Below are 144,179 nucleotides of genomic sequence, written 5' to 3' on the forward strand. Positions count from 1 at the left end.
GTGTGATTAGCCAGAGTAAGACGTGTCCTGAGCGATGCATTGAGCAAGACCAGATATAAGACCAGATATTAATAATACTCAGTATTCACGAGAGATTATGACAGATTGGGGAAATTTGATTGATTGATAGGCTATTTGTCACTATAAAAAAATATGTAAAATCCTGCAGTAGCTATTATCGGTAGGCTATATGGATTAAGCATTCATTTCATTGAATTCTTCTCTCTCTTAAAAATACAACAGGATATGACCGTATTACTACCATCCTCTCCCTATCCTCGGCGATATGTGCCAGTGAGGGCATCCATTCAGTTTATGAATGGATGGGTGTGGCGGAGGCGGCGGGTGAGTGACTGGCGCTAGGCTGTCGTCACTGCTCTCGTTGATAGGCACTGGCGTTTGTCGCTGGCTGGACTGGATTAGAGCGCAATTTGGCTCCTCCACCGTATGTGACAATTGAGAGCGAGAGACAGACAGCGACACCAGAGACTCAAGCCGAGGGGTGAAGTTCGGGCGAATCTGGTGAGGCTATGGGGCAGTCTCGCACCGCATGCACTACACGCGTTGAAGGGGTGGAATTGGAGCAGGGTTACTGTGAAACAAAGGATTTGAGATGAACTTTTTTGTCTCAAAATGTCCTTACTGACAAAAAAACAGAATCTATAGCCTATATAAAAGCATTGCACGTTGTGAATACAACGTTTCCTTTTGTCTTATGCTTGCGATCACATTTGCGTAGACCAGGTTTCGGCTATAGTTAGATTTGGATGAACAGTCACTGGTTAGATAATAGGCTAATAAAAAAGCTCAAGAAATGTACAAAAATATATATTGTTTTGGTAAAGGCGATAGAAGGAAACAGACAAAGAAAGTCGGGCACATGCCTTTCCTCCAATGGCCCCTTTTAGGTGTGACAGAAACAACAAAGGACGTGGACAAACTCGCATCAGCACCAGTGAACAACCAGTCCCCTAAACAAGATTGTCTGCAGCTTTTGCAATATGCTGCATATTTACATTCCTTCTGGCGTCTGTACAGTCGGGAGTGTTTTAGAGCTGACTGGTCACAACAAAACCGGTCCAAAAGGCATCGGAAGACAGGCGTCAAGTCTCACCAAGAAAATATACTTGCCAGTAAATATTAAGTGCACACTGTTCACAAATCATTTTATCAGTAGCATGCAGGAATGTACTGAAAATAGTTATTGTGTGTTGTGCCTTGCAGCTGAGGGAAGAGAAATATATGAGCTCTGTGAAAATAACTAAAAGTGGAGAGAGTGAAGTGGACTACGCAGAACACCGAAAAGATTCCAGAGGCGAATGACCATTGAAGGTAAGTTCCTAATTGACTGCAATAATCGGGCGAAATAATTGATGCTAATGTTTTATTATCATAAGAAAACGAAATTACAAGCAACTGACCACACATGGAAAGTGGTATACAGACGTTTCGCGGGCACACCGTAGGAGCCATGGAAGGTCATTAGAGCACACCATAAACTAAACGTTTTGCAAAGAACAGGCGTTTCTTATTGGACAAATTCAGGTAGGTCCCTCTGTTTCGGGGTGTTTGCTTCCTTTTGGCAACCTCATAAACAATTCATGGTAATTCATGGTAACCTCATAAACAATTCATTTAGACCTGCCGTTTATTTGTGAGGCGTTTATTTATGGTGTGTACTTGCTGATATGTGTGCTGAGGGAGCATGTTGCTGTTTTAAAGCTAATTTCATGCTATTCTACACATTTTGACATGGGTCAGAGAAAACAATTTGTAGTTGTATAGCTAATCTCATGCTATTCTACACATTTTGACATGACACTGAGAGAATTAAAAATTCTTAAAGCTTATTTCCTGCGATGGTAGCGCGGTAAAACCCGTATATTAGGCCAAACGTTTCAACAACCTATCGGTAACAGAAATCTTATTAAAAATAAATAGAGCATTTATCATGGGTTTGTATAGCCAATGACTATCTCAATAAGATAGGTTACTTTCTTTCATAGCACCTGCTGTCAGTCGACCATGACAAAGAGAAAGCCACCACAACAACGTGTCTGCTGAGAAGTTACGTTATCCACTGTAGTCTATAAACGTTCAAGCGTTTTGCCTCTGAAAATGACACCACCCTCCATATCTTTATCAACTTGACCAACAATCCGCATAATTCCCCCATCTCTCTCTCTCTCTCTCTCTCTCTCTCTCTCTCTCTCTCTCTCTCTCTCAGTTCAATTAAATTCAAAGGGCTTTATTAGAATGGGGAACATATGTATACATTGCTCCATCTCTCTCTCTCTCTCTCTCTCTCTCTCTCTCTCTCTCTCTCTCTCTCTCTCTCTCTCTCTCAGAATTTCTCACTTTATGAGATGTGGATGGTCAGATACAGTGTTGACATCTGTTCCTCTGCTCTGTTTTTGTACCAGCTGTAGAATTTGAGCCATTCCTCCTTGGGTGAGGCCTGTCCGGCTCTGTGGAATATGTTAGTCTCCGGAGGGGGCTGGGAGTGTGTATTGGCAACTGGGGCTTTCCATTGGGGTTGAACACCAAACATTCCAGGCTGCTGGATGAAGGGTTAGCGGGCCAGCTCTGCGCAGCTGGGAGCCATATAAGACGCTGTGTCTTTGTGTGTTGAGCAATATCACACACACACACACACACACACACACACACACACACACACCCTCCGACCCCCACCACTGTTCAACTCTGCATACCCCAATGAACGCATGGGGTGGGAGGCCGTGGGGAGGGCTGTGTGTGTGTGTGTGTGTGTGTGTGTGTGTGTGTGTGTGTGTGTGTGTGTGTGTGTGTGTGTGTGTGTGTGTGTGTGTGTGTGTGTGTGTGCATTCCACTCTCTACCAAGTGACAGAGAGCTGCTGAAACCATGTGACGTCTCATAACAGTCAGACATAGTCTCTGTTAGATACATTGCAAGACAAAGGAACACACACACAACGACTGCACAGTGCACACGTGTGCAAACTCTGTCACACACACACCCTTTGGCACTTTGGCAGTCATAAAACATTCACAGAGATACTCACAGAGATACTCACAGAGATACTCACAGAGATACTCACAGAGATACACTAAACAAAAGTTAGTTATTCTTTCTAAACCACATGATGTTTTTCTCTCTGCTGAAGTAATGCTGTTTCAGGGAGAGAGAGGGAGAGAGGGAAAGGGAGAGAGGGAGAGAAGGAGAGAGGGAGAGGGAGAGGGAGAGAGGGAGAGAAGGAGAGAAGGAGAGAAGGAGAGAGGGAGAGGGAGAGAAGGAGAGAGGGAGAGAAGGAGAGAGGAATGGCAATTATACATTTCTTTCTTTCCTTTCTCTCTTTTCTGGCTGCCACTGTGGTTGTTTTTTAAGCAGGGTGTCCGTGTGCAAAGAATGTGTGTCCGCGTGCGCATGCATGTGTATGTGTTTGTATGGTAGAGGAGAGCTGGGGATGAGACAGTGGGCCTCCCCAGAGAGGAAAGGAGGAGCACAGACCCTGAGGAAGAGAACAGCAGAGAGCAGAGAGGAACACAGACAAGAGGGCTAGCTATCACAAAGCCTTTGTTTTGCCAATACAGAGTTAGGAGTCAGGTACTAAGTCCGTTACAACACCTTGTGAAAAACATAAACAATCCAACATGGGCATAACAGAGACAGATATACAGACAGGCAGACAGACAAGCAGACAGACAGGCAGGCAGAGAGACAGGCAGACAGACAGACAGGCAGGGCAGGCAGGCAGACAGACAAGCAGACAGACAGGCAGGCAGGCAGGCAGGCAGGCAGGCAGGCAGGCAGACAGACAGACAGACAGACAGACAGACAGACAGACAGGCTACTAGAGTCATCTACTTGCCATATCTTTTACAGTAGTGCTCCCTTACTTCCTCTGCTCTTCAGGCGAATCCTAACTTCCACTTTAAGTAAAATGTTCATTTAGTCTCCCATTGATATCAATGAATAAGAAGACATCAGTTAAAGTTAGGATTCACCCCTTAAAAAGTAAATCCTCTTAGTTGAGTAATGTCATTAGTCAGTGCACTCAGTTACTCTGTGTTACATAGGTCTGATGCTCTGCAGCTGCTACTACACAGAACTGTGTGATTATTTATGGAATAACAGATCTAACAAACACTGCCTTTCAAAGACATTTATCTTTTTCTGATATTCATATTTTATTATATATACATGGACGTTTACATTTAAGGTGATCACATATGCACACAAGCACACAGAAACATTTACAAGCCCTCTGTCCTCTCCCCTCTCCCCCACTCTGAGAGCCCTAGGCTGGGGACAGGGCCTGAGTGGGTGTCCTGTTTGGGTCCCTGGTCCAGGGTGATGGTACAGATAAGTGTGCCTGTTGCACAACACCCCATACTGACACACTTTGGGGTAAGAGCTCTGAGCTTCTAAGCCAAATGTTCAGCACAACAAAGTGTGCCTTGTTTCTTCCATAGGGATTTTGGCTTCCCGCACTGGGTTGTAGAATTATTGCATTGTCATTTCTGGCAACTCAAAGGCACTCTTTATAAACTTTTCCAGTTGCTAATGACATTATTTGAAGCTCTCCCTCTGCATTATGTAATGATCTCACAGCGTAAACACAGATCCTAAGAAGTGGTGGAAAAAACAGCATGAGCACATTCTTGGAAGGACAGGGCTTCAAATGACAGCACCAGATCTGAGGTAGGACAGGGTCAGGATCTGGGTCAAATGACAGCACCAGACCTGAGGTAGGACAGGGTCTGGGTCAAATGACAGCACTAGGCCTGAGGTATGACAGGGTCAGGGTCTGGGTCAAATGACAGCACTAGGCCTGAGGTAGGACAGGGTCAGGCTCTGGGTCAGCTCACATTCCATCTCAAATCAAATCAAAGTTTATTTGTCACGTGCGCCGAATACAACAGATGTAGACCTTACAGTGAAATGCTTACTTACAGGCTCTAACCAATAGTACAAAAAAGGTATTAGGTGAACAATAGGTAGGTAAAGAAATAAAACAACAGTAAAAAGACAGGCTATAAACAGTAGTGAGGCTATAAAAGTAGCGAGGCTACATACAGACACCGGTTAGTCAGGCTGATTGAGGTAGTATGTACATGTAGATATGGGGACTATGCATATATGATGAACAGAGAGTAGCAGTAGCGTAAAAGAGGGGTTGGCGGGTGGTGGGTGGTGGTGGGACACAATGCAGATAGCCCGGTTAGCCAATGTGCGGGAGCACTGGTTGGTCGGCCCAATTGAGGTAGTATGTACATGAATGTATAGTTAAAGTGACTATGCATATATGATAAACAGAGAGTAGCAGCAGCGTAAAAAGAGGGGTTGGGGGTTTTGATTACCTGTTCAGGAGTCTTACGGCTTGGGGGTAAAAACTGTTGAGAAGCCTTTTTGTCCTAGACTTGGCACTCAGGTACCGCTTGCCATGCGGTAGTAGAGAGAACAGTCTATGACTGGGGTGGCTGGGGTCTTTGAACATTTTTAGGGCCTTCCTCTGACCCCGTCTGGTGTAGAGGTCCTGGATGGCAGGCAGCTTAGCCCCAGTGATGTACTGGGCCGTACGCACTACCCTCTGTAGTGCCTTGCAGTCAGAGGCTAAGCAATTGCCGTAACAGGCAGTGATGCAAGCAGTCAGGATGCTCTCGATGTTGCAGCTGTAGAACCTTTTGAGGATCTCAGGACCCATGCCAAATCTTTTTAGTTTCCTGAGGGGGAATAGGCTTTGTCGTGCCCTCTTCACGACTGTCTTGGTGTGTTTGGACCATTCTAGTTTGTTGTTGATGTGGACACCAAGGAACTTGAAGCTCTCAACCTGCTCCACTACAGCCCCGTTGATGAGAATGGGGGTGTGCTTGATCCTCCTTTTCCTGTAGTCCACAATCATCTCCTTAGTCTTGGTTACGTTGAGGGATAGGTTGTTATTCTGGCACCACCCGGCCAGGTCTCTGACCTCCTGCCTATAGGCTGTCTCGTCGTTGTCGGTGATCAGGCCTACCACTGTTGTGTCGTCTGCAAACTTAATGATGGTGTTGGAGTCCTGCCTGGCCGTGCAGTCATGAGTGAACAGGGAGTACAGGAGGGGACTGAGCACGCACCCCTGGGGAGCATGTTGGTATTACAGACTCAATCAGGGACATGTTGAAAATGTCAGTGAAGATACCTGCCAGTTGGTCAGCACATGTCCGTAGCACACGTCCTGGTAATCCGTCTGGCCCCGCAGCCTTGTGTATGTTGACCTGTTTAAAGGTCTTACTCACGTCGGCTACGGAGAGTGTGATCACACAGTCGTCCGGAACAGCTGATGCTCTCATGCATGCCTCAGTGTTGCTTGCCCCGAAGCGAGCATAGAAGTGATTTAGCTCATCTGGTAGGCTCGTGTCACTGGGCAGTGTGTGTGCATGAGAGAGAGTGTGTGTTATCACAATATATCACTACTGTGTGGGATGTGTCTGTGTTCATGTGTGCATGTTGCATAAGTGTGTGTTTGAGCATGTGTACATGATTGTGTCTGTGTTTGATTTATTTATTTTATTTTACCTTTATTTTACCAGGTTAATTTCATTGATGCTAAATACATATTTTACAAGAGAGACCTGGCCAAAAAAGCAGCACACAAAGTTTCTAAGATTTACAACATAAAGCACTTCCCACTAAGTATGTACCGATGACCATGTATTTTTTTGGTCCTGTCTGGACTAGTCCTCTTTTTTTGGTCTTATCCGGACCAGCCATCTTTTTTTGGTCTTATCCGGACCAGCCATCTTTTTTTGGTCTTATCCGGACCAGCCATCTGTTTTTGGTCTTCTCCGGACCAGCCATCTTTTTTTGGTGCTATCCGGACCAGCCATCTTTTTTTGGTGCTATCCGGACCAACCGTCTTTTTTTGGAGTCCAGCCTTGATTTCAATGCCAACAGACGTCCGGACTAGATTTATCCCAAACATAGACGTTTAAATTTGGTCTGAATTTTGGTAGATTTTGTCTGAATGAATCATAGATGTCTATGGTTCACAAGTTTGGACAGCTCAGTATAGTTCAGCAGAGCAGGGGTTCCCAAATATTAGAATAATACCCAGCATGCTTTGCAAGTATTGGTTTTTACATTTCCATTTTGGTCATTCAGCAGATGCTTTTATCCAGAGCGACTTACAGTCAGTGCATTCAACTAAGGTAGATAAAGAACAACATATCAGTCATAGCCAGAATAGTTTTTTTCTGGATCCATTACTGAGAATGTTATTGTAGTTCAAGTGGTCTATTGGTTTATTCTGTGACTTTGACAACTTTGAACATCATTATAGGCAGTTGTGAAGTTTGAAAAAAATCTAACATACTGTGGCTGATTGGAGCAATAATAAATATTCTGTTGTGATCTTTAGTTGACACCTTTTTCCTAAATTAAGAGGCTTGAAATATTATTGTGATATAATTCTTATTTTATTGAGAGTGTATGTGCAGTTTAAATTTGGTTGTATAATTAATGACCAAAAAATACATATGTCGGTCATTGCACCCGATGTCAACATCAGTTTTATTGCATCTTTAATCAACACAACAGTTTTCAGCTGTTCTAACATAATTGCGAAAGGGTTTTGTAATGATCAATTAGCCTTTTATAATGATAAACTTGGATTAGCTAACACAACGTGCCATTGGAACACAGGAGTGATGGTTGCTGATAATGTACCTCTGTACGCCTATGGAGATATTTCGTTAAAAATCTGCTGTTTCCAGCTACAATAGTCATTTACAACATTAACAATGTCCACCCTGTATTTCTGATCAATTTAATGTTATTTTAATGGACAAAAGAAATTGCTTTTCTTTCAAAAACAAGGACATTTCTAAGTGACCCCAAACTTTTGAACGGTAGTGTACGTCTAAAATATATACAGTACCAGTCAAACGTTTGGACACACTCTTTCCAGGGTTTTCTTTATTTAGACTATTTTCTACATTGTAGAATAATAGTGAAGATATAAAAAAACTATGAAATAACACATATGGAATCATGTAGTAACCAAAAAAGTGTTAAACAAATCAAACTATATTTTATATTTGAGATTCTTCAAAGTAGCCACCCTTTGCCTTGATTACAGCTTTGCACACTCTTGGCATTCTCTCAACCAGCTTCATGAGGTAGTCACCTGGAATGCATTTCAATTAACAGATGTGCCTTTTAAAATGTGAGACTGTGTGAATCAAGCCTTCATGGTCGAATTGCTGCAAAGAAACCACTACTAAAGGACACCAATAACAAGAAGAGACTTGCTTGGGCCAAGAAACATGAGAAATGGACATTTGACCAGTGGAAATCTGTCCTTTGGTCTGATGAGTCCAAATGTAAGATTTTTGTTTCCAACCGCCGTGTCTTTGTGAGACGCAGAGTAGGTGAACGGATGATCTCCACATGTGTGGTTTCCACCGTGAAGCGTGGACGAGGTGTGATGGTGTGGGGGTGCTTTGCTGGTGACACTGTCAGAGATTTAATTGGAGTTTAAGGCACACTGAACCAGTATGGCTACCACAGCATTCTGCAGTGATACACCACCCCATCTGGTTTGTGCTTAGTGGGACTATCATTTGTGTTTCAATAGGACAATGATACCTCCAGGCTGTGTAAGGGCTATTTGACCAAGAAGGATTGATGGAGTGCTGCATCAGATGACCTGGCCTCCACATTCACCCAACGTCAACCCAATTGAGATGGTTTGGGATGAGTTGGACTGCAGAGTGAAGAAAAAGCAGCCAACAAGTGCTCAGCATATATGGGAACTCCTTCAAGACTGTTGGAAAAGCATTCCAGGTGAAACTGGTTGAGAGAATGCCAAGAGTATGCAAAGCTATCATCAAGGCAAAGGGTGGCTAATTTGAAGAATCTAAAATATAACATTTATTTTCATTTGTTTAACACTGTTTTGGTTACTACATGATTCTATATATGTTATTTCATAGTGTTGATATCTTCACTATTATTGTACAATGTAGAAAATAGAGAAAATGAAGAAAACCCTTGAATGTGTAAGGACAGACGCTTGGTGTCGAGAAACAAGTACAGGGAGTGAACATTTAATGAATAACGGACATGAAACGCAATAACGACAATAATGCTGACACAGGGATGAAACTGAGGAATAGACAGATATAGGGGAGGCAATCAAAAACGTGAAGGAGCCCATGTGAGTCCAATGAAGTGCTGATGCGCGTAACGATGGTGACAGGTGTGCGTAATGATGGTCAGCCTGGCACCCTCGAGCGCCAGTGAGGGGGAGCGGGAGCAGGCGTGACAGAATGAGTAGGTGTGTCCAAACCTTTTCCTGGTACTGTATTTTCAATGTCATTTTGCATACTGGGTACAGTTTAAAAACAAACATTTACACATTGAACAGGCACATTGGTTTTGGGAGGAGTGGTTCAACTTGGGTTCAAAACATTGAAGCTCCCTAAATCATTGTGTGCACAAAGTGTGGACATGCTTGTCTGTGTGTATTTTACATTTTTTGCTTAGATGATACTATGCCTTTTTGGTCAGACACACACACTAGCCATGCCTGTTATGTTCAGACTCTTCAGTATTCTCTGGTGTCTCCTTGCATCTCTCTGCTTCCTGCCTTCCTTTAATAACATCCCACATCACACTCCTCCAGTGGCTGTGGGTTTCATTAAATCTGAATTAAGAAACACCATTAGCACCTCCGTCGCCAGCGGTGTTTGTGCGTGTGTGTGTGTGTGTGCGTGTGTGTGAGAGAGAGAAAGAAACAGATTGAAAAGACAGTATTGAATAGACAGTATTGAAAAGACAGAACCAGAAATTGAGGAGTGATTTGTTATGAATTCCTTCTCCACTTTCTCTGCAGATCTTATAGATGTCTGTCATTTCAATGTTAATGTTTTAAATATATGTAAATTGTAAAGTATTTTTGTTTGTAATATATTTTTTGTTACGTGTCGGACCCCAGGAAGACTATCTGTCGCCATTGGCGTCGGCTAATGGGGATCCTAATAAGTAAGTATGTTAAATAGTATGGTATTTGCCAGTAGGCTAGATAGTATTGTGTTGGCCACCCTGTTCTTCACTAAGGAGGTTGGCAATTACCACCAAGCAGCATCGAAAAGACATTGGCCATATTCAGCTGCCAGAGATGGAAACTAAACTGGATTTTAAATGGTACACACACACACACACACACACACACACACACACACACACACACACACACACACACACACACACACAGCCTCACACACACACAGCCTCACACACACACAGCCTCACACACACACAGCCTCACACCTAGTTTGACCTGGATGTTTTACAGAGAGACATCTGCTATCAAGGCGCTGCTGGTGCTATTCAGGGTCAAACCAGTTTGCATGTTTACAAGCAGTCCAAGAAGCCATAGGATTGGTTGTCCTAATCAACCTTGTGGAAGAAGCCACTTCTTATAATGGGGAGAACTGATGTAACATCACTGCCATAGTGAATTAGTCAGGCACCCAAACCACAGGTTGGACGTGTTGCTGGAGGCGCTTTCATCCCACTGAGTGGGAGAGTCCCAGTCTCTGTCTGCCTTTGTGGTCGACTCCCAGCCCAGCCAATACTGGGAGGTCACTGTGGAACAACTATCATCTCTGCATTACCATGGATAAAAGCTAAGCGGGGCCCCTGGGTACAATAAAACACAATGTCATGTATCATGATGGGGAGGCCTTATTGTGCATGTCATACCAGGAAGGGATCAGGGCATAGCACGGTGGTAGTGACAAAAGCCACACCGTACTATATATAGATAATTGCCTCTGTGTGAATTACAGTTATGACTGTGCTCATAAATCTTCAAAGCGCTGGAAATAAGCTCAGCCAGCTCTCTGGTCATTCAGGGTGACTCTTACTAGCTTGTCTTACTGTACATGAATAGCCAGCTCTCTGGTCATTCAGGGTGACTCTTACTAGCTTGTCTTACTGTACATGAATAGCCAGCTCTCTGGTCATTCAGGGTGACTCTTACTAGCTTGTCTTACTGTACATGAATAGCCAGCTCTCTGGTCATTCAGGGTGACGCTTGTCTTACTGTACATGAATAGCCAGCTCTCTGGTCATTCAGGGTGACTCTTACTAGCTTGTCTTACTGTACATGAATAGCCAGCTCTCTGGTCATTCAGGGTGACGCTTGTCTTACTGTACATGAATAGCCAGCTCTCTGGTCATTCAGAGTGACTTACTAGCTTGTCTTACTGTACATGAATAGCCAGCTCTCTGGTCATTCAGGGTGACGCTTGTCTTACTGTACATGAATAGCCAGCTCTCTGGTCATTCAGGGTGACTCTTACTAGCTTGTCTTACTGTACATGAATAGCCAGCTCTCTGGTCATTCAGGGTGACGCTTGTCTTACTGTACATGAATAGCCAGCTCTCTGGTCATTCAGGGTGACTCTTACTAGCTTGTCTTACCGTACATGTATAGCCAGCTCTCTGGTCATTCAGGGTGACGCTTGTCTTACTGTACATGAATAGCCAGCTCTCTGGTCATTCAGAGTGACTTACTAGCTTGTCTTACTGTACATGAATAGCCAGCTCTCTGGTCATTCAGAGTGACTCTTACTAGCTTGTCTTACTGTACATGAATAGCCAGCTCCCTGGTCATTCAGGGTGACTCTTGTCTTACTGTACATGAATAGCCAGCTCTCTGGTCATTCAGGGTGACTCTTACTAACTTGTCTTACTGTACATGAATAGCCAGCTCTCTGGTCATTCAGGGTGACTCTTACTAGCTTGTCTTACTGTACATGAATAGCCAGCTCTCTGGTCATTCAGGGTGACTCTTGTCTTACTGTACATGAATAGCCAGCTCTCTGGTCATTCAGGGTGACTCTTACTAGCTTGTCTTACTGTACATGAATAGCCAGCTCTCTGGTCATTCAGGGTGACTCTTGTCTTACTGTACATGAATAGCCAGCTCTCTGGTCATTCAGGGTGACTCTTACTAGCTTGTCTTACTGTACATGAATAGCCAGCTCTCTGGTCATTCAGGGTGACTCTTACTAGCTTGTCTTACTGTACATGAATAGATGTGCATGTAGTGTGCTCCTATTTCATCACACTCTGATGATTGCTTTGATTGGCACCTGTGTGACTACATGTACTGTTGATGCACAGAGCACATCCAACAGTGGAGGCTGCCGAGGGGAGGAAGGCTCATAATAATGGCTGGAATGGAGACAATGGAGTGGCATCAAAGATGTGGTTTCAGCCATTATTATGAGCCTTCCTCCCCTCAGCAGCCTCCACTGGCATCCAACTAATCTCACCTAGATGTACTAATCATTTACCTAAGAGCACAGTAACTGTTGCTCTATGGGGTCTTGTTCAGCCTTTTCTTAATTCCATAGGTTACAAACTGCAAACTATAAAGATACAAATGTGTAGGAAATCATAGTCAAAAAGTATTGCTGCAACCACAGCCTAAATGGTCTTTCTCTATCTAGGCCTACAATAATCGTTTTTTTCAGCCCGTCACTCACTGTCTGTCGCTGTCAATTTGTCTGTGACGCGGTCTTTGACATGTGGTGATGGTTGGTAGCCCATGTAGAGTGGAAAATGTGGGGACAGTGTCCAAGTGGACTAAACATAGCTATGTGTGTGGAAAAGATATTTAAATTGTTTAGTACAGTTCGTTTGTAACTCCACTCGCTACGGTCCCGTGTGGCTCAGTTGGTAGAGCATGGTGTTTGCAACGCCAGGGTTGTGGGTTCGATTCCCACGGGGGACCAGTATGGGAAAAAAATGTATGAAATGTATGCATTCACTACTGTAAGTTGCTCTGGATAAGAGCTTCTGCTAAATGACTAAAAAATGTAAAAAACTTTTTTTTTTAAATACTTGTAGCTGTATAGTCTGTTTGTTTGTGTTGTTGGTTTTGGCTAGCTTATTTTCCGCTCGGTAGCTAGCTAGCACTCATTCACTCAAGAGGCTGCTAGCGTCATCAGGAAAAGGGGCATGAGGGAAGCCCTACAGTATTATGTTGTTCTAAGTAGGGAGATCGCTCGGGAGCAGGCAATGTTGAAAAATAATCTTTAGACATGTTGTACTTTTCTTAAATGTAGATTTGTAATTGATAAAACAACCAGACAACAAGAACATTTAGTTGGAAAAAGGTTAAGTTTTTGCTGTGAGCCAATGTGGTAACCTAGGTAACCATAGGTTACGTTCCCCTCAGACGGGCGGGGCCGCAATGTTCTTTCTTATACCGACTAGGACCATGAGTTTCCCAGTCAAATTGCCAGGGTTAGAGGTACCAAGCCCGTTCTATTCATTCTATTGCTATGTGCGCTGCTGCTACAGGGAAGGGGGCCTTGCGAGTCCATGTTACCGCATAACCCTAAGAATGCCTGGCAGTCCCGTCTTCGGTCAGCTGTTTGTTAACCCTAAGAATGCCTGGCAGTCCCATCTTCAGTCAGCTGTTTGTTAACCCTAAGAATGCCTGGCAGTCCCGTCTTCAGTCAGCTGTTTGTTAACCCTAAGAATGCCTGGCAGTCCCGTCTTCGGTCAGCTGTTTGTTAACCCTAAGAATGCCTGGCAGTCCCGTCTTCGGTCAGCTGTTTGTTAACCCTAAGAATGCCTGGCAGTCCCGTCTTCGGTCAGCTGTTTGTTAACCCTAAGAATGCCTGGCAGTCCCGTCTTCGGTCAGCTGTTTGTTAACCCTAAGAATGCCTGGCAGTCCCGTCTTCGGTCAGCTGTTTGTTAACCCTAAGAATGCCTGGCAGTCCCGTCTTCGGTCAGCTGTTTGTTAACCCTAAGAATGCCTGGCAGTCCCGTCTTCGGTCAGCGTTTGTTAACCCTAAGAATGCCTGGCAGTCCCGTCTTCGGTCAGCTGTTTGTTAACCCTAAGAATGCCTGGCAGTCCCGTCTTCGGTCAGCTGTTTGTTAACCCTAAGAATGCCTGGCAGTCCCGTCTTCGGTCAGCTGTTTGTTAACCCTAAGAATGCCTGGCAGTCCCGTCTTCGGTCAGCTGTTTGTTAACCCTAAGAATGCCTGGCAGTCCCGTCTTCAGTCAGCTGTTTGTTAACCCTAAGAATGCCTGGCAGTCCCGTCTTCAGTCAGTTGTTTTGTTTTTTTAAAGGAAATTTAAAACGGTCAATGACGGTTATTTTATTTTTCAAGACAGTCTTCATCCATAACTGTCGGTTACACAGTTATACAGGAATTGTGCTAGCCCTACATGTGTGTGTGTGAGTGTGGTGGTGGTGTGTGTGTGTGTGTGTGTAGAAGAGTATGAAGAACACAGAGCAAAGCAGATCAGACAAACAACATTCAAGCTATTTGGAGTAATCACAACAAAGGCCCTTCCTGGTTGCAGTGGGAAAAGCCCCTATGAATTGAATTGAGTGGGGTCTCTCTTACTGAGCTAGACTGTCTTGTGATACAATATGTTCTCTCTCTCTTCCTCTCCCCCCTCTCTCTTTCTCTTGAACCTGTTCCCCTCTCTCTCGGTCTCTCTCTCTCTGTTGACTTTGTCTGAAACGTTGCAGTGTGTTAGGACCTGTGTTTGTCAGTGTGGTTACAGAACTGTACCTTGTACAGTCTGATCAGTGGCCTCAGGCTGCAGGCAGCTCCACCAGGCTGAAGTCCAGAAGTGTTTGGCTTGGCCTGCGACTGTGTTTGATCAGGCTGTTTCTGGAAAACTGACCACTGGTTCTGCCAAAAGCCCCCCTCTCTTCCACCTCTCCAAGGTCTCTCTCTCCCTCTTTCTCCCTCCCTCTCTCTCCCTCTTTCTCTCTCTCTCCTCTCTCTCTCTCTCTCTCTCTCTCTCTCTCTCTCTCTCTCTCTCTCATCCTCTCTATCATCCTCTCTCTCGCTCTCTCTCTCTCTCTCTCTCTCTCGTCCTCTCGCTCGTCCTCTCTCTCTCTCATCCTCTCTCTCTCTCATCCTGTCTCTCATCCTCTCTATCATCCTCTCTCTCTCTCTCTCGTCCTCTCTCTCGTTCTCTTTCTCTCTCTCTCTCTCTCTCTCTCTCTCTCTCTCTCTCTCATCCTCTCTCTCATCCTCTCTCTCTCTCTCTCTCTCTCATCCTCTCTCTCTTGCTCTGTAATATTTGTTGAGGTATTAATCTTGCTCACTGGAATACATATCAACAATAGATCTATCATCATTTCATTACTATGTATGACATTAGGAACAATTTCTCATCAACCATGTCCCAGTCCAGCTGCATCGTACCATTCTCTTCCATATCCTGGTTGGTCAGGGTGAGGTCGAGCAACATCAGTGCTACATTACCTCTCACTGTGTGTGTTGTCTCAACCCCAGTCCAAGCTTTACTGTGACATGTTTTCGCCAAAGTGTGAAGAGCGGCTTGGATCTGTTCGAAGTTCACACAGGTTAAGAACATTCCAACAATCCCACAAGTAGCACAGGGCTGCAAATGCTTCGTAAGTGGATGGTGAAACAGGCCAGTGGAAAGATATAGGGCCTAGAAGCAGGGTTGCTTGTATCAGGAACCTCTCTGCATACAGTAGGATACAGATGCTACGGCTGCCCATGTCAAGTGACTCTTTGATCCAGGGTGATGGATCGACTGAAGGACGTAATCTAGAGTACTAAATGAGGTTGGGAACAATTCTGTCAGATGAACCTCGTTTCAGACTGATCTCTGGACGTATGGGACAAGTGGTTAGTGTGTGTTTATTATGCAGAGTGATAGAGGGAACATGTTCACTGGATTCTACTCTTTAAACACTATACACTCTGGACCTAGATGTTTTGATCACTATACCGGCCTTATAGAGTTTTGTCATGCCAATCCTAAATCTGGGAGCTGTGTATGTGTCCCTGACCTATGTCATACAGAGGTTTCCTGTGTGTGTGTGTGTGTGTGTGTGTGTGTGTGTGTGTGTGTGTGTGTGTGTGTGTGTGTGTGTGTGTGTGTGTGTGTGTGTGTGTGTGTGTGTGTGTGTGTGTGTGTGACCAGTGCAGGGGCAGGTCATGGGGCTGTGTGCTTGCATACGTGTGTGTGTTTGGCCTGGGTAACAGCGGCTGAGTGGAGCCTTAATGAGATTAGAACTGGCACTTGACAGAGCCGCACTGTAAGGAGCACCTCTGCTGACCTTTGTCCCCCTTTCCCCGCTGAGGGGATGTGTCCCTATAAGATACGGCTGAGCAACCTCGCTCCCCTTGTGGCAGTAAGTACAGGGTGGTGTGTGTAAGTGAGTTGGGGGTTGACGCAGACACATGGCAGGCTATCCACAGACATCGTTCCGTGTAGTTTGTCTCATCATCGTTCCGTGTAGTTTCTCATCATCGTTCCGTGTAGTTTCTCATCATCGTTCCGTGTAGTTTCTCATCATCGTTCCGTGTAGTTTCTCATCATCGTTCCGTGTAGTTTGTCTCATCATCGTTCCGTGTAGTTTGTCTCATCATCGTTCCGTGTAGTTTGTCTCATCATCGTTCCGTGTAGTTTGTCTCATCATCGTTCCGTGTAGTTTGTCTCATCATCGTTCCGTGTAGTTTCTCATCATCGTTCCGTGTAGTTTGTCTCATCATCGTTCCGTGTAGTTTGTCTCATCATCGTTCCGTGTAGTTTCTCATCATCGTTCCGTGTAGTTTCTCATCATCGTTCCGTGTAGTTTCTCATCATCGTTCCGTGTAGTTTGTCTCATCATCGTTCCGTGCAGTTTGTCTCATCATCGTTCCGTGCAGTTTGTCTACATCAAAGCAGTAAAGAATTCAGAGCGTCCACTTCAAACCCCTCTGCCTCTACCTCCCCTCCCCCAAGTCCTTCTTATTAACTGTGTTGCGCTTAGGGCTGTGGCATTTCAAACACTGAAGCAAAACAAAAACAGTTTAGCTAGAAAACAATGTCTGGAATTTCTTGTTTGACTTGAGCACTGTGAGGTGTTTGGACTTGAGCACTGTGAGGTGTTTGGACTTGAGCACTGTGAGGTGTTTGGACTTGAGCACTGTGAGGTGTTTGGACTTGAGCACTGTGAGGTGTTTGACTTGAGCACTGTGAGGTGTTTGGACTTGAGCACTGTGAGGTGTTTGGACTTGAGCACTGTGAGGTGTTTGGACCAGTTGGTTGAGCACTCATTGCTGCTTGGCATGGATGGGGCCTCTTTGATAAAACTCACCGCTGGCATCATCATCAGAGGACCGTTTTACAACACTGAGACACAAGGCATTTAAACACAACACATCCTCTTCCCTCTAAGTCACTTCACATTCCCTGCATAGCTGCATTCATCACAACCTCTCATCACAGCTACTGACGTGGACAGGTGGGTTATAGTCGTCTAGCTAGCAGTCTAGCTAGCAGTCTAGCTAGCAGTAGCTAGCAGTAGCTAGCAGTCTAGCTAGCAGTCTAGCTAGCAGTCTAGCTAGCAGTAGCTAGCAGTAGCTAGCAGTCTAGCTAGCAGTCTAGCTAGCAGTAGCTAGCAGTAGCTAGCAGTCTAGCTAGCAGTCTAGCTAGCAGTCTAGCTAGCAGTCTAGCTCATGGCCATATCCAAACTGATCCTAGATCAGCTCTCCTACTCGGGGCCCTGTCATTCTGTAATTGTTTGTAATGTGTTTTTAGTTCTGTGTTGGACCACAGGAAGATTAGCTCACGTCATGGTGTCAGCCAATGGGGCTCCTAATAAAATTCAAGATTCCTATGCTGAGACGCTTTGTGAATATGGCCTAAGATCTTACCCAGCAGAAAGGCCTTTTGTCAGTGCATACTATAAAGTTGTAGAGCAAAAGGCATGGATATCACAAGCAAAAGTATGTAGGACCTAAAGTCCTTGCCTTCAATATCTGCTGTTCTATATATGCCTACACAATAGTACAACCAATATAAAGTACAGCATTACAAATGACAACTATAACATTAAATTGAGTAATGCATCAGAAGAAGGAACTGAGGTGCCCTCCATTGTACAATACAACCTCATACCCCACAACAGTTACATACTGGTCAAATGTGTGTTTCCTGTATCATGGAGGCTATGTTGTTGTGCTGTGTGCAGAGACTGATATGTCCTCATTAGGACTAGTGAGACACATACTGTTTACTGACAGCTGGGCTGACACACACTGTGTGTGTGTGTGTGTGTGTGTGTGTGTGTGTGTGTGTGTGTGTGTGTGTGTGTGTGTGTGTGTGTGTGTGTGCACGTGCGTGTGTGTGTGTGTATTTAGGAATGCAAGCTTCACTTTTCCCAACAAGGTCGCCTGCCCCTCCAGTAGCATCATCTTCACCCCTCACCTTTGACCACTACGTTTCCCTGAGGACAAGCAAGCAGCAAACTCCACTTCCCTTTGCAAAACAAAATAAAAACTATCTCCCTGCTGACTTCCAAACTTCCTCAAGCTTTCTGGCTATGTCTGACAGCGTGGAATTGAGAGTTGATTCTATGGTAAGCCTATCTCTTCACTGGTTTTGGGGGACTGTTGGATGGCCCACTATGACACTGACCTACTTGTGTCAGTGTGGAGGCTTCTGGCTGTCACATGGTGTCTGAGGGGAGCTCTCTGTGGGTGTGGAGGTGCAAGATGCTGGGTGTTTTGACCAGTGGTGGAAAAAGTACCCAATTGTCATACTTGCATAAAAGTAAAGATAACTTAATAGAAAATGACTCAAGTAAAAGTGAACGTCACCCAGTAAAATTCTACTTGAGTAAAAGTCTCAAGGACAGTGGGCTGAGCTGACAGGGATTGAGACTGAAGCACGGGACATAGGACAGTGGGCTGAGCTGACAGGGATTGAGACTGAAGCACGGGACATAGGACAGTGGGCTGAGCTGACAGGGATTGAGACTGAAGCACAGGACATAGGACAGTGGGCTGAGCTGACAGGGATTGAGACTGAAGCACAGGACATAGGACAGTGGGCTGAGCTGACAGGGATTGAGACTGAAGCATGGGACATAGGACAGTGGGCTGAGCTGACAGGGATTGAGACTGAAGCACGGGACATAGGACAGTGGGCTGAGCTGACAGGAATTGAGACTGAAGCACGGGACATAGGACAGTGGGCTGAGCTGACGGATTGAGACTGAAGCACAGGACATAGGACAGTGGGCTGAGCTGACAGGGATTGAGACTGAAGCACGGGACATAGGACAGTGGGCTGAGCTGACAGGGATTGAGACTGAAGCACAGGACATAGGACAGTGGGCTGAGCTGACAGGAATTGAGACTGAAGCACAGGACATAGGACAGTGGGCTGAGCTGACAGGAATTGAGACTGAAGCACGGGACATAGGACAGTGGGCTGAGCTGACGGATTGAGACTGAAGCACAGGACATAGGACAGTGGGCTGAGCTGACAGGGATTGAGACTGAAGCACGGGACATAGGACAGTGGGCTGAGCTGACAGGGATTGAGACTGAAGCACAGGACATAGGACAGTGGGGTGAACTGACAGGGATTGAGACTGAAGCACAGGACATAGGACAGTGGGCTGAGCTGACAGGGATTGAGACTGAAGCACAGGACATAGGACAGTGGGCTGAGCTGACAGGGATTGAGACTGAAGCACAGGACATAGGACAGTGGGCTGAACTGACAGGGATTGAGACTGAAGCACGGGACATAGGACAGTGGGCTGAGCTGACAGGAATTGAGACTGAAGCACAGGACATAGGACAGTGGGCTGAGCTGACAGGGTTTGAGACTGAATCACAGGACATAGGACAGTGGGCTGAGCTGACAGGGATTGAGACTGAAGCACGGGACACAGGACAGTGGGCTGAGCTGACAGGGATTGAGACTTAAGCACAGGACATAGGACAGTGGGCTGAGCTGACAGGGATTGAGACTGAAGCACGGGACATAGGACAGTGGGCTGAGCTGACAGGGATTGGGGGTAGTGTCAGTGTCTGAATGTGGCTCATTTTAGGGAGCTGTTGGGTGAATGTTCTCGGGGTCTGGGATTCATGGTCTGGGCACAGAGGGAAGGAGACACAGGCAGGCAGGCAGGCAGGCAGGCAGGCAGGCAGGCAGGCAGGCAGGCAGGCAGGCAGGCAGGCAGGCAGACAGACAGACAGACAGACAGACAGACAGACAGACAGACAGACAGACAGACAGACAGACAGACAGACAGACAGACAGACAGACATACTGTGGCCTAGTCAGCAAGGCTCCCCTACTGCTCCAGCAGCCTGTGTAAATGTGTGTGTGTGTGTGTGTGTTGAAGATAGCTAAATCAACAAATATGGCAGAGCATATTTCCCAGTCTTATGTTTATGTGACGGCCACTGTATTTTTAGGAAATAATTGACTTTGTTTAGATAAGATAACTCTCTTCCTTAATCTATGGCCTCAATCATTCTCAACCCACAGTTCATTACAGTACACCAGCAAGGATCATTCTCAACCCACAGTTCATTACAGTACACCAGCAAGGATCATTCTCAACCCACAGTTCATTACAGTACACCAGCAAGGATCATTCTCAACCCACAGTTCATGACAGTACACCCGCAAGGATCATTCTCAACCCACAGTTCATTACAGTACACCAGCAAGGATCATTCTCAACCCACAGTTCATGACAGTACACCAGCAAGGATCATTCTCAACCCACTGTTCATGACAGTACACCAGCAAGGATCATTCTCAACCCACAGTTCATTACAGTATACCAGCAAGGATCATTCTCAACCCACAGTTCATGACAGTACACCAGCAAGGATCATTCTCAACCCACAGTTCATGACAGTACACCAGCAAGGATCATTCTCAACCTACAGTTCATTACAGTACACCAGCAAGGATCATTCTCAACCCACAATTCATGACAGTACACCAGCAAGGATCATTCTCAACCTACAGTTCATGACAGTACACCAGCAAGGATCATTCTCAACCCACAGTTCATTACAGTATACCAGCAAGGATCATTCTCAACCCACAGTTCATGACAGTACACCAGCAAGGATCATTCTCAACCCACAGTTCATGACAGTACACCAGCAAGGATCATTCTCAACCTACAGTTCATTACAGTACACCAGCAAGGATCATTCTCAACCCACAGTTCATGACAGTACACCAGCAAGGATCATTCTCAACCCACAGTTCATGACAGTACACCAGCAAGGATCATTCTCAACCCACAGTTCATGACAGTACACCAGCAAGGATCATTCTCAACCCACAGTTCATGACAGTACAGCAGCAAAGAGACATGATTTAATAACAATGTGTAATACAATTGCAATAACAAAGTAATAAAACACTGATACAAGCCCAGTGCTTCTTGCGACTGGAACAAGGAAGCCACTTGAGAGTTCTGTCACAAGGCACCTCCTTAACAAGCACTGCCTCTTCTAACGTTATAGCCCTCAGTGTAAGACCATGACCCCCTGCTTTATGCAGCATTCCAATCCCATCATTCATGAGGTTCCATTTGTGCCATGCCAGAGGGGGCAAGGGGGCAGCGCTTTCTCAGGACTGGCTAGTGTGTGTGTGTGTGTGTGTGTGTGTGTGTGTGTGTGTGTGTGTGTGTGTGTGTGTGTGTGTGTGTGTGTGTGTGTGTGTGTGTGTGTGTGTGTGTGTGTGTGTGTGTGTGTGTGTGTGTGTGTGTGTGTGTGTGTGTGTGTGTGTGTGTGCGCGCGTGTGTGTCCGTGTGAGAGTGCGTACACGCGTCTGCAGGTGGGTGCATGAGTGCATGTGAGTCTGTGCCGTGTGTCTGGTGAGGGCTGTGTGTGCGTGCGTGCGTACACTCGTGTGCAGGTGTGTGTGTGAGTCTGTGCGTGTGTATGTGTGTGTCGGCTGATGGACAGGGCTGAGTGACTGCATTGATAAGACTGTGGGAACAGTCTTAGCAGTAACAGCCTATCACTACAGAATGACAGAACTACCTATCAGCACCAAAACATGTTTTTCTCCTACATTCTTTTGGAACGTGCAGTACCTAGTTCCACCAGGAGATGTCAGTCTTATTTACCTCATACAATCAGTAAAGGGTATTTTTAGGTAGCATTTAAATATTGGTCCTATAATTCCCACCTTTAATGACATTTTCATCCAGAGGATTTTTTGTGCATCAGATGAGAACATTGGAAATATTGGGCCAACATCAGCACTGTCATGCATAGGCCAAAGGCATGTGATGCCAAAATATTTATTTATTTATTTCACCTTTTTATTTAACCAGGTAGGCCAGTTGAGAACAAGTTTTCATTTACAACTGCGACCTGTCCAAGATAAAGCAAAGCAGTGTGACAAAAACAACAACACAGAGTTACACATTGGATAAACAAACGTACAGTCAATAACACAATAAAAAAAATTGTATACAGTGTGTGCAAATGAAGTAAGGAGGTAAGGCAATAAATAGGCCACAGTGGCGAAGTAATTATAATTTAAATAAACGTCCTACAGGACACATTGTCTGGTCACAGTGCATGTAGTCAAAGGTAGACTCAGTGAAATTACTTTGCCACGTGCAGCACCGCAGATATTGTGATGAGCGAGACACACAGTATCGGCGTGTGGGCACAGGTTTGCTTCACACTTGTACAACGTGGTAGCCACTGGACCAAAACAGTGGAGAAGTTGAGCCTCGTGCTTCAACGCCCTTAGTTGTTGCGGAAATTGACCCACTATGCTGTTTACTTTCTGCATTTACGTCATAACGCTGACTCTACCTTTAAAGCTAGAATCCTTAGTTGCTACATCAATTTTTTGGACTTATAACCTAATGATATATACCCATTGATTCTCGAAGAATATAACTTATAAATGCCTCATGAGCTTAGTTCAACTTGTTATACTCCAATGATTGTAAGCAAAGTTAATTTAAACAAACACGGTAAAGCCTCAACACATGGTTAAAAGTATCATTTTGAGAGTGGTTACATTTCTCCATGTCCATCCCTCAGCTTTTTACCAAAACACAAGCAGGGTGTTCACTTTGTTATTGTTTCAATTAAGGATTCCGGCTTTAAGTGTTAAATCTATGCCCTTATAATGAAAATATAAAGTAATGCGTTACGTTAAATAAATGTTTATTCTTGGCAACACAGTGGCACTTCATCCCCTGTGGTATAGCTTAATGTTCCAGGCACTGAATTCCCAGACGTTCCGATCATGAAAAATAATGTCTAGTTTATTATACAGGTGAGGGAGGCTTACCTTTCTCATCTACAGTGCCATCTCTGTGCTCCTGTATTTACAGTGGTGGCTGAGCACATGACTGTTGGTGTTGCTGTGTGTGGTAGCACGTTGCCATGCCAATGATCTCACATACAGTGCCTTCAGAAAGTATTCATTCTGCTTGGATTATTCCACATTTTGTTGTGTTACAGCCTGAATTCCACACAATACCCTATAATGACAAAGTGACATGTAAAAAAAAAAGTTTTGCTAATTTATTGGAAGTAAAATACAGAAATATCTAATTTACACAAATATTCACACCTCTGAGTCAATACATGTTAGAATCATCTTTGGCAGTGATTACAGCTATGAGTCTTGCTAAGTAAGTCTCTAAGAGCTTTGCCCACCTGGATTGTAAAATCTTTGCACATTGTTATGAAAGAATTCAAGTTCTGTCAAGTTGGTTGTTGATCATTGCTATGCAACCATTTTCAAGTCTTGACATAGTTGTTCAAGTCGATTTAAGACAAAACTGTAACTTGGCCACTCAGAAACATTCAATGTCGTCTTGGTAAACAACGCCAGTGTAGATTTGGCGTTGTGTTTTAGGTTATTGTCTTACTGAAAGGTGAATTTGTCTTCCAGTGTCTGTTGGAAAGCAGACTGAACCAGGTGTTCCTATAGGATTTTGCCTGTGCTTAGCTCTATTCTATGTATTTTTATCCTACAAAACTCCCTAGTCTTTTCTGATGACAAGCATACCCATAACATGATGCAAGCCCCCCCATGTTTGAAAATATGAAGAGTGGTACTCAGTGATGAGTGTGTTGGATTTGCCCCAAACATAACGCTTTGTATTGAGGTTAATTTCTTTTGCACGTTTTTTGCAGTTGTACTTTAGTGCCTTATTACAAGCAAGATGTATGTTTTGGAATATTTTTATTCTATACAGGCTTCCTTCTTTTCGCTCTGTAATTTAGGTTAGTATTGTGTAGTTACTACAATGTTGTTGATCCATCCTCAGTTTTCTCCTATCACAGCCATTAAACTGTAACTGAACCTCTACAGGATTGGTGGGTCCCCAGCGGGACGGTTGAGCTAACGTGGGCTAATGCAATTAGCATTAGGTTGTAAGTAAGAAGATTTCCCAGGACATAGACATATCTGATATTGGCAGAAAGCTTAAATTCTTGTTAATCTAAACTGCACTGTCCAATTTACAGTAGCTATTACAGTGAAAGAATACCATGCTATTGTTTGAGAACAGTGCACAGTTATGAACTTGAAAAGTTATTAAGAAACCAATTAGGCACATTTGGGCATTCTTGATACAAAACTTTGAACATAAATACAATGGTTCATTGGATCAGTCTAAAACTTTGCACATACACTGCTGCCATCTAGTTGCTAAAATCTAAATTGCACCTGGGCTGAAATAATATACTGCTCAAAAAAATAAAGGGAACACTTAAACAACACAATGTAACTCCAAGTCAATCACACTTCTGTGAAATCAAACTGTCCAGTTAGGAAGCAACACTGATTGACAATACATTTCACATGCTGTTGTGCAAATGGAATAGACAACAGGTGGAAATTATAGACAATTAGCAAGACACCCCCAATAAAGGAGTGGTTCTGCAGGTGGTAACCACAGACCACTTCTCAGTTCCTATGCTTCCTGGCTGATGTTTTGGTCACTTTTGAATGCTGGCGGTGCTTTCACTCTAGTGGTAACATGAGACGGAGTCTACAACCCACACAATTGGCTCAGGTAGTGCAGCTCATCCAGGATGGCACATCAATGCGAGCTGTGGCAAGAAGGTTTGCTGTGTCTGTCAGCGTAGTGTTCAGAACATGGAGGCACTACCAGGAGACAGGCCAGTACATCAGGAGACGTGGAGGAGGCCGTAGGAGGGCAACAACCCAGCAGCAGGACCGCTACCTCCACCTTTGTGCAAGGAGGAGCACTGCCAGAGCCCTGCAAAATGACCTCCAGCAGGCCACAAATGTGCATGTGTCTGCTCAAACGGTCAGAAACAGACTCCATGAGGGTGGTATGAGGGCCCGACGTCCACAGGTGGGGGTTGTGCTTACAGCCCAACACCGTGCAGAACGTTTGGCATTTGCCAGAGAACACCAAGATTGGCAAATTCGCCACTGGCGCCCTGTGCTCTTCACAGATGAAAGCAGGTTCACACTGAGCACATGTGACAGACGTGACAGTTTGGAGACGCCGTGGAGAACGTTCTGCTGCCTGCAACATCCTCCAGCATGACCGGTTTGGCGGTGGGTCAGTCATGGTGTGGGGTGGCATTTCTTTGGGGGGCCGCACAGCCCTCCATGTGCTCGCCAGAGGTAGCCTGACTGCCATTAGGTACCGAGATGAGATCCTCAGACCCCTTGTGAGACCATATGCTGGTGCGGTTGGCCCTGGGTTCCTCCTAATGCAAGACAATGCTAGACCTCATGTGGCTGGAGTGTGTCAGCAGTTCCTGCAAGAGGAAGGCATTGATTCTATGGACTGGCCCGCCCGTTCCCCAGACCTGAATCTAATTGAGCACATCTGGGACATCATGTCTCGCTCCATCCACCAACGCCACGTTGCACCACAGACTGTCCAGGAGTTGGCGGATGCTTTAGTCCAGGTCTGGGAGGAGATCCCTCAGGAGACCATCCGCCACCTCATCAGGAGCATGCCCAGGCATTGTAGGGAGGTCATACAGGCACGTGGAGGCCACACACACTACTGAGCCTCATTTTGACTTGTTTTAAGGACATTACATCAAAGTTGGATCAGCCTGTAGTGTGGTTTTCCACTTTAATTTTGAGTGTGACTCCAAATCCAGACCTCCATGGGTTGATAAATTGGATTTCCATTGATTATTTTTGTATGATTTTGTTGTCAGCACATTCAACTATGTAAAGAAAAAAGTATTTAAAAAGATGATTTCATTCATTCAGATCTAGGATGTGTTATTTTAGTGTTCCCTTTATTTTTTTGAGCAGTGTACATTATGGCCTTTCTCTTTCATTTCAATGATGATGGTACAAATAAAATACAAAAAAACACGTTTTTTTTCTTTGCATTATCTTTTATCAGATCGAGTGTGTTATATTCTCCTACATTCATTTCACATTTCCACAAACTTCAACGTGTTTCCTTTCAAATGGTATGAAGAATATGCATATCCTTGCTTCAGGTCCTGAGCTACAGGCAGTTAGATTTGGGTATGTCATTTTAGGCGAAAATTGAAAAAAAGTTTGGCCTCATGGTGAAATCCCTCTCCGGCAACAGAGTTAGGAAGGACGCCTGTATCTTTGTAGTGACTGGGTATATTGATACACCATACAAAGTGTAATTAATAACTTCACTATGCTCAAAGGGATATTCAGTGTCTGCTTTAAAAAAATGACGTAGTCATTCAAATCAAATCAAATTTTATTTCTCACATGTGCCGAATACAACTGTTGTAGAAATGCTTGCTTACGAGCCTTTCCCAACAATGCAGAGTTAAAAAAAAAAAAAAAAAAATAGTAACACAAGAGGAATAAAATAAAATACACAAGAATGGAGCGATATACAGGTCAATGTGCAGAGGTACCAGGTATTTGAGGTAGATATGTACATGAAGGCAGGGTAACGTGACTAGGCATCAGGATAGATAATAATAAGGTATTTGAGGTAGATATGTACATGAAGGCAGGGTAAAGTGACTAGGCATCAGGATAGATAATAATAAGGTATTTGAGGTAGATATGTACATAAAGACAGGGTAACGTGACTAGGCATCAGGATAGATAATAATAAGGTATTTGAGGTAGATATGTACATGAAGGCAGGTAAAGTGACTAGGCATCAGGATAGATAATAATAAGGTATTTGAGGTAGATATGTACATGAAAGCAGGGTAAAGTGACTAGGCATCAGGATAGATAATAATAAGGTATTTGAGGTAGAAATGTACATGAAGGCAGGGTAAAGTGACTAGGCATCAGGATAGACAATAATAAGAATAAAATAAAGAACAGAATATAAGCAGAAAGTTATGTGTAAAAGTGTGTGTGTGTGTGCGCTTATGTACTGTAGTGTATGTGAATGTGTGTGAGTGTCAATGTAGTGTGCGTGAGTGTGTGTATGGTGTGTATATATAGTCTAGTGAGTGTGCGTAGGGTCAGTGCAAGATAGAGTCAGTGCAGACAGTTTGGGTACCATTAATTGACTATTTAGCAGTCTGGCTATTTGGCAGTCTTATGGCTTGAGGGTAGAAGCTGTCTCAGTTGGTCAGTTTTCGGGCCTTCCTCTGATATAGATAATATGATATAGAGTTCCTGGATGGCAGGGAGCTCGGCCCCAATGATGTACTGGGCTGTCCACACCACACTCTGTAGCGCTTTTTGGTCAAGGGCGTTGCATTTGCCAGACCAGGCGGTGATGCAGCTAGTCAAGATGCTCTCGATGGTGCATCTGTAGAACTTTTTGAGGGGCCCATGCCAAATCTTTTCAGCGTCCTGAGGGGGGGGAATCGAGCATCATTATTGCTTGCCCTCTTCACGACTGTGCGGGTGTGTGTGTGTAACAGTGTAGGTTCCGTCTCTCTCTTCGCCCCAACCCGGGCTCGAACCAGGGACCCTTGCACACATCAACCACTGACACCCCACGAAGCACCGTTACCCATCGCGCCACAAAAGCCACGGCCCTTGCAATGCAAGGGGAAACCCTACTTCAAGTCTCAGAGCGAGTGACGTCACTGATTGAAATGCTATTAGCGCGCACCACCGCTAACTAACTAGCCATTTCACATCGTTTTTGGGGAGTGAAGTACCATAGTCATGTTTTGGGAGTGAAGTATCCTAGTCATGTTTTGGGGAGTGAAGTGTCCTATAGTCTTTGGTTAGCTTTCTTCAATAAGAGATCAAATAATATGCCATCAAGAACTGTGTAATATACTTTGTATAATATTTGAAAATCATAAATAGATGTTCCACTTGTTTCATCTACAGTTTGTGCCAAAAGACACTTGTGGCAATGCTGTTGACAAGGGGCAATTCCATGATAACAGAATTACACTGAGACAAAAAAAAAAAAAAAACATTTACTGAGAAAAACTGTGCAGATGCAACATTTAGTATTATGGTAAAATCTCCCTCAGTTTTATTCTGTTACCGAACGTTGTTATCTGCACAGTTATTCCTGCAAATGTGTTCTTGTAAAATATTCAGGGGAAATTGTGAAAAGTAGTCCTTATGCATAGAGTTCTATGGTTTGTTAAACTTTGAAATCAATGTTTTTTGTTTGGTATACATTTTAGTATCGGCGTAATTCCTTTTTGGTTGTTAATGGGCGGGGAAACTGCTTTAGGGCGGTAACAGGAAGAGCACGACTCCTTACCATTGGCTCCCCGTCGCCAAGACATCATGACGCACACCAAGGGGGCGTGCCTTTGAAGAAATCAGCTGGAGAGACATAAACTCATAGACACGTAGTTCACCGAGGAGATAGTTAGGCTTATGGTTGATATTTTACCAAATAAGAGCAGTTTAGGCAAAAGTACAGAGTTACTTACTGCTTTAGCTAGATGCTAAATTAGTCAGTGAGCAATCTGAAGTGAAAGGAAGGAAAATGCTACCTTTGTTTTAGCGCTGAGTTTCTGTGCAACATTCGCTCTACCAAGCTAGTTCTCTCAAGCCAAGGCTCTCGAGTTGGCAGCCTCTTCTTTCCTCCGCACCACTCCTTTCTCGCGCCGGGTTAATGTGACGGGCGAACCACGCGCGGAGGGACATGTGGGTCAGTACCGGAACAGTCGGAAGGTAGGGAGGATGACAGTGCAACAGTGTTGCAGGCATAATGGTCGCGTGTTTACTTTTTGTTTCTGTTTTTGCATTAGGAGGTTGTGATACAACTCACTGCTTGAATGTTTCCCAAAGTTTAGAGCTGTCAACAATAGACTACAATGACAATGTAACAAGCAATAATGATGCTCGATTCCCGAGCAGCAGGACCCGTGCTGCTCGGGAACTGCTTGCATTCGGTTGTGGTGCAGCAATGGGCTTGGTCTGTTACGCAAGACTATTGCACCTGTTTGGGGTGTACCCACTTACCCTTATCTCCACATTAACGTGTTTTTTCTCACAATTTTAACTAATTTCACGTTTGTTTTCGAGTAATCTAGTGTATATTTTGGGGATAATTCTTGTCAGCAATGAAAATGCTTATGCATCAGTGGCCTGCAGGTCTCCTATCAGTGAACAATATATTGGGTCTCATACTGTAGAGAATATGAATAATCCGATGTTTGGTTATGAATGGTCGCTCATCAGCAGTCACACAAAACACCGTCCATTGATGCCAATTTAATAGTATGTTATAGTCTCCAGCAGCTTTCTGCATCCTGCAATGTTTCAACATGCAGTCTTTCATAGAAGAAAAGCTGAAAAGCAGATTGATTGTTGGTTTGTGGATGATGACATCTATCAAAAAACGTATCAAATGACACACACACACACACACACACACACACACACACACACACACACACACGGCCTGTAGATCATTAAGATGGTTAGGCTAAGCTAGGTTGCTGTACCACTCTATCAGTGATTCAGTTAGTCAGTACTCCAAATCACGAATTGCAGTCTGCCAATTATGCTGTTAGAAACATCGTTTGGCATGTTATCTGTTGGCCAAAACCAATGCCTTGTGAGGAAAGGTTACTTTTTATTAGGGAGGACAAGAGGAATTATCTTCCCCATATACGTTATTCATGTGTAATAAACACAACATTGCATGCTTTCCTGCGCTCAGGAAGTAGGATTTAACAAACCAAAAACTCTGCTGCTGCTCTCAGCTTTATCCTATATCTACATTATATATCTTATCATATGTATGCAGTCTAGAGAGGATACAGGGTCTAGCAAGCCATTATAGTGACCAGGGCCTGTTCTGTCTGTCAGAAGTTAAGAGATAACATGCTGCATTGAGCCACATGGAAGTAACAGACAGAGAGAGAGACCACATTAGAGACACATATTTCCAACAGATCACAGAGACCCACAAAGAATTTAAAAACAAATCAGACATCGATAAACTCCCATATCTGTTAGGTAAAATACCACAGTGTGCAGTCACAGCAGCAAGATGTGTGGCTTGTTGCCATGAGGAAAGGGCAACCAGTGGAGCACAAACAAATTGTAAATACCACCAATATTTATCTGTTTATTTATCTTCCCTTTCGTACTTCAACTACTTGCACATTGTTACAATACTGTACATAGCGAATAGTATAACGTGAAATGTCTATATTCTTTTAACTTTTGTGAGTGTAATGTTAACTAATGTTTCTTTGTTTATTGTCTATTCCATTTGCTTTGGCAATGTAAACATATGACCTGAGAGAGAGAGAGAGAGAGAGAGAGAGAGAGAGTGTGTGTGTGTTGTGGCAGACAGGCAGAGCCATGCCCAATGCCAGGGTCTGAGACAGAGCAGATGCCTGAGCTGAGAGGAGTGACACTTATCCTGCAGTCCAAAGTAAAAGTGTTCTTGTGGGTGGTTGGTTTACTGGTACATGTTGTCAGTGTAATGCTTGTCATTTTGAGCACCTTCCCCCTGAAAAGGCTGTGCACAGCCCTGTGTGCAAGTGTTTCTGGTGTTTACATATGCCTAAGCAGTTAGGGGTAGTCCCAGGTGATGTTTTGGTCATGTGACGTGCACTTGGAGCTTATGAAACACTGTTAGTAATGTCTGTTGTGTAAGAAAGGCTGTCTGGTGTATTCAGGATCCTAACAGAAGCTATGGAAGCTATTGATAATGGAAGGACATGGCGAGACATTGCCATTGGCTAAGACATTGTCAACCCTGGGGATATAGCTCGACCAAAGAGGAAGAGGGAAGGCATTAGAGAGAGACAGAAAGGGAGAGAAAGAGACGGAGAGGGAGGGAGAAACCTAGGAGGATATGGATTGGCCAATGAGGGTCAGAGAGATGATGGAGAGGGAGGAAGTAGGACAGAGAAGGATGCATGTCTTGTTTACAAGGCAGTGAAGCAGTAGAGTCACCCATCCCCAGACATACTCCCATAGTGCCGAGAGCTACCCATTAGGCCTGTTGTGATGGATGCATTTAGAAATGTTTGTGTTGTGTGTGTACTGTGTGTTCCTATAGCTATTTGTGTGTCTGTGTCAGAAGCCCAGAGCAGTTTAATAACATAGGAGACTGTAGCTGGGTGCCCCTGCCTCTCCCCTGGACCTATTTACAGTAGACCAGAGCAGCCAGGCGGTTTACAGTAGACCGGAGCAGCCAGGCGGTTTACAGTAGACCAGAGCAGCCAGGCTGTTTACAGTAGACCAGAGCAGCCAGGCTGTTTACAGTAGGCCGGAGCAGCCAGGCTGTTTACAGTAGACCAGAGCAGCCAGGCGGTTTACAGTAGACCAGAGCAGCCAGGCGGTTTACAGTAGACCAGAGCAGCCAGGCTGTTTACAGTAGACCGGAGCAGCCAGGCTGTTTACAGTAGACCAAAGCAGCCAGGCGGTTTACAGTAGACCAGAGCAGCCAGGCTGTTTACAGTAGACCAAAGCAGCCAGGCAGTTTGCAGTAGACCAGAGCAGCCAGGCGGTTTACAGTAGACTGGAGCAGCCAGGCTGTTTACAGTAGACTGGAGCAGCCAGGCTGTTTCCAGTAGACCGGTGCGCGGCCAGGCTGTTTACAGTAACCAGTTTGTGCCATTCTTGCCACTGTCTCCCCTTTTTTTCTCTCTCACACGCGCACACACACACATGTCCAGACATGCACAGACACCTGCTCTATTTATGAAGGAACTACAGTAATGGCGCCTGAGAAGATGGGCGCCGTTTTACGGTCTCCTAACCAATTGTGCTTCCCTCTGCAACTGGATCCTGGACTTCCTGCCGGGCCGCCCCCAGGTGGTGAGGGTAGGTAGCAACACATCTGCCACGCTGATCCTCAACACTGGAGCTCCCCAGGGGTGCGTGCTCAGTCCCCTCCTGTACTCCCTGCTCACCCACGACTGCATGGCTAGGCACTCCAACACCATCATTAAGTTTGCTGATGACACAACAGTGGTAGGCCTGATCAACGACGAGACAGCCTATAGGGAGGTCAGAGACCTGGCCGGGTGGTGCCAGAATAACAACCTATCCCTCATCGTAACCAAGACTAAGGAGATGATTGTGAACTACAGGAAAAGGAGCACCGAGCATGTCCCCATTCTCTTCGACGGGGCTGTAGTGGAGCAGGTTGAGAGCTTCAAATTCCTTGGTGTCCACATCAACAACAAATTAGAATGGTCCAAACACACCAAGACAGTCGTGAAGAGGGCACGACAAAGCCTATTCCTCCTCAGAAAACTAAAAAGATTTGGCATGGGTCCTGAGATCCTCAAAAGGTTCTACAGCTGCAACATCGAGAGCATCCTGACTGGTTGCATCACTGCCTGTTACGGCAATTGCTCGGCCTCCGACCGCAAGGCACTACAGAGTGCGTCCGGCCCAGTACATCACTGGGGCAAAGCTGCCTGCCATCCAGGACCTCTACACCAGGCGGTGTCAGAGGAAGGCCCTGAAAATTGTCAAAGACCCCAGCCACCCAAGTCATAGACTGTTCTCTCTACTACCGCATGGCAAGAGGTACCGGAGTGCCAAGTCTAGGACAAAAAGGCTTCTCAACAGTTTGTACCCCCAAGCCATAAGACTCCTGAACAGGTAACCAAATGGTTACCCGGACTATTTGCATTGTGTGCCCCCCCCACCCCTCTTTTTACGCTGCTGCTAGTCTCTGTTTATCTTGTATGCATAGTCACTTTAACTATACATTCATGTACATACTACCTCAATTGGCCCGACCAACCAGTGCTCCCGCACATTGTCTAACCGGGCTATCTGCATTGTGTCCCACCACCCGCTAACCCCTCTTTTACGCTACTGCTACTCTCTGTTCATCATATATGCATAGTCACTTTAACCATACCCACATGTACATACTACCACAATAAGCCTGACTAACCGGTGTCTGTATATAGCCTTGCTACTCTTATTTTCAAATGTCTTTTTACTGTTGTTTTATTTCTTTACTTACCTACACACACACACACACACATATACCTTTTTTTCACACTATTGGTTAGAGCCTGTAAGTAAGCATTTCACTGTAAGGTCTACACCTGTTGTATTCGGCGCAGGTGACAAATAAACGTGGATTTGATTTGAATAACCTAGGGTGCACATTTGCCGACAGTATCAGCGACCTAGCTACCATCGCCAGTCTATTTTCAATGGAAGGAAGACAATTAGCGAGCTCGTGACCAGAGTTAAATTTTTGTTTGTAGTGTGTGTATGCGTGCGTGGAGCAGACTGTAGCTGTCATCCTCTGAGGGGGTGCTACAGGCAGCCAGCTGTGTCAGTGTGTTTGGGTGAACTCTAGCCTTGAGGAAGAGGAGGAGGTGGGGGAGAAAGAGCAGGATGAGGAATCGGGTTTATGGAGCACTGGGGCCGAGCGGCTGCTACCATTCCAACTGTTACATAACTGGGAGGGAGAGATCTGGGAGGAGTTTGGAGAAAGAAGGTAGCCAGGAAGGGAGGGACAGTGGGTAGAGAGAGAGGGCAATGGGTGTGAAAAAGAATAAGTAAACTAAGGACAGAGAGTAACAACCAGGGAGGGAATAGCTGTGTAATCAAGTGGAGCGAGAGACAAAGGAGATAGGGAAGGTGAGCAATAGAAACAGCGAAAAGAGGCCTCCCGAGTGGCGCAGTGGTCAAAGGTAGAGGTCGACCGATTATGATTTTTCAACGCCGATACCGATTATTGGAGGGCCCAAAAAACCGCCAATACCGATTAATCGGCCGATTATTTTTATTTTTAATAATGACAATTACAACAATACTGAATGAACACTTATTTTAACTTAATATAATACATCAATAAAATCTATTTAAACTCAAATAAATAATGAAACATGTTCAATTTGGTTTAAATAATGCAAAAACAAAGTGTTGGAGAAGAAAGTAAAAGTGCAATATGTGCCATGTAAGAAAGCTAACGTTTAAGTTCCTTGCTCAGAACATGAGAACATATGAAAGCTGGTGGTTCCTTTTAACATGAGTCTTCAATATTCCCAGGTAAGAAGTTTTAGGTTGTAGTTATTATAGGAATTATAGGACTATTTCTCTCTGTACGATTTGTATTTCATATACCTTTGACTATTGGATGTTCTTATAGGCACTTTAGTATTGCCAGTGTAACAGTATAGCTTCCGTCCCTCTCCTCGCTCCTACCTGGGCTCGAACCAGGAACACATCGACAACAGTCACCCTCGAAGCAGCGTTACCCATGCAGAGCAAGTCACGTTTGAAGTTTGAAACGCGATTAGCTCGCACCCCGCTAACTAGCTAGCCATTTCACATGGGTTACACCAGCCTAATCTCGGGAGTTGATAGGCTTGAAGTCATAAACAGCGCAATGCTTGAAGCATTGCGAAGAGCTGCTGGCAAAACGAAAGTGCTGTTTGAATGAATGCTTATGAGCTTGCTGGTGCCTACCATCGCTCAGTCAGACTGCTCTATCAAATCATAGACTTAATTATAACATAATAACACACAGAAATACGAGCCTTAGGTCATTAATATGGTCGAATCCGGAAACTATCACGTTTATTCTTTCAGTGAAATATGGAACCGTTCTGTATTTTATCTAACGGGTGGCATCCATAAGTCTAAATATTCCTGTTACATTGCACAACCTTCAATGTTATGTCATAATTACGTAAAATTCTGGCAAATTAGTTTGCAACGAGCCAGGCGGCCCAAACTGTTGCATATACCCTGACTCTGCGTGCAATGAACGCAAGAGAAGTGACACAATTTCACCTGATTAATATTGCCTGCTAACCTGGATTTCTTTTAGCTAAATATGCAGGTTTAAAAATATATACTTCTGTGTATTGATTTTAAGAAAGGCATTGATGTTTATGGTTAGGTACATTCGTGCAACGATTGTTCTTTTTTCGCAAATGCCCTTTTGTTAAATCATCCCACGTTTGGGTGAAGTCGGCTGTCTTTGTTAGGAAGAAATAGTCTTCACAGTTCGCAACGAGCCAGGCGGCCCAAACTGCTGCATATACCCTGACTCTGTTGCAAGAGAAGTGACACATTTTCCCTAGTTAAAAGAAATTCATGTTAGCAGGCAATATTAACTTAATATGCAGGTTTAAAAATATATACTTGTGTATTGATTTTAAGAAAGGCATTGATGTTTATGGTTAGGTACACGTTGGAGCAACGTGTACCTAAGCGATTATATGCAACGCAGGACAGGCTAGATAAACTAGTAATATCGTCAACCATGTGTAGTTAACTAGTGATTATGATTGATTGATTGTTTTTTATAAGATAAGTTTAATGCTAGCTAGCAACTTACCTTGGCTTCTTACTGCATTCGCGTAACAGGCAGGCTCCTCGTGGAGTGCAATGTAAAGCAGGTGGTTAGAGCGTTGGACTAGTTAACTGTAAGGTTGAAAAATTGAAACCCCGAGCTGACAAGGTAAAAATCTGTCGTTCTGCCCCTGAACAAGGCAGTTAACCCACCGTTCCTAGGCCGTCATTGAAAATAAGAATGTGTTTTTAACTGACTTGCCTAGTTAAATAAAGGTGTTACATTTGTAATTTTTTTTATCGGCCAAATCAGCGTCCAAAAATACCGATTTCCGATTGTTATGAAAACTTGAAATCGGCCCTAATTAATCAGCCATTCCGATTAATCTGTCGACCTCTAGTCTAAGGCACTACATCGCAGTGCTAGCTGTGCCACTAGAGATTCTGGGTTCGAGCCCAGGCTCTGTCGCAGCCGGCCGTGACCGGGAGGCTCATGAGGCGGCACACAATTGGCATAGCGTCGTCCGGGTTAGGGAGAGTTTGGCCGGCAGTGATATCCTTGTCTCATTGCGCACTAGCGACTCCTGTGGCGGGCCGGGCGCAGTGCACGCTGACACGGTTGCCAGGTGTACGGTGTTTCCTCCGACACATTGCTGCGGCTGGCTTCCGGGTTGGATGGGCATTGTGTCAAGAAGCAGTGCAGCTTGGTTGGGTTGTGTTTCGGAGGACGCATGGCTCGCGACCTTCGCCCCTAGTTCGTACAGGAGTTGCAGAGATGAGAAAAGACTGTAACTACTACCAATTGAATACCACGAAATTGGGGAGAAAAAAGGGGTAAAAAAAATTAAAAATAAACATCGAAAAGAGTGGTGGAGGGAGCATTGGGAGAGGAGGTATGAAAGCTCCCACTGCACTGCACTGACCCAACCAAACCCATACTGAGACACTCTTATTTACAATGTGCAGGGATACTGGAGTAGTAGAGGTAGATATGTATAGTGGTAAGGTGACTAGGCATCAGGATATATGATAAACAGAGTAGCAGCCTCATATATGATGATTGTGTGTGTGGAGTCAGTATAAATGTGTGTGCATGTGTTATGTGTGTGTTGGAGTGACAGTGTGCGTGAGTGTAGAGTCTTGAATCAGTGCAAAAATAAAATACAATGGTCAACTCAGGTAGTCAATATAGCCATTCTGTGAGCTGTTTAGCAGTCTTATGGCTTGGGGATAGAAGCTGTTCAGGAGCCTGTTGGTGTCAGACTTGATGCACAGCTTGCCATGCGGAAGCAGAGAGAACAGTCTATGACTTTGGTGGCTGGAGTCTTTAACAATTTTCCAGGACTTCCTTTCACACCGGCTTATAGAGGTCCTGGATGGCAGGGAGCTCGGTCCCAGTGATGTACTGGGCTCTCCGCACCACCCTCTGTAGAGCCATGCGATCGAGGGCGGTGCAGTTGGCATACCAAGCAGTGATGCAGCCAGTCAACATGCTCTCAATGGTTCAGCTGTAGAACATTTTTAGGAATTGAGGGGCCATGCCAAACCTTTTTAACCTCCTGAGGGGGAAGAGGCGCTGTTGCATCTTCTTTATGACTGTGTGAGTGGACCATTGAAGCTCTTGACCCCCTCCACTGCAGCCCCGTCAATGTTTCCTCTAGTCCACTATCAGCTCCTTGGTCTTACTGACGTTGAGGGAGAGGTTGTTGTTCCAAAACCACACTGCCAGGTCACTGACCTCCTCCCTGTAGGCTGTGTCATCGTTGCCGGTGATCAGGCCTACCAATGTTGTGTCGTCAGCAAACTTGATGATAGTGTTGGAGTCGTGCGGGGCCACGCAGTCATGGGCGAACAGGGAGTACAGGAGGGGACAAAGCACACACCCCTGTGGATCCCCCATTTTGAGGGTCAGCGTGATGGAGGTGTTGTTGCCTACCCTCACCACCTGGGGGCAGCCCGTCAGGAAGTCCAGAATCCAGTTGCAGAGGGAGTTCTTCAATGCCAGGGTCCTAAGCTTGGTGACCAGCTTGGAGGGGACAATGGTGTAGAACGCTGAGCTGTACTCGATGACCAGCATTCTCACATACAGTTGAAGTCGGAAGTTTACATACACTTAGGTTGGAGTCATTAAAACTCGTTTTTCAACCACTCCACAAATTTTTTGTTAACCTCTCTGGTATCATTGGGACGCTAGTGTCCCACCTCGACAACAGCCAGTGAAATTGCAGGGCGCCAAATTCAAACAACAGAAATCCCATAATTAAAATTCCTCAAACATAAAAGTATTATGCACCATTTTAAATCCAACCACAGTGTCCGATTTCTAAAAGGCTTTACGGCGAAAGCACACCATGCGATTATGTTAGGACAACGCCTAGCCACAAGAAACCATACAGACATTTTCCAGCCAAGGAGAGGACTCACAAAAGTCAGAAATAGCAATTAAATGAATCACTAACCTTTGATCTTCATCTGGTGGCACTCCCAGGACTCCATGTTACACAATAAATGTTAATTTTGTTCGATAATGTCCCTCTTTATGTCCAAAAACCTCAGTTTTGTTGGTGCGTTTAGTTCAGTAATCCAAAGGCACAAAGCATGCTCTCAACATCCAGACGAAATGTCAAAAAAGTACAATAAAAGTTCGTAGAAACATGTCAAACGATGTTTAAAATCCTCAGGTTGTTTTTGTCATAAATAATCAAGAATATTTCAACCGGACGGACAAAAGCTTCGTCAATAGAAAAGGAAAAACAAGAAAGGCGCACTCCCACACGCTGGATTCATGTCTGGAAATGTCCACTGTCCACTCATTGAAAGTGCTGTATCTCCCTAATTTTTCAGAGTAAAAGCCTGAAACGATGCCTAAAGACTGGCCACATGTAGAAGAAGCCATAGAGATCGTGAACTGGGCCCTAAGACTTTCAACAAAATAATAGTACTTCCTGGATGGATTTTCCTCAGGTTTTCACCTGCCATATCAGTTCTGTTATACTCACAGACATTATTTTAACAGTTTTGGAAACTTGAGAGTTTCTATCCACATCTACCAATTATATGCATATCCTAGCGTCTGGGCCTGAGTAGCAGGCAGTTTAATATGGGCACGCTTTTCATCAAAGATTCCGAATGCTGCCCCCTACCCTAGTGAAGTTAACAAACTATAGTTTTGGCAAGTCGGTTAGGACATCTACTTTGTGCATGACACAAGTCATTTTTCCAACAATTGTTTACAGACAGATTATTTCACTTATAATTCACTGTATCACAATTCCAGTGGGTCAGAAGTTTACATATGCTAAGGTGACTGTGCCTTTAACCTCTACGGGCTAGGGGGCAGCATTGAGAATTTTGGAAAAAATATGTGCCCATTTTTAACTGCCTCCTACACCAACTCAGAAGCTAGAATATGCATATTATTGTTCAGGTTTGGATAGAAAACACCCTAAAGTTTCTAAAACCGTTTGAATGGTGTCTGTGAGTATAACAGAACTCCTATGGCAGGCAAAAACCTGAGAAGGTTTCATGCAGGAAGTACCCTGTCTGACAAGGTGTTGTTGTTCTTGCTTCTGTTTATTGAAGACTCAGGATCTTAGCTGTAACGTGACAATTCCTAGGGCTCCAATAGGCTCTCAGAACCCGGGAAAAACCTGAACGATGACGAGGCAGCCTCAGGCTGAAACACAGAATCCCCTTTTCCAAGTGTCCCATCAGAGGACAATAGAATTAGGCGCGTGCGCGATTCAACCCCGTGGAGTATTTTCCTTCGGCTGTTTAGCTAATTGCAGATTCCCGGTTGGAATATTATCGCTTTCTACGAGATAAATTGCATAAAAATTGATTTTAAACAGCGGTTGACATGCTTCGAAGTACGGTAATGGAATATTTAGAAATGTTTTGTCACGTTCTGCGCCATGCGCACGACCGTGATTTAGCATTCTGATAGTGTCTAGAACGCACGAACAAAACGCTGCTGTTTGGATATAACGATGGATTATTTGGGACCAAACCTACATTTGTTATTGAAGTAGAAGTCCTGGGAGTGCATTCTGACGAAGAACAGGAAAGGTAAGACCATTTTTCTTATAGGAAATGTGATTTTGGTGAAGGCTAAACTTGCCGGGTGTCTAAATAGCTAGCCCGTGATGGCTGGGCTATGTACTTAGAATATTGCAAAATGTGCTTCATCCGAAAAGCTATTTTAAAATCGGACATATCGAGTGCATAGAGGAGTAATGTATCTATAATTCTTAAAATAATTGTTATGCTTTTTGTGAACGTTTATCGTGAGTAATTTAGCAAATTGTTAGTAAATTCCCCGGAAGTTTGCGGGGGGTATGCTTTTTCTGAATGTCACATGCTAATGTAAAAAGCTGGTTTTTGATATAAATATGAACTTGATTGAACAGACATGCATGTATTGTATAACATAATGTCCTAGGTGTGTCATCTGATGAAGATCATAAAAGGTTAGTGCTGCATTTAGCTGTGGTTTGGGTTTTTGTGACATTATATGCTAGCTTGAAAAATGGGTGTCTGATTATTTCTGGCTGGGCACTCTCCTGACATAATCTAATGTTTTGCTTTCGTTGTAAAGCCTTTTTGAAATCGGACAGTGTGGTTAGATTAACGAGAGTCTTGTCTTTAAATAGCTGTAAAATAGTCATATGTTTGAGAAATTGAAGTAATAGTATTTCAAACGTTTTAAAAATCGCGCCACAGGATTCAACTGGCTGTTACGTAGGTGGGACGAATTCGTCCCGCCGGTCCCATAGAGGTTAAACAGTTTGGAAAATTCCAGAAAATGATGTCATGGCTTTAGAAGCTTCTGATAGGCTAATTGACAACATTTTAGTCAATTGGAGGTGTACCTGTGGATGTATTTTAAGGCCTACCTTCAAACTCAGTGCCTCTTTGCTTGACATCATGGGAAAATGAAAAGAAATCAGCCAAGGCCTCAGAAAAAAAATTTGTAGACCTCCACAAGTCTGGTTCATCCTTGGGAGCAATTTCCAAATGCCTGAAGGTACCACATTCATCTGTACAAACAATAGTACACAAATATAAACACCATGGGACCCCGCAGCCGTCATACCACTCAGGAAGGAGACGCGTTCTGTCTCCTAGAGATGAACGTACTTTGGTGCGAAAAGTGCAAATCAATCCTAGAACAACAGCAAAGGACCTTGTGAAGATGCTGTAGGAAGCGGGGACAAAATTATCAATATCCACAGTAAAACGAGTCCTATATCGACATAACCTGAAAGACCGCTCAGCAAGGAAGAAGCCACTACTCCAAAACCTCTATAAAAAGGCCAGACCACGGTTTGCAACTGTACATGGGGACAAAAATCTTACTTTTTGGAGAAATGTCCTCTGGTCTGATGAAACAAAAATAAATAGAACTGTTTGGCCATAATGACCATTGTTATGTTTGGAGGAAAAAGAGGGATGCTTGCAAGCCGAAGAACACCATCCCAACCGTGAAGCACGGGAGTGGCAGCATCATGTTGTGGGGGTCATTTGCTGTAGGAGGGACTGGTGCACTTCACAAAATAGATGGCATCATGAGGCAGGAAAATTATGTGGATATATTGAAGCAACATCTCAAGACATCAGTCAAGAAGTTTAAGCTTGGTCGCAAATGGGTCTTCCAAATGGACAATGACCCTAAGCATTCTTCCAAATTTGTGGCAAAATGTCTTAAGGACAACAAAGTCATGGTATTGGAGTGGCCATCACAAAGCCCTGACCTCAATCCTATAGAAAATGTGTGGGCAGAACTGAAAAAGTGTGAGCGAGCAAGGAGGCCTATAAACCTAACTCAGTTACACCAGCTCTGTCAGGAGGAATGGGCCAAAATTCACCTAACTTATTGGGGGAAGCTTGTCGAAGGCAACCCAAAATGTTTAACCCAAGTTAAACAATTTTAAAGGCAATGCTACCAAATACTAATTGAGTGTATGTAAACTTCTGACCCACTGGGAATGTGATGAAAGAAATAAAAGCTGAAATAAATCATTCTCTCTACTATTATTCTGACATTTCACATTCTTAAAATAAAGTGGTGATGCTAATTGACCTAATACGGAACATTTTTACTGGGATTAAATGTCAGGAATTGTGAAAAACTGAGTTTAAATGTATTTAACTAAGGTGTATGTAAACTTCCGACTTCATTGATAGGTATTCCTCTATCTAGGTGGTTGAGGGCAGTGTGGAGTGCAATTGAGATTGCGTCATCTATGGATCTGTTAGGGTGGTATGTAAATTGGAGTGGGTCTAGGGTGGATGGGATGGTGGAGTTGATGTGTGTCATAACCAGCCTTTCAAAGCATTTCATGATTACAGATGTCGGTGCTACAGGGTGGTAGTCATTGTGCCTTGAAGCCTTAAGAGTTCTTAGGAACAGGGATGATGGTAATCATCTTAAAACATGTGGGGATTACAGACTGGGACAAGGAGAGGTTGAAAATTACAGTGAATGTGCCTTTTACGCTGATCTGCGCATGCTCTGAGAACGTGCCCTGGAATTCCGTCTAGCTCCGTGGCCTTGCGTTTGTTGACCTCATTAAAGACCTTACTCACGTCGGCCTCAGAGAGCGAGATCACCCAGTCCTCTGGGTAGTTGGGGGCCCTCACGCACGGTACAGTCTTATTATTGTCAAGGCGTGAATAAAAGGCAGTGAGTTTGTCTGGTAGAGAGGCATCATTGAGCAGATCATGACTGGGTCTTCCTTTGTAATCTATGATGGACTGTAGCCCCTGCCACGTGGTGGGCGTCTGAGCCTGTGTAATATGATTCCACCTTATTCCTATATTGTCCTTTTGTTGACTCTGAGGTCGTTGCGGGACTTCTTGTTCCTGTCCTAACACCTTTCATTACTCACTTTTCCATTCTTAGATCAAGGTGAAACAACCCCATAATATAGAGGTTAAAAAGGCCTCGATGTAGAGAGATTTGAGATGTTTTTATGTTGTGTTTTCAAGGGGAACATGTCTTAGTAGCAGACCTGAAGTATTGGCTTGCACCTTCCTCAGTGTGTCTGCTGTTCACTGACATTTCCAATCGCTGTAGTACAGGTGCCAGCCTAACAGATGGTGTCTAGACTGCTGCCTTTCTCAGCATCAGTCACTGGCTGTGAATTAATCCCTACACAGCTCTCACAGTGTCTAGTTACCTCTGCTGCTTTACTCAGCATCAGTCACTGGCTGTGAATTAATCCCTACACAGCTCTCACAGTGTCTAGTTACCTCTGCTGCTTTACTCAGCATCAGTCACTGGCTGTGAATTAATCCCTACACAGCTCTCACAGTGTCTAGTTACCTCTGCTGCTTTACTCAGCATCAGTCACTGGCTGTGAATTAATCCCTACACAGCTCTCACAGTGTCTAGTTACCTCTGCTGCTTTACTCAGCATCAGTCACTGGCTGTGAATTAATCCCTACACAGCTCTCACAGTGTCTAGTTACCTCTGCTGCTTTACTCAGCATCAGTCACTGGCTGTGAATTAATCCCTACACAGCTCTCACAGTGTCTAGTTACCTCTGCTGCTTTACTCAGCATCAGTCACTGGCTGTGAATTAATCCCTACACAGCTCTCACAGTGTCTAGTTACCTCTGCTGCTTTACTCAGCATCAGTCACTGGCTGTGAATTAATCCCTACACAGCTCTCACAGTGTCTAGTTACCTCTGCTGCCTTTCTCAGCCAGCCTCTCTGTGTGTTTGTGACTTTGATATGTGGTTGTCTCAGCTACCTTAAGATGAACACAGTAGTTGGAATCAGTCTGGATAGGAGTGTCTGCTAGATGACTAAAATGTGAAATGTGTGCGTGTGTATGTGTTCGCTGTCCTCTGCGTGGTGGATGCTGTGCCACAGAGCGACGGTGTAGTGCTCCAGCGATCCAGCGTCTGATCCCCTGAGAAACTGTCCTCTGTCCCCAGTTTCATATCTCCATGCCTCACAGCCTGCCTAAGCCTGTTACACACCAGACCCAGGGGACCCTTAACACCACACACACACGCACGCACGCACACGCACGCACACAGGTAGGCCTTTGTATTTTTTACACATGCAGACACACTCGAATACAAACATACAAACAAGCATGAGCCAGTGGTGTGTGAGCTGTGACACTGCTGATGTGACACATTTGATGCAAATTCACTTACACACTCTGTCTTACACAGGTTCTCTGTCAGCCCCATAGACTTACTTGGAAAACAAAGCACATTTACTCAACCCTGAGTGGTGGAGTGCTGATCCCATAGGGATGACTGTCTAATATTTCCCTTTATTGCTTTTTCCATCTGCAACTCTCAGAACTGTTATTGATGTGCTCGTCTTGCAGCTGCTTCGACAGTTAAAGAAAAATTCCACCCCAAAATTACATTTTGGTATTTGTTTCATTAGTCCATTATTGATATAGTCCCAAAATGTTTTGCATGTCAGCAATCAATTTTCAAAAATATTTAACTTTCAAAATACATAAATACATCTGGTATGATGCAAAGTGCACCATCAAAAGTTTGGACACACCTACTCATTCCAGGGTTTTTCTTCATTTTAACCATTTTCTACATTGTAGAATAATAGTGAGAGAATGCCAAGAGTGTGTAAAGCTGTCATCAAGGCAAAGGGTGGCTACTTTGAAGAATCTCAAATATAAAATATATTGTGATTTGTTTAACACTTTTTTGGTTATTACATGATTCCATATGTGTTATTTCATAGATTTGATGTCTTCACTATTATTCTACAATGTAGAAAATAATACAAAATAAAGAAAAACCCTTGAATGAGTAGTAGGTGTGTCCAAACATTTGACCGGTACTATGTGTATTTTGAAAATGTAATATCTTGAAAACTTGATTTCTGACATGCAAAATATTTCGGACTAATGAAACAAATACCAAAATCTTGTTTTTGGATGGAATTTTCCTTGAAGTGAAGAACTGTTAGATAAGGATAGAATGTCGTGACTTTTACTGCTCTCTCTATCACACTATTAACTGACTCACGTAGACCTACAGTACGTGCCTGACTGTGTGTCTCAGAAAGACCGACACAAAGGGAAACGTAGGGAGGGAGCACAGATAAAGTCTAGATAGACAGCCACTACTCCCTCAGTTCCTCTGCATTTCTCCGGGTTCAGTCACTCTCTCCGCTACTCACATCGACTAAGGTTAAGGTACAGTGTACTAATAACACCTGCTGCTCGGTGGCTTTGGCAGCTCTGGGACTATAACGGACATGGAATATTCCAAAGGGAACACACTGTTTGTTGTAGCTCTTAAACAAGACCTGACATTGTTTGTTTAGGCCTATTGCAATATTATCTCAATCTGTAGCAACAGGGACATAAAATGTTTGAGACGAGAGGAGCAGGAGTTGGTGGAGATGAGTGGAGGAGGGATGTGGGGAGGGGGGCGAGCTGAATATCCGGCTGCCTGTCGTCTCGTGTGTCCGATGAATGGATGCCATTTTTATCCGCTACTGTCTGTCAGGGCAGGGATGAAGTGCATCTACGTCAATGGAACAATAATAAGCCAGTGAATGTTTCAAACAGCCTATTTATGGGACCTTGGATAGGTTGGAGTGGCAGAGTGGTAGGACAGGACTGCAGGTCTGTTCAGGTATGGTCTGGCCAGGTCGTATCAATATCACCTTCAGAGAAGCACGGGAGTCTAACCAACGTTCTCTCTCTCGCTACTGGGTCGGTCCACCTCAAAAAGCACCAGAAAGAGGACTTCGACACCCACCATCTCAGATTGTTCTGAAATCATTTATTTTCTTAGAAACAGGTAAGAGTAGTATTCCTGCAACATTATTTTGTTGAAATATAATTTGATCTCTGAGAAATGAAGCTCATTGATTGCATCCAAATTAGACATTTTAATGTATAGGATTCATATAATATTCAATAAATATAGTACCTAACATCTGATATGGACCAAACTTTTTTCTAACAATGACTTAGACATGAGGAATCCCACCACAACAATGAGTATATAGTATCAGTTCTCTATGTTTGACAAGTACTATGGAGCTTCAGTTTGGAGTATTGTTTCTTCATCCTATGTAATGTATTCTCAGTGAATTTGGTGATGTTTTTTTCCCCCCCTGAGTATTTAGTCATGGAGGTTAGGCTTCAGTCCCATCGTATATCCTGATATTACCAGGTTCTGACCACTAGATGGTGTTGTTCTTGCTATTAGGTGATAAAGGGACAGTTCATCCAAATTACAAAATTACATTGGTTTCCTTCCTGTAAGCAGTCTATTGACAACGTATGACAATAATAATACTTGTCAGACATAGAGAGCTGATACTGTATAAGCCTCCCCTCCCAGAGGACCTGAGCCCTTGGATCATGCCTCAGGACCACCTGGCCTGATGACTCCTTGCTGTCGCCAGTCCACCTGGTCGTGCTGCTGCTCCAGTTTCAACTGTTCTGCCTACGGCAATGGAACCCTGACCTGTTCACCGGACGTGCTACCTTGTCCCAGACCTGCAGTTTTCTACTCTCTCTCTCTCTACCGCACCTGCTGTCTCGAACTCTGAATGCTCGGCTATGAAAAGCCAACTGACATTTATTCCTGAGGTGCTGACCTGTTGCACCCTCTACAACCACTGTGATTATTATTATCTGACCCTGCTGGTCATTTATGAACGTTTGAACATCTTGGCCGTGTACTGTTATAATCTCCACCCGGCACAGCCAGAAGAGGACTGGCCACCCCTCAGAGCCTCATTCCTCTCTAGGTTTCTTCCTAGGTTCCTGCCTTTCTAGGTAGTTTTTCCTAGCCACCGTGCTTCTACACCTGCATTGCTTTCTGGAGTTTTAGGCTGGGTTTCTGTATAGCACTTTGACATCTGCTGATGTGAAATAGGGCTTTATAAATACATTTGATTGATGGGTGGGTGTGGGGGGGTTTGTGGTTGGCTTTTAACCATTTCTTTGGATTCCTCATATCCTACTCATTGTTAGAAGATATTTTGTTCGAAATTGGATGTTAGCTACTATATTTATTGAATATTATATTCATTCTGTAAATTAAAATGGGCAATTTGGGTGCAATCAAATCGCTCAATTTCTCAGAGATCAAGTTATATTTCAACAAAATAATGTTGTAGGAATGCTAATCTTATCTGTTTTTAACTACAGAAACCATTTCAGAACAATCTGAGACTGTGGGTGTCATGGCTTGCTGATATGAAATGGAACAAACCTGTTCCAATTTCATAAGATCATTCCTCATGAGAGCCGAATATTGACAGCCTTGATTTGACATGTCAGAAACTGTGTGTTTTGTACCAACGTCTAAAAACAGCGCCACTGTCACCCCAGCATCTTTGTTATTGTTTTGTGTAGGAAATGGAGGTGAGATGCGTCGAGCAGTGTGTTAAAACGGAGGTGAAATGCGTCGAGCAGTGTGTTAAAACGGAGGTGAGATGTGTTGAGCAGTGTGTTAAAACGGAGGTGAGATGTGTCGAGCAGTGTGTTAAAACGGAGGTGAGATGTGTCGAGCAGTGTGTTAAAACGGAGGTGAGATGTGTCGAGCAGTGTGTTAAAACGGAGGTGAGATGCGTCGAGCAGTGTGTTAAAACGGAGGTGAGATGCGTCGAGCAGTGTGTTAAAACGGAGGTGAGATGCGTCGAGCAGTGTGTTAAGACGGAGGTGAGATGTGTCGAGCAGTGTGTTAAAAAGGAGGTGAGATGCGTCGAGCAGTGTGTTAACAAACGTTGCAGTGCATATTCTGCTGTTCTGTTGTGCGTGCAATGATGTCCGGGGACGGACGGTTTGTTTTGTTGTTGTAATATCCCAAAAAGACGTGGCAGTTAAGGATTCCAGCTTTAAGGAAGAAGCTTAAAGGAAGCTTTTCACAGGGCTGTGAATTTATGGCGTTAAGAGGAAGTCATTGGAACTATGCGATCACCTCTGCTACGTGCCAAGCTCTTGATGGATATTGGTTGGTGTTCTGACTCTGATAGGGGAGCCTATGGAGACACTGTCCTGTCCTGTGTGTGACCCAATCACATGAATCATCTCTTTCATTGCGTTCTCTGTTAAATAATAGACAAGACAAGTGTCTGGGAAACTTCTTGCTTTTCAGACCCATTTATCTGTTGAACCAGGTCAAAGTGGTCTGTCCTCTGTCTGTACATCACCACTTCCTTCAGCACTTCCTTTTGGCATAGGGCAAACATGCTCTTTTACTGTTCTGCTGCTGTGGCTCTAGACTAGAGTTTTAGGACAAGCCGAGACAGAGCTCTGTCATCTGTCCTGTCACACACACACACACACGCTACTGTCTCTCTAAATGCTATCTTGGCCTCAGCAGACTCTCCAGGGAGAGAGAAAAAGAGAGGGAAGGAAGGAAGGAAGGAAGAGGGCTGGCATGAGGGGGTGGGGGTCTTTTAATGAGTGCCCCTCGGCAGATGAGAGCGAACCATAAACTTGTTTAAGGATGTGTAGCGCCATTGAGAACTTTCACCATTTTGAAGTAGTCAGCTGGGTGGGACTTCCTATGGATTAAGGAAGGGTCACATAATTCCATCCAGGTCATCAGGAGGAATCAGCCAATGAAATATACTCATGACCAGACATAAATAGGCAACCTTGGCTTTATACCTGTTCAAACAACACACTCCAGGTGACAGTAAATCGCCAACCCAGGTGGCGGTGTGCACCCTTTCAGTTTGTTAACCAACTCATAGAAGTAGTAGAAAAATAAAATTGACTATTTCAAAATGGAGATGGCTTCAATGGTGCTGCCCGTGGACTCACAGACGCCATAATGGGACGAATACAAAGTCCTCTATCATTCTCTATGGAGCGAACTCATTCACTCATCAGAAAGTCTGCCACTAGGGCTGGGTCCTGGTTTATCATGGACCACTCTGTTAAGTGGCTTTCTCCTCCGGCAGGGTTGGAGGCATGGCTACGGTACACTTGTCATGTTCATGAAGAGACCGTGTGTTCCTTTAAATGCAGACTGTCTGTGGAGTGTGGTTCATGGGGCTGTGTTTGTGTGCCTTCACAAGGTACAGTGTATTGGCTGCAGGTGCTAGTGGTTATGCTTCACTCCTCCCTGCCTGAGAGAAAGAGGAGGCTACAAATGTTATCCTCGTTTCCTCTCTCTCTCTCTCTCTCTCTCTCTCTCTCTCTCTGTCTCTCTTTGTCTCTCTCTCTCTCTCTCTCTCTCTCTGTCTCTCTTTGTCTCTCTCTTTGTCTCTCTTTGTCTCTCTCTCTGTCTCTCTTTGTCTCTCTCTCTCTCTGTCTCTGTCTCTCTTTGTCTCTCTCTCTCTGTCTCTCTCTCTGTCTCTCTCTCTGTCCCCCCTCTCTGTCTCTCTGTCTCTCTCTCTGTCTCTCTCTCTGTCTCTCTCTCTGTCTCTCTCTCTGTCTCTCTCTCTGTCTCTGTCTCTCTCTCTGTCTCTCTCTCTGTCTCTGTCTCTCTCTGTCTCTCTCTCTGTCTCTCTCTGTCTCTTCTCTCTGTCTCCTCTCTCTGTCTCCTCTCTCTCTGTCGCTCTCTCTGTCTCTCTGTCTCTCTGTGTTATGACATAAATAGCTGCTCGGTTCTTTATTTCTATGCCTCCGTACCATGTGTTCACTCTGAAGGAGTTTGGCAGGAGCTGCTCATTACTGGTCAGTGCTGTTCTGGTCAGTGTTGTTCCGTTTGTACCTGAATTCTTCACTTAATCTCTCTCCCCCTCTTTGTCTCTCTCTCTCTCTCGCTCTTTCTTTCTCTCTCCCCCTCCCCTCTCTCTTTCTTTCTCTCTCTCTTTCTTTCTCTCTCCCCCTCCCCTCTCTCTTTCTTTCTTTCTCTCTCTCTTTCTTTCTCTCTCAGGGCCCTCTCCATGGATATAGACACAGACTATGAACGGCCCAATGTGGAAACCATTAAATGTGTTGTGGTAGGGGACAATGCAGTGGGAAAAACCAGGCTCATCTGTGCCCGTGCCTGCAATGCCACCCTCACACAGTACCAGCTGCTCGCCACCCACGTGCCAACGGTCTGGGCCATCGACCAGTACCGCGTGTGCCAGGAGGTGGGCATGGACGCACGCTACACAGACCTACACACACCTACACAGACCTACACGCATCTACAAACACATTCACCTACACACACACACACACACACACACACACCTACACAGACCTACACACACCTACAAACACATTCACATTCCCCTACACACACACACACACACACACACACACACACACACAGACCTACACACACCTACACAGACCTGCACGCACCTACAAACACATTCACACACACACACACACACACGTCTTCCACTGATGTGTGCTTGTGCCTCTAGGTGTTGGAGAGGTCCAGGGATGTGGTGGATGAGGTCAGTGTCTCCCTAAGACTATGGGACACCTTCGGTGACCATCACAAAGACAGACGCTTCGCTTACGGCAGGTGAGGAGATGTGTGTGTAGGTGTGTGTATATATATATATATATATATATATATATATATATATATATATATATATATATAGATAGATAGATAGATAGATAGATAGATAGATAGATAGATAGATAGATAGATAGATAGATAGATAGATAGATAGATAGATAGATAGATAGAGATATATATATATATATACATACACACACACACACACACACACACACACACTGGGAGGATGTGGGTACAGCCAGATTCTGGTAACTGACCTAATTAACCCCCCCCCACCTGGCTTTTAGGCTGAAGGACACACGTGTACGTCATAGTGGCTGATATAGTTACCATTATTCATGTGTTTTATGTTCTGATAGCTAGATACAATATACCTCTCCTCTAGTAGGCAGACGTGATGGAATCATCTCTCTATCCCTCTCACCCAGGCCATTCAGACAATAAGCTTCTGGCATAACACTAATCCTTACTCAGCCAGCTGGCAGGGCTTAATCCACACACACACACACACACACACACACACACACACACACACACACACACACACACACACACACACACACACACACACGCGCACACAGGCACAGTCACTGTGCAGGTTAGGTGGGGGCTGGGTTTGTATAACAAGTCACCCTGTCACTTTGTGGATCTGTTTTTGAGTGACAGAGTGTGTGTGCATTTTAAATGGTCAATGACACAGTGTGTGTGTGTGTGTGTGTGTGTGTGTGTGTGGGTGGGTGTGGATTAAGCCCCGCTAGCATTTTAAATGGTCAATGACTCGGTGTGTGTGTGCTCAGTCAGCCTGCAGTCAGCTGATAAGAGACACTGCCAGATCAGCTGTTCTGTGTCTGCCCGTCTGTCTGTAGGTCTGTCTGGGTGCTGTTGTGCTCAACCTCTGGCCCTAAACCCACTAAACATGCCACCATGCATGCACCCTTATCCAACAATCAGCTGCTTATAGGCACACTCACACTGTCCTCTGTGTCCAACACTATCTGATAAGAGTTTGTTATTTGATCATTTATTGTGTAATTTACTTGTAGATGGCTCTAAAAAAGTTGACATATTATTGACCTTTGATTATGACGTTCCATAGACTGAATAGGTGAGATTTTCTTAACCCATATGTCAGTGCATAAGGGGGTGACGTAGCACCCTGCATGATCTTTAATAACAGATGACAGTGTGTGTTGAGGGGATCTCTGCTGGGTTATGTGTACACTGAGCAGTCAGCCAGTCAGTCAGGAGGTTGATCTCAGCCTCAGCCTGTCCTGTAAAAACACCAAACACTCTGGTTACATGAGGATAGCTAGCAGCCCTGCTGACCTTTTGTAGTTTGGCTTGACAACGAGGGCAAAGGCATGTACACAATAACTGTGTTCTTTTGCCCATCTTAGTCTTTTATTTATATTGGCCAGTCTGAGATAAGGCTTTTTCTTTGCAACTCTGCCTAGAAGGCCAGCATCCCGGAGTCGCCTCTTCACTGTTGACATTGAGACTGGTGTTTTGCGGGTACTATTTAATGAAGCTGCCAGTTGAGGGCTTGTGAGGCGTCTGTCTCTCAAACCAGACACTCTAATGTACTTGTCCTCTTGCTCAGTTGTGCACTGGGGCCTCCAACCCCTCTTTCTATTCTGGTTAGAGCCAGTTTGCGCTGTTCTGTGAAGGGAATAGTACACAGCGTTGTATGAGATCTTATGTATGAGTTTCTTGGCAATTTCTTGCATGGAATTGCCTTCATTTCTCAGAACAAGAATAGACTGACGAGTTTCAGAAGAAAGTTCTTTGTTTCTGGCCATTTTGAGCCTGTAATCGAACCCACAAATTCTGATGCTCCAGATACTCAACTAAAGAAGGCCAGTTTTATTGCTTCTTTAATCAGGACAATAGTTTTCAGCTGTGCTAACATAATTGCAAAAGGGTTTTCTAATGATCAATTAGCCTTTTAAAATGATAAACTTGGATTAGCTAACACAACGTGCCATTGGAACACAGGAGTGATGGTTGCTGATAATGGGCCTCTGTACGCCTATGTAGATATTCCATAAGAAATCTGCCGTTTCCAGCTACAATAGTCATTTACAACATTAACAATGTCTACACTGTATTTCTGATCAATTTGATGTTATTTTAATGGACAAAAAAATTGCTTTTCTTTCAAAAACAAGGACATTTCTAAGTGACCCCAAACTTTTGAACGGTAGTGTACACTGCCAAGTAGCAGACTCTTCTCATATGAACCTCAGACAGGAATTGACCTCTCACCTCTTCCCTCCTACATTACCCTCTCTCTCTCTCTCTCTCTCTCTCTCTCTCCCGCTGTCTTTTCTGTGCGTGGTGCAGGTCTGACGTGGTGGTGCTGTGTTTCTCCCTGGCCAACCCCAACTCCCTGCGTCACGTCCGCACCATGTGGTACCCTGAGATCAAGCACTTCTGCCCCCGCACCCCTATCATCCTGGTGGGCTGCCAGCTGGACTTGCGCTACGCCGACCTGGAGGCTGTGAACCGCGCCCGCAGACCCCTGGCCAAGTGAGACCGCCATCATCCATGCTGCTTACATGGGTGACATGCACTGCAGAACACCCATCACATCCATTGGCTGGATGTGCAGCATTTGACTGAAATGCAAACATACCTGTCTCACCTTTTGTCTGTCCGTAGCTTCTGTCAGCAGAATCCTTTCATTAGAGACCTACCACTCTGCTAATGCCCTAACCCTCTCCCCTCCCCCTTGTCCTCAGACCCATCAAGCCCACAGACATCCTGCCTCCAGAGAGAGGGCACGAGGTGGCCAAGGAGCTGGGCATTCCCTACTACGAGACCAGCATCGTGGCCCAGTTTGGGGTCAAGGATGTGTTCGACAACGCCATCCGTTCCGCTCTCATCTCCCGCCGTCACCTCCAGTTCTGGAAGTCCCACCTGAAGAGAGTCCAGCGGCCCCTCCTCCAGGCCCCCTTCCTGCCCCCCCGGCCCCCGCGCCCTGTGGTGGGCATCCCTGACCCCCCTCCCATCGACGGAGAAGCCCCCGACTCCCTCCTCTGCCAGCCGCTATGCGCCGATGTCCTCTTCCTACTCCAAGGCGGTGCCACGCGTGTCTTCGCACACAAAGTCTACCTGGCCACCTCCTGCTCCAAGTTCTACGACCTCTTCACCCTGGATCTGCTGGCCATTGAGGCGGATTGGGAGGGAGAGGAGCGCGCCGAGAGCGGTGAGGAGGATGAACAGAGTAGGAGAGGTGCCAAAGAGCAGGCAGGGCGTACTAAGAGCTTGGACATCGATAATGATGGGGAGGGTGGAGCCAGGGGAATCAAACGGCCACCCATGCTCCAGCAGGGCTACCTGAGGACTTCCAAAAGTGATAACGCCCTCCCCGCCAGGAGCCAGTGCTCCGTGGGGCCCCTGGGGGCCGGCCGTGGCCTTTCAGGCTGGGGGAGGGGCTTCCTGAGTGTGTACCTGGAGCACGTAGCTGACCCCGAGACGGGGCGACCTCGCCTCATGACCGTGGTCTCCATGGACGGTCTCATACAGGAAGAACCCTTCCAGGTAAGATCAGATCGCAGCAACAACACCAAGTCTTCCAAGTAGCTGTGGATAATAGCATCTGCTTAAATCACCCTATTAATACAAAACCAGCTCACCGTGAGGTTCCCATTCCCTATACTGCTCCAGGATTGTTTCATCTTAGAGCACTTTGAAGAGTGCCCTCTACTGGTCATCATAACCATAACACATTTAAGGCAACAAAGATGCAGAATTCTAATGAAAGGTTATTAAACTGAAGTGAATCCATACACCTCAAGTGGTGTTTATTCACTTGATTTATACCACAGCTTGTCCTAATCCTCGATTCCGATAGGTGGAGAGGGTGTTGATTATATTTCAACTGTGTGGTGGTTTCAGGCGGTACTGCAGTACCTGTACACAGGCAGTCTGGATGAGGGTCGAGGGGATCTGATGCAGGTGGCCACCATCGCTGAGCTGCTGGAGGTGTTTGACCTGAGGATGATGGTGGCCAATGTGCTGAACCGTGAGAGCTTCATGAATCAGGAGATCACCAAGGCCTTCCACGTCCGTCGAGCCAACCGCATCAAAGAGTGCCTTAGCAAGGGCACCTTCGCTGGTAAACACACTGCCTCCACTTGCTGCGTCATCAGAGATTCTCTAGTGTGTGTGTGTGTGCATGCAAAGGTCCATACGTGTGTGTGTGTGTGTGTGTGTGCGTGCGTGCGTGCGTGTGTGCGTGCGTGCGTATGTGCGTGCACCCAGTACATTTAGCATTCCCATGTTATTCCAGTATTCTCCCATGGATTCACACGTCTGGATCTATGGTCATTATATTGTTTTTCCTATATGCAATATCTGTGTGTGTTTATGTGTATCCTGGTGTCCTCCATCAAATGAGTCCATTTGGTGTCATTGCTCTAAACGTGTTGCTGAGCTTTTATCTGTTTGTCCTTATGTGTGCCATGCCCATTCCTATGCGTTTCTGTGCATCACTTTTGTCTGGGTTCTTCGGTCTGTGTGCATGTTGGCTGTAGCATTTCCCACAAGGGGAGAGTCCTATTCTATCTATATAGTACATGTAGCCTCTTCGACCTTCAGGTGGCTACCACTATCTTTCTATTGTTGTCACGATGTCTGTTTCCGTGGGAATTGTTGTCACGAACACTGTTTCCGTGTTTTTTATTATAAACTGGGTGGTTCAAGCCCTGAATGCTGATTGGCTGACAGCTATGGTATTTACCACGGGTATGACAAAACATTTATTTGTACTGCTCTAATTACGTAGGTAACCAGTTTATAATAGCAATAAGGCACCTCAGGGTTTGTGGTATAATATACCAAGACTAAGGACTGTGTCCAAGCACCCCGTGTTGCGTCGTGCATAAGAACGGCCCTTAGCCGTGGTATGTTGGCCATATGCCACAACTCCTCATGCCTTATTGCTTAAATATCCCTCCTGAATAGATAGGATTTTGGCTACTTGTTCTAGTGGGTTCTATGCCCCATAAAGATTAGCAAGGCCTATAGGTCTGCCCTTGTGATTGGTTTACTTTCTTCTCAGATAGTTTATTTCTTTAGAATGACAAAGTTGGGGAAGTTAGTCTGAAAATATAATTTACCAAGCTACCAATTACTTCACACTGGAAGAACTGAAGCTACACTAAAGCTTTCTTTTAAGAACAATATAATTTACTTAACTGAAGTTAATTTGGAAGAAGTAGTTCACTACGTCCAAACTAATTCCTGAAAAATTATCATAGTCAGTTGTTCAACTGAAATGTGTCTTCCACATTTATCCCAACCCCTCAGAATCAGAGAGGTGCGGAGGGCTGCCTTAATCACTCTGTAGTCAGATGTTAACAGAATGTCATTTCTCATATTAAACACAAAAACAATGTTTCATCTGAGAATTAGGCAGGTCTGATGAAGGAAAAGTAAATTCTTACCTACTTTACCCATATTTGTTGTTGTTGCAAAAAGAGTAGTATGTAGTTCCAGTAGTTAGCTACAACACTACAAAAAAAGTAATTAAACAACTGAAAACACTAACAAGATTTGAATTTAGTTCAACTACCACCAAGCCACAGCCAAATGGAGTTAAATGTAGTTCACTACTCCCCAACACTGATTCCTTGGGTATCCAAACAGAATAGAGCCACAGTCCGAGCCCTTACAGACAGTGTAGTTAGGTAGGATGCAAGCTATCTGGACAGGTTCAAAAGTTTATATAGGTTTCGATCTTAGTATCTCAACTCTGTTTTGTACTATGTCCTGCCCTCTCCCTCCCTTGCACCCTGTGTCCAATAGAGCTCTGTCTACCTTTCCATTTATCTCTGTCTGTCTACCTGTCTCTGTTTCTGTGTGCGTCTGTCTGCGTATATCTCTGTGTGTCCCTGTCCGTCTGTCTTCCCCTCTGTAGCCTCGACTCTGTGGTTCACTCCGAGATGAGTGCTCTTTTCCCTCCCTGGTTTTAGATGTGGTGTTCCGCCTGGACGATGGCTACCTGCCAGCCCACAAGCCTCTGCTCATCTCCAGCTGTGACTGGATGGCCGCTATGTTCCGGGGATCCTTCATGGAGAGCTACATCAAGGAGGTGAGAGGGAGAGTGTGAGTGTGTGAGTGAGATTTGGTAAGAATTGGTTGTATTCAAGTGTGTTTGTAGAGGTGGGGTGGGGGTGCATGAGGCTGGCCTGCACTGTGATCTGTAAAGCTGTGTTTCACCCGTGGTTGTGTTGAAAGCACACTATACTATAAGCCTCCCCTGAGGGCTCTCAGCCAACTGCCACGCTAACCAACAATATGTACAGTACTGGCGTTGCATACAGCCAGAAACATGGTCCAAAGCGAGCAGGGCAGACGGGGTTCTGCGTCTGAGCAGATGCGGCAGAAAGTCGGCTCACCTCGGCACTTTCTGGGTTGAGGGCCTTTGTCATTTCCTCTTTACACATACTTGTTGGACAAGAGGCAGCGTGAGAATATTAAAATATCACATCACAGCTAACCAGACATACTGCCCACATTCCTGCCTGTTATCAACACACTCGTCACAGCCTTATCGGATGGCTGGAAGAGGCTGTGGAGGGAGGCTGAGACTCAGAGAGGTGGTAGACTAGAGGACAGTATGTATCTTAAAGGGACTGCTTTTAGAGATGAACAATCTCTTTTTCCTTTGACATTTGACCCCAAGACAACGGTGTAAGATGACATGCATTCATGTTAGAGAGCCGTTCATGAGAAACTATGCAGGCACTGAGCCTGCGGAGTGTCCAGTTACCCCCGGCTTCTCTCTGATGGCTCGGGTTCTAGAAAGACTAGACTCTTCCAGGGTGTTGCTGCCAACCCACCCAGGGAGGGAGCTCTTTTCTCTCGATGCTGTGGGTGTCCGCTGCCTGGGCCCTTCTGGAGAACTGGATCCCCCAGGTACGGTTACAGTCCAGGCCCCACAGGCTTTGAGTTACGGCCCTGCCAGGAAGCAGGCAGCCCCAGGAAACAAGACGCTGGACAGGCCCTCTGGATACTCTTACAGCCAGAGTCCACAGAGAGGGAGGAGTGGACAGGGTCATGGTGTGCTGCATGCTCTAAGGTGGAGACTGGGAGGCTAAGAGGTTGTTGTAGAGAGAGTAGGGATACGTTTGTGTTTGTGTGTGTGTGTGTGTAGGGAGGGGAAAGGGGACCGGGACTGGGTCATTTGTAAGACACCAACAGCAGTGGTGAGGAGGGGGGGTCACCGGGACGTTTGCCAGTATCCATGGTAACCCTCGTAGCTTTGTCCCCATTGTGACACTCTTTATGGCGTTTGATTGGCATAGTACATCTAACAAAGACTGAGGCTCTGGACAATGTGAGGCCGCCAGCATTTGTCTTTGTGTGGGAGATTTCCATAGCGGTGCAGCAATGATCGTGGTGTTTCAAATCTCAGCAGCAAACACTTCCCCTGCTTAGCTGGCTGGCCTTGAGGTGCATAGACAAAGCCTCCCTTGGATTGACACAGATGTGGCTATGGTTGTGGGCAGGGCTAGGCATCAGAGTGGCGTGGAGAGGCGTGTGACCTTGGGAGTCTCGGACCAATCGGTGTAGTGTAGTGTACTGTAACTTGTCTGGCCTTTGTTTCAGAGTGTGTTGGACTGAGACTGTCTGTCTGTTTTTGTCTGTCTGTCTGCCATCAGCTAACACAGTGCGATCTGTCTTTAAAGTAGCTGTCCAGTGTTTCCAGATTTCTATGAAATATTACCTATAGTTAATTACAATATTAGTGAAATCGTTTTTCTTCCATTAATTGCTTATTAAGTATGTTTAAAAGCAGCTTTTCTGTGTTTGAATGGTGTGGGCGTACCCCAACAACTGAATAGTGTGGGCATATACTTGTCAATTAAAATATTCATGACAAGTAAACAGCTGATTGGACTGCTCAGCCAATGAGACGTCTCGGCCAAAAACATGACATCATCTTCAATGAGGAAAAAGCGAGCATTTTTTAAATAGTCTGTTTGAGATACAAGTTTGTGGTGGGGCTGTTAGTGCTGAGCGATTAACTGACATTTTGTTTTTCTTTTTCCGGCTATTAAAAAACTTATTGACCCACGTCGGCTCGTTTTTTTCTGAACCCAAAGTGCAGTTTCTCTAGAGAGAAATGAAAGTTGTCGTTTTTTATTAAGCAAATATTCAGCCTAAAGACTGTACAGTATGGGGAGCAGAGAGAACGTTGTCTGGCTGCTACTGCCTGAGCAGAGATGAGATGATTACTTTTAAGGAATGAAAAATAATAAAGTCAGCAATTAAAAACGTTTATTACTTCATTGTAATTTCCTGTTTTTCAATTGATGTCTACCCAATGTAGACCTGATAGAGAATGGAATATTTTCTATGTTTTGCCAATTGAATGTTGACTATTTTTGGCTTTGGAATTTCCATTAAAAAGCTCTAAAATAATTTGTATGTAATTATTTCATAATGCATTTCATGATTAAATACAAATTTGAAACCGAAATTGAAAATGTGAATATTTTTTAATAATCAAAGTGAAACCGAACCGACCTCAAAGCGCTAGTCGCTCGGCACTATGAGGCTTTTGAGGTGTTTTTTTCTCTAATTTATGCTTTAGCCACAAATACGAGTATAGGATGAGTCAACAACATTATTTGTGTACAGGTCAACAGATTATGAGCTTTTAAAAGTGACATTTTCACTGGACAGTTACTTTAACACCTTTCACCCTGACTCTTCTCACCACCCTCCTCTCTCATTTCTCTCATGCATATCTTTAGCCTGTCACTGTTTGTATTCACGAGGTGCTGCGATAACGCTTCTATTCTGGTCCTACTGTTACGATCTGCTGTGTCAGCAGCCTGCCAGCCTGCTGTGTCCTTGTCAGTCACCCCCCCCCACGTTTCCACCTATAAAAGATCACGTTGAACTCAATAAACCCCTTCCTGATTGGATAGTTTGGTTTGAATGCCATTCTGATGAGGAGTGTTTAGGAGCTTGTGTGTGTTTAGGAGCTTTGAACTGGAGCGGCCACCTGTGTCTCTACCTCAACCTTTTCCGCCATAATGAAGGGTCATTGCCAGGCTGACATTCACCTAATTGGCACAGAGACAGGCAGGTGAGGGGCACCCCTGGGACTGAGGAAGGACCCCTGTGGGTCCCATGGCTCTTTCCACCTCCTACTGTAGCTTAAACCACAAGGCAATACTCAATAGTGGTGTTGAGACTGCTCTGAGACTTTAAAATGTCTTGTCCCTTTTAAAATCCAACCTATTGAACAACCAATTGGGCTGAAAGGTTGAAAACGTAGAATAACATTTCATTGAATCACTATCTAGGGCAGCGGAGAGCCTAGCAGTTAAGAGCGTTGGTTAAGAGCTTTGGGCCAGTAATCGAAAGCTCGCTGGTTCAAATCCCAAAGCTGACTAGGTGAAAAATCGGTCTATATGCCCTTGATCAAGGCACTTAACCCTAATTTCTCTTGTAAGTCGCTCTGGGTAAGAGCGTCTGCAAAAGGAGGAAAATGTAAACGTGTCTTGGTCAGTACTTATCTGAAGCCAACCACAGTTCTACTTTAGTGACACCTAGTGGCCTGGGTGGTGTAGTTTTAAATGTTGTACATGCTGCATGCGTTTGTGGGAGGGCGGGGGTAGAAGATGAAAAGGGACTTACCATGGTCTGACAGTCCCAGCAGTTCTTTCTATCCCTCCCCAAATTGCCCCCGTAAATCCTCGGCCGTCACTTGTGGCTGTGGGAATAAGTGTACCTTTGTTTGCTCTCCTCTCAGGAGAGAAACACACTTTTGGCTGACTGGCAACATATCAAATCGAAATTTCTTTGTCACATACGCTCAGTAAAACAGGTGTAGACCTTACAGTGAAATACTTACTTACAAACTTAACCAACAATGTGATTTTAAGAAAATACCTGTAAAAAGTAAGAGATAAAAGTAACAAATAATTAAAGAGCAGCAGTAAAATAACAATAGCGAGGCTATATGCAGGGGGTACCGGTACAGAGTCAATGTGCGGGGGCACCGGTGTCGAGGCAATTGAGGTAATATGTACATGTAGGTAGAGTTATTAAAGTGACTATGCATAGATAATAACAGAGAGTAGCAGCAGCGTAGAAGGGGGGGGGGCAATGCAAATAGTCTGGGTAGCCATTTGATTAGATGTTCAGGAGTCTTATGGCTTGGTGGTAGAAGCTGTTTAGAACCCTCTTGTTCCCAGACTTGGTGCTCCGGTACCGCTTGCTGTGTGGTAGAAAAGAGAACAGTCTATGACTAGGGTGGCTGAAGTCTGACAATTTTTAGGGCCTTCCTCTGACACCGCCTTGTATAGAGGTCCTGGATGGCTGGAAGTTTGGCCCCGGTGATGTACTGGGCCGTACGCACTACCCTCTGTAGTGCCTTGCGGTCAGAGGCCAAAAAGTTGCCATACCAGGTAGTGATGCAACCAGTCAGGATGCTCTCGATGGTGCAGCTGTAAAACCTTTCGAGGATCTGACGACCCATGCAAATTCTTTTCAGTCTCCTGTGGGGGAATAGGTTTTATCATGCCCTCTTCATGACTGTCTTTGTGTGCTTGGACCATGTTAGTTTGTTGGTGATGTGGATGCCAAGGAACTTCAAGCTCTGAACCTGCTCCACTACAGCCCCGTCGATGAGAATGGGGGCGTGCTCAGTCCTCCTTTTCCTGTAGTCCACAATCAACACCTTTGTCTTGATCACGTTGAGGGAGAGGTTGTTGTCCTTGCACCACACGGTCAGGTCTCGGACCTCCTCCCTATAGGCTGTCTCATTGTTGTCGGTGATCAGGCCTACCACTGTTGTCATCGGCAAACTTAATGATGTCTAGAGCACCTGCAGCCGGCCCACTCTGCCTGTATGAGTAGCTCTGGTCAGCCTGTGTGCTGCTCCAACGACAGACCATGTTATTTTATTGTCCGGATTTGCAGACACATTAGCTGTTCTTTCATGTTGATCCTGCTCCGTTTTGGGTGTGCATACGTAAATACTCTTTTCTCATGATCCAATCAGAGGTGTCTTTTCCTCGGTCCCTTTCACAGCTCTGCTTCCAGCTCTATCCCACAAAGACATCTAAGCCGTCTATGCCATCCGTAGCGACAGGCCCAGTGGGGTAACAAGCTAGCGTCAGTGCCCCCCTGGTAGGGCAGGACTTTCATCTTTCGCAGGCTCAAAAAGTACTCCTCAACTGGAGACGGACAACCCTTCATCTCCACGATTTTTCCCCTCATTGATCTATACATAATACCCCATAATGACAAAGCAAAATGTTTTTTTAAATAAATAATAAACAACTGAAATATGACATTTACATAAGTATTCAGACCCTTTACTCACTACTTTGTTGAAGCACCTTTGGCAGCGATTACAGCCTCAAGTCTTCTTGGGTATGATGCTACAAGCTTGGCACACCTGTATTTGGGGAGTTGCTCCCATTCTTCTCTGCAGACCCTCTCACGCTCTGTCAGGTTGGATGGGGAGCATCGCTGCACAGCTATTTTCAGGTCTCTCCAGAGATGTTTGATCAGGTTGAAGTCTGGGCTCTGGCTGGGCCACTCAAAGACATTCAGAGACTTGTCCCTGCCGCTGAAAAACATCCCCACAGCATGATGCTGCCACCACCATGCTTCACCGTAGGGATGGTGCCAGGATTCCTCCAGACGTGAAGCTTGGCATTCAGGCCAAAGAGTTCAATCTTGGTTTCATCAGACCAGAGAATCTTGTTTCTCATAGTCTGAGAGTCCTTTAGGTGCCTTTTGGCAAACTCCAAATGGGCTGTCATGTTCCTTTTACTGAGGAGTGGCTTCCATCTGGCCACTTTATCATAAAGGCCAGATTGGTGGAGTGCTACAGAGACGGTTGTCCTTCTGGAAGTTCTCCCATCTCCACAGAGGAACTCTGGAGCTCTGTCAGAGTGACCCATCGGGTTCTTGGTCACCTCCCTGACCAAGGCCCTTCTCCCCCTATTTCTCAGTTTGGCCAGTTGGCCAGCTCTAGGAAGAGTCTTGGTGGTTCCAAACTTCTTACATTTAAGAATGATGGAGGCTACTGTGTTCTTGGGGACCTTCAATGCTGCAGAAATTGTTAGGTACCCTTCCCCAGATCTGTGCCTCGACACAATCCTATCTCGGAGCTCAACAGACAATTCCTTCTTGACAGTCCCACTGTCAACTGTGGGACCTTATATAGACAGTTGTGTGCCTTTTCAAATCATGTCCAATCAATTGAATATACCACAGTTGGACTCCAATCAAACACTTGAGTTACAGACAAATTCTACTGGAAGACATACTAAATGTAAATATTTATCTCTCTTCGTCTCTCTCTCTGTCTCTCTCTCTCCCTCTCTCTCTCTTTCACCCTCTCTCTCTACGTCTCTTTCTCTCTCTCTCTCCATCTCTCTCCTTCTCTCTTTCTCTCTCTCCCCTTCTCTCCAGGTGTCCATCCCTGACACCAGTAGTGCCTGTATGCGTGCAGTGTTGGAGTTCCTATACTGTGGGCTGGTGACGGCCTGTCCTGACTGGGAGCCTATGGAGCTCATCGTCCTATCCAACCGGCTGTGTCTGCCACGCCTCGTTGCCCTCACAGAGCAACATGTTGTGGATGAGCTGCTACAGTGTTTGGTGAAGGGAGTAGACATTGACGGACAGGTGCTTGCTTATCTGGAGTTGGCTCAGGTGAGTCTCCAAATTCATCTACAAGTACTCACTGTATATTCTCAGTGACAGTTGTAGTGAAGACACTGTTACTGCAATACTGTACGTGGTTGTTAAGGAAATACTATTTCACTGGAGGGAATATTCTAGCTGACATCCCTGAACGATGAGACCACCCTAAAGCTTAGGCCTATATATCATATACAGGACTGTATAGAACTCTGTTCTACAATGACTGGTGACATTAGTCATTAGTCAAAGCCATTTGTACACTTCCCATTCAAGTTCATCTTTCTTATTTGTAAAGTAAGAAAGTTGGAGGTGTTTTCTTGTCATTTAACCTTTTTGATGGACTACTCACCTATTCATTCATCCCTGGCAGTTCCACAATGCCAAGCAGCTTTATGCATGGTGTCTCCATCACATCTGCACCAACTACAACAGCGTTTGTCGCAAGTTCCCCAAAGACATGAAGGTCATGTCTCCAGGTACAAACCAAGGCCCTCTCTCTCTTTTCTCCATCTCTCTTCTCTCATGTCTCCTCCATCCCTCTCCATGTCAATAGATAGACTACACCTATTGATGTAGTGCTTGTTTGTTTTTTGCTTTAGAAGTGCTTTGAGATTTATGTCTGTTATGAAAAGCAATATAGAGGTTGAATCAATTTTTATTATTCTCAGCTTGTTTTGTACTGCCTGTACCACCTCCAATCCCCAACTTCCCTTCCCACCTCCAATCCCCAACTTCCCTCCCACCTCCAATCCCCAACTTCCCTCCCTCCCTCCTCCAATCCCCAACTTCCCTCCCTCCTCCAATCCCCAACTTCCCTCCCTCCCTCCTCCAATCCCCCACTTCCCTCCCTCCCTCCTCCAATCCCCAACTTCCCTCCCTCCCTCCTCCAATCCCCAACTTCCCTCCCTCCCTCCTCCAATCCCCAACTTCCCTCCCTCCCTCCTCCAATCCCCAACTTCCCTCCCTCCTCCCAATCCCCAACTTCCCTCCCTCCCTCCTCCAATCCCCAACTTCCCTCCCTCCTCCAATCCCCAACTTCCCTCCCTCCCTCCTCCAATCCCCAACTTCCCTCCCTCCCTCCTCCAATCCCCAACTTCCCTCCCTCCTTCCTCCAATCCCCAACTTCCCTCCCTCCCTCCTCCAATCCCCAACTTCCCTCCCTCCCTCCTCCAATCCCCAACTTCCCTCCCTCCCTCCTCCAATCCCCAACTTCCCTCCCTCCCTCCTCCATCCCCAACTTCCCTCCCTCCCTCCTCCAATCCCCAACTTCCCTCCCTCCCTCCTCCAATCCCCACTTCCCTCCCTCCTCCAATCCCCAACTTTCCTCCCACCTCCAATCCCCAACTTCCCTCCCTCCCTCCTCCAATCCCCAACTTCCCTCCCTCCCTCCTCCAATCCCCAACTTCCCTCCCTCCTTCCTCCAATCCCCAACTTCCCTCCCTCCCTCCTCCAATCCCCCACTTCCCTCCCTCCCTCCTCCAATCCCCAACTTCCCTCCCTCCCTCCTCCAATCCCCAACTTCCCTCCCTCCCTCCTCCAATCCCCAACTTTCCTCCCACCTCCAATCCCCAACTTTCCTCCCACCTCCAATCCCCAACTTCCCTCCCTCCCTCCTCCAATCCCCAACTTTCCTCCCACCTCCAATCCCCAACTTCCCTCCCTCCCTCCTCCAATCCCCAACTTCCCTCCCTCCTTCCTTCCCCTCCACTCTTCCCCTCCTTCCCTCCACTCCTCTCACTTGTTTTTTTCACATTTGTTTTTTCTCCTTTATATTCACGCTTTCCCCTCCTGCCTCCTGTTCTGATGTTATTTGGCACCCTCTCGCTTCCCTTCATTTCACTCTTTGTTCTTTCTACATCTATTTATGTACATTTCTCCATTTCAATTATTAATTTGTTTATTCTGATCATCTCCTCTCTCTCTCTCTCTCTCTCTCTCTCTCTGTATGTAGAGAACCAGAGGCACTTTGAGAAGCAGCGGTGGCCTCCAGTGTGGTTCCTGAAGGAGGAGGACCGCTACCTGCGCTCTCAGAAGGAGCGCCAGCGGGAGGAAGAGATCCTCCGTAAGCAGCACACCAAGAGGGGCTGGTGCTTCTGGAGACACCCGTCCTCCTCGCCCCACGTCTCCTGAGGCTGTCGCCCCTCCATGACCCCTCCTGACCTCTGACCTCAGACTGAGGAGGCCATGAGCCTACCACCCCTCCATAACGGGAGAGCCAAGTCTCACCTCTGTATGATTGTCTGTGTTTGTGTGGTTGTACTGGGGACCAGAAGTCCTCACAAGGAACATTTGGACAACTGGGGACATTTTGCCAGTCCTCACAAAGAAAAGGTTAGGGTTAGGGTAACAATTGGGGTTCAGGTTAGAATGAAGGTTAGGAGTTAGGTTTAGTTTTAGGGTTTGGGGTTAAGGTTAGGGTTAAGGGTAAGTTTTGGGTTAGGGAAAATAAGATTTTGAATGGGGATAAATGTGTTGGTCCCCACAAAGGTAGTAAAACAAATGTGTGTGTGTGTGTGCACGTATGTGCGAGGTTCTCCACCCCCACAGCTGTAGGTCAGGCGTGGGCAGTTCTCTATAGCCCAGCTGGCCTCTCCTTGTCGGCCGCAGTCCAGTGCTGCCTCTTCCCCTGAGCTCCACCCAGCCACCAACCGGGAGTGATGGGAAAGGGAACAAGGGCTCTCTCTGTCTCTCAGTCACACAGATGCTAAAGACCATTCCACAGACCACTGCGAAGACTCCCCTATGGGGAGGTTACCTCTGCCTTCAAGTCTATTCAGACTGTTAGGACACTGGACCAGACCGGTAGCCAGAGGCGCTCCAGCACTGGTCCAACACACAAGGAGGAATGTTTCTGTTTGGTTGTTCTTTCGCCGTGAGGTCTGGTCAGGGGTAATGACACACACCACCCAAAGACACACGCAGTGTTGAAGACCCTGATGACCAAAATGGCGGCAGGGATTTCAAATTAGAGTAGAGCCTATCCCAGACCTGGGTGTTTTGCCTCAGAGTCTCTGACCACCACTTATGCCTGTCTAACTTCTCGTCCATAGACTTTGTCCTCCATTTAAGAAAAGTTTGACACCATTTTGTTTTCTTTCAGGTCTCATCCCAGTGAAGCTCTGTGTTGGAGGTTTGAATCCCAAATGTTGTCCTAGGTTACCTAGACTGTTCTAGAATCACCTGTCTCAAAGGGAGGGGGAGTAGAGGGGGTAGTCTGGGTTTAGGAACCTGCTCCAGCCCAGCAGATGGTACCACGCATCATGTCCCCCCAACCCCCACATAACACTAAGAGGAGAGGCCAACAGTGCTGAACAAGCTGACCAAATCCCCCGCAAAGACATACAAAGTGAACACTTGATAGCAATTCTGGATCAGAGGGCTATTTGATACCACTGCCATGGGAGGGAGTAAGAAGCAGAACTGAACAGAGTTGTTGCTCCTTCTTGATTGACCACTAGGGTGCCCCTCAGCCAGCCTGCCTTTACTCATCCTTACCACAGGGGGCAGCACTGCTCAGGGTACCATCATCAACCATCACCTGGAGCAAACAGGAGTTTTCTCCCCTACCTGTTTATATCCTTGATTCCAGTAGCTTTTGACTTTTCTTTTATTCCAGTTGTATTTGAAAGGCAACTTTAGCTGTTTGTCCTCACATAATGTTGAAGGTATTATACCAAAAATGAAGCTGTGATATGTTCTCTCCCTCCTGTCTCTTCGCCCTCAACCTCTCCTCCTCCGTAACATGGCAAATATGCGAGGAAAGGAAAAAGGGATTAGGAAAGGAGGAATAATCTTTTGATCCCTGTCTGTGTGTCTTTAAAGCTGCAGTGTCAGGTAAAACCCAAGTGTCACTGCAGCACATTGTCTTTCACTCCTCTAGCTGGAATTGAAAACGGTGCTCAATATGTCTACTAAAAGACACTGACACACACACACACACACACACACACTTAAACTTACATACACACACACACACACACACACACACACACACACACACACACACACACACACACACACACACACACACTTAAGCATACACACACACACACTTAAACATACATGCACACCTTGTTCCTTTTCTGTCCACTAATTTTGAAATGTCAGCCCAGTCCTTCATCAGTGTTAATATGCAGGAACCTGATCTACAAAGATAATGTTACATTCACATCTGATGCACAAGTGTCCTATGAACGGTTTAGGATCTCTTGGAAAAGTTTTAGGGGTTTTGGGTTATTTTTCCTTATCCAAAGGTGTGTGGCAGTCTAATAGACGTTGTGTTAGTGAATATATTCAGAGTATTATTCATTTCAATGATGGTCATTTCAGTATGAGTAGAGTTGAATCTTAACATTAAGTTAACTACATAATTTGCAATACAGTATTAGACCAAATATTGCACTTGCTTTTAGTTTCAGAGTGCAGTTTTATTTATTTGCGAGGGAGTGTGCTGTTTCAGTCAGTTGTTAACAAAGAGGATGCAGTTCCAGCTTTTAGTTGAATGCTATTGGAGTTGTATGTTGAACTGCTGAGGAACTCTTAATAACCCAGTGCACCTTTAAGATCTCCATTAATCCACGACAGTGTGTATCAGAACAGGCGTGTTGAAAAAAGAAGATGACTCGTAAAGCGTTGTTACTGTGTTTTATTTTCTTCTCTTTAGGAGTGAATGTGAAAAAAAACAAGACTTTTTCACACGTTTTGTCTTAAGCACTTTTGTTCTATTTGTGGGTTTGAGATTTCCACCCCTGTAACATTTCCGTCATATCCAGAGCGAATAGGGTTAAATGCCTTGCTCAAGGGTACATAGGAAAATGTGTCACCTAGTCAGCTCTGGAATTAGAACCAGCGACCTTTCGGTTACTGGTCCAACGCTCTTAACCGCTAGGCTACTTGACTAACAGCGGGAGTTGGATAGATGGTGTGAAACATGGCTCGTTTTGCTTTTCTCCACAGAAGACATGTTTTGAGTCTTCCAACGACTACTGAAATAGCTTTACGGTAGGATCTCACGGGACCCAAGTGAGAATTGGGTTGACCTTACCAACAAAATATAGAAGGGAAAATAACCCAGGCTGACCTTACCAACAAAATATAGAAGGGAAAATAACCCAGGCTGACCTTACCAACAAAATATAGAAGGGAAAATAACTCAGGCATCTTGGCGCCCCTATTTAGGGCTGGGATATTAGACCATTCATCTGGGGTTGACGTGGGGACATACAGATGTTTTCACTTCATGACCCCTTTCTATGCCCCAAGGAGGAGTTATTTGAGTCCTACTAATGGTAGACATGCCCTACAAAGCCTTCCCTCATGGTTTGTGCCTTAAATATGTACATCCACTATTAGGAACAGAGTATACTCTTAAGTGTACAGTGTAGTGTAGTTTAAGGTAGATGTATACAGTTACAGACAGGTTCTGCAAAGGATAATAGCTGAACTGATTGATTCAGTCTCTGGTTATGCTAACACACCCCGTCTCACCCCCCACCCAGGCCAGAGAGGCAGGTCTCTCCCTGGTCTGTCTCCTACGACTGAGCCTCCCTCTGGGGCAACAGACCCCAGCCCTCCTGGAGAGACACTGGGTCTGCTGGTGGTCAGTCAAAGACAGTCCTTAAATTAGTAGATGAAGGGGATTTCATATATTGTAAGGTTTGTTTCTGGTTGGCTAACGGATTTGAGTCAGTCACAAACCAGCAGAGGACCCACTGTAAACCCCTAGAGGCCCAGGGTTAGACACCTCTGATCTCGTGGACACCAAAGTTACTATGAGGATACTGGTTTCCTTGTGTGAATGCTGGTCAATACTTGTGGGATGTGGTTATTAGTATTTTTGCATGGTGGCCGGATTTTGGCATTGTAATGACACTCTTCTCTTGACTTTTAATATTGGATTGCACTTTTCTTATTTTCTGTCGTTTTAGCTCTGCCTTTTTGTGCTTGGCATGGACTACTTCTTAAAAAAGTTTATAAAAACAATAATATTTTGTAGCGTGGGGTCTCCTTTGTTTTTTAACTGTCCATGTGGTGTACTTGGTTTTATTGAGTGGGTATCTCATGCTCACAGACAAAGACAAACTGGACTCAGTGGTAGTATTCATAGTATTTGTGGCTGACATTGAAGCCTCTTAAGTCATGATATTCAAATTTGATATAATATTATAATATTATTCTCATACATTCAGTTGGGTTGTGTACAGCCTAAAGGTAACATAATTGTGATCTCAGAATAACATTGACGGTACACAGGAATTTTACAGAGATGTCTTGCTTCTTGTACAGTGTTATAGCAGTATCTTAACACTGTTCTGTGGTGTATTGGAAGCAGGAGGTTAGATATGAGACATGGTGTTCTTGGGTTGCCAGCTGTTGGCCACGTGGTTGCCCCAGGAATTGACAGGGCTAGTACAGTACATAGTTGTAGTTTGCGCTCAAGTTCTAACACTATATGAGTTCATACACCTTGAGAATGTTTATACAATGGGCTGCCTTGGGAGCTAAAAGGAATGTTTTGATTTGACTTCTAAAACGATTCCTTGGCTTTGACCAGCCACCGATAGTTGAGCCACATTGTCCTCTAGAGGCTCATTTCTGTAACTTCACATTTGGTGCGAGATGATGGACTATCATTTGAACTGCGGTTACTGCACTACTGTCATTTAGTCCAGACTCGTTTATGATGTCACTTTAACATCGCCCTAGTTCAGATTAGCTATAGAGTGTAGTAGTATAAACTCAAGAAAACATGAGTGTTCCTATGAGAATTAGCTGTAACATTGATAAAGCTAATATTTTCTAACATGACATTTATTGATGGAAAGCAACCATTGTTGTTTGCCCCTGGCCTGGCGTCTCCTGTGCCTTTGAGATATTCTCACGCTGTTGCCTGACTCCCCGAGCCCTCCTATAGGCTTGCCATACGCATGAGGGGGCCTCCAAACCACTGCCTTCTGGGTTCAGGTTGGCACCCAAGCTAAAAACACACGCGCACACACATTCAACCAGGCAGCTTTCCTTCTCGTCTCTTAGTGCCTGTGGATCGACCCATCTTTCGTAAATCCTATGCTGTGTACCAGAGATGCTCTGCTAATGAGGCCTACGGCAGTCTACAGTAGCTGTGGGGTACACATTGCAAAAGGCGCCTGACTTGGAGCTTTACAGATATGTCACCCAAACCTTGTTACATCATCCAAACAAGCTAAGCTATAGATAATAAACTGTGGAGAGGACATTGAGATCCAAGAGATTTCAGATTTCGTAACAAACTGATCTTTTGCACTCGGCAGTCTGTCAAGGCCTGCACTTTCCGTCTATTATGTAGCCTTTAAACCATGTGTGTACTAATAAATTATTAAACCAAGATTTACCAGCTTGCCTGAGCAGTCAGAAACAACTTCAACCCAAATCTGGCTCCTGCCCTCTCTCTCTCCTTGATAAGGCTCTTTAGACAGAGACTGCGGTTGTGTAGAACTGGGCTATTCATTCGAAATGTAGGGCGGGAGTCCCATCTGTAAAGACTGAGACACTACCGCAATATGTGATGTTCAGCAGTACTGTGTCTACCATTTTGACTCAAAATGGCAGAACTGCTCCTTTGCTGTAATGGTATCCACAGTTAACTTTGGATACCCGACCTCCACTTGTTTGACCCAAAGCTGGCTGTTAGCCTAGAGAGTCCTGTCTCGGAAGTGGCCCAGGACATAGAGCTGGGAGGGGGAGAGACAGGAGCCGTAGTAGGGTGAAGATGAATCTCTGCTCTGTGACTTTGTGTGATGTATGGTGAATCTCTGCTCTGTGACTTTTCAGTGTGACTTTTCAGTTTATGCATATTATTATTATTATTATTATTATTATGCACTTTTGTTTCCCCCTTCTCGTTTCATTTTCCAGTTCAAATTGATATTAACTGCTTGTGTTAATAAGTTTATGAAACACTACACACCACATACACAATATTAAGGGCTTTTTTAAAAAGACAACAATCAGAATGTTTTGCTGCTTTTGAAAAATAAATTAATTATTTAATATTTTTGAACCACTGTGATTTGTAAAAAGATTTTAAAAAATTAAACAAATTAATTTAAAAAAAACATGTTTTTTGCTGTTTTAGTATTTTAATATTTGACCTCATTTTTAACAAAACCTGTCTGCATATCTGTATGGTTCCTACACAATGAGTGCTGGGAGCCAGCCTGTGGACCTATTGGAAGGATCCCTGCCTTGGCCTATACAGAAGGAAGGGAGCATGAAGATGTGAAGCTGCCGCATGTTATGCACACACACACACTGGCTCTTTGTCTCTGTTTCCACAGAGGCACATCTCTAGTGTCAGCTAAGCAACACACCCAGCAAGTTACCTCAAGGTTTGTTATTAATGCTGCTGTTATGGTGACCAGCCTCCTGTGCTGCTGTTATGGTGACCAGCCTCCTGTGCTGCTGACCAGCCTTTTGTTCTGCTGTTATGGTGACCAGCCTCCTGTGCTGCTGTTATGGTGACCAGCCTTTTGTGCTGCTGTTATGGTGACCAGCCTCCTGTGCTGCTGTTATGGTGACCAGCCTCCTGTGCTGCTGTTATGGTGACCAGCCTTTTGTGCTGCTGTTATGGTGACCAGCCTCCTGTGCTGCTGTTATGGTGACCAGCCTCCTGTTCTGCTGTTATGGTGACCAGCCTCCTGTGCTGCTGTTATGGTGACCAGCCTCCTGTGCTGCTGTTAGTGACCAGCCTCCTGTGCTGCTGTTATGGTGACCAGCCTCCTGTGCTGCTGTTATGGTGACCAGCCTCCTGTGCTGCCGTTATGGTGACCAGCCTCCTGTGCTGCTGTTATGGTGACCAGCCTCCTGTGCTGCTGTTATGGTGACCAGCCTTTTGTGCTGCTGTTATGGTGACCAGCCTCCTGTGCTGCTGTTATGGTGACCAGCCTCCTGTGCTGCTGTTATGGTGACCAGCCTTTTGTGCTGCTGTTATGGTGACCAGCCTCCTGTGCTGCTGTTATGGTGACCAGCCTCCTGTGCTGCTGTTATGGTGACCAGCCTCCTGTTCTGCTGTTATGGTGACCAGCCTCCTGTGCTGCTGTTATGGTGACCAGCCTCCTGTGCTGCTGTTATGGTGACCAGCCTTTTGTGCTGCTGTTATGGTGACCAGCCTCCTGTGCTGCTGTTATGGTGACCAGCCTCCTGTGCTGCTGTTATGGTGACCAGCGTCCTGTGCTGCTGTTATGGTGACCAGCCTCCTGTGCTGCTGTTAGTGACCAGCCTCCTGTGCTGCTGTTATAGTGACCAGCCTCCTGTGCTGCTGTTAGTGACCAGCCTCCTGTGCTGCTGTTATGGTGACCAGCCTCCTGTGCTGCTGTTAGTGACCAGCCTCCTGTGCTGCTGTTATAGTGACCAGCCTCCTGTGCTGCTGTTAGTGACCAGCCTCCTGTGCTGCTGTTATGGTGACCAGCCTCCTGTGCTGCTGTTAGTGACCAGCCTCCTGTGCTGCTGTTATAGTCATAAATGCGATTGATTATTTCTCCAAGGTGGAGAAAAGGCAGGAGAAGAGAAAAGAGAACTCCAGTGAAGTTCATTTGGCACAAGACAAACTGGATGAAATTTGTGAGATCATACGAGACATTGCCATTGGTCGTCTACTTCACCGATCAGTAGAGAATAGCGTAACAGTTTATCTACGCTACCGTTCAAAAGTTGGGGTCACTTAGAAATGTCCTTGTTTTTGAAAGAAAAGCTCTTTTATTTGTCAATTAAAATAACAGAAAATTGATCAGAAATACAGTGTAGACATTGTTAATGTTGTAAATGACTATTGTAGCTGGAAACAGCTGATATTTTTTATTCAACACAAGAATGGTGTATAGGTATAAAAGACAAGTATGCAGTTCTTATCCAAACATAAAAGAGCAGACAGAAACAACAAGACCCAGAGTTCTGGGTACAAAACAAATATTACAAAACAAGACATACAGAACAAGGACAGGTAGAAAGAAAGAGGGTAGATGTCACCCCCCTATTCCCCTCCCGACTGCTCGGGTGGCGGGGCCAGCACATGCTGCCCAAAGGTAGATTACAATATTACAATTAAGAGTGCATTAAAATGTACAAGTTCACAGCGCCGACTGGTCCAAGTAAGAGATGAAAGGCTGCCATATTTGGTCAAATGTTGATCATTTATTGTTCAGAATATATCTACTTCTTTCTAAGTGTACAGTGTTTGCCAATTCGCTGAGCCATAATTTGGTAGAGGGCGCTTCCCTCCTTTTCCAAAACAACAACATTCATTTTTTTACCGAAATGAGACGAAGAGATGAGTTGCTTTTGGGGGTTGATTAATCCGTTTCGGGAATCAGACACTCCCAGGATTATCAGAAGCAGGTCTGGGTCTATTGAAGTCTCCAGAACTTCAGAGAGGTTCCTAAAAATTCCACACCAATACCCATACAAGCTAGAGCATAGGGCAAAGCAGTGGAGTAGTGTACCATGCTCAGCCTGACATTTATCACACATAGGGGATGTACCTGGAAATATCCTATGCAGTTTGGTTTTGGAATAGTGTAATACCTTGAATTGTATGAGACGATGTCTGGAGTTAATGGAGCAGGTGTGGATATACTCCAAGCTGTCCTCCCAGTCTGCCACCGAAATATCAGTCCCTAGTTCTTCCTCCCATTTTGCCTTAATGGCATCTATAGATGTCACGGTTGTCTGAAGGAGCGGACCAAAGTGCAGCGTGGTTGTAGTTCCACATTTTATTAAATCTGTGAAATTTATGCAATACACAAAATAACTGAATATACAAAAACAACAAACCGTGACGCAGAGAGAAACCAACACTACTCAAAAGATATTAACCCACAAAACAGGAAGAGAAAAACCCCTACTTAAATATGATCTCCAATCAGAGGCAACGAGGATCAGCTGCCTCCAATTAGAGATTAACCCAAACAACCCCAACATAGAAATAGAAAAACTAGAACTTAAACATAGAAATAGAAAAACACAAAACACCCCCTGTCACGCCCTGACCTACTATAAAAAATGACATCTTACTAGGATCAGGACGTGACAGTACCCCCCCCCCCCCCAAGGTGCATACTCCGAATGCAACAAACCAAAAAAAAAGACCATGAAACAAAAGGGAGGGTAGGGAGGGTGATAATTGTCTATGGCGGCTCAAATGCAGTCCACATAACCTTAACCTCCAACAGAGATAGCGGCTCCGGTTCGGGGCGTAATCCCCGCTCCACCGGTTGATCCCTGCGCTCTAGTACCACCGGACCGTGGATCGTCGGAGGAGGAACCGGACTGTAGATCATTGCTGGAGGTTCCGGGCTGCGGGCCGCCACTGGAGGTTCCGGGCTGCGGGCCGCCACTGGAGGTTCCGGGCTGCGGGCCGCCGCTGGAGGATCCGTGCCGTGGATCATCACTACAGGTTCCGTGCCATGGATCATCACTGGAGGCTTCGTGCCATGGATCCTCTCTACAGGCTCCGGGCCATGGATCATCCCTACAGGCTTCTTGCCATGGATCATCCCTACAGGCTCCGGGCCATGGATCATCCCTACAGGCTCCGGGCCATGGATCATCCCTACAGGCTCCGGGCCATGGATCATCACTGGAGGCTTCATTCGTGGAGCTGGAATAGGTCTCACCGGACTAGGGAACGTCGCTGGGAGTTCTGGACTAGGGAACATCTCTGGGAGTTCTGGACTAGGGAACGTCGCTGGAGGCTCCGGACTGGAGAGTGTCACCGGAGGCTCCGGACTGGAGAGCGTCACCGGAGGCTCCGGACTGGAGAGCGTCACCGGAGGCTCCGGACTGGAGAGCATCACCGGAGGCCAGGGGCACAGAGCAGGCACAGGGTATACTGGGTTGTGGAGGCGCACTGGAGATCTGAAGCTTATGGCTGGCACAACCCGTCCTGGCTGTATAACCTCTGTAGCCCGACAAGCGCGAGGCGTTATGACAGGTCGAACAGGTTTGTGTTGGTGAACTGGGGTTACCGTGCGTAGAGCTGGCGCAGGATAACCTGGGCCGAGAAAACGCACCGGAGACCAGGAACGCTGAGCAGGCATACTCCTTCATGGCTGAATGCCAACTCTAGCACGGCACCTGTGAGGAGCTTGCACCGAGCGCACCGGGCTGTAGCTGCGCACTGGCGACAGTGCGTAACTCAGCTGCCTCCACCTGTTCCCATGGAAGGTGATCCCATCCAGCTTGGATCTCCTCCCACGTCCAGGATCCCTTGCCATCCAGAATTTCTTCCCAGGTCCATAACTTTCCATGCTGCTTGGTCCTTTTATGGTGGGTTATTCTGTCACAGTTGTCTGAAGGAGCGGACCAAAGTGCAGCGTGGTTGTAGTTCCACATTTTATTAAATCTGGGAAATTTATGCAACACACAAAATAACTGAATATACAAAAACAACAAACCGTGACGCAGAGAGTAACCAACAGTACTCAAGCTATTAACCCACAAAACAGGAAGAGAAAAAACCCCTACTTAAATATGATCTCCAATCAGAGGCAACGAGGATCAGCTGCCTCCAATTAGAGATTAACCCAAACAACCCCAACATAGAAATAGAAAAACTAGAACTTAAACAGAAATAGAAAACATAGAAAAACACAAAACACCCCCTGTCACGCCCTGACCTACTCTACTATAAAAAATGACATCTTACTAGGGTCAGGACGTGACAGTAGAAGGTATGCTAACAGATTGAAAAGCGTCATATAGACGAGATATCAGTTTGTCTGAGGTGGGGCATATTTTTATGCATCCGTCAAACATGGAAGGTTTGAAACAGCTGATTTTTAATGGAATATCTACATTGGCGTACAGAGGCCCATTATCAGCAACCATCACTCCTGTGTTCCAATGGCACACTGTGTTAGCTAATCCAAGTTGATCATTTTAAAAGGCTAATTGATCATTAGAAAACCCTTTTGCAATTATGTTAGCACAGCTGAAAACTGTTGTTTCTAATTAAAGAAGCAATAAAACTGGCCTTCTTTAGACTAGTTGAGTATCTGGAGCATCAGCATTTGTGGGTTCGATTACAGGCTCAAAATGGCCAGAAACAAATAACTTTCTTATGAAACTCGTCAGTCTATTCATGGTCTGAGAAATGAAGGCTATTCCATGCGAGAAATTGCCAAGAAACTGAAGATCTCATACAACGCTGTGTACTACTACCTTCACAGAACAGCTCAAACTGGCTCTAACCAGAATAGAAAGAGGAGTGGGAGGCCCCGGTGCACAACTGAGCAAGAGGACAAGTACATTAGAGTGTCTAGTTTGTGAAACAAACGCCTCACAAGCCCTCAACTGGCAGCTTCATTAAATTGCACCGTCAGAACGTCAACAGTGAAGAGGTGATTCCGGGATGCTGGCCTTCTAGACAGAGTTCCACTGTCCTGTGTTCTTTTGCTCATCTTAATCTTTATTTTTATTGGCCAGTCTGAGATGGCTTTTTCTTTGCAACTCTGCCTAGAAGGCCAGCATTCCAGAGTCTCCTCTTCACTGTTGAAGTCAATTTGATGTTATTTTAATGGACAAAAAAATTTGCTTTTCTTTCAAAAACAAGGGCAATTCTTAGTGACCCCAACCTTTTGAACGGTAGTGTATATATCCCAACAGTGAGTGTGCACTGTAGTCGCAATGCCAACACAAACTGAGCCGCTGTCCCATTTTGAACCGTCATTCCCCAGCTCGCTCCGCTTGTTCCCACCAACACACAATGGCTTTCTGACAAGACATCTAGCAGTCTGCCTGTATCCATGACAATATTCTACTTTCCACAGTTTCCTGGAAGGTTCTGGAAGTCAGACAGACAGACTGAATACTGAGTCAGCACAAATCCATGCCATTTGGCTCACTGCTCTACTCATAGGACACATTAATCATTAATATGTTTTATTTTCAACCTTCAGAGTTTTTTGTTTTAATACAGAAAGTCTGGTAAGGGTTTAGTGAACAGCACTTGAACTGGGCTGGGGATCGCTGGGTTGCCATGGTGACTTGTAGTGATATGGCTGATGGGTCACATCAGAAACGCAGTGGGGGGTTAAGGGTCATGGAGTTGTTGTACCCAGCGATCTCAACCGGTGTGCTTGTGTGCCTTCTTGTGTTAATTGGTTGATGGCAATAAAAACCCTCCCATGTGCCCCAATGTTGACAACACCCATTCATCACCAGTAACACAAGTCCAGCTGCCACCCAGAGTCCTTAACTCACCTCATGTCTCCTCATATTGCAGTAAATGTGAGCATTTCCAGATGTGTGGTGGTTACTGCTGGTTTGTTGTGTCATCTGTCCACTGGCATCGGTGAAGCCCTGATTACAGGCCTGAACGCTGTGTCCTGCGCTTTATCAGTGATGTGTACCTAGTTCCCACTGAGCACCAACGCCAGGCCGCCACTTCCCCGCTTAACGCAGTCTGTGATACACAGTGACATCATCATCCCCACATGTGACTATCGTTTCAGAGTTTTCTCTGGGGAGAAGAGAAGAAGATGTGAAGAATGGAGGGAGAATATTGCCTTCCAGCTGACTATAATATATCTGAGCTGAAAGTATAGATCATAGACTCGAAGTACCTGGGGGTCAGGGTTCTTTACAACAGAGGTTTCTGAGGCCAGTGAACGTAAACTGCAATGCACTCTTCTGTAGCGGAAATGAGTCGGCCATGGTCACGTGACGACGTAGCTCCGCCTACAAACTTCAAAACCAGTTACTGCCCTCAGCCCAAGGAATTTCCTTTTGGTCTAACAGTCTAGGACGTTGGTTGCTCCTGTGGGAGATCCGGGTTTATACCCTGTGTGTAACACACTCTTGGATGGACAAGCAGTGAAAAGCTGTTTGATGTTGACATGCATTGCACGCACGCCCACACACACAGCCTGGGCATTCCTGACAAGAGTGACATACCAAAAAGCCCGGGGAGTTGAGTAGTGACAGCACATTCTTCCTCTCTTTCTATCACTCCTCCAGGGCATGCTGTTGATCTACATCTTCACTGTCCTCTCCACCCACACACACCTCTCAACCAGACCAGGTTTACACAATGTCCATCATGACATTGTGGGCTACATTTTCCATCAGCATGATGACATTTCTGGGCTAATTTAACGACCTGTTTCTGTAGGGGAAAACATAACTGTGTTCTAACTAAGATGTTGGATTCAAACTGATCTTTCCCCTGTTTATGTATTTCCATATCTCTCAGAGGCATGGCAACCTTGTGATGAAGGGGGGACTCAAAAAGAGAGAGGGGACAGGAAGAGAGGGGGAGAGACAGAGGGGAAGAGAGAGAGGGGACAGGAAGAGAGGGGGAGAGAGAGGGGAAGAGAGAGAGGGGACAGGAAGAGAGAGGGGAAGAGAGAGAGGGGGAAGAGAGAAAGAGAGGGAGAGAGAGAGAGAGAGAGGGCAGGGAGAGAGAGAGAGAGGGGAAGAGAGAAAGAGAGGGGGAGAGAGAGAGAGAGAGAGAGGGCAGGGAGAGAGAGAGGGGAAGAGAGAGAAGTGATACAATGTGTTAATAAATTAGGTATTTTGTCAGTGTGTGCATGTGAATTGTGTGTATAAAGTGTGTGCGTGTGAATTGTGTGTATAAAGTGTGTGCATGTGAATCGCGTGTATAAAGTGTGTGCGTGTGTATAAAGTGTGTGTTAGACACATTTGGGCTCGAAGCGAAGATAAGTTAACCAGAGTTAGATGACTGGGGGACATTATTTGGTATGACAGGCCCCTCAGGGGTGCATGCTCAGTCCCCTCCTGCACTCCATGTTCACCCATGACTGCATGGCCAAGCACGACTCCAACACCATCATTACGTTTGCACAACAAAACAGTGGTAGGCCTGATCACCGACAACGATGAGACAGCCTATAGGGAGGTCAGAGACACTGCCAGGACAACAACCTCTCCCTCAATGTGAGTAAGACAAAGCAGATGATCGTGGACTACAGCAGGAAAAGGAGGACCGAGCACGCCCCCATTCTCATCGACGGGCTGTAGTGGAGCGGGTTGAGAGCTTCAAGTTCCTTAGTGTCCACATAACCAACGAACTGTCATGGTCCAAACACACCAAGACAGTCATGAAGATGGCACGACAAAGCCTATTCCCCTTCAGGAGACTGAAAAGATTTGGCATGGGTCCTCAGATCCTCAAAAAGTTCTACAGCTGCACCAATCCTGACCGGTTGCATCACCACCTGGTATGGCAACTGCTTGGCCTCTGACCGCAAGGCACTTGAGAGGGTAGTGCGTATGGCCCAGTACATCACTGGTGCCAAGCTTCCTGCCATCCAGGACCTCTATACCCAGGGGTGTCAGAGGAAGGCCCTAAAAATTGCCAAAGACTCCAGCCACCCTAGTCATAGACTTTTCTCTCTGCTACTGCACGGCAAGCGGTACCGTAGTGTCAAGTCTAGGTCCAAAAGGCTTCTTAACAGCTTCTACTCCAAGCCATAAGACTCCTGAACAGCTAACCAAATGGCTACCCAGACTATTTGCTTTGACTCTGTACTGGTACCCCCTGTGTATAGCCTACACATTGACTCTGTACCGGTACCCCTGTATATAGCCTCCACATTGACTCTGTACCGGTACCCCTGTATATAGCCTACACATTGACTCTGTACCGGTACCCCCTGTATATAGCCTCCACATTGACTCTGTACCGGTACCCCTGTATATAGCCTACACATTGACTCTGTACCGGTACCCCCTGTATATAGCCTCCACATTGACTCTGTACCGGTACCCCTGTATATAGCCTACACATTGACTCTGTACCGGTACCCCCTGTATATAGCCTCCACATTGACTCTGTACCGGTACCCCTGTATATAGCCTACACATTGACTCTGTACCGGTACCCCCTGTATATAGCCTCCACATTGACTCTGTACCGGTACCCCTGTATATAGCCTACACATTGACTCTGTACCGGTACCCCTGTATATAGCCTCGTCATGTGTTATTTTTCTATTTTCTTATTTTTTCCATTGTTTACTTCAGTTTATTTAGTAAATACCTTCTTAACATTTATTTTTTTCTTAAAACTGCATTGTTGGTTCAGGGCTTGTAAGTAAGCATTTTTATTTTAACCTTCATTTAACTAGGCAAGTCAGTTAAGAACAAATTCTTATTTACAATGACAGCCTAGGAACAGTGGGTTAACTGCCATTTTCAGGGATGACAGATTTTTACCGTGTCAGCTCAGGGATTCCATCTAGCAATCTTCCGGTTACTGGGCCAATGCTTTAACCACTAGGCTACCTGCCGTCCCACATTTCACTGTAACGCCCACACCCGCTGTATTTGGCGCATGTGATAAATACAATTTGATTTGATTTGATTTTGGTTTGAAGACCTTTTTGCTTAAGTACTGCGAGGAAACATCACCATGCACCAATGTACTGTGCAATCAACCATGCTTATAACCATGCTTATAACCATGCTTATAACCATGCTTGTAATCATGATAGAGGCCTACTATGTCTAGCAATAGCTATACATAGTGACCAATAATAACCATCTAGACACAGAATCAAGAGATCTGAGAGAGGATGTTGCCTTTCGGATACTCACCTCAACACTGTCACCCACACTGAGCTTGTTCAGGCTATTTCAGGCCAAACAACCAACAGCCAACAGCAACTCCTACTGAGATCATTTTGAGAGAGAAAGAGTTTCAGTAAAATGAATGCCCTCCCCCAACCAGCCCCCTTCTATATCTCACCTCCCCCTTCCCCCACTAAAAGCCCCATCCAACAGCAGCTGCCTGCCACTGCACCCGGACGGAGGAAGTGCCGGAGTCGTCTGAAATGAAGCATAACAGCACAACAAATCATGTCCTGCCAGGAGCCCCGGCCAGGGCAGAGAGAAGCCTCTAATGACAGGAAGTTGTACGAATAATAGAGGCTTGGGAATATGGGGATGTGGGGGAAGTAGCACTACATGCAGTTCAGTGGAGGCTGGTCGGAGGAGCTATAGGAGTATGGGTTCATTGTAATGGCTGGAATGGAATAAATGGAGCAGTATCAAACATATGGAAACCACGTTTGACTCTGTTCCATTCATTCCATTCCAGCCATTACAATGAGCCCATCCTGTTATAGCTCCTCCCACCAGCCGCCACTGATGCAGTAAGAGAGTTGTGTCAGATGAAGACAATTGGACTTAAACGAGGAAGCTGGAGAAAGTATAACCAATGTGAAATGGCTAGCTAGTTAGCGGTGGTGCGCGCTAATAGCGTTTCAATCGGTGACGTCACTCGCTCTGAGACCTGTAGTAGTTGTTCCCCTTGCGTTGTAAGGGCCGCGGCTTTTGTGGCGCGATGGGTAACGATGCTTCGTGGGTGTCAGTTGTTGATGTGTGCAGAGGGTCCCTGGTTCAAGCCCAGGTTGGGGTTAGGAGAGGGATGGAAGCTATACTGTTACAAAAGCATAGTTCCTCCTTATTATTTTTAAGGTAATGGTTATGGTTATGATTTCATATGCCAGACAGACACTGAGTCTTTATGAGTCTTATGAGCAGATATTAAATGGGGCTTTGGTCTCTGTCCGAATCTCTGAAGATTTAAGGGGAAACTCTGTACTGACACACCAGAAACAAAGATTCTATCAAATGATACATCTGGACTGAACGATAACAGAATGACAATCCAAAAAATGCTGAGAAACCTACATACCCCCCTAACCTGATCAGCACCCAAATACCAGAGAACTGAATTTTTTTAACATGCTGGCTGCCTCAGACGCTGTTCCCATGAAATTGGTCCCTCTGATTCTTCAAGGGTCTCGATGGAGATGGCCCTCACTGTACGTTGATTCTCTGGGAGCTGCCAAGGGCTGCTAGGGGCCAATTCAAAGGGCTGGTGGGACAAAGCGAGAGTGACAGCTCTATAGCTGCCCCCCCCCCCCCCCATTTGCCCCCTCTAAACCTCACCAGCACCACCACTCCTTCACTGGCCTGCCTCACACTGACAGCCGCCCCTCCCTTCCAGTGCCAATATAAAGTGTTTTGTTTTCCTGTGGCTTTTCTTGAACCTGACGCAGACCATGCCAGCCAGATACACCCTCAGCTGTGTTGTGTAGCCGTTGTTTTCTGGATGATATTAGTTTACTGAAAGTGAGAGATGTTGATGTACACGAATGGCTCTCAAAATAACTATTTGGTTATATGCACATAAAGCTAGTTAATGGTGAAAATATATCATTTCCACCTTATTATTAAAGCGTGGAATGAAGGAGAAAATAATGGTGTGAGGACCAGGCCAGCTAGAATGTAACTGAGATTTTCCCCCATTAATCTGGTGGGGCTTTTGGTGAAAACATATTTACATCTCATTGAAGAAAGTCTGTAACAGCCCCAACTAGGCAGTCTGTGTGTATATGTGCGTGTGTCTGTGTGTGTGTGTGTATGTATATGTGTGTGTGTGTCTGTGTGTGTGTGTGTGTGTGTGTGTGTGTGTGTGTGTATGTGTCTGTATGTATATGTGCGTGTGTGTGTGTGTATGTATATGTATATGTGTCTGTATGTGTGTGTGTGTGTGTGTGTGTGTGTCTGTATGTATATGTATGTGTGTGTGTCTGTGTGTGTGTGTGTGTGTGTGTGTGTGTGTGTGTGTGTGTGTGTGTGTGTATGTGTCTGTATGTATGTATGTATGTATGTGTGTGTGTGTGTGTCACAGGAGGCTGCTGATGGGAGAACAGCTCATAATAATGGAGGGAATGGTGCAAATGGAATGGCATCAAACACCTGGAAACCATGTATTTGTTGTATTTGATACTGACTCCAGTCATTACCAGGAGCCTGTCCTCCCCAATTAGGGTGCCACCATCCTCTGTGGTGTGTTTCCCCCCAAAAATGTGTACGTTGAAGAGACTTTGAGGTACAGTTTGCTCCGTTTTGGGGGTGTGCCAGGGTGTGGCTAGAAGCAATGGCTGACGTATTTAAAAGCTAGAGGTGCATTTCGAAGCCACAACCCCGTTTCCGTTCAGTTGAACGTTCTATTACGTTTTAATGTACTGAACGCAGCCCTACATAGCCTGCTGGCGGACCTTCACCTTCTTCTCCACTTGGTACTTCCACTACTTTGCATGAGATAAGCCTACAGATCGTTCTCCTGACAGTGAATGCGCGTTAGTGTTTCAGTGTGACCGTTTATGCGGGTAAGTTTCTAGCGCAATTGGCTAAGTGAAGAAATCTTCGGGAGTGGATTGTGGAAAACTTCTGCATCACTATGCGAGCGATTAACCTCGATACCTACAGCCTGTCACTGCTTACGGCAAAAGAGGACATTCTCAACCCCCGCTCATCAACCAACTGGTAAAGGTTTTTATTTCCCGCTGAGTGCCGGAATGTCTTTGCATGCTCTATTTAGTGAGCATTGCTCTTTTCAGAATTTCATGTCACTTTTAACTGTCATAATAACGTTTCTAAATGATATTTGGATGGTTTAAAAATAGCCTACCCCTTCATTCTGCCCTGCGTGTTTTCGCGTTTACAAGAAGAGGGTGTTGTGTAATTCAAATTTGATTTAATTTTGGTTCCAGGAGTGCAGAGGTTATGGAGGTGGTCAAAGTACACAAATAAAACGGGCTGTAGGTGTGTCTGTAGGCTATGTATAGTGGCAGACCGGCAGTTATAGTCAGGGCAATTCAGCTGGCTCAGTTAGTGTAGGTAGCCTACCTCACGACCAACACAGGAGGACAGACAGGTGGTGTGCAGTATTAGTTCGTGTACCAAACTGTTCAGTAGTGTGTGATTGCGGCCTGCAATTCGAGGCGTTCCTGCATCTGAAGGAACGCCCACCCTTTGAGCATCCCATTGGGTCCTGCATGAACGCCCCCCCCCCCCTCCAGCATGCCATCTTCCTGCTTGCGTGACAGTTTCCATATTCTGGATTTCTCCTGATTGTTGTTTCCATTAAAATATGGGCCAAAAGGGAAATAAAGTATTATCTGAGTTTTATGGGGGCGAAGTACACTGTCTACCGGTGTCCCAGCTAGCTAGCCACCGCCTGCTGTCTACCTGTGTCCCAGCTAGCTAGCCACCGCCTGCTGTCTACCGGTGTCCCAGCTAGCTAGCCACCGCCTGCTGTCTACCGGTGTCCCAGCTAGCTAGCCACCGCCTGCTGTCTACCGGTGTCCCAGCTAGCTAGCCACCGCCTGCTGTCTACCTGTGTCCCAGCTAGCTAGCCACCGCCTGCTGTCTACCGGTGTCCCAGCTAGCTAGCCACCGCCTGCTGTCTACCGGTGTCCCAGCTAGCTAGCCACCGCCTGCTGTCTACCTGTGTCCCAGCTAGCTAGCCACCGCCTGCTGTCTACCGGTGTCCCAGCTAGCTAGCCACCGCCTGCTGTCTACCGGTGTCCCAGCTAGCTAGCCACCACCTGCTGTCTACCTGTGTCCCAGCTAGCTAGCCACCGCCTGCTGTCTACCGGTGTCCCAGCTAGCTAGCCACCGCCTGCTGTCTACCGGTGTCCCAGCTAGCTAGCCACCGCCTGCTGTCTACCGGTGTCCCAGCTAGCTAGCCACCGCCTGCTGTCTACCGGTGTCCCAGCTAGCTAGCCACCGCCTGCTGTCTACCTGTGTCCCAGCTAGCTAGCCACCACCTGCTGTCTACCTGTGTCCCAGCTAGCTAGCCACCGCCTGCTGTCTACCGGTGTCCCAGCTAGCTAGCCACCGCCTGCTGTCTACCTGTGTCCCAGCTAGCTAGCCACCGCCTGCTGTCTACCGGTGTCCCAGCTAGCTAGCCACCGCCTGCTGTCTACCGGTGTCCCAGCTAGCTAGCCACCGCCTGCTGTCTACCGGTGTCCCAGCTAGCTAGCCACCGCCTGCTGTCTACCTGTGTCCCAGCTAGCTAGCCACCGCCTGCTGTCTACCGGTGTCCCAGCTAGCTAGCCACCGCCTGCTGTCTACCTGTGTCCCAGCTAGCTAGCCACCGCCTGCTGTCTACCTGTGTCCCAGCTAGCTAGCCACCGCCTGCTGTCTACCGGTGTCCCAGCTAGCTAGCCACCGCCTGCTGTCTACCTGTGTCCCAGCTAGCTAGCCACCGCCTGCTGTCTACCTGTGTCCCAGCTAGCTAGCCACCGCCTGCTGTCTACCGGTGTCCCAGCTAGCTAGCCACCGCCTGCTGTCTACCTGTGTCCCAGCTAGCTAGCTAGCCACCGCCTGCTGTCTACCTGTGTCCCAGCTAGCTAGCTACCAGTGTTGCCCCCGCCTACCGCCTGCTGTGTACCGGTGTCCCAGGTAGGACACAGTGTCCTTCACTCCCGCCTGCTGAATTGTGGGCCATAATTACACCTTTCTCACACTGTTGGCTATCTACATGTGTGGCACATGGTTCGACTCAAACACCTGGCTTGCGCTCTGGTGCTGGCCTGGCGTGCAGTGTCTCCGCTATTCTCCAGGGCTCTTTGGCTTTATTCTTTGCTCAGCTCAGGTTTCTGCCAATATGGTGATATTTGTGTAATTTAACACTATGGAAAGGTTATCAAAGTAATGGAAACCCTTCAGTAAATGAGGGATACAAAGTCTATTGAAAGCAGGTGCTGCAATACAGGTATGGTTCCTGAGTTAATTAAGCAATTAACATCCCATCATGCTTAGGGTCATGTATACAAATGCTCAGTTGCACATGATTTTGTCTACCATGGCTAGAAGAAGAGATCTCAGTGACTTGGAAAGAGGGGTCTCAAAGGAGCATAGGGGGCATAAAGTGTGTGTGTGTGTGTGTATATCTATATCTCGTTCACCAGATCTCAATCCAATTGAACACTTATGGGAGATTCTGGAGAGGTGGCTGAGACAATGTTTTCCACCACCATCAACAAAACACCAAATTATGGAATTTCTCGTGGAAGAATGATGTCGCATGCCTCTATAATAATTCCAGACACTTGTAGAATATATTCCAAGGTTAATTTAACTGTTTTGACGGCTTGTGGTGGCCCAATGCCCTATGAAAACACTTGATGTTGGTGTTTCCTTTATTTTTTGCCTACATAGCTTCCCTCATGAATTCCTTTGGTAATATTTGTCAACTGCAAATCCACTTTGATGGACCAACTTCCATGTCTTTGAACCCTGTGCTGAGATTCCAAAGAGACACATATCTAGGACCCCTTCAATTATGCTCAATTAGTGCCCTGTTTCTCTGCCGAACTTCTGAATGTGTGTGTTCTCTTGATCCCACACAATTAGAGATAATAAAGCTATGTTGCCATGGTGATGTCATGACTTGTGTGGTCCGCTTTGTGGTTAACCACCCATCTACCAACCATCCAAGGTTATGTAACCTAGTTGATGTACTTTGCAACAAACTGTTATAGGTCCTATGTTGTAAAAGTGTCATATGAAGATGTTGATAATCAATGAATGCATAATAACTGCTCTATTGATTAAGAAACATTTTAAAACTAACTGAAATGTTATCCATATTACTCTCTGGACAGGCTCAGCTGACATAAGAGTGATTTCTCAAATATTTGAATAAAAAAGTATCCCTCCAACAAAGAGTAGCCAGACAGAGAAACGTGCAGAAGCATGGAAGTGAACCTGACACTCAGCTTGGTGTTTTCCCCTCATCGTGTCATGACTTGGCAGCTCCGTCGTCATGGTGACTTATCCATCCTGTATAAACAGTGTTTTCTCTCTCTCTCTCTCTCATGCACACACACAGAGAGGAAACCCACTCTAAAAGGCTGAATAACACTCTCTGCAAACTGTCTGGCTGGACTGAATTGTGAAGTGGGTGTTGCAATGACATCATAATTCCTGTGTGAGAGAGAGACAGAGTAGGGGGTAGACTAGAGGATTGTGAGTTGGGGAGAGGGCTGTTCTTTAGCCTGTCCTCCCACACATACAGCATGTTGGTCTTGAGATCCCACTGTGTTATCTAATGGCCTTGTGAATGGGAAACAGCCCCTGTGAGGTAAGGCCCCTAGGAATAGGGAGGCTGACTATTCAACAACACCGCTCCAGAAGTCTCTCCCAGTTCCCTTCAATGACTGCAGACTTTAGACTGTTTCACACACAGCCTCCAATCTGCAGTATGTGGTATGTGTGTGGAGCAGTAGTCTGAATTACATCAACATACATCCTACTGCGTTCAATTTTCAAACCAGATATTTACTGTATTTCCAAAGACACACGTGGTGATACACAAAGTTGCAAATGGAAATTGTTGAAGTAAGCTGTCAAACGTACACTGTATTATCTCATACATTGTGTTCTGCTTTGTAACCTCACAGGTAACTTTCATAAAAGTACAGCTACAGATTATTTTAGCTACAGTAGACGGAGGGCTGAAAAATCCCCCTTTCTCACTTTTCATGACTCCAGAAAATACCTCAGTCAGTAGCCATGCTAATGGTGGTCAAAGGCAGACACACTGCCATTTACTGTCTGTCCAACAGGACTGGGAACTTGAGGAATATTTCAAGATCGGAATGTCATTTCTCTGCCGTAGTTTAACAGTTTTTTTGTGTACTTTGTCAGGCATGCAACATGCATGGGCAGAAGTGTTTAATGCCTACCATATAGACTGAGTATTGTTGTACCAATCCAGTAAACCATATGAAAACAGAGAGGAATATACGCAGTGAGGCTCTACAAATGTTTTATCAGACTGAAACTTTACAGCTCTTGCTCTGCACATTATCTCATAGGATTCATATTGAGCTCAATAGGAGTGTGACTCCTATTCATCATCAGTGTTGGGTGTGGGCTGTATCTAACCATCTCTGGGCCCTGGTGGCTTGGAACGCTGTCAGACACACCTTGTTCTCCCCACTGCTCTTGGCAGACTGTGTGTTGACTGTGGGTGGGGGAGCATTTTTACAATTAGTTCTGACTCATTGCAAAGATTTGACCACTTCTGATTTGGATGGAGATAAGGTACACATTCAATTCATTCCCAAACGTTCCAAAATAACCTTGTTAATTTTTTTGTGTGGAAGTGTGATAGTGTTTTCAAAAAAAGAAGTGAGATGTTTCCTTCCAAAGTAAAGATGAGATGTTTCCTTCCAAAGTAAAGATGAGATGTTTCCTTCCAAAGTAAAGATGAGATGTTTGTGAGAAGTTGCAGTGATTTGGTGTATTTTCTATTATATTGTGTTAAAAGGGTCACAGCCAGTCCAAGGAAGATTGTGCAATCTGTGAGCTGTGGTGTATCCAATCATTTGTTGTGTTTGGTTTTCACACACACACACACTCTTTGGTCTGAGTCCAGCGTGACACACTCCTTGTTCCAAGGGAGATGTTGTTGAAATGACGTCTTGTTAGCAACAGGCAAGGACAACTCCTTACTGATCTGTCAATGTATTAATTTCACACACTTTGACTCTCACAATGGAAGAACAAGAAATGCCATTGACCTTTGTCACCAAAAGTCTAGGTAGTAGGGAGGGAACTTATAATTCAGTATTTGGCTATATAGGAGTATTATTAAGGACCTAATAGTTGAATGAAATGCTTGAATGAACAAGTCCTGTACCTTTGGGAATTCTCCAGTTCTCTCTCCTCTTCCACTCTCTTCTTTAGCATATTATTCCCCTATGATGTTGCTTAACCTGTTTGAATTAATGCTGTATTAAACTGTGTATCCCCATCCGGTGGATTAGAGGGTATGGGAATTTAATGCTATAATGCAGTTGATCTAAGCCATTAAACAACCCACTGAGTCAACCCCCCCCCCCTTTCCTGTCCTTTCTGTCTGTCACAGTAAGGCCTTTGATGTTGTGTGAGAGGACTCAAACCTGTATTGGAGGCCTGCTATTGGTTCCACAGGCTCATCTCCTTAAGGGTGCCAGTGTCTGAGGTTACCTGGTAGAGGACTCAAACCTCTGTGTGTGTGTGTGTGTGTGTGTGTGTGTGTGTGTGTGTGTCTGTGTGTCTGTGTCTGTGTGTGTGTGTGTGTGTGTGTGTGTGTGGCATTGGCAAACCAAGGCGTGTGCTCTGGTCACAGTCAAACATGAGTGAACCTAAACAACCGCTAACTATCTGGCTGCTATTTCCAGTGGGGCAATTCCATGGTAACGGAATTACGCTTTGACTGTTTTTTTCACTTTAAAATGTATGCCAAACAAAAACAATTGATTTCAAAGTTTAGTAAACAACAAGGACTACTTTGAACAATTTCCACAAACATTTACAAAAACAAATTTAGTGGAAGAACTGTGCAGATGCAAACTTTGGTGATGGAATTAGAGTCAAATCTCCCTCAGGGTTTTTATGCGACCACATTTTCCAAAAACTCTTAAATATCAGCTCCGAATTAAGGTTCAGAGATGTCTGCAGAAAGAATTGGGTGTCAGCTATGACATGACACATTGAGTTTGGTTATTAAACTACAGTAAGTTAAGTAGATTTATACCCAGTAACGGAATTACATCATGGCTCCCTGATCTGTACTACACAGAAATACATAATATAAATGTTGTTCTTTGACATCACAGCGCAGCAGAGCACAGTACATTCCAGTATAATACAGAACATTACAACAGAATACAATATACTGTACTAAACTCTTACTTTTCTTTACTGTATTGTAGAGTACTGTACTTCTATATTGTATTGGACTATACTGTGCTCTACTCACTATACAGTACTGTACTCAGTACTTTATTATATTGAACTGTGCTCTACTCACTGTACAGTACTGTACTCAGTACTTTACTATATTGTACTGTGCTCTAATCACTGTACTCAGTACTGTACTCTACTGTGCTACGTTCTCTACTGTGCTATCCAAACTTGTGAAACATATGTCTATGATAGGTTCAGATTTGTTCCAGTCAGTCTGTGGACGTTAACATCAAGGCCAGGGTGGACTGACCAAATTTCAACTACTTTTCAACATCCATAGACGTTCGGTGTCGATCAGTGGGTGAGGATGCTGGTTACAGAAATGGAAAGAGCGGGGGCTCATGGGTAGGTGTCAGAGAGAGCTGGGAGAGGTGACATTAACTGAGAGTGAGGGGTTGTTCAGACTGTGTTAACACTCATGGTTTGACCACCAGATGAAAGAAAGAGATATAAAACAGTTATGAGCTGAACATAACAGTATGCTGGTGGAAGGGAGGACAGTACCAGGTGACATTAACTGGAGAGAGTGAGGGGTTGTTCAGACTGTGTTAACACTCATGGTTTGACCACCAGATGAAAGAAAGAGAAATAAAACAGTTATGAGCTGAACATAACAGTATGCTGGTGGAAGGGAGGACAGTACCAGGTGACATTAACTGGAGAGAGTGAGGGGTTGTTCAGACTGTGTTAACACTCATGGTTTGACCACCAGATGAAAGAAAGAGATATAAAACAGTTATGAGCTGAACATAACAGTATGCTGGTGGAAGGGAGGACAGTACCAGGTGACCCAACTGTGGTTCATGACTATTATGATTTCCCATTGAAGCCATTTCAGTTGCAGTAATTCCATTAAGGATTTTTGGGGTAATTCCAATTTGGTAACAGAATTACGAGTTTGAATCACTAAATTCATAAGTAAAATTGATATCAGTAAAATATCTATAACTAATATGACAGGTCTACCATTACTTGTTACTTCTGTGAACTTTCATTATCCTTCCTCCTCATGAGGGAGAGAAATTAGAAAATATCTTCAAGATATATGGGTTGTTGGTAATTGTAAATTACAAGACAGAAGGCAATATTTACGGAAGGTAAATAATTTGTTAACTAAATATAAGTGTTGATATTAGTTGGCAGTGGTCTTTACGTCAACATGATTGTGTTTTTATGTATTTCTTGTTTTTTTAATCCAAAAATCAAAGACTTAACTTGTGCCAACTTATTAAGATGGAAAATGGTTGGGAAATGTATCTGACTTAATTTCCCAAAAATATAGGCACTTAGCTTTCATTTTACATCCAATTTGATATACTCTTATGAACTTCACATGTTGGTGCTCATGCGTTCTTTTACATGAAAATGCCCAGTTATCCCAATGTCTGAGTCACTGAGAGCTTAAAGTATCATTGCTGCTTATCACTCTCTCTCACACACACACACACACACACACGTATCCAGGGAGTCTCTAGCTGTGCTTACTCACGGTTACACACCAGATTCCCACGGTGGGATGGATCCCGGAGATAAGATTGAGCTTAATCTATAGATGGGTTAACACTCGAAGGCCAGTCCTCATGGACAGGTGTCCAGACCTCATTCCTTGATTAGTTAGTTATTATTCCACTCATCAGAAGCGGGGGATTATGTCTTTCTTCACTGTACTGAATGTGTATACGGATGGGTGGAAAAGAGGCTGGAGAGAATGGGGGCTTGCTCAATAGACATTCAGAAAGAGATGGGGATGTCATACAGACGTATGCATGAGCTGCTCTGCCCCCAACTTTCCCAGGGGATGCCCTGCTCTGCCCCCTACTTTCCCAGGGGATGCCTTGCTCTGCCCCCTACTTTCCCAGGGGATGCCCTGCTCTGCCCCCTACTTTCCCAGGTGATGCCCTGCTCTGCCCCCTACTTTCCCAGGGGATGCCCTGCTCTGCCTCCTACTTTCCCAGGGGATGCCTTGCTTTGCCCCCTACTTTCCCAGGGGATGCCCTGCTCTGCCCCCTACTTTCCCAGGTGATGCCCTGCTCTGCCCCCTACTTTCCCAGGGGATGCCCTGCTCTGCCCCCTACTTTACCAGGGGATGCCCTGCTCTGCCCCCTACTTTCCCAGGGGATGCCCTAGCTCGCTGGCATCCAGATATGTGGGTGGCAGGTTGATGCTGCTGATGAGGGTGCTGTTTAAGTCGGTTTTGAAACTGAAGAGATGTTCATCTTTAAACAACTGCCTACTGCTCTCTTAAACACTGTATGTGTGTCGGGTCATTTCAGGTCTGGCACGATGAGACATGACTCTTATACAACCAGAGCGCGTGTGTGTGTGTTTTTATTGTGTGTGACTCATACCAACATATTTATCCTTCAAACCAATTGTCCTTAATCCAGATTTCCTCTAGAAAGTGTTTCCAATGGAACTACAATCCCTTTGTAACCCAGTGATGTTGAGCACAACAAAACATTATTGTTTTCTAGTGATCCTAGATAAAGCGATTTGGACTCTCAAATGGAAACCTAGCCTCTTGTCTTTGTTGAGTGACACAATAGTACTATACAAATACTATGCAAATAGAACTGAATGGAATTGAGTTGAATTTTCCCGATCCTACCTACTGTCCCGCAGTGCAATGTGTTATACAGTACAAGGGGTGTTTCAAGCAGCTGTTGAAAGCAGCTGTGTGTCTCGCTAAACATACACTGACTCTAGATCAGCCTGAGACATGTGTCAGGGCCCGGCCCTCCTGAGACACTGCTCTGGGACTGATCTAGAGTCAGTGTGAGACGTGTGTCAGGGCTCGGCCCTCCTGAGACACTGCTCTGGGACTGATCTAGAGTCAGTGTGAGACGTGTGTCAGGGCTCGGCCCTCCTGAGACACTGCTCTGGGACTGATCTAGAGTCAGTGTGAGACGTGTGTCAGGGCTCGGCCCTCCTGTCTAAGCTAGACAGAGCATGACATCACTGTCCATATGCTTTAGTCAACACGTGCAGTGCCTTCAGAAAGTATTCATACCCATTTACTTATTTCACAGATCTGTGTTACAGCCTGAATTCAAAATAGGTTAAATTGGGGTGGGGGGGTCAATACTTTGTAGAAGCACATTTAGCAGCGATTACAGCTGTGAGTCTTTTGGGGTAAGTCTCTAAGAGCTTTCCACACTTGGATTGTTGAACATTTGCCCATTTATTCTTTTTTAAATTCTTCAAGCTCTGTCAAATTGATTGTTGATCATTGCTAGACAACCACTTTCAGGCCTTGCCATAGATTTTCAAGTAGAAAACTCTAACTCAACCACTCAGGAACATTCACTGTCTTCTTGGTAGGCACCTCCAGTGTAGATTTGGCCTTGTGTTTTAGGTTATTGTCTTGCTGAAAGGTGAATTCATCTCCCAGTGTTTGTTGGAAAGCAGACTGAACCAGGTTTTCCTCTAGGATTTTGCCTGTGCTTAGCTCCATTCAGTTTATTTTCCTAAAAAACTCTCCAGTCCTTAACAATTACAAGAATACCCATAACATGATGTAGCTACAACTATGCTTGAAAATATGGAGAGTGGCACTCAGTAACGTGTTGTAATGGATTTGCCCCAAACATAACACTTCGTATTTAGGACAGAAAATTAATTGCTTTGCCACATTTTTTGCATTATTACTTTAGTGCCTTGTTGCTAACAGGATGCATGTTTTGGAATATTTGTATTCTGTACAGGCTTCCTTCTTTTCACTCTTTCCATTAGGTTAGTATTGTGGAGTAACTACAATGTTGTTGATCCATCCTCAGTTTTCTCCTATCACAGCCATTAAACTCTGTAACTGTTTTAAAGTCACCATTGGCCTCCTGGTGAAATCACTGAGTGGTTTCTTTCCTCTCCCACAACTGAGTTAGGAAGAACGCCTGTATCTTTGTAGTGACTGGGTGTATTAATGCACCATCCAAAGTGTAATGAATAACTTTACCATGCTCAAAGGGATATTCAATGTCTGATTTTTTTTTACCCATCTACCAATAGGTGCCCTTCTTTGTGAGGTATTGGAAAACCTCCCTGGTCTTTGTGGTTGAATCTGAGGGATCTTACAGATAATTGTATGTTTGGGGTACAGAGATGAGGTAGTCATTCGAAAATCATGTTAAACACTATTGTTGCACAGAGTGACTTGTTAAGCACATTTTTACACCTGAACTTATTTAGTCTTGCCATAACATAGGGGTTGAAAACTATTGACTCAAGACATTTCAGCTTTTCATTTTTATGAATTTGTAAAACTATCGAAAAACACAATTCCACTTTGACATTATGCGGTATTATGTGTAGGCCAGTTACAAACAAAATCTACATTTGTATTAATTTTAAATTCAGGCTGTAACAAAATGTGGAAAAAGTCAAGGGCTCTGAATACTTTCTGAAGGCACAGTACATAGACACGCATGCTTGTACACACACACACACACACACACACACACACACACACACACACACACACACACACACACACACACACACACACACGGCCTCCATCCACTTCTCTTGTGGGAATGGAAACACTGTATAATGCCATAAAGCAGACTGTGCATTTCCACTGTGCTGCTGGGCAATACCACGGTAACACAATTACGCTTTGACTCATATTCTTCACTTTAAAATGTATGCCAAACAAAAACCGTTGACTTCAAAGTTGAATAAACCATACAACTCTATACACAATGACTACTTCTAACAATTTACACAGAAACACATTTATTGGAAGAATTATGCAGATGCAAAGTTGGTTACAGAATTCTTGTAAAATCTCCCTCAGGGTTTTATGCGACCATGTTTTCCCCAAACTCTGAACCTCTTGAGCGTCTCATCCCGTTAGCGGGATCATTTTCCAGCGAAAACTTCTAGCGACATTAGCATAACAAAATTCAATATATATATTTTTTCAAATATAGGACTGTCTCATATCGTTTTATAGATACACCTCTCTTGAATCGACCCTCGTTGTCCGATTTCAAAAAGGTTTTACAGGAAAAGCACAATATTAGATTATGTTAGAGGAGTACATGGTAAAAGTAGCATCATATGAATTTTCCGACCAAGCACATGCATCACATATAACCAAAAAACAGCTAAATGCAGCACTAACCTTTTACAAACTTCATCAGATGACACACCTAGGACATCATGTTACACACAGCATGCAATCTTTTGTTCAATAAAGGTCATATTTCTATATAAAAACAGCATTTTACATCGGCACCTGACGTTGACTAACTATTTTCCCATAAAATGCGTCCTGGGAAACAGTGCTACAATTTTATAAATTACTATTCGAAAACGATTTTTTTTTTTTATATTGTCAATCTAAGATTTATAGATGAATATCTCTTGAAAACACCCGTCATAACAGATTTTAAATTAACTTTACAGGGTAATCACACTTTGAGATAAAAGGGGATGCGATACTCAGAAAATGAGCTAGAAAGCCTAGCTCGTCGCCATCTTGGAACAATCGCACATCACATCTGATCTTGTATAATATTGCCAATAATCCCTCACCTTTAGTTGTCTTCATCAGAAAGCACTTCCAGGAATCCCAGGTCCACGACAAATGTATTTTCGGTCGAAAAAGTCCATCCTTTATGTTCCATTAGCTTGCTGTTGTTAGCGCGTCCGAAGCGGGACTTGGCTAACGAAAAATGACTATTTTCCCTCCTTTAGGTTCGTTCAAACATGTCAAACGTTGTATAACATTAATCTTCAGGGCCTGTTTCAACAAGAGAGCCAATAAGATTCGAGTGGGACGATTTCATTGTGTTTCAAAACGTTTCCAAAGGTGGGGGCAGACACGGCCGCCGACGTCACAATGCTGATGGCCCTCCTACTGTGACCAATTGCCACATCGTCTCCTACACTGAGTTTCGATAGCAGAAGCCTCAAAACACTTTGTAAAGACTGGGGACATCTAGTGGAAGCACTGGAAAGTGCTCAATTATCATTTTTTCACGTTGTGAATTACAGGGAAGGCTGTGAAGTCGAGTCCACAATTCAGAATCCCACTTCCTGGTTCAATCGGTCTCGGGGTTTTGACTGCCATACGAGTTCTGTTATACTCACAGACACCATTCAAACAGTTTTAGAAACTTTAGGGTGTTTTCTATCCATATAAAATAAGTATATGCATGTCCTAGCTTCTGAGTTTGATTAGTAGGCCGTTGAAAATGGGAACGAATTTTTTCCAAAATGCGCTGTGGCGCCCCCAGTGGTAGGATACACGCAAGAGGTTAACTCTCTGCTCTTATTTAAGATTGAACGATGTCTGCAGAAAGAATGGGGTGTCAGCTATGACCTGACGCCTTGAGTTGGAAGAAATATCTATTGGTTATTGGACTACAGTAGGTGAAGTGGATTTACATCCAGTAACAAAATTGTGGTAACAGAATTACGTCACAGGTCCCTGATCTGTACTATACAGGAATGCATAATTATGAATATCATTCTCTTCATGGTGGTATATTCTGAATACTGGAGGTACACAAAGGTAGAAATATGCAATATCCTTCTTTTGCATATTTGGGTATTATTCTACACTCTGGGTATTATTCTAAAGAACTCTGCCCCCAGTAAAGTAGATCTGTTCAGTAAAGTAGATCTGTTCAGTAAAGTAGATCTGTTCAGTAAAGTAGATCTGTTCAGTAAAGTACAGGGCTCCTGAGTGGCGCATTGGTCTAAGGCACTGAATCTCAGTGCTAGAGGTGTCACTACAGACCCTGGTTCAATTCCAGGCTGTATCACAACCGGCTGTGATTGGGAGTCCCATAGGGTGGCACACAATTGGCCCAGCGTCGTCCGGGTTAGGATTTGGCCGGGGTAGGCCGTCATTGTAAATAATAATTTGTTGTTAACCGACTTGCCTAGTTAAAATAAAGGTTCAAATAAATTCCATGGAGGGTCTAGTGTCTGCAGGTTTTTGGTTTTTCCTTTCAATGAAGACCTAGACAACCAGGTGAGGGGAGTTCCTTACTAATTAGTGACCTTAATTCATCAAGTACAAGGGAGGAGAGAGAACCCACAGACACTCAGCCCTCCGTGGAATGAGGTTGCCACGTGGGTTGGAACAACAGGGAAGCAGTATTTCTGACTCAAGCGTCTTAGTGAAGATCCACTATCACACACATTCAACACCACTCTGAGTCTGACGTGTGACTGACAAGACTTGTGTCTGATAATGATTGTAGTTCCGAAAAGAAGATAAATAAATTTAGGCTGTAGTACTGATAAGCATGACATGCAAGTACAAGCTAGTATAGACAGCACTGTAGAGTAAGGCCTGTAGCATAACATGGACTAAACAGGTTCAATAAGCTAGGGGTCTTGTACATAAGCAATGCAGGAATGTAGAAATGTCTACAGAATATAACCAGCATAGCATGAACGATTATACACAGGTGACAGAAAATAGCTTAGCACCATGAAAGAGAAATGCTAACAAATGGCTAATTGCTAATAGGCATGCTAAATACCAATGCATTCTGAATGACAAACGCTAATGATAGCAGGAGCATGAGCTAGCTAACAAGCTCAACATAAATGGTAATTACAAACAACAATAGGGCTCCGAAAACAACAAGACATCTTAAGGAACTAACTTTTAGATGCACAATAAAACATCAGAACAGCAAATGTATTGTGACCACAGGAGCAAAAGTATTTATTAGGAGGGAAAACATGAAATGCTGTCAAGATGGTGAAAGCACGTTTTCTGACTGAAAGTATCTTTCTGACATCTGCCCTGCTCGTGCTGGGGTCCTACACTGAACTTCCCAGGAATACTGATTGCTGATAGGCTAACATAATACTGACTGGTATGACCTTGACCAATAAGAACTAAAGGAAAGTTGGGGTTGAGGTGAAGTCTTTTTCTCTTGGCTTTCATTTGACACACAATTTGCTCCTATGAACTTTGCGTATTGGTGCTCATGGCTCCTTTTAGATGGAAATGCCCTGCTGCTGCTGCTGCATGGGCTGAGGCTCAGTGTGGAAAGGATGCTCGTACAGTCAAGCCTCAGACAGACCTCTGGAAAAGGATCATCTCCTGGAGATATTTCTGCTGCTCTGACTCAAAGCGACAGGATTCCAGTCCAGATATGACCTGAAAAGTTGATCACCGCTGCTGACTCAAATCATTATTTTGTTAGCCAGTTGCTGAATGAAGCCTTTAGTGTTTTGTGTCAGTGAGCTAACCCACATTACATAATTGACACATGATGAGCCAGAGTGAAGACTTTGACAGGAGTGACGTGAGGGGTTCTAGCTGGGGTTCTAGCTGGGGTTCTAGCTGAGACGAGGGGTTCTATCTGAGACGAGGTGTGTGAAACTTGGAACGCCTCCTTCTTGTATTCCGGAGTGTTTACTTGACTGGAGTGTTCTTTGTGCTTGTGCCAAACCAGAGCTAGCACCATTTGACAGCATTTAATCTCTCCACAATGTTTGATGGATAATACCTATGATGTTCAATAATTATAGTGTTATGAAATCATCAGGCACACCCCTCTACTTCTCCCTCCCTCTCTCCCTCTCTATCTCCCTCTTCACTTTTCTCGGCAGTCTGACCGTGTTTAGTAGCGTCAGAGCTGAGTATGATAACGTGCTAAGTGATTTAGCGCTGTAGTGGTAACAAAACAGACAGTGATACAATAACAATTTGAGGGCTGGCTGGCTAGCTAGCTGTGTGTTTCTGTGGGAGCCTTGGCTTTACACTGGGACACTAAGTTTGTCTTTTCTGTCTTTTTTGTTCTTAGGGGGGCTTGAGCGCCATTGTCATGGCAGCCCTGCTGGAAGGGCCAAAGTTATTGTTTGTTTAGTTGAGTGAGTGAGTAGAAGGGAATAGATGAGAGAGTGATTGATTTAGTGTATAAAATGGAAGGAGGCCTGTGTGAATGTGTGCATGCAGGACATCCTGGACAAAATGTCAGAGCGGTCCCAGAGAAGTGCTACTTTAGAGGGGCCTATCTGGCCATCAGTCACTCCCTGCCCCCCCATGCTGTCCCATCATCAGCTGTAGAGAGGGTGACCAGTACCCCCCTCTGAACACACCGTACCCTCTCCCTGCAACCCCATAGCCTCTTCCCTATCTGTAAACAGGGGCATGCAACCCCTGTATGCACTTTGACCCCTCTCAACCTATGGCTGTAGTGCTTGTTTGAATTCCCAGAGCTCCTTAGCAGTAAGCATCCCCCAGAGTGTTGTCTAGCCCCCCCCCCCTCCCCTGAACACACCCCTATATGGGCCCCAAATAGTACACTCCTATCATCATCAGCACCTGGAGTATAGGGCTGTTCCTCTGAGAAGTTTGGCTGCAGCGCTGTACTGTACAAACAGGCAACATGCTCTATTGATGTACATTGTGAACAGAACTCAGCAATCTTACTCTAGGCCCAGTGTGGGCTGTAGACTGTCAATTCACAACATCAGTAGGCCTTTCACTCACGTTTTGGGGGTGATCTGTGATTAGAGCTCAGGTAAATTAGTGGAGATATTTCATTAGAGCGAGAAAGAATTGTATATGGTCTGTCTATTGGGTGAAAATACAGAATAGCTATATGTCAAATAATAGATCGCTATTCATTATAGTGAATTCCATCTATAGTGGCCCTGTAGTGTTGATTCCATATAAACATGGCAGCATCCCAAATGGTACCCTGTAGTGCACTACTTTACATACTAATCCTATGGGCCCTGGTCAAAGGTAGTCATAGGAAATCATAGGAAATCGGATGTAATTTGGGATGCTGCCCATGCTATGTGGGAGCTGGTCTGGTCCTCCTGTCATCACCTCCTGTTAACTGATACATACACCAGGGGAGGTGATGACTGCTTCCCCTTAACATGGACAACGCTGGATGGTGGCTAGGAAACACATTTCTATTGGGCTGCATTTTTCTCTTCCCATGTAGACTGTAATATTCTGCTGCATGCCCTCAAAATAATGATTTGTTAATAATATTATACACGCGCACACACACACAGTGTACGCGTGGCCGTTTGGATTAGACTACAGCAGCGTGAGGATGAGTGTTCAGTGCGATACGGCTCCGTTTCAACCATTAGAAGCTAAAGTTCTTTTGGGATTACTAACCACTACCTGTAGCAGGAGATTTACTGTTGTCCTTTCAACAATCCACTCCATTCAGAGCACCCAGTCCATGACATTACAATGTTTAACTAGAGCTCAACTCTTCATGATAGTCTTGGTTTCAATTCAGATTAGAGATTCTATTTTATGCCAGATTTAGATAATCTGACAGGTAAAGAAAACAGGGTGTTTATTATGAGGGACCCCTTCCTTCTCTCCTCCTCTCCTCTCATCTCTCCTCTCCTCTCCTCTCCTCTCCTTTCCTCCTTCTCTCCTCTCCTTTCCTCCTTCTCCTCTCCTCTCCTCTCCTCTCTCCTCTCCTCTCCTCTCCTCTCCTCTCCTCTCCTCTCCTCTCCTCTCCTCCTTCTCTCTTCTCCTTTCCTCCTTCTCTCCTTTCCTCCTTCTCTCCTCTCCTTTCCTCCTTCTCTCCTCTCCTTTCCTCCTTCTCTCCTCTCCTTTCCTCCTTCTCTCCTCTCCTTTCCTCCTTCTCATTTCCCCCTCTCCTTCCTCCTCTCTTTTCCTTCTTCTCCTTCCCTCCTCTCCTCCCATTTCCTCCTGTTCCTCTCCTTTTCTCCTGCTCTTCTCCTTTCCTTTACTCCTTCTCCTCTCCTGTCTTTCCTCCTTCTCCTTTCCTCCTTCTCCTTCTCCTCTTTTCCTCCTTCTTCTTTCCTCCTTCTCTCCATCTCCTTTCCTCTCCTTTCCTCATTCTCCTTTCCTCCTCTCCTATCCTCTCATTTCATCCTTCTCCTCTCCTTTCCTCCTTCTCCTCTCCACTCCTCTCTTTTTCTCCTTCTTTCTCCAGTCTCCTCTTTCTCATCTTGTTCAGTACAGCTTTTTCCGTCTCGCGGATCCTTGGCAGAGATATTTATTTATTTGTTTATTTGGATCATCATGTTTTCAGGCTCTCTGGCTCTAGGTTCTGCTGAGAGCCGACATTTCCATTCCTCCCCTCGACATTCCATCTGCTCTCCCAAAGCCATTCTTTATTTGAAACTTTTTTCTATCCCCTTCCCGTATCTCTTTCTTCTTGGCCATGGGCATTTTTATCAAAAAGAACCAATGAGCACCAACATGTGAAGTTCGTAAGAGCATATCAAATTAGGTATCAAATGAAAGCTAAGAGTATACATTTCTTTATTTTATTATATTATATAATATATATACATACACACTACATGATCAAAAGTATGTGGACACCTGCTCTTCGAACATCTAATTTCAAAATCATGGGCATTAATATGGAGTTGGTCCCCCCTTTGCTGCTATAACAGCCTCCACTCTTCTGGGAAGGCTTTCCACTAGATATTGGAACATTGCTGCGGGGACTTGCTTCCAAGCAGCCATTAGAGCATTGGTGAGGTCGGGCACTGATGTTGGACGATTAGGCCTGGCTAGCAGTCGGCGTTCCAATTCATCCCAAAGGTGTTCGTTGAGGTCAGGGCTTTGTGCAGGCCATTTTTGTTTTGACCTCGCTTTGTGCACGGGGGCATTGTCATGCTGAAACAGCAAAGAGCCTTCCCCCAAACTGTTGCCACAAATTTGGAAGCACAGAATCGTCTAGAATGTCATTGTATGCTGTAGCGTTAAGGTTACCCTTCACTGGAACTAAGGGGCCTAGCCCGAACCATGAAAAACATCCCCAGACCATTATTCCTCCTCTTTACAGTTGGCAGAGTCAGAGCCGTCCAGAGTAGTGATGCTGGACGGGCGAGCAGGTGCCGGCAGTGATCGATTGAATAGCATGCATTTAGTTTTACTTGCATTTTAAGAGCAGTTGGAGGCCACGGAAGGAGAGTTGTATGGCATTGAAGCTCGTCTGGAGGTTAGTTAACACAGTGTCCAAAGAGGGGCCAGAAGTATACAGAATGGTGGCCTACCATGTCGCGGCTGAGCTGTTGTTGCTCCTAGACGTTTCCACTTCACAATAACAGCACTTACATTTGACCAGGGCAGCTCTAGCAGAGCAGAAATTTGACGAACTGACTTGTTGGAAAGGTGGCATCCTATGACGGTCACTGAGCTCTTCAGTAAGGCCATTCTACTGCCAGTGTTTCTCTATGGCGATTGCATGGCTGTGTGGTCGATTATACGGGTGTGGATGAAATAGCCAAATCCAGTAATTTGAAGGAGTGTCCATACTTTTGTGTCCATACTTTTGTGGATGTAATGGGACATTGATAAAAAAACAAGACAGCTGAGCGCATTCTGGAGCGCCGAGGGCATAACGTTGCAACACATCCCTCCCCTTCTTCTTGATGAAACATTTCAAACTATACTCAAGACACATTATCGCCACACATATCTTAGACGCTTTTCACTGACCGCCACAACTCAATCAGCTAGGCCTATTACCACTGGCACTACACAAATTGCGGGCTTCCCAAATAGGCAGGGGGCCTACACACTTGTGATTGGAAACAATCTACAGCTATTTATAAAAAATAAGAAGCTGATGATCCTCTTTAGCTAAGTCGTGCTCCCTGGTGAATTATTTTGAATGATTTTATTTAGACAGGTGTAATTATATCATTTTGGCGAAACATCAATTTACTTTAGGGGAATCCAGCATCCTGTGCCACCGCTAACTCTCCTTTCCAATTCGCAAAAGGCTGAAACCAGAGATCTATATATATATATAAAATGATGGGATGCTCATGTCTCCATCCTAACAATGGGAGTCGTTGTCCCAATGGTGGGAATGCAGGCGGCAAGCTTAGGTCTGCATATTATGCCCCAAAAAACGCATTGTCTTATTTTGGACAGATTTTGTAGAGAGTAAGACCTCTCGCTTTGCCTCTTCCTCTCTGCTAAAACAATGTCACCAGAGAAAGCATCCTAGCGAGCGAAACAGTGCCCCACTATATGTAGCCCATGTATGTGATGCTGTCTGGCTAGACATAGTATGACATGCCATACAGCATCAGATACATGGTCTTCACATACTGAGACAGAGGGACGCTGTTTCGCTCTGGGCGTCTCGGTCAAATAAAATCAATATTTCAATATTTTATTTGGACAGGTAAGGAGGTACGGTAGGGTGGGCCAGGCCCCCGATAGGTCCTCCCATAACGCCGGACCTGAGTCCTTGTGCATAGTTGTATCGTTTGTTTAAACTTTGAAATCATTGGGTTTTGTTTGAAATACATTTGAAAGTGAAAAAACTGAGTCAAGGCTAGTCACGTTACCATGGAATTGCCCACGTCTTTTTGAAGCACTCTGCCTCTTGCCCTTTTTGTCTGTTGATTGTCTTTTTTCCTTCATTGCCTCTATGTCCTGCTTCTCCACCCCCTTTTATTTCTACAATTCCTTTCCCTTCTCCACAAATACTGTAGCTCTATTGGCCTGTAATGGCTACTCAGGGGAGTCCTCCCTGAGGGGGAGTCCTCCCCAGCAGCCACTGCTCTCTCACTTATGGGGCGGCATAGGCTCCCCCTCTGTTCTTTCTGTATGAACTCACAACCAGTGGGAAAGATGCAGGAAACGCACCATTTCAACTTTAGAGGAGGTCTATTTCCACACAAAGTAAAATGGGAACTTGTCTTGTCACATATTATCCCAATAATACCAGTGATAAATACGACACTAGGTATTGTGCAGAGTGGACACAGGCTTCAATGTGTGTATTAGTGTGGATGTGTGTATTAGTGTGTATTAGTGTGTATTAGTGTGGATGTGTGTATTAGTGTGGATGTGTGTATTAGTGTGGATGTGTGTATTAGTGTGTATTAGTGTGGATGTGGCTTGTGTGCAGTAGTCCAGCCTGTCTCCCAGAGTGTTTGGCCACAAACTGTGACGATTAAGACTTGGCAGAGTGTTGTTACAGGGTCAAGGGTACTGTGGCAGGCAGTAACATGTCCACAGTGTTGTTACAGGATCAAGGGTACTGTGGCAGGCAGTAACATGTCCACAGTGTTGTTACAGGGACAAGGGTACTGTGGCAGGCAGTAACATGTCCACAGTGTTGTTACAGGGTCAAGAGTACTGTGGCAGGCAGTAACATGTCCACAGTGTTGTTACAGGGTCAAGGGTACTGTGGCAGGCAGTGACATGACCACAGTGTTGTTACAGGGTCAAGGGTACTGTGGCAGGCAGTAACATGTCCACAGTGTTGTTACAGGGTCAAGGGTACTGTGGCAGGCAGTAACATGTCCACAGTGTTGTTACAGGGTCAAGGGTACTGTGGCAGGCAGTAACATGTCCACAGTGTTGTTACAGGGTCAAGGGTACGGTGGCAGGCAGTAACATGTCCACAGTGTTGTTATAGGGTCAAGGGTACTGTGGCAGGCAGTAACATGTCCACAGTGTTGTTACAGGGTCAAGGTTACTGTGGCAGGCAGTAACATGTCCACAGTGTTGTTACAGGGTCAAGGGTACTGTGGCAGGCAGTAACATGACCACAGTGTTGTTACAGGGTCAAGGGTACTGTGGCAGGCAGTAACATGTCCACAGTGTTGTTACAGGGTCAAGGGTACTGTGGCAGGCAGTAACATGACCACAGTGTTGTTACAGGGTCAAGGGTACTGTGGCAGGCAGTAACATGACCACAGTGTTGTTACAGGGTCAAGGGTACTGTGGCAGGCAGTAACATGTCCACAGTGTTGTTACAGGGTCAAGGGTACTGTGGCAGGCAGTAACATGCCCACAGTGCAGGGCAGGTCTGTGCCAACTGTCAGAGTGGCTGCATAGTGAAACCTATATGACCAAGCAGCACAATTTCCTCCAGGACAAGGGAAGGACAAGAAAAATAAAACACTATTCAATGCATATTATACACTTACAGGTTGGGTGAACTTAGGTCTGGTGAATCAACATTCATCTGTTTGGATTCACGCAGTCAATTAAAACACAGTAAATTACTGTAGGAAGCAATGTACAGGTAAGTGCCAAAATAAAGGAAACACTTCAGTAAATGAAGGATACAAAGTATACTGAAAGCAGGTGCTTCCACACAGGTGTGGTTCATTAATGAATTAACATCATATCATGCTTAGAGTCATGTATAAAAATGATTTTGGCTACCATGGCTAGGAGAGATCTCAGTGACTTTGAAAGAGGGGTCTCAAAGGAGCATAGGGGGTGTAAAGTGTGTGTGTGTGTGTGTGTGTGTCTCAGCCACCAGATCTCAACACAATTGAACACTTATGGGAGATTCTGGAGCGGCGCCTGAGACAGCGTTTTTAACCTCCATCAACAAAACACAAAATGATGGAATTTCATGTGGAAGAATGGTGTCTCATCCATCCCTCCAATAGAGTTCTAGACACTTGTAGAATATATGCCAGGCTACCCATCTGTATGTGACAAATAAAAGTTGATTTGATTGAAGCTGTTCTGGCTCGTGGTGGCCCAACGCCCTATTAAGACACTTTCTGTTGGTGTTTCCTTTATTCTGGCAGTTACATGTATATTACTAACAGGGAGATATTCTCAGACATCACTGGCACTGGACATGGCACATTACCTGCCTTTTATTATTATGTTTCCAATAACTACAGTGACCTCCCTGGTCTACCATCTCCACTCTGTGGTGGTTAGATAGCATGCTACATGCTAACCAGCAGCTGAGAGGACAGTGAAGGGGATATTGCATTGTGTTGGCCTGGGAGTGTTTGGCTTGCTCTGCTCCTGATTACATTGTATGAGCTCCTCTAGCCCCTGTCTGTCCCCCTGTATGTACCTCTTCATTCACCCCCCACTGACTATCTGTCATTATGTGGACGGCTGCTGGCTCTGTGATGGGATGTCTGACTGTCTGTAGTCAGCCTCTTCCATCTGTCTCTCCAACTCTCAAAGATCAGGTCAAGTCCTCCATTGGGTTTTAATGAGCGCAGAGAGGTTTTCCTATGAACACCAGTCTAAATTCCCTGTCCTTGTCGTTCACCTATCAGCGCTTTCCGAAGCGAAAGGTCTTTTTGTTTTGATGGTCTTTGGTCAGTGTGTGAACCCTATTGGACAAGGGCTTGGTTGTTATGTTGACAGGAAACACCTTGGGAAAAATCGCATATCCGCACGGACACATACCTTTCTACACCTCCCAGAATGGATTGCTTAAGTCTTCAAAACGTATTTTGTCTGCCCCACACACAGGAATGGGTTTGTCTAGAATGGGTTTGTCTAGAATGGGTTTGTCTAGAACTTTTTTCCAGATGAAAAACTGGAAAAAGAAGACTGGAGTTAGAAGGGGAGAAGAGAAAAACATATTAGGAGGACCCAACACAACCTCTGATTCTCTCTCCATAGTTATCACCATAGAGATATAGTTTGAAACAGGAGGAAGAGCTGTTGAGTGATTTTTCTGTCATACCCAGAGCACAGATATGCCATCAAAACAAGATAGTTCCCCTGGACATCCCATGGAGAGTTCTAATGTAAGCTGTATATCTTAGCATGAAACCTCCGGATACATCCAATCTGGCCCCCACTATCTGTGTATCTACAGGAAGTTGTATCGTGTTAGGAGAGTGGGCTCTCCACAAATATCTCAACCCTCCACTGAATTCAATGCAGGGGTTGTTGACACTCCACACCTATAAATCTTACTATTGTTTGTAGGAGAGGTATAGAGCTGGAAAGAGGAAGAGATGAAACATATTGCCGTTGTGTGTAGGGGGGGTAGAGAGGCGTGAAAAGGGGTAATGAAAAGAAGAAAAGAATGTTGTACAATATCAATATTTTTCAGAACATTCAGTTGCTGTTCTCATCATTCAAGTTAAAGGTATAAACGTGAACTTTGGAAACCTTATGGAATGGCCTGACTAGCTGAAGACCATAACACAGGGCATATTATGATCCAAGTCTGGCTCTTAGAGTTCTGAACAGTGTGGTGTGTTTGAGTATTTCCGCAGACACACACACACACACATTAAAATGGGTGAGAAGGACTAGGGAATGGTAAATGCCTGAATAATTAAGATCCTCTGTACTGCACCATCTGCATGTGCCATGTTCATCTTTGAAATGGTTGAGCGTGTTGGAGGTACGACAGTCTCTACTGCTGTTGTTACTGGCTCTCTCTCTCCCGCTGTGTGCCCGTTCACGTGTGTGCAAGACTATGTGCATGCTCAGTTATCTCAGTTATGCTGAGGTTAGCTTTGTTGGCTCCAATAATGATGTACAGATTTCATTCTCATTGTTAATTGCTTCCACAAAAATACTTGTACATTTTCCCAGCTATGACATCATGTTGTTTTCTCTCCTCTCTTCCTTTCCTCCCCTTTATTCTTCTCTTTTGTTCTCCCCATCCTCACTTTCTCTCCCCCTCCCACTCCTTCTTCCTCCTCCTCCCCCCACATCCCCATTTTCTTTGACCCCTCTATTCTCTCTATCCTTCCCCCTCTCTGTCTGAGCTCATACATGGCTGGGGTAGAGGTTGGCTGCTTCAGTACTGGGCTTGGTCTGTTATTCCCATCAGCCTGTGCATGCAGGAAACCCACATGTGTGAAGAGTGGAAGGGAGGGAGGAGGGAGCTGGCTTGCTCTGGATCCTATTAGCTATCCCAGCAGCAGTGGCGGTCAGTGCCGTTTATGATGAGGGAGGCCGGTTCTTTTTCATGAGCATGGCCTTATTTCTATTACAGCATATTGGATGACTGTCATTCATATTCTATTCACCCAGTTCAATGTAACATCGATAGGTTTAGGCTACTACATGATACTTGAGAGAAAAAATTGAGATGATAGACAGTGACACATTCAATACCGCCTTGCACACTCTTGCCTGTATCTAGCTTATCTAGGGTGTAATCATTAGTCCAACAGTTGCAAACAAGAGTTTCTATTGGACAAATTCAGGTATTTTTAATCCCTGTTTCATTTGCTTCCGTTTAAGAAACGTTTTTCAACAGAATCGGTGGTATGAATACACTCCTGATCGCGCAAAAACACAGTTCACTTTCATAGCAGCCATATTGTATTCATTCTAGCCTCTATGCACTCTCCTCCTCTCACCTTTTCCCTTCGTTTGTGGACTTCAATGAACAACACATCAGCTGTATGTGACCAGGCAAAAAAACAACCACTACACACAGCCTACATCGTTGTCCCCACATTAGCCAAAGTAACGTCCTAGTCAAAATAGCTAATAGAACTAATGCGTTAGTAAACCCGCTACAATCATGCAGTAACGTTACAGTGAATAGTCAGTAAGCAATTACACTGGCGGGCCCCGGTGGCAATAAATTAATAAAACCAAAAGCTTACCTTGACTTGGAAGAGTTCCAGTGTTGTGTTGGATAGTCATAGCCAGCTAGTTAACATATCATCCCTCTGTTTGAGCTGGGTGTTTGAGTAACTAAACTAGCCAGCTGCATTTCCTAGCTAAGTAAGTGATACTGAAAGTGAAAAATATGACTCTCTCTTGCTTCTCCTTCATTTTTGAATACATTTATTTGTTAACCTGTTCAACTATTGTCTTTCTCTCTCAACTACTCACCACATTTTATGCACTACAGTGTTAGCTAGCTGTAGCTTATGCTTTCAGTACTAGATTCATTCTCTGATCCTTTTGATTGGGTGAACAACATGTCAGTTCATGCTGCAATAGCTCTGAAAGGTTGGAGGACGTCCTCCGGAAGTTGTCATAATTACTGTGTAAGTCTATTGATGGGGGTGAGAACCAAGAGCCTCCTAGGATTTGTATTAAAGTCAATGTACCCAGAGGAGGACGGAAGCTAGCTGCCCTCCAGCTTCACAATGGTGCCACCCTACAGAGTGCTGTTGAGGCTACTGTAGACTTTTATTGCAAAACAGTGTGCTTTAATGAATTATTTGGTGACATTAATATATTTAGTATAGTATCTAAAAAGGACATTTTTATGAAATTCACTGAGGAGGATGGTCCTCTCCGTTCTCATCTGAGGAGCCTCCACTGCCCAGCAGCCTTCTGGATGATAGCGGGGTGAACAGGCCGTGGCTTGGGTGGTTGTTGTCCTTGATGATCTTTTTGGCCTTCCTGTGACATCGGGTGGTGTAGGTGTCCTGGAGGGCAGGTAGTTTGCCCCCGGTGATATGTTGTGCAGACCACACCACCCTCTGGAGAGCCCTACGGTTGCGGGCGGTGCAGTTGCCGTACCATCTATCTATGTAATGCCGGTTTAGTCACGTAGTGTATTGGCCCAGGGTCGTCCGGGTTTGGCCGTGTAGGTCGTCATTGTAAATAAGAATTTGCTCTTAATTGGCTTGCCTAGTTAAATAAAAATAAATTGGCGTAGCATCATAGCCACACCATATCAATGAAAAGTACAATTATTCCACATTGTTTTTTTTTACCCCTTTTTCTCTCTAATTTCATGGTATCCAATTAGTAGTTAGTCATGTTCCATTGCTGCAACTCCCGTACGAGAGCCGTGTGTCCTCCAAAACACAACCCAGCCGAGTCGGGGGGGGGGGGGGGGGCATTCCACATTTGTTTTTATCTATAAATCTGTTTATTCCGTCGTGGCCTTTTGATCTGGGCAGCATGTCTGTGGACGGAATTTGCGTCTGTATGTCATAGCCTGACTCCATCCCACAGAGCTTAACAAAGCTGTGGACACTCACAGCCAGTCAACTCCCAGTGGGTTGAGAATGTAATCATAACTCCTCAGTGCCTTTATGACCTTTTTGAACCGGCCCCTGTTAGACGGTGACCTCTGACCTTTTGGAATGCCTCTAGTACTAATCAGAGAGGAGAAACCAGGGGCATGTTTTCCACCAATGTTATTCACATGAAACTCAAGAGGGAAACAGACAAGACGGACGGAGGGACAGACGGCCCAAACTTTATTGGTCACTAACACAGACACAAGGTTGAGTCAGACAGACACAGTGGATGGGCGCTTGCTTTCATGGCTGTTGTTCTTGTTAGAGATGTGCTGAATCTAAGTCCCCCACCGCAACCCACTACCCAGAAAAAGCTGTGCAAGTCTGCCTCGTGACACGCCGAGCCAGCGCACTGCTAACACTAGGGGGGAACAACAGGGACATTATTGTGTCCTCATCACACACGCACACACTGTCTTAACTCTTGCTATTAATTTGTCTCTCAGAGGACAATAGCCACAATAACATAATAAATCAGACCTAGTCAGTCAGTCTGCTGAGGTCTGTATAGAGATGAGGTGTAGGGATCAATCAATGTACTCAGTGTCTGTGGGCTACTGTATAGCGCTGTTAGAATAAACTGTGACCACAGGGACCTCTTCAGGGACCTCTTCAGGGACCTCTTCAGTGACCTCTTCAGGGACCTCTTCAATAAATGTATTTATTGATTCTCTTTAATAAGAGATGAAAATGTAATGCATGTAAGGTTATTTGTTGATGTAAAAATCTGTGTTGGTCTTAATTGACCTATTTTAAGGATTTCGACAGAACTTCTGGTGAAAAAAAAGGGGTCCCCAGAACTTCTGCCGACAAAAATGGGGTCCCTGCTGAAAAAGTGTGAATACCACCGTTCTAGAGGTCTTACTTCTCTGTCCTTTACTGTATGTGCCAGGAGATGTATATTTGCAAAACAAACTTTTTGTTGTCCTTCAAATGTGTGATTGAAATGTGTGATTTGTATCGTTTAACATCTCATTTGTGAACGTGCTGATACTGAAGGTTTGACAAGGCTCAATCAGTCTCAATGGGACAACCTTGAAACGATGAAGTGATATTATATGTTACCTGTACTGCCATGCTCTACACTACACACCCACTGTGACTCTGAGTCAGAGAGAGATTGACAGGCACGATCTCAACAGTAAACCTGTTTCTGCTCTGTTTCACCTGTTTGAAAGTGAGGTGAATAGTTCCAGGGATTTTACTTATAGGGCAAAGGGTTCCACACACACACACACACACACACACACACACACACACACACACACACACACACACACACACACACACACACACACACACACACACACACACACACACACACACACACACACAGAGGTAGGCCTCTCACCTTTGACCTGGTGCTCTTTCCCCCTGGGCCCTCCTCCGCTGGTCCAGATGTCAGGGACACACCCACCAGCTGGCCTAGGAGCTCCAGCATGGACAGATTTCCTCCCTCCCTCCTGTCCTGGCCCTGACCCCCACCACCCACATAGTCAGTGGTCCTATACAGTAGAAGGTCACCTGTGACCTGAGCTGAGATTGAGTTGTAGACAGCAGTAGGGCAGGTTTTCTCGTGTCAATCAGAAATCTTGGCTTTCAGGTGAGGGATTCGGCCTGGAAAAACAATGTCACTGTGTGTTATTGTTCAGATATTGTGTAACAACTGCCTCGCTGTTTTACGCTGGGCCACTCGCTAACAAGCATGATGGACAGGAAGAAAGAGAGAGGGAAGGAATGAGAGAAAAGGAGAGAGAGTCATGGTAAAACAGAACTAATCTGCTGGCACATTTTGGACATGCATTACTCTGTGGGGATGCAAGTTAGAGTTTAGCCAAACTATGCGCAACAAATGCCAAACGTGTGTGTGTGTGTGTGTGTGTGAGTGTGTGTGTAGTGTTGACTTAACACGTGGTCTGCCCAGCTGTCTGTATGTTATTTAGTTATGGGCTAGAGGACATGTCATTCCTCTATCTAGACAGATTAAACACCAACTTTATATAATTTTAGGAACTTCCTACACCTTTTGGAATGAGAAGATCAAAGATCCTACTTAGAGAAACAGTCAACATTAAACCAGGCTTTTATAGCAGGACACTAATCCGGATACTTATACGAACCATCAAACAGGCAAAGCGTCAATACAGGACTAAGATTGAATCCTACTACACCGGCTCTGATGCTCATCTGATGTGGCAGGGCTTGCAAACTATTACGGACTACAAAGGGAAACCCAGCCGCAAGCTGCCCATTGACTCGAGCCTACTGGACGGGCTAAATGCTTTTTTATGCGCTTTGAGGCAAGCAACACTGAAGCATGGATGAGAGCACCACATCCGACAAACGTCAAAGCCGGTGTAGTAGGATTCAATCTTAGTCCTGTATTGATGCTTTGCCTGTTTGATGGTTTGTCTGAAGGCATAGCAGGATTTCTTATAAGCGTACGGATTAGTGTCCCGCTTCTTGAAAGCGGCAGCTCTAGCTTTTAGCTCGGTGCTAGCTGTCCATGGCTTCTGGTTGGGATATGTACGTACAGTCACTGTGGGGACGATGTTGTCGATGCACTTATTGATGAAGCCGGTGACTGAGGTGATGTACTGCTCAATGCTATTGGATAAATCCCGTAACATATTCCAGTCTGTGCTAGCAAAACAGTCCTGTAGCGAGGCATCTGCGTCATCTGATCACTTCCGTATTGAGAGAGTCACTGGTACTTCCTGCTTTAGTTTTTGCTTGTAAGCAGGAGTCAGGAGGATAGAATTATGGTCAGATTTTCCAAATGGATGGAGAGCTTTGTACGCATCTCTGTGTGTGGAGTAAAGGTGGTCTGGAGTTTTTTTTCTCCTCTGGTTGCACATGTGACATGCTGGTATAAATTAGGTAAAACGGATTTAAGTTTTCCTGCATTAAAGTCCCCGGCCACTAGGAGCGCCGCTTCTTGATGAGAATTTTCTTGTTTGCTTATGGCCTTATACAGCTCGTTGAGTGCAGTCTTAGTGTCAGCGTCGGCTTATGGTGGTAAATAAGACAGCTACGAAAAATATAGATAAACTCTCTTCGTAGATAGTGTGGTCTACAGCTTATCATGAGGTACTCTACCTCAGGCGAGAAATACCTTGAGACTACCATAATATTAGACATCGCACACCAGCTGTTATTGAAAAATAGACACACAACCCACCCCTCATCTTACTGGATGTAACTGTTCTGTCCTGCCGATGCGTGGAAAACCAAGCCAACTGTATATTATCTGTGTCGTCGTTCAGCCACGACTCGGTGAAACGTAAGATATTACAGTTTTGAATGTCCCGTTGGTAGGATGGTCTCGAATGGAGCTCATCCAGTTCATTCTCCAGTGATTGCACGTTGGCTAATAGAACGGATGGTAGAGACAGGTTACCCACTCTCCAACAAATTCTCAGAAGGCACCCTGATCTCCGTCCCCTGTATTTCCTTATTTTCTTCATGTGAATGACAGGGATTTGGGCCTTGTCTGGGAGCAACATTATATCCTTTGCGTCCGACTCATAAAAGAAAAAATCTTTGTCCAGTTCGAGGTGAGTAATCGCTGTTCTGATATCCAGAAGCTCTTTTCGGTCATAAGAGACGGTAGGATCAACATTATGTACATAATAAGTTACAAACAATGTGGAAAAACACACAAAATAGCACAATTGGTTAGGAGCCGGTTAACCTCTCTGGTGTATGTGGGACGCTCCTGCGGGACACACTGCCAACAGCCAGTGAAATAGCAGGGTGCCAAATTCAAAACAACAAAGATCTCATAATTCAAATTTCTCAAACATACAACTATCATATCCCATTTTAAAGATACACTTCTCGTTAATCCAACCACATTGTCCGATTTCAAAAAGGCTTTACGGCGAAAGCAGAACATTAGATTATGTTAGGACAGCACCTAAACAAGAAAAACCACACAGCCATTTTCCAAGCAAGGAGAGGCGTCACAAAAACCAGAAATACAGCTAAAATGAATCACTAACCTTTGATCTTCATCAGATGGCACTCATAGGACTTCATGTTACACAATACATGTATGTTTTGCTCGATAAAGTTCATATTTATATCCAAAAAACTCATTTTACATTGGCGTGTAAAGTTCATGAAATGTTTTGCCTCCCAAAACTCCCGGTGAATGAGCACATCAGTTTACAGAAATACTCATCATAAACGTTGATAAAATATTAAACTGTTATTCAAAGAATTATAGATACACTTCTCCTTAATACAACCGCTGTGTCAGATAAAAAAAAAAAAACTTTACAGCGAAAGCACACTTTGCAATAATCTGAGTACAGCGCTCAGACACGAAACCAAACCCGCCATTTTGTGGAGTCAACAAAACTCAGAAATAATATTATAAATATTCACTTACCTTTGATGATCTTCATCAGAATGCACTCCCAGGAATCCCAGGTCCACAATAAATGTTTGTTTTGTTCGATTTATGTCCAAATACCTGCTTTTTGTTTGCGCGTTCAGTCCACCACTCCAAATGCAGGAAGCGCGCCCAAAATGCCATGACGAAAAGTCAAAAAAAGTTCTATTTACGTTAGTAGAAATATGTCAAACGATGTATAGCATCAATCTTTAAGATGTTTTGAACATAAATCTTCAGTAATATTCCAACCGGACAATTCCAATGTCTTCAGAAAAGAAAAGGAACACAGCTAACTCTCACGTGAGTGCGCACCTATGAGCTCATGTCATTTCCTCACTCATCAACTTCCAGGCCCTCTTGTTCGCTCCATATTCACAGTAGAAGCATGAAACAACGTTCTAAAGACTGTTGACATCTAGTGGAAGCCTTAGGAAGTACAAAATTAACCCTGAGTCACTGTATACTGTATAGGCAATCACTTGAAAAAATACAAAGCTCAGATTTCCACACTTCCTGGTTGGATTTTTCTCAGGGTTTTGCTTGCCATATGAGTTCTGTTATACTCACAGACATCATTCAAACAGTTTTAGAAACTTCAGAGTGTTTTCTATCCAAATCTACTAATAATATGCATATCCTACCTTCTGAGCCTGAGTAGCAGGCAGTTTAATTTGGGCACGCCTTTCATCCGGACGTCAAAATACTGCCCCCTACCCTAGAGAAGTTAAACGGCAGCCATCCCCTCCGGCGCCATTCATCCCATCGGCTATGCACCATTTTAAAGGAAATGTTACCTTGGTCACTGTCCATTGGAAATGACAGTAACTTTTATACGTCAACTGAACCCTGGCCTGAATCTTTGGGTCCATAGTTGTGATGATGCAGTGTATTTGTGCTCCTGTCACTAGGCTGTCTCTCTCTATCACCCCACAGGGCTCTGTTCACCTACGATGGGGCCACTAACAACCTCAAACTGGCCGACTCTGGAGGTAAAGCTTACTGGATGATTTGAACTTGTCACCTTTTTTGAACTTGAGTTTTCTAAAATGATAGATGAAAAGTTAGTGGTGTTTATTAATCGCTCAGTCTCTCTCTCTCTCTCTCTCTCTCTCTCATTTTCTCTCTCTCTCTCTCTCTCATTTTCTCTCTCTCTCTCTCTCTCATTTTCTCTCTCTCTCTCTGAATCCCGCCCCCCTCTCTCTTGTCTCTCCTACAGCGGGTGGAGTGGTGGAGCTGTCAGAGAAGTTCATCATAGCCAGACCTCAGTATGGGCTCTGCAGGGTGGGCTCAGCCGAGGTGGGAGGCCCTCGTGTCGCCATGATCTGCTGGGTGAGTGTCCTCCACTACAACATGGCCCTCTGAATGGGTGTGGTACCATATATTAACTCTATTTACCTGTTGCTGTGTCTCAGGTGCTTGAAGTAGAAAGTGGCCCATAACCACAGCTCTAGGATCAGATTCCCTACCCTCAATCCTATCCTTAACCATTAGAAGGATGGAAAAAATATTTGACTGTATCAGAGGTTAGGGACAAGCTTTGGTTCTCATTGGCTCATGCCACTGTTGGATGTGTTTGGATTGGTGTTTTGGTCTGGGGTCAACGTGTGTGATGTGTCTGCTAAATTGCGGACACCGGACGCCAGGCCTAGCTTTTTACTGATACCAATTATTTTGACTGATGTGCCCACACACACAAGCAGGGCAGCAGATGCTTAGAATGTTCCTAATGTGCTTAGCTGGTCCCGTATCTATGGCGACCTTGTGGAATGTTGTGGTGGAGGTCAGAGGTTGCATCTGTAGCCAGTCAGGCAGCTACACATACACACACACACACAAATCAGAAACTTGTGAAACATACTGTACCTTCATTATCTTGTATATGATATGTAACATGCTAATAATGGTAGATATAACATTGGCAAAATGATTCCACAAGGGTGTACATGCAGTACCTGATGACAGAAGACTGAAGCCAGACTTTCTGATAATGAGTCTCTCTCTGGCTCCCTCAGACTAATTATGTAGTGTGTGTGGGTCTCCAGGTCGGGCCAAACGTGGATGAGAACCGCAGGACAGAATGTGCCAGCCATGTGCCCGCTATCAAGACCTTTTTCAAGGTACGGTACCACACCACTCGCACCCCTGCCTTGCCCTGCCCTAAGCTGCCAGTTTGTCTGTTGGTCATACACCCCTGCCTTGCCCTGCCCTAAGCTGCCAGTTTGTCTGTTGGTCATACACCCCTGCCTTGCCCTGCCCTAAGCTGCCAGTTTGTCTGTTGGTCATACACCCCTGCCTTGCCCTGCCCTAAGCTGCCAGTTTGTCTGTTGGTCATACAGTCATCCAGTCAGTGACCTCATTGCAGCTGCAGCATTTGATAGTATTCAGGAGTGGCATGATTAATATGGGAGTTAAGTGTTTTCTCTATCTCCTACATCCTGTGTTGGTACCATTGTGGAATGTTACTCTGTTTCTTCTCTTCACTGTTTCTCTAACAATGAATAATGGATAAACACCCTCCTATAGTAACTGTTGTCAAGACAATACAGAGAGTTGGTGTTGCTAATGTAGAAAGGGTGGAACTGGCCTGACCAGGAACGAGGGAATGAATAGTGATGTTGTCACACTTGGTAAGACACACACACACACACACACACACACACACACACACACACACACACACACACACAAGCGCATCGCACCAGCACGTGCATTATATATATACACACACACACATAGATATATGCATCAACCAGCACCAGCATGTGCATTGTGCACACACAAACAAAAACAATCCTTATCTGTCTCTCTCACATACAAACATAAATACACACACATGCTCTATATTTACACACAGTAGTTTACTTTTCATTGTTAAACGTCTTCCTGTCTTCAGTGCACTTCCTACCGCATGGGTTTGTATGGTCCAGTGGCGGGCCAGGCCAATGTCCAGGCTGGTGGCAGGGGGGTAGGGGGGCAGGGGGGTAGGGGGGCAGGGGGGGTAGGGGTCACCACAACATTGCCACCGAGATGGGAGATGAGCCACCGACGGGCACAGCATAAACACTCACCAAGTGGTGACAGGGCCTCACAGGAAACAGAGAAAAGAATGGTCCCTACAGGGAGGAAGAGGAAGAGGAAGAGGAGGATGAGAAGAGGGGTGTGGGTGTGTGTGTGTAAACTGTCCAGACGCTGGGTGCTCTGTCTGCTTGCTGTAAAAGAGTATTTATTTAACATTTCCATCTTACTGCAGAGAAGTTTATGGGTCATCCATTCAGCCTATAGCCAGACCCCATTGTTACTAGTTTACATATAAAGGTGTCATCCATTCAGCCTATAGCCAGACCCCATTGTTACTAGTTTACATATAAAGGTGTCATCCATTCAGCCTATAGCCAGACCCCATTGTTACTAGTTTACATATAAAGGTGTCATCCATTCAGCCTATAGCCAGACCCCATTGTTACTAGTTTACATATAAAGGTGTCATCCATTCAGCCTATAGCCAGACCCCATTGTTACTAGTTTACATATAAAGGTGTCATCCGGTCGAATCCAGATGCATCCCTGGAATGGAGAAAAAAAAAGTTGTCCCTTTTTTAATTGAATTCTTTACTCAGTTAAGTATTTGGCCTAGGAACCTTTGTGACCCCAGTCTCAGATATACCATAGTTTGTGTGTGTCTTTATTACGTAATAGGTAAAGTATGTGTTAGCGTTGAAAAGAATGGGTTACCGAGATTTACCGCCCAAACCCACTCCCTTTTCCCGGGATAAATAACTGCGAGAGAACTGTAAATTCTAATACATTATTTCTATGAACAGAATGACGTTAAATGATATGTGATGTCTAAGTCTGGCTTTTCTACAGACGACGGCCTACTCTGCTATCTGCATGATCAATCATCAACGCTCAGGGTGGGGACAGACAGCTTATCTCCATATGGAGCGCAGTTCACAATGCATGTATTATCTCATCATGGGAACTTTGTTTCTTGTGACAGGTAGCTGATATTTGCTGCAGCAAAGCCTATGTTACAGTAATATTAGGACTGAATGCGCGTCTAATTCACCCATCTCCATCTGGCTATCGGGTTTTGTTTTGTAATGTTGAATTTTTTAAATTGCAGCTGCAGAGTTTTAAAACAGCCAATTACTGGAATATTGTGGCTTTAAATCAGTGCACACATGACACAGTCTCTCTCTCTCCATCAATTCCATTCAAATTGCATCCAAAATAGATAGGCCTAATCCTGTTCAAGATTTATATATATATATATATATATATATATCAATCAATCACCTACTCATTCAAGGGTGTTTCCTTTATTTGTACTATGTTCTACGTTGTATAATAATAGTGAAGACATCAAAACTATGAAATAATATGGAATCATGTAGTAACTAAAAAAGTGTTAAACAAATCCAAATATATTTTATACTTGAGATTCTTCAAAGTAGCCACCCTTTGCCTTGATGACAGCTTTGCACACTCTTGGCATTCTCTCAACCAGCTTTACCTGGTTCCCACATATGCTGAGCATTTGTTGGCTGCTTTTTACTGTGCGGTCCAACTCATCCCAAACCATCTCAATTGGGTTGAGGTCGGGTGATTGTGGAGGCCAGGTCATCTGATGCAGCACTTCATCACTCTCCTTCTTGGTCAAATAGGCCTTACACAGCCTGGAGGTGTGTTTTGTGTCTGTCCTGTTGAAAAACAAATGATAGTACCACTAAACTCAAACCAGATGGGATGGCGAATCGCTGCAGAATGCAGTGGTAGCCATGCTGGTTAAGTATGTTTTGAATTCTAAATAAATCACAGACAGTGTCACCAGCAAAGCACCCCCACACCATCCCACCACCTCCTCCATGCTTCACGGTGGGAACCACAAATGCGGAGATCATCCGTTCATCTACTCTGCGTCTCACAAAGAGTGGTTTCTTTCTTTCTTAGTAGTGGTTTCTTTGCAGAAATTCCACCATGAAGGCCTGATTCACGCGATCTCCTCTGAACAGTTGATGTTGATATGTGTCTGTTACTTGAACACTCTGAAGCATTTATTTGGGTGCAATCTGAGGTGCAGTTAACTCTAATGAACTTATCCTCTGCAGCAGAGGTAACCCAGTTTTTTTTTCTTCCTGTGGCTGTCCTCATGAAAGCCAGTTTCATCATAGCGCTTGATGGTTTTTGCAACTGCACTTGAAGAAACTTTCAAAGTTCTTGAAATGTTCCGCATTGACTGACCTTCATGTCTTAAAGTAATGATGGACTGTCATTTCCGTTTGCTTATTTGAGCTGTTCTTGGCATAATATGGACTTGGTATTTTACCAAATAGGGTTATCTTCTGTATACCACCCCGACCTTGTCACAACACCGATTGGCTCAAACGCATTAAGAAGGAAAGAAATTCCCCAAATTAACTTTTTACAAAGCACAGCTGTTAATTGAAATGCATTCCAGGTGACTACCTCATGAAGCTGGTTGAGAGAATGCCAAGAGTGTGCAAAGCAAAGGGTGGCTACTTTGAAGGCAAAGGGTGGCTGCTTTGAAGAATTTCAAACATAAAAAATATTTTGATTTGTTTAACACTTTTTTGGTTACTACATGATACCATGTGTTATTTTATATTTGTGATGTCTTCACTATTATTCTACAATGTAGAAAATAGTACAAATAAAGAAAAACCCTTGAATGAATAGGTGTGTCCAATGTCAGATGAAAGCATCTGGGTAATAGTCACATTGCAGTCCTGCTGTTCTTTATGTTTGAGCCCATTCTCTGAGACCTGGGCTTTCCACATCATTAGTCAACATTTTGTCTCATCACCATGTGGGGTCTATAAAACCACATGACGCTTGTGTCATACAGCGTTACTGGAAGGTGGCTTGGATTAATAAATGATGAATGATTAATAAACGCTTACTCAATCAGGACATACAGACAGAGCCAGTTTGCTTTTATAGGTTTTGCCAGTCACCTCAAGACTCATTCTTACTGTAACCTTGTAAAATATGTGGCTTCCAGGAAGTTGTGTGAGGTGGTTCACTTCTCGGTCAAAGGACAAAACTCACATAATCTCCTGAATCATACTGTAAATTTGCTGAGTTGCTTCTTAGGAGAGACGTATTTCTGGTGTAGCGCCCTCGTGTGGTGGAAAGGGCACCAGTGCTACATCAACATGCATAGACACTGCGGCACTTCCAGCTGGCCTGATCCTGCTCTGTGGTGACCATGAATTTAGTTCATTAAATATAGTGCATGTTGTTGTTCCCAGTCCATATGTTACAGAGTGCTATATTTGTTTAATACAAAAATACATTTGTCTTCCAGTCTGACAGTTCTGTGAGAAGCTACAGCACCAACTGAAACAACAAACATGACAAGATCGAGAGACTAGGATGCATAGAACTAATGGGAACTGGGTTATTGTTGTTGTTTTTTGTCCAAAACCTTTGGAATTATTAGTCAGGATTAGAACATTGGGATGTGCTCCGACCGAGTCACAATGCCCCATGGCAGTTCTATTCTCTCTTTCTCTCTTTCTCCCTCTGCAAGTCTCAGCTAGCAACTCAGTGAAAGAGGGTGAATCACCTGCAGCGTTTGAGTGAGTTTCATATTGTATCAACAAGTCTTTTGCACAATTGCTCATTGTTGCTCAATCTAAGTGGAAAAGACCAGTATACCGTCAGGTAGACAGGTGACAGTGGAAGCAGTTGGGGTGAAAACTAAGGGGGAAGATTTAGGAGAAGAGGGGAATGAAGGGAACGAGACAGGACAAGTATAGAGGAGGAAAGTACAGGAGAGGGTAGGGGAAGGAGTAAGAATGGGAGGATAGAAGTCTATGGGTGTGTGAGGAGAGGTCTATGAAAGAGGACAGAGGACAAGACCGGGTGTGTGAGGAGAGGTCTATGAAAGAGGACAGAGGAGAGGACAGGGTGTGTGAGGAGAGGTCTATGAAAGAGGACCGAGGAGAGGACAGGGTGTGTGAGGAGAGGTCTATGAAAGACAACAGAGGAGAGGACAGGGTGTGTGAGGAGAGGTCTATGAAAGAGGACCGAGGAGAGGACAGGGTGTGTGAGGAGAGGTCTATGAAAGAGGACAGAGGAGAGGACAGGGTGTGTGAGGAGAGGTCTATGAAAGAGGACAGAGGAGAGGACAGGGTTTGTGAGGAGAGGTCTATGAAAGACAACAGAGAGAACAGGGTGTGTGAGGAGAGGTCAATGAAAGAGGACAGAGGAGAGGACAGGGTGTGTGAGGAGAGGTCTATGAAAGAGGACAAGACCGGGTGTGTGAGGAGAGGTCTATGAAAGAGGACCAAGGAGAGGACAGGGTGTGTGAGGAGAGGTCTATGAAAGAGGACCGAGGAGAGGAGACTATATTAGGGAGAGGCCTTAGAGGAGCCCGTATTAAGGAGAGGCCTTAAAGGAGACAGTATTAGGGAGAGGCCTTAGAGGAGACAGTATTAAGGAGAGGCCTTAGAGGAGACAGTATTAGGGAGAGGCCTTAGAGGAGACAGTATTAGGGAGAGGCCTTAGAGGAGACAGTATTAGGGAGAGGCCTTAGAGGAGACAGTATTAAGGAGAGGCCTTAGAGGAGACAGTATTAAGGAGAGGCCTTAGCGGAGACAGTATTAGGGAGAGGCCTTAGCGGAGACAGTATTAAGGAGAGGCCTTAGCGGAGACAGTATTAGGGAGAGGCCTTAGCGGAGACAGTATTAAGGAGAGGCCTTAGAGGAGACAGTATTAAGGAGAGGCCTTAGCGGAGACAGTATTAGGGAGAGGCCTTAGCGGAGACAGTATTAGGGAGAGGCCTATCATCTGAAACATAATGACACACAGAGAGACCATTAGGAGAGGCAGAGGAGATCATTTACACCCTCTTCACCACAACGCCCTCCTTCCTCCCTCAGGGGAACCTCACACTGCTTGGGAGAAGTGAGGGAGGGACGGAGGGAGGGAGAAATGAGGAAGGGCGGGAAGGAAGGAGGGAGGGAGTGCAACTGTGTGAGTGGGCCTATTAAGATATTTGCGCGTGATTAACGGATTTCAGTTTATTACAATAGCTCCCACCTTAGGCCAATCATTTTAATTTTGTATATGCCGCATCATTCACCCAAGTTAGTTCAAAATCGGGCCAGTGCTGTCAGATTTTGCATGTGACTAACTAACGGACAGAGTCAGATCCAGAGTGTGTGGGGGACAATAAATATAGTGACACAAGCAATAAATACACAGTGAATAACGATAATGAGTAAAGATAACATGGATATATACAGGAAGCACAGGTACCGAGTCGATGTGCAGGGCTACGGGGAAGTTGAGGTAGATATGTACAGTGGCAAGAAAAAGTATGTGAACCCTTTGGAATTACCTGGGTTTCTGCATAAATTGGTCATAAAATTTGGTCTGATCTTCATCTAAGTCACAACAATAGACAAACATGGTCTGTTTAAACTAATAACACACAAACAATTATGTTTCATGTCTTTATTGAACACACCGTGTAAACATTCACAGTGCAGGGTGGGAAAAGTATGTGAACCCTTGGATTTAATAACTGGTTGACCCTCCTTTGGAGGTAATAACCTCAACCAAACGTTTTCTGTAGTTGTGGGTCCGACCTTCACAACGGCATTTTGGACCATTCCAACCTCTTTACAAAACTGTTTCAGTTCAGCAATATTCTTGGGATGTCTGGTGTGAACTGCTCTCTTGAGGTCATGCCACAGCATCTCAAATGGGGTTGAGGTCAGGACTCTGGCTGGGCCACTCCAGAAGGCGTATTTTCTTCTGTTGAAGCCATTCTGTTGTTGATTTACTTCTGTGTTTTGGGTCGTTGTCCTGTTGCATCACCCAATTTCTGTTGAGCTTCAATTGGCAGACAGATAGCCTTACATTCTCCTGCAAAATGTCTTGATAAACTTGGGAAATAGTTTTTCCGTCAATGATAGCAAGCTGTCCAAGTCCTGAGGCAGCAAAGCAGCCCCAAACCATGATGCTCCCTTCACCATACTTTACAGTTGGGATGAGGTTTTGATGTTGGTGTGATGTGCCTTTTTTTCTCCACACATAGTGTTGTGTGTTCCTTGCAAACAACTCAACTGTAGTTTCATCTGTCCACAGAATATTTTGCCAGTAGCGCTGTGGAACATCCAGGTGCTCTTTTGCGAACTTCAGACGTGCAGCAATGGGTTTTTTTGGCCAGTGTTGAGGGTCACCGTGGCAGATGTGTTGTTGCCTACCCTCTCAACCTGGGGACATCCTGTCAGGAAGTCCAGGATCCAGTTGCAAAGGGAGGTGTTCAGCTGCAGGGTCCTTAGCTTAATGCGCTATGAGGGCACTATGGTGTTAAACGCTGAGCTGTAACAGCATTATCATGTAGGTGGTCCTTTTGTCCAGGTGTGAAAGGGCAGTGTAGAGTGCAATAGAGATTGCGTCATCTGTGGATCTGTTGGGGCGGTATGCGTATTGGCGTGGGTCCAGGGTTTCTGGGATGATGGTTTTGAAGTGAGCCATGACCAGCCTTTCAAAGCATTTCATGGCTACAGATGTGAGTGCTACGGGGCGATAATCATTTAGGTTACCTTGGCGTTCTTGGGCACAGGGACTATGGTGGTGTGCTTGAAAGAAGTTGGTATTACAGACTGGGTCAGAAAGAGGTTGAAAATGTCAGTGAAGACACTTGCCAGCTGGTCAGCGCATGCTCTGAGTACACGTCCTGATAATCAGTCTGATTACCAGGATGCATGTTAACCTGTTTTAAGGTCTTACTCACATCGGCTATGGAGAGTATGATCACAGAGTCGTCCGGAACAGCTGGTGCCTCGAGCATGGTTCAGTGTTGCTTGCCTCAAAGAGAGTATAGAAGGCATTTAGCATGTCTAGTAGGCTTGGACAACTCGCGGCTGCGTTTCCTTTTCTATTCCGTGATAGTTTGCAAGCCCTGCTACATCAAACAAGCAACAGAATTTGATCTTAGTCCTGTATTGAAGCTTTGCCTGTTTGATGGTTCGTCGGAGGGCGTAGTGTGTTTTCTTATAAGCATCCGTGTTAGTTACTCCTTGAAAGCGGTAGCTCTAGCCTTTAGCTCAGTATGGGATTTGCCTGTAATCCATGGCTTCTGGTTGGGATATGTACGTACGGTCACTGTGGGGACGACGTCGTCGATGCACTTATTAATGAAGCCGGTGACTGATGTGGTAAACCCCTCAATGCCATCAAATGAGTCCCGGAACATATTCCAGACTGTGCTAGTGAAACAATCCTGTAGATTAGCATTCGCTTCAGCAGACCACTTCTGTATTGCGCGTCACTGGTACTTTTGAGGTTTTGCTTGTATTAAAATGCATTAAAATCACCGGCCACTAGGAGCGCCGTCTCTGAATGAACATCTTCTTGTTTGTTTAAGACCCTATACAGCTCGTTGAGTGTAGTCCTAGTGCCAGCATCGGTTTGTGGTGGTAAATAAACAGCTACGAAAAATATGGATGAAAACTCTCTTGGTAGATAGTATGGTTTACAGCTTATCATGAGGTATTCTAACTCAGGCGAGCAGAACCTTGAAACTTCCTTAATATTAGAGATTGCACACCAGCTGTTGTTAACAAAGAGACACACACCACCTCCTTGAGGTTACCGTTCTGTCCTGCCGATTCATATAAAAACCAGCTAGAATATTATCCATGTCCTTCTTCAGCCAAGTTTTCTGAAAAACATAGGATCTTAGTTCTTCAGGTCCCGTTCATAGGATAGTCTCGAACGAAGCTCATCCAGTTTGTTCCCCAGTGGTTGTACATTCACCAATAGAAAAGAGGGTAGAGGCGGATGATTTACTCGCCTCCGTTGTTTCATCAGGGGGCACCCGCACGTCGACCTCTATATCGCCATCTCTTTCTGGTCCGGGTTGGTCATTCGTCATTGTTGAATCTCTGCATGCTATCTGCTCTTTCCACTTTCCCCTAATATGCAACAACTGTTTTACTTTCCTTGTGCTTTCTGTGAATTCTCCCTTCCTCCCCCCTACACACACACTCTCCCGTTTCTACATCTCTCTCTTCCCTCTCCATCTCTTCCGAACTGATACGTTTTGTCCTGTCTTCTCTAGTGTAAGCCAGAGACTAGTTTTGTTCTCTGTCTGTCCTCATCGCTAAAGCTGTTACACAACTAAGTCCACAGCCAAGAGGAAACCACTGGGGGGAAAAGCTTTCAAAGAACTACGTGTGTGTGTGTGTGTGTGTGTGTGTGTGTGTGTGTGTGTGTGTGTGTGTGTGTGTGTGTGTGTGTGTGTGTGTGTGTGTACATATGTTTTCAGGGGGTAAATGAAAAAGGTGGAAAAATATCCCTTTCTCTCATTTGGAATGCCGGAGCAGAATTGTATCTGAGCGATGAGGTTTCACACATTTTGATACTGTAGCAGCCAATAAAAATTACATTCTTTCTTCCGGAAAGTTCAGGAAAGGTTCAAGTGACATCATGCAAAGTGTCTGTGGCACAGTTGTAGTGTGCAGCCAATTTACAGCTGAAGGTTGTCCTCGCTTGGAATGTCAAACAATGTTCAGGACTGCAACTTGATTCCCTTCAATAATCTTTCATGTCCACATGTTTCAGAACAAGCTTGTTCATCAGAGCATTGTCTGGGGCAGAGATGAACATGCAGCAACCAACCTGTCACTAGTGCATTATAGACTTCACATCAGATGCCTGTGTAGCAGCTCCCCATTGTACTCTCTCTCTCTCTCTCTCTCTCTCTCTCTCTCTCTCTCTCTCTCTCTCTCTCTCTCTCCCTCTCTCTCCTATACTCTCTCTCTCTTCTCTCCCTCTCTTCCTCTCTTCTCTCTCTCTCTCCTCTCTCTCTCTCTCTCTCCTCCTCTCTCTCTCTTCTCCTCCTCTCTCTCTCTCTCTCCTCTCTCTCTCTCTCTCTCTCTCTCTCTCTCTCTCTCTCTCTCTCTCTCTCTCTCTCTCTCTCTCTCTCTCTCTCTCTCTCTCTCTCTCTCTCTCTCTCTCTCTCCTCTCTCTCTCTCTCTTCCTCTCTCTCTCTCTCTCTCTCTCCTCTCTCTCTCTCTCCTCTCTCTCTCTCTCTCTCTCTCTCTCTCTCTCCTCTCTCTCTCTCTCTCTCTCTCTCTCTCTCTCTCTCTCTCCTCTCTCTCTCTCTCTCTCTCTCTCTCTCTCTCTCTCTCTCTCTCTCTCTCTCTCTCTCTCTCTCTCTCTTCTCTCTCTCTCTCTCTCTCTCTCTCTCTCTCTCTCTCTCTCTCCTCTCTCTCTCTCTCTCTCTCTCTCTCTCTCAGGAGGCCTATGTGTTTATCAGTGCGGAGAGTAAGGAGGATGTGACAGAGGAGAAGATAGGTGCTGAGCTCAATAAAGTCCGCTCCCCGACAGAGCACGTCAGAAGAAGCAGTCGGTCCAAGGACAAGGAGACAGTGGTGAGTGGTCCCCTTGCAATACCATCTCTATCCACAAGAGGGGGCGCTAACACCTGGGCACATCCTGGAACTGTGCTTTTATATTGAGGGTGCCACACATTCAGATTCTCTCTGTTTTAATCTCTTGTCATAAATTGTACTTTCTGTGTACTTACTGTATGTTTTTTCATTTTTTTCAATCACGAGTTAAAAACAATCAAGGCTCCTTGTCAATAGGCTAAGTTACAAACTGTGTTGTGTGTTCATACAGTGTTGTTCTCCATTAACACTCCCTTTCCTCTGCGTCTGTATCTCTCTGTTGACAGGGCACTAACTACAGGAAGACTAATGCTGCCATGGAGATGAGACGCGCCAACAGAGACTCCTTCTGGGCACGTGCAGAGGTAGTTTACACAGGCACACAGTCACAGTTACCCTCGGTAGCCTAGTGGTTAGAGAGTTGGGCCAGTAACCGAGAAGTTGGTAGTTTGAATCCCCGAGCTGACAAGGTAAAAATCTGTTGTTCTGCCCCTGAACAAGGCAGTTAACCCACTGCTCCCAGGCCATCATTGAAAATAAGAGTTTGTTCTTAACTGACTTGTGTAGTTAAATAAAGGTAAAAAAAACTACCAAAAAAACTGTTACCCTCATAGCTAAGACAGGTTTTCTAGTAATCCATCAATGTAACAGACTTAGTATTTACCTTCAATGTTCACATCACTTCACGTCTTTAACGTTCACATTATAAGCTGTTATTAAGTCTTCATCTATTGTGTTCCATCTCTCTCTCTCAGCGTGAGGAGGAACGGAGGAAGGAAGAGGAGAGGAAGCGTGCAGTGGAGGACAGACGACGTTGGGAGAAAGAGAGAGTTTTGAAGGAACAGAAAGAGGCTGACGAGAGGGAGAGGAAGATGAACGAGAAACTACAGATGATCGAAGAGCAGAGGTCAGGACTAGGACACACACACACACACTCACACTCACACACTGACTCAAGACTCAAACGATCTCTGTGGCCATGTCAGGTATTGAATGTGTCGTCATAATTGGAAAGGCTACCTAAGGCCTATAAGGTCTCTGACATCTCTGTATCTCTCAGGAGAATGCAGGTCCAGCTGGAGGCAGAAGTGAGGAAACAGGAGAAATCTAGATGGGTGAGAGAAAGAACCAATTAGTGAGGAAGTTATTGGGCTACTGAAGTGTGTCTGAACTGGTGTGTCTGAACTCTGACCTCTGTTGGGGTGTGGCAGGAGCTGCAGGAGAGAGAGCATGAGGAGGACATGAGATCTCGCTTCAGACGCAGCGAGTCCATTGAGAAAGCAGCAGTGAGTCTCTCTCTTCTCCATATAAACTCCCATCCTACTCTTCCCTAAACATACTAGTTCCTTACCTGTTGTACCTCTCGCATACTGTGTGTATCCCAATTAGAGGTCGACCGATTATGATTTTTCAACGCCAATACCGATAGCAATTAAGGGAGGACCAAAAAAAGACGATACCGATTAATCGGACGATTTTTATATGTATATTTGTAATAATGACAATTACAACAATACTGAATGAACAATGAACACTTTTATTTTAACTTAATATAATACATAAATAAAAATCAATTTAGTCTCAAATAAATAATGAAACATGTTCAATTTGGTTTAAATAATGCAAAACACAGTATTGGAGAAGAAAGTAAAAGTGGAATATGTGCCATGTAAGAAAGCTAACGTTTAAGTTCCTTGGTCAGAACATGAGAACATATGAAAGCTGGTGGTTCCTTTTAACATGAGTCTTCAATATTCCCAGGTAAGAAGTTTTAGGTTGTAGTTATTATAGGACTATTTCTCTCTATATCATTTATATTTCATATACCTTTGACTATTGGATGTTCTAATAGGTACTTTAGTATTGCCAGCCTAATTTCGGGAGTTGATGGGCTTGAAGTCATAAACAGCGCAATGCTTGAAGCACAGCGACGAGCTGCTGGCAAACGCAGGAATGTGCTGTTTGAATGAATGCTTACGAGCCTGCTGCTGCTGCCTACCACCGCTCAATCAGACTGCGCTATCAAATCATAGACTTAATTATAATATAATAACACACAGAAATACGAGCCTTTGGTCATTAATATGGTCAAATCCGGAAACTATAATTTCGAAAACAAAACTTTGTTCTTTCAGTGAAATACTGAACCGTTCTGTATTTTATCTAACGGGTGGCATCCATAAGTCAAATATTGCTATTACATTGCACAATGTTATATCATAATTATGTAAAATTGCGTGCAATGAACGCAAGAGAAGTGACACAATTTGTCTAGTTAATATTGCCTGCTAACATGAATTTCTTTTAACTAAATATGCAGGTTTAAAAATATCTACTTCTGTGTATTGATTTTAAGAAAGGCATTGATGTTTATGGTTAGGTACATTCGTGCAACGATTGTGCTTTTTTCGCAAATGCGCTTTTGTTAAATCATCCCCCGTTTGGCGAAGTTGGCTGTCTTTGTTAGGAAGAAATGGTCTTCACACAGTTCACATCGAGCCAGGCGGCCCAAACTGCTGCATATACCCTGACTCTGCTTGCACAGAACGCAAGAGAAGTGACACAATAGTTAAGAAATTCATGTTAGCAGGCAATATTAACTAAATATGCAGGTTTAAAAATATGTACTTGTGTATTGATTTTAAGAATATGGTTAGGTACATTGGTGCAACGACAGTGCTTTTTTCACGAATGCGCTTGTTAAATCACCCGTTTAGCGAAGTAGGCTGTGATTCAATGATACATTAACAGGCACCGCATCGATTATATGCAACGCAGGACAAGCTAGATAAACTAGTAATATCATCAACCATGTGTAGTTAACTAGTGATTATGTTTGATTGTTTTTTTATAAGATACGTTTAATGCTAGCTAGCACCTTACCTTGGCTCCTTGCTGCACTCGCATAACAGGTAGTCAGCCTACCACGCAGTCTCCTCGTGGAGTGCAATGTAATCGGCCATAATCGGTGTCCAAAAAGGATGATTACCGATTGTTATGAAAACTTGAAATCGGCCCTAGTTAATCGGCCATTCCGATTAATTGGTCGACCTCTAACCCCAATGCTCTGAAATGGCTTCCTCTCCTAGTCTGCTGTCCTTCATCTGCACAGATCTGAAAACACAGGATAGGTCAAAGGAATATGGCCTTTTATAGGAACCTGTCTGCTTCTGTCAAGCCAGCGCAGATGAAGGAAAGGAATGGAGAGGAAGGAGTAGAGGAGGCAGCTCTAGACTATTGAGACCTGTAGTTTCCTTTACATCATTCAGTAAAGCATGGTGTGATTCCTCCTCCTACCTGTAGGAGGCAGCAATGCTGGTATCACAGCGCTCCATGAACCCCAGAGAGTTCTTCAGACAGCTGTCATCAGTATCATCCCATAGCCCATCCAGCCCTGGCTCCCCCCGCACAGGTAAGTCCAGTGTGTGTGTGTGTTTATAAGTGTTGACAAACCAGAAGTGGCTCTACGCAATGTTTGATTATGAAGCCAGTAACAGTCAATCATGCATGAACCTTAACAACCATTATCTGCCTGGTTGCAGTGTATTTCTTCATGTTGGTCTATCTTCCCTCCCTCTCTCTCCACACAGGCAAACCTCCATTAAGGCGGTACCAGCGCAGCCTGACTGACACAGCATTCAACTTTGGGAAATCGGACAGCCCCACCACCACTTCCCCCCGCAGTCCCACATTGGTCTCACCCTTCTCCCGCTTCCCAACCTCCCCCTTCCACCACACCATGTCCCCGCCCAGCCCCATCTTCCGCCCAATCACCTCTCCCCAGAGCCCTCGCGCGCCCCTGGTGTCCCCTCTGAAATCGGCCCTCCACTCTTCCCCACCTGTCTCAGCCCAGGCTACTCTCCCATCACCCAGCCCCCAGTCTCAGCTCCAAACCCAGCCCTCTGCCCTCCCAGCCTCTCCAGGCCTCCTCACCAACATGTCCCCCACCTCCCCTCTAGAGAACCAGCTCCAGGCCCAGTTCCTGCCCCACTCTCCCCAGTCCCAGCCTGAGTGCTTCCCCTGTCCCCTAGTTTCCCTGAAGCCTGTCTCAGCACCACAGCCTCCTACTGCCCCTGTGCCAGAGAGTCCACTGCAGCCAACAGGTAGTTCCCCATCATACACACAGCCTACTGTAGAATGACCATTGATGTCTGTCATACCATTATAGTGGGTTCTCAATTTACCATTGGTAATTATCTCTCTTCCAGAGCAGTACACAGCTGTACAAGTTGTACTGGTGGAGGAAGAGGAAGATGAAGACCAGGCAGAGCCAGAGCCCAGCATTGAGAGTACAGAGCCAAATCCAAATATGGAGGAGGGATGGGAGGGCTCAGCACAGGATTCAGACCCTACATCAGTGCAGGAGCCTATGGCAGAGGAAGGAGAGGAGGCAAAGGAAGCTGGACAAGAGAAGGGCCAATCCGATTACAGCCAGGTCTCTGCTGAGCCATTCCTGGTCGAGCTTTCAGAAGAGGAGCCAGCGGTAACAGGTATACTTTGTACACTACCGGTCAAAAGTTTTGGAACACCTACTCATTCAAGGTTTTTCTTTATTTTACTATTTTCTATATTGTAGAATAATAGTAAAGACATCAAAACTAGAAAATAACACATATGGAATCATGTAGAAACCAAAAAAGTGTTAAACAAATCACAATATATTTGATATTCTTCAAATAGCTACCCTTTGTCTTGATGATAGCTTTGCACACGCTTGGCATTCTCTCAACCAGCTTCACCTGGAATGGTTTTCCTTTTTATTTATTTTTGAAATATTTTTTAACCCTTTTTCGTGGTATCCATTTGGTAGTTACAGTCTTGTCTCATCGCTGCAACTCCCGTACAGACTCGGGAGAGGTGAAGATCGAGAGCTGTGCGTCCTCTGAAACACAACCCAACCAAGCCGCACTGCTTCTTGACACAATACCCGCTTAACCCGAAAGCCAGCCACACCAATGTGTCGGAGGAAACACTGTGCACCTGCCTACCGTGTCAGCGTGTACTGCGCCCGGACCGCCACAGGAGTCGCTAGTGTGCGATGGCCAAGGACTTCCCTGCCGGCCAAACCCTCCCTTAACCCGGACGACGCTGGGCCAAATGTGCGCCATCTCATGAGTCTCCCGGTCACGGCCGGCTGCGACAGAGCCTGGACTCAAACCCAAAATCTCTAGTGGCACTGCGCCACTCGGGAGGCCCTTGGAATGCTTTTCCAACAGTCTTGAAGGAGTTCCCACATGCACTTGTTGGCTACTTTTCCTTTACTCTGCGGTCCGATTCATCCTAAACCATATCAATTGGGTTGAGGTCGGGTGATTGTGGAGGCCAGGTCATCTGATGCAGCACTCCATCACTCTCCTTCTTGGTCAAATAGCCCTTACACAGCCTGGAGGTGTGTTGGGTCATTGTCCTGTTGAAAAACAAAATGATAGTCCCACTAAGCCCAAACCAGATGGGATGGCGTATCGCTGCAGAATGCTGTGGTAGCCATGTTGGTTAAGTGTGCCTTGAATTCTAACAAAATCACAGACAGTGTCACCAGCAAAGCACCCCACACCATCACACCTCCTCCTCCATGCTTCACGGTGGGAAATAAACATGGGAGATCATCCGTTCACCCACACCTCGTCTCACAAAGACACGGCGGTTGGAACCAAAAATCTCCAATTTGAACTCCAGACCAAAGGACAAATTTCTACCGGTCTAATGTCCATTGCTCGTGTTTCTTGGCCCAAGCAAGTCTATTCTTATTATTGGTGTCCTTTAGTAGTGGTTCCTTTGGAGAAATTCGACCATCAAGGCCTGATTCACAGTCTCCTCTGAACAGTTGATGTTGAGATGTGTCTGTTACTTGAACTCTGTGAAGCATTTATTTGGGCTGCAATTTCTGAGGCTGGTAACTCTAATAAACTTATCCTCTGCAGTAGAGGTAACTCTGGGTCTTCCATTACTGTGACGGTCAGTGTCATCATAGCGCTTGATGGTTTTTGCGACTGCAAAAAGTTATTGAAATGTTCTGTATTGACTGACCTTCATGTCTTAAAGTAATGATGGACTGTCGTTTCTCTTTGCTTATTTGAGCTGTTCTTGCCATAATATGGACTTGGTATTTTACCAAATAGGGCTATCTTCTGTATACCCCACAACTGATTGGCTCAAACGCATTAAGAAGGAAAGAAATTCCACAAATTAACTTTTTACAAGGCATTTGAAATGCATTCCAGATGACTACCTCATGAAGCTAGTTGAGAGAATGCCAAGAGTGTGCAAAGCTGTCATCAAGGCAAAGGGTTGCTAATTTGAAGAATATCAAATATATTGTGATTTGTTTAACACTTTTTTGGTTTCTACATGATTCCATATGTGTTATTTTCTAGTTTTGTTGTCTTCACTATTATTCTACAATGTAGAAAATAGTAAAAATAAAGAAAAATCCTGAATGAATAGGTGTTCTAAAACTTTTGACCGGTAGTGTATATTGTTTTGCATCTTGTATAGGCCTGTCCTATTATAAAAAATAAAATAAAAATAAACAGGCTTAATACAACAACTGAAAGAGAAGAAGAGTTTTATGTAATGAGAAGGTTGTGGAAAAAGTGTGTGACACATCACTGACACAATCTAACCACTGACATGTTATGTTTCAGATGCAGAGGTTATTCTTCAGCTAATCACACACAAGGTTGTGGTCCCGTCCACCAATGGGGTGACAGAGGAGGAGGAGTTGGTGGAACACAATGGTACAGGTATGTTACCACACTCATCCAGTGAGCGGTATCTACGATAGCCTACATTACCCAATTTGCTCTGAAACTGAATGAACCCTTCATGTTAACGAGATAACATAGAATAGACATACCAGAAGCCTACATTGCAATTCCCTATCCTTTTCCAGGAATCCTCTTCCTCGTGGGCTTTTAAATCCATGAAGGCGATTGAAAAGTATACACTAGCTTAGGGTAGGGAACCAGAATCCAACCACTGTCATGTTCCTCTTTTCCAGAGCGATCCATGAGTCCACCTGAAAGGGACCAAGGTACTCCAGAGTTGGCTGTTTGTTTTGACGAAGAGGAGGAGGACTTTGTTGAAGAGAATGAGGTCCAGGAGATTTCAGAGAATGGACAAGAGGTATGGAATGTTACACAAAGTCAAGAGGTATGGAAACACACAAAGTCATATGTACCCTGCCACCTGCCATCCTATTCACTACTGGGCTTCAAACCCGGTCCTGGAGACCCACATGGTGTGCAGACCTTTGTTCCAGCCCAGTATTAATAAAAATACTTGATGATTAGTTGATAAGTTATTAAAGGTGTGTTAGTGCTGGTCTTTGGGTCTCCAGGACCAGAATTGAAAAACACTGACTAATTTAATATGAATGTCATGTCGATGACAACCAGGCGAGGACTCTGCAATGGGAAAAATAGTAAATTGTGACATTTTCCTCAGACAGGGGCCATTCATGATTGCTTTTCTTTGTTTCAGACGTGTGTAAGAGCTCTCTATGACTACCAAGCAGGTCAGTTCTCAGTGTAACCATGGACACACATGCACACCTACATATACACACAGACACACACTATGATTCTCTCTGAGTGTTAGTCTTGTCTTTCTCACAGAGGATGAATCAGAGATCTCCTTTGAGCCAGGTGACATCATAACTGCGGTGGAGACCGTGGACAAGGCCTGGTGGCGAGGCTGCACTAAAGATGGACGACAGGGACTCTTTCCAGCCAATTACGTGGAGACCATCTAGACACACACATATACACACTCAGGGACTGAACACTCGTTCCCCTACAGTGAAAACACCATATTATACTTGCTACATACATAGACTCCCTTAGCTTCAATAGACACACAATGAACAAAGTTCCCTTGGATTCCATGCTATCATCTGCCCCCATTCCAACTCGCCTGTGTTGTGGTGGAAGACCGTGTCTCCTGTTCTATCCGGTTAGACTCCTAACTGGCAGAAACACACAGTTGAAGTCCACCAAGATGTCTCCTTCGTTCCCTTCACAAGAGGGAGGACTGGGAAAGAGAGGGACCACCAGACGGGATGTCTGCAGGCTCAAAATGAGTCCCTCTACAACTACTATTTTGATGATCGTTACACTAAGCGATACTGTCTGTGTGAATGTGTCATTTCCTTGGTACATTTAACAGTGTTTTCTATGTTAATTAACTGAAACGTAAGGGACTGTCTTTCTTGTTTCTGTACTGGTGGTACTGTATGTGTATATAATCTGTGTTTTATCTAAAGCGTTTTTTATCCAAGCGGAGTGGTATTCCTATTGTAGATCTGATGCTAATAGATAGCATTATATTAATGTCACGTACATTTAAAATGCTACTTGTAACTGTCTTTTTGAAGTGAGAACTTTTTAGATTTAAAGGTTTGTTTCTACAAGTGTGCATGGTTTGTACTCCCTGCATTTACTTCACATTTACAAATAGTACCATTTACAAACATATAATACTCTTAAACATTAGCTTATATATATATATATATATTTTACAGTTCTTGATTGTTTTTGTTATTACATTAAAAGACAAATACTATTTTGAAGATATATTTCTTTATGAAAATAGCATAAACATTAAGCCGAAAGTAACTTTATATCATGCATATTATACTATTAAATAAAACTATTTTTTTTTTTACTACAAATGTAAAGGTTACTTTTTAATCACTTTCAGAACTCTAGAATTAAGTTTAGAACAAGAATTCTAATTTCATTGAATCCAACTGAATAATACATCCATATGTATTTTTCCTCACAAAAAAAAAGCTTTGTACCATTTTAAAGCGTAAAACACTTGTACATTGTACTTCAGCTTGAGATGGATATTTACTCTCAGCTTCATGAGAATAAATATTTTTATATTCTGAAAAAAATGATGGCTATGTACATTTTTGCAGTTGTTTTCTACCAAGTTACATTAGCGTCATGTTTCCGTTTTGCATCCCTTGTTTAACACACGTAGTGGACATTTACTTGATTATTGATCAAGTGACAACTTTAAACTTTCCTCACATGTTCACTGTCTTCTCCTTTCTCTTCACTTTCATCTTTCCCTCCTCTGGTTTCATATTTACTCTCCCTCTTTAAATGACGGGTTCACGTAACATGGAGTCAGGGACAACAACCTCATACTAACAAATGTATTCTCTTTTTATATATTTAACCTCGAAGTAAAAGACTACAGTTGAAATCAGAAGTTTACATACATTTAGGTCGTAGTCATTAAAACTCGTTTTTCAACCACTCCACAAATTTCTTGTTAACAAACTATAGTTTTGGCATGTTGGTTAGGACATCTACTTTGTGCATGACACAAGTCTTTTTTCCAACAATTGTTTACAATGTATCACAATTCCAGTTGGTCAGAAGTTTACATACACTAAGTTGACTGTGCCTTTAAACAGATCGGAAAAATACAGAAAATGATGTCATAGCTTTAGAAGCTTCTGATAGGCTAATTGACATTTGAGTCAATTGGAGGTGTACCTGTGGATGTATTTCAAGGCCTACCTTCAAACTCAGTGCCTCTTTGCTTGACGTCGTGGGAAAATCAAAAGAAATCAGCAAAGACCTCAGAAAACAAATTGTAGATCACCACAAATCTGGTTCATCCTTGGGAGCAATTTCCAAATGCCTGAAGGTACCACGTTCATCTGTACAAACAATAGTACGCAAGTATAAACACCCTGGGACTACTCAGCTGTCATACCGCTCAGGAAGGAGACGCGTTCTGTCTCCTAGAGATGAACGTACTTTGGTGCGAAAAGTGCAAATCAATCCCAGAACAACAGCAAAGGACCATGTGAAGATGCTGGAGGAAACGGGTACAAAAGTATCTATATCCACAGTAAAACGAGTCCTATATCAACAAAACCTGAAAGGCCGATCAGCAAGGAAGAAGCCACTGCTCCAAAACCGCCATAAAAAAGCCAGACTATGGTTTGCAACTGCACATGGGGACAAAGATTGTACTTTTTGGAGAAATGTCCTCTGGTCTGATGAAACAAAAATAGAACTGTTTAGCCATAATGACCATCGTTACAGTGATGGAAAAACATATTTGATCCCCTGCTGATTTTGTACGTTTGCCCACTGACAAAAATGATCAGTCTATAATTTTAATGGTAGGTTTATTTGAACAGTGAGAGACAGAATAACAACAAAAAAATCCAGAAAAACATGTCAAAAAGGTTATAAATTGATTTGCATTTTAATGAGGGAAATATGTCTTCTGAAAATCCATCTTTGGCCAGGCTACCTCTGCAGCACACAAATGCATGAGTTTAGAAAATCCTTAACAATATAGTAGTTGGATGACGGACACACTGACACATCTACAGCTGGAGAACCTTTGAATACTGCCTTGTTTCTACTTCACATCAACTGTCACTATATGCTTTGGATCAAATGCAATTGTTAGCAGATTACAGCTGTAGTCAGATTTATTGAACAGATTGTATTGCAATTTGGATTTGGTGAACAGGTAGAATGAAACAAACTTAATTGTGCCTCAGGTGATGTAACATTAAATCCTGTTTCATTACAAAAAAAGTATAAACAACAACAAAAAATTACGCAATGTAAAACATATTAGATACTCAGACAAACTCCTTAATAAGTAGAGCTATGAGAAGGTACTATATATATTTCACTCTACACTGACCCTGTGTACCGAGACAAAATGGTCATATCCAGAGGTAACGACGAAGCGCAAGTGTGTTGCAGTCGTTCCATTTAGCTGTAAAGAGAAAAAAACAAGACTACTCAAAGTCACGTATATACAGTATATGCCATTTGCAGACACTTTGTAGTACCATGTAGAACATTATGTAGATTAGAATAGGAAGTCAACTCACTGGAATATCATTTGTTTGAAGATGCCCCTCTGTGTGTTCAAATTCTGAAACAAGATGCAATGAAGATTACAATACTGCTTTGAAAGGCAGACTTCATTTGCTTTGAGGCACTGTGGAGCCGTAGTGGCTTTGCTTACCTTTTTCTGAAATAGCTTCAAAGTCAGTAGCATCATCTGAGATGCTCTTCTCAATTTTAAGAGTCTTAACTGAAAGACAACAAGAACAAAATAACGGATACATTTCAAGCAACATGATCAAACTAGTAACTAAACATACACCAATACTTAGGTCTAGACAGTGTGCCATTTGATACCGTTACGTTTGACCTTGTTTCATACCATTATAACAGTGCATTGTCACAAGGGCAATTTTCATAGATTCAGCGAAGCGGATTATAAACTCCTGTGGAAACATTCCAGTGGACATCCAAAATGTTTCAGTGTTCCTGAGAAGAGAGAAAGTGACTCATCAAGGTATGCACAGTGGTGATGAGTTAATGAATGGTGTGGTGTGGCGTGGGGATGCTGGCTGTGCGTTAATGACTGGTGTAACATGACATTGTAAAGCAGCAGGATGTTGGCTTTGTGTGGAAATATTGTTGGGTGTCTGTACAAGACTGTTAACGTTAGCTCGCTAGCTCTTCTCACGCTACCATAACTAGTAGCTTTTTATCTTGATTTGAACAACAAATCATGTAGCTAGCTAGCTACTCTGACATACATGAAGTTTAGGTTAGTTTAGCTAGCTATCTAACAACATACTAGATAGGCACAGAGGTAATACATTATATTTTAGAAAGAGTAAATAAATAAACCCGTCTCACCCGTCAATAATGTTTTCTGGAGGATGATTCTCATCACTGGACGCAGCCAAGACAATCTGAGCACCCAAAGAACCTAAAGCAGGATCTATCATCGTATTTACAAGCAAATCTAGCTAGCTATGTAAACAAAAGTGTTAGTTCGTTTCCAAGCCAACGTGCTAACAATTTTTGTCGCCGTTTTTATACGTCATCATTACTTAGAAACGTCAGCCAGCGACGCACGTTGCTTCAGTAGATAGGGTCTATCAAAGCTGTGAGAGCAGCCATATTTCTGCGTATTCATGGCACATGGGTGTAAAGATGTGCTTTTTGCTCGTGGAGCTGCACAAGTAAGTTATCATTTATGTAGCTACTCAGTCAGTACATAGCTAGCTAAGTGTGTAGATTGGTTTGCTAGTTGTTTGCTGATTGGCTAGATACCAACTAGCTAACATTAGCTAGTTAATAGCTAGCTATTGGGTCTACACCTGGCACCAGAGCAGTGTTGGGGAGTATTGAACTAGCTACATCTAGTTAAACTTGTAATTTAACTACGTTTTGCAGTAGCTTGGTGGTAGTTTAACTAAATTAAAATCTTGGAACAGTAGTGTAATTACTTTTTTGATATGTTTCACACATTCATTTAGTTTGGATGTAGTGAACTACAACTTCAAATTAACATTAGTTAGCTAAGAAAACACTTTTTTTTATGGGAGGTTTATTCTAGCTTAACCTCCCATTTTAAGTAATTGGTATCTTGATACTTCCTTCACCATGGAATGGTAGTTTAGTCTGCTGGAATCTTGGTCAACTATATTTTCAGAGTATTCTCCACAACACTGCACCAGAGTTTCAGGGAAGGGTCAGTTCTCATAATCATTGATGTTAGTGGTAACAAGGCAGTTTGTCAGCAGATATGCCAGCATCAGTCACTCAAGTCTGATGGCCCATTCCCAAAACAGTTTCAATTAGATATCTGGTTAGCGGAGATCTAGGAAAGTGACTGATATTAGATTAAAAATGATCAGCTGGCCATGTTGTATGACTAGATGCTAGTTAGCCTGGCCAGCTGGTTATCTAACTGAGCCATTTATTATGTAGGAATATAGAGCAGTGCCAGTGCATCACAACTGGCTAGATGGAATCTTGGGTAGCTGGCTTTATCTGTCTTGCTAGTAGCTAAATAGAAAGCATTTGCTATGTAAAAGTTACTCAGATGGTTGATTGCTCTTAAACTCATTTTCTTATTTTCCCAGAGTGACGATTCTGACATTTGGGATGACACTGCACTGATAAAGGCCTACGACAAAGCAGTTGCATCATTTAAGGTGCCTTTACAGTGTTATAACTTTGTTTGCCACCTCATTGACAGTATTCTGCAAATAAAGCATGTCTTATTTTCCTCTTTGTTAGAATGGTTTTGATACTTCGGTTGAGAACCATGCATGTACAGCTACAGTGTGTCGTTGTAGACATGTCTCCTAAAGCAGTGACTCAGAAAAGTGTCCTTGCTCACATTTTGATTCTTTTTTAACTATTGATCCTGACTGTCAGACTGCCCTGAAAGGTGAGGAGGACACACAAAGCTCAGAGAGAGACAAACCTGGAAAGAAACGAAAAAACAACAGAAACAACCGCAGCAGAAAGAGAAGCAATGCTCCTCTGGATAAAGAGGTAGGTGGTACGTTTATAAGAACACAACAACCCATTAAAAATGATCTGTTAACTCTTCCTTTAATGGGTCTAGTCTAACAGTTATACAACATGTGTTGTGTTGCAGTGGCGAGTCGGAGACCCCTGCTGTGCCTACTGGTCTAAAGATGGCAAATTGTACTCTGCCACGATCTCATCCATAGATGAGCAGAGGGGCACCTGTATAGTTGTGTTCACACACTATGGGAACGAGGAGGAGCAGAACCTCCGAGACCTTCTGATAGAGAGCTCAGAGGTAGATGAGGAAGCCCCCAGTAAGGTACGTTTAGGCTGTTTGTGAGGATGATCGCTGCATTCACCATACTGTTTTACTGCACGTGAAGTGAACTAGATCAGGCTGGTTCCACCAGACTAGTGGACCACCATTTATGTATTCAGCCCCTTGAACACATCTGACTGGGAACATTTTGTCAGTGTTCTCGTGTCTCTTTCTGTAATGCAGGTTAAAGAAGCAGAGTCTTCTACAGAGGAGAGCGACAGGTCGTCCGCCCCACACCCTCACAGTCATGTGCCACGCTCTAAACCCAAATTCAAATCCCCCAAAGGATCTCCCATGTTGGGTCCAGGCTTTCCTGGTTTTCCCCCAGGTCCCCCTCCAATGCCTGGCTTCAGAATGGTAAGCAGATCCTAATTGTAGTTTGTCAATCACTATTCGTCCATGCATTTTTTATTTTTTTGTTATGTGGTTGTCTGACCCAGACACCAGTTGAATGCTAAATGACTGAAATGTAAATGTAAGAATGCATTACTCCAAGGAAATAAAAGACCTAACAAATGACGGAATTTAGGTGAATTTTGTTTTCATTTGGAAGTTGCTAAAGATGCCGAGCTGGGGAATTTAAATATAAAACCCCTGTAAGTGGTAATGGAGTGAATCCTTTGACAATGGAGTGTGCTGCACATTGAAGTTGTTCTGTCTACAGGGAGACTCAAGGCGACCTGGGGCCTCCAGGCCCGCCCATCCAGGATGGCCTCCTATGATGCCCTGTGGGCCACCGGTAAGATGGAGTGCAGAAATATTTTCTCTGGTGCAGAGCTGTGTTGCCGTGGTAATAGTTCTCGGCATGAGTCACAACTCTTCACCGGAGACAAGAGTTAAATCCCTGCTTCCACCTTTCCAACTGTTTCTCCACCTGCCTGTTTCCCACTCTGATCTTCCTTACTGTCTGAATAAAGACAGTAAGGAAGATCAGTCCACCTGACTGTTTAGTGTTGCTGATAGAGAACACACACGGAGCTTACTGAGCAGTGTTTTGTTAGTACATTTATCTCTGCAACGTTACGGGAGATTCCCTCGTCTGAAGGCGTTTTGTCTCTGTCAGATGATCCCGCCCCCTCCCCCCATGAGTCCAGACGGAGAGGATGATGGGGCTTTGGGCAGTATGCTGCTCGCCTGGTACATGAGTGGTTACCACACTGGATACTACCTGGTACAGTTACATCCCCTTCGCATCCTGTCTTGCCCACTGTAGATAGGTTTATTACATCAAAGCAATTCCTATTTAATACACATTGTAGCTTCTATGTGTGTACATTAGGTTGCATTCACGTTCCGACAAAATCTGGGACGTGATGATTGATCGGACATTCATTTTGAATTCAATACCAGGAGTAAACGGGTTCTTCAATGCAAAAGGAACTGTTTTAATACTTTATTTGTCTCTTACAGGGTTTGAAACAAGGCCGCAAAGAAGCTGCGTCTGGAAGGAAGACTCACCACAAGTGAGAAAGGGGACTTCTGTCCTTACCATGGTAAATACAGTCATTTGCTGTGCTTAGTCATGTACTAAACTGATTTACTACCTGCTAGGAATGAATTCCATTGAATTCTTCCTTGACTGACTTATATGAGCCTCAGATGTTTAGATACTACAGAATAAATTCTTCCTCTATAATTGTTGCCATTTTTAACAAACCGTCAACGTACATCTTTAAAACATTTGTTCTCTGCTGTGTGTCCTAGGTGTGTGTCCATCCCAGATGAAGAGGACAGGAGTGGTGTAACGTGTGAATGCATTCCTGTTTGAAAACTACGGAAAACTTTGGCGGCATGTTTTGTATTCTTTGTAAATAAAACAAATAAAGGCTGTTTTAGCTCACATTTTAATGTTACCTTTAATCTGTTTGATACATGTGAATATTTAACTAGTTTAGGTCACAAATACATAAGAAAAACTAAGATGGTTATGTTTACATGGGTGTTGATAAGGTGCTTGCAAGATGCTCCTTACAATGCACATTAGATATCGTAACAGTTCTTCCCCAGTAGATGGCAGGCTATTCCTGTACACACATTCAAGTACAGTGAAATGACTTGATGGATGTTATAATACTTGTTTAAAAGTTTCTACTTTCTACACCGTATTCAATCATGTCAATTGATCAACTAAAGGTCAAATTATGAGCATTTTGAAAGACATTTTCAATGGTGGCCAACAAAATCTCATAAAATTCCAAGCATAATCTGTAATAATACACTCCTGTTATCTATCTCTGTGCAGCTCAACTATTCTCTCTGCTCCCTGATGAGACCCTTCAGAAGCTAGGATGTATTCACTAGGAAGCAGACAGGATGAAATGGGGAGGGACCTACCTGAATTTGCCCAATAAAAGCAGTTTTCATTGCAAAACTGTTTGCAACACTGTGCACTAATGAATACACCTCTGGTTTATCAATGCCAAAATGGTATTACCAAGACCTTGAGCTGGAGGGAGGCCAACTTAGTCCCTCTGCCCTTAGCCATATACCACAAACCCTGAGGTGCCTTATTGCTATTATAAACTGGTTACCGACGTAATTAGAGCAGTAAAAATACATGTTTTGTCATACCCATGGTATACGGTCTAATATACCACGGCTGTCACCCAATCAGCATTCAGGGCTCGAACCACCCAGTTTATAATTGTAATCTAACTGTATAGTGTGTCCTCTGCTGAGACTGAACACCTATTTCTGTTTTTCTTTATCCTCTTTAACCCTTGATACCCACAAGTCCTTTCACATCAATAAAGGGCCATTACTTATCTACAGTAGTTATATAAACTGGGTGGTTTGAGCCTGAATGCTGATTGGCTGACAGCTGTGGTATATCTGACCGTATACCACAGGTATGACAAAACATGTGTTTTTACTGTTCTAATTACGTTGGTAACCAGTTTAAAATACCAATAAGGCACCTCGGGGTTTGTGGTATATGGCCAATATACCACGGCTAAGTGCTATGTCCAGCCACTCTGCATTGCGTTGTGCTTAAGAACGGCCCTTAGCCGTGGTATATTGGCCATATACCACACCCCCTTGTGCCTTCTTGCTTAAATATCCCAAAAGGACTAATCCACAATCCAATTTAATGGTTGGAGTCAAATTATAAAGAAGGGCATGTACAACATACACGTGCAGTGTATAGTATAGTATAAAAAAGCCATATGTAATTATAGTGAGCAGAGTGTGATACTGACTGTAATATTCCCCCTCTGTTTGGGGGCCGTATGGGAGCACTGCCATACCAGTGGTTTCTGCTCACTCCCCTGTGGGTGTCTGTCTCTCCTCCTTCCTCTCCGGTGTGGGTGCATGCGTGAGAGAGACAGAGAAATGATTCTGTGTTTGCGATGACAGAGGACTATTTTACACTATGCCATCATGTCCCAGCTGTTCTCCAGGCATTGCTCTCGCAGCTATGAGATGGTCTCTTTGTATGTGTTCTGTCACTGACATTTTGCACCCGTTGTGCCACTGTTTGCCACTGTGTTTGACTCTCAGCAGTATTTGCTGTTTATGTTGTTTGTAGTGTTTATGCGGGTGCAATGCATGTATGTGATAGAGAGAGAGGAGGAGGCAGTTGCTCTGAGAATTTCCTCTTTGGCCCATCAGAGAACAGAGGAATTACAAAGTCAGACAATCTGGGGTGGAACAATGAATGACTTGGCGGGGAATCTCAGAGCTAGGGTTGGACCATGCCTTGCCTCCAAGTTCTAGGCCCAGAGTCAGGCATAGCAGAGCCGTCCCCAAGGGGTCTACCCCAGCAAGGAGTTCAAAGAGGGTCTACCCCAGCAAGGAGTTCAAAGAGGGTCAGCCCCAGCAAGGAGTTCAAAGAGGGTCTACCCCAGCAAGGAGTTCAAAGAGGGTCTACCCCAGCAAGGAGTTCAAAGAGGGTCTACCCCAGCAAGGAGTTCAAAGAGGGTCAGCCCCAGCAAGGAGTTCAAAGAGGGTCTACCCCAGCAAGGAGTTCAAAGAGGGTCTACCCCAGCAAGGAGTTCAAAGAGGGTCAGCCCCAGCAAGGAGTTCAAATAGGGTCTACCCCAGCAAGGAGTTCAAAGAGGGTCTACCCCAGCAAGGAGTTCAAAGAGGGTCAGCCCCAGCAAGGAGTTCAAAGAGGGTCTACCCCAGCAAGGAGTTCAAAGAGGGTCTACCCCAGCAAGGAGTTCAAAGAGGGTCAGCCCCAGCAAGGAGTTCAAAGAGGGTCAGCCCCAGCAAGGAGTTCAAAGAGGGTCAGCCCCAGCTTGGGAGTTTAAAGAGGGTCAGCCCCAGCAAGGAGTTTAAAGAGGGTCAGCCCCAGCAAGGAGTTTAAAGAGGGTCTGCCCCAGCAAGGAGTTTAAAGAGGGTCAGCCCCAGCTTAGGAGTTCAAAGAGGGTTAGCCCCGGATTGGGAGTTTAAAGAGGGTCAGTCTCAGCTTGGGAGTTTAAAGAGGGTCAGTCTCAGCTTGGGAGTTTAAAGAGGGTCAGTCTCAGCTTGGGAGTTTAAAGAGTGGCAGCCCCAGCTTGGGAACACATCGGCCCCTCTATGATTTTCTCTCCCTTCCGACCACAGAGGCATGTGACATGTAAACATAATTTGTTTCACATACACACTCTGAAATGGATATATCCAAGTGAAGCCACAGTGAAGCCACGGTGCACATGTGTTCCAATGCCTATGGCTATTAGCTAAACCTCTATTCCAAACAAGCTGCTCTGAAATGACAGACTGGAGGGTAAGAGTTACACCAACTCCATGACACACTATATTCATCCTCATTAGAAGACAGACACTCATGCAAAATCTAGACAAACAATTTATGACACAGACAGTG

At 44.7% G+C, this 144,179-nt stretch overlaps 4 protein-coding genes and 1 long non-coding RNA gene across 7 annotated transcripts; 4 read left to right on the top strand and 1 right to left on the bottom strand.

Moving 5' to 3' along the window:
- Positions 1–327: 327 nt before the first annotated feature.
- On the top strand, positions 328–66,359 carry rhobtb4 (Rho related BTB domain containing 4). 3 transcript variants are annotated; one of them, XM_029717865.1, is made up of 11 exons: positions 328–1,133; positions 1,225–1,332; positions 49,316–49,517; positions 49,800–49,903; positions 52,250–52,435; positions 52,648–53,449; positions 53,807–54,026; positions 55,885–56,003; positions 62,360–62,599; positions 62,961–63,066; positions 64,542–66,359. In XM_029717865.1, the coding sequence occupies exons 3-11, from the start codon at positions 49,326–49,328 to the stop codon at positions 64,718–64,720; spliced, it is 2,148 nt and encodes a 715-aa protein (XP_029573725.1). In that variant the 5' UTR covers positions 328–1,133; positions 1,225–1,332; positions 49,316–49,325; the 3' UTR covers positions 64,721–66,359. The 3 variants fall into 3 exon arrangements, with proteins under 3 accessions (XP_029573725.1, XP_029573724.1, XP_029573723.1); XM_029717864.1 differs by having other exon boundaries at positions 328–522; XM_029717863.1 differs by lacking the exons at positions 328–1,133; positions 1,225–1,332 and adding an exon at positions 27,812–28,892.
- Positions 66,360–82,563: 16,204 nt separating this feature from the next.
- LOC115164937 (drebrin-like protein B) lies at positions 82,564–134,612 on the top strand. The gene is made up of 16 exons (XM_029717866.1): positions 82,564–82,924; positions 114,210–114,265; positions 114,493–114,605; positions 115,319–115,393; positions 125,561–125,695; positions 126,001–126,078; positions 126,469–126,620; positions 126,774–126,828; positions 126,925–126,999; positions 129,017–129,125; positions 129,304–129,816; positions 129,922–130,203; positions 132,358–132,456; positions 132,714–132,838; positions 133,196–133,229; positions 133,330–134,612. Exons 1-16 carry the CDS (start codon positions 82,839–82,841, stop codon positions 133,464–133,466), a joined length of 2,124 nt encoding a protein of 707 aa, XP_029573726.1. The 5' UTR covers positions 82,564–82,838; the 3' UTR covers positions 133,467–134,612.
- Positions 116,409–116,843, top strand: LOC115164938 (uncharacterized). The gene is made up of 2 exons (XR_003870031.1): positions 116,409–116,756; positions 116,812–116,843. It is a non-coding gene; the product is annotated as an uncharacterized LOC115164938 (long non-coding RNA).
- Positions 134,613–135,926: 1,314 nt separating the features above from the next.
- On the bottom strand, positions 135,927–137,615 carry hspb11 (heat shock protein, alpha-crystallin-related, b11). Its single transcript, XM_029717868.1, has 5 exons — positions 137,419–137,615; positions 136,934–137,040; positions 136,733–136,801; positions 136,596–136,639; positions 135,927–136,477 (listed from the first exon to the last, which is right to left on the bottom strand). Exons 1-5 carry the CDS (start codon positions 137,508–137,510, stop codon positions 136,388–136,390), a joined length of 402 nt encoding a protein of 133 aa, XP_029573728.1. The 5' UTR covers positions 137,511–137,615; the 3' UTR covers positions 135,927–136,387.
- A 1-nt stretch (position 137,616) lies between these two features.
- On the top strand, positions 137,617–141,229 carry smn1 (survival of motor neuron 1, telomeric). The gene is made up of 9 exons (XM_029717867.1): positions 137,617–137,747; positions 138,654–138,725; positions 138,952–139,071; positions 139,178–139,369; positions 139,553–139,726; positions 140,034–140,108; positions 140,433–140,540; positions 140,780–140,862; positions 141,074–141,229. The coding sequence occupies exons 1-8, from the start codon at positions 137,700–137,702 to the stop codon at positions 140,834–140,836; spliced, it is 846 nt and encodes a 281-aa protein (XP_029573727.1). The 5' UTR covers positions 137,617–137,699; the 3' UTR covers positions 140,837–140,862; positions 141,074–141,229.
- The last annotated feature ends 2,950 nt before the right edge of the window (positions 141,230–144,179 follow it).

Source organism: Salmo trutta, chromosome 27 (assembly GCF_901001165.1).
Source record: "Salmo trutta chromosome 27, fSalTru1.1, whole genome shotgun sequence".
NCBI lineage: Eukaryota > Metazoa > Chordata > Actinopteri > Salmoniformes > Salmonidae > Salmo > Salmo trutta.

Bases quoted from the DNA above. Each gene is read 5' to 3' on its own strand.
- LOC115164937 (XM_029717866.1), top strand. From the start codon at position 82,839: ATGCGAGCGATTAACCTCGATACCTACAGCCTGTCACTGCTTACGGCA. The intron at 114,606-115,318 runs GTGAGTGTCCTC...GTGGGTCTCCAG, and splicing joins GTGTCGCCATGATCTGCTGG to GTCGGGCCAAACGTGGATGA. The intron at 129,126-129,303 runs GTAAGTCCAGTG...CTCTCCACACAG, and splicing joins CCCTGGCTCCCCCCGCACAG to GCAAACCTCCATTAAGGCGG.
- smn1 (XM_029717867.1), top strand. From the start codon at position 137,700: ATGGCACATGGGTGTAAAGATGTGCTTTTTGCTCGTGGAGCTGCACAA. The intron at 139,072-139,177 runs GTAGGTGGTACG...GTTGTGTTGCAG, and splicing joins ATGCTCCTCTGGATAAAGAG to TGGCGAGTCGGAGACCCCTG. The intron at 140,541-140,779 runs GTACAGTTACAT...TGTCTCTTACAG, and splicing joins ACCACACTGGATACTACCTG to GGTTTGAAACAAGGCCGCAA.
- rhobtb4 (XM_029717863.1), top strand. From the start codon at position 28,864: ATGTGGGTCAGTACCGGAACAGTCGGAAG. The intron at 56,004-62,359 runs GTGAGAGGGAGA...CCTTCTCTCCAG, and splicing joins TGGAGAGCTACATCAAGGAG to GTGTCCATCCCTGACACCAG. The intron at 63,067-64,541 runs GTACAAACCAAG...CTCTGTATGTAG, and splicing joins CATGAAGGTCATGTCTCCAG to AGAACCAGAGGCACTTTGAG.
- hspb11 (XM_029717868.1), bottom strand. From the start codon at position 137,510: ATGATAGATCCTGCTTTAGGTTCTTTGGGTGCTCAGATTGTCTTGGCT. The intron at 137,041-137,418 runs GTGAGACGGGTT...CTCTCTTCTCAG, and splicing joins CCAGAAAACATTATTGACGG to GAACACTGAAACATTTTGGA. The intron at 136,478-136,595 runs GTGAGTTGACTT...TTCTCTTTACAG, and splicing joins TTCAAACAAATGATATTCCA to CTAAATGGAACGACTGCAAC.